The 107605-nt window shown below is 34.0% G+C and overlaps 4 protein-coding genes across 5 annotated transcripts; 1 reads left to right on the forward strand and 3 right to left on the reverse strand.

Annotated features, from left to right (window-relative positions):
* Positions 1–13521: 13521 nt before the first annotated feature.
* LOC111052987 (protein sprint) lies at positions 13522–20673 on the reverse strand. The gene is made up of 3 exons (XM_039437447.1): positions 20395–20673; positions 17892–18096; positions 13522–13715 (listed from the first exon to the last, which is right to left on the reverse strand). The coding sequence occupies exons 1-3, from the start codon at positions 20575–20577 to the stop codon at positions 13582–13584; spliced, it is 522 nt and encodes a 173-aa protein (XP_039293381.1). The 5' UTR covers positions 20578–20673; the 3' UTR covers positions 13522–13581.
* Positions 20674–24454: 3781 nt separating this feature from the next.
* Positions 24455–33093, reverse strand: LOC120353533 (protein sprint-like). Of its 2 annotated transcripts, XM_039437448.1 has the most exons (4): positions 32453–33074; positions 31071–31207; positions 27311–27576; positions 24455–24744 (listed from the first exon to the last, which is right to left on the reverse strand). In XM_039437448.1, exons 2-4 carry the CDS (start codon positions 31147–31149, stop codon positions 24529–24531), a joined length of 561 nt encoding a protein of 186 aa, XP_039293382.1. In that variant the 5' UTR covers positions 31150–31207; positions 32453–33074; the 3' UTR covers positions 24455–24528. The 2 variants fall into 2 exon arrangements, with proteins under 2 accessions (XP_039293382.1, XP_039293383.1); XM_039437449.1 differs by lacking the exon at positions 31071–31207 and having other exon boundaries at positions 32453–33093.
* Positions 33094–47024: 13931 nt separating this feature from the next.
* On the reverse strand, positions 47025–80470 carry LOC111057761 (RAC serine/threonine-protein kinase). Its single transcript, XM_039437451.1, is given in 12 exon segments — positions 47025–47290; positions 50012–50176; positions 51633–51899; positions 55174–55331; positions 55334–55364; positions 60875–61072; positions 62932–62959; positions 62961–63029; positions 63064–63165; positions 69656–69887; positions 73341–73440; positions 80366–80470. Coding segments are annotated over 11 exon segments (1599 nt in total). The 5' UTR covers positions 73432–73440; positions 80366–80470; the 3' UTR covers positions 47025–47032.
* Positions 80471–99023: 18553 nt separating this feature from the next.
* Positions 99024–106456, forward strand: LOC111063297 (cell wall protein DAN4). Its single transcript, XM_039437452.1, has 3 exons — positions 99024–103425; positions 104705–104885; positions 106271–106456. Exons 1-3 carry the CDS (start codon positions 99725–99727, stop codon positions 106454–106456), a joined length of 4068 nt encoding a protein of 1355 aa, XP_039293386.1. The 5' UTR covers positions 99024–99724.
* The last annotated feature ends 1149 nt before the right edge of the window (positions 106457–107605 follow it).

Raw genomic sequence — 107605 nt, forward strand, 5'->3', positions numbered from 1 at the left:
CCGCCATCTTGAATTGCATTTGATCGAAATTGTTCGTGTCGGATCCTTATATTGTAAGGACCTTAAGTTCCAAATTTCAAGTCATTCCGTTAATTGGGAGATGAGATATCGTGTACACAGACGCACATACGCACATACACTCATACACACACACACACACACACACACACACACACACACCACACACACACACACACACAATACATAGGCTACCAATACCCAAAAACCACTTTTTTGGACTCAGGGGACCTTGAAACGTATAGAAATTTAGAAATTGGGGTACCTTAATTTTTTTCGGAAAGCAATACTTTCCTTACCTATGGTAATAGGGCAAGGAAAGTAACAAATAGGATGCTAGAGAAGAAGAATAAGTAGAACTTGAATGAGTGGAAAAAATGACCAAATTCAGACTGCTAGAAATAATTGGAGTATCCATTGATGTCTTCAAGTGCAAAGCCGGTCCCTCAAATTAAAATAATTGACAGTTTGACATGCGAACACTTCAATCTCTTAACAAGTGCTGACAAGCGTAAAGTGCACCCCGCTATACTGAAATTCACTTCAACTATCAGCATCTCTTTCGAATTACACAAATACCTCCCATTCAATCAAAACTGACACTTTAGAGTGAATCTTCACTGATTAGATTCACTTTCAACTGACAGCATACGTTCCAGAATAACACAAATACCTTCCATTCACTCAATACTGACACTTGATAGTGAATCTTCACTGATTAGATTCACTTATAACTGGCAGCATACCTTTCAAATAGCAAACAATACTTTGCATTCAAACAAAGCTGACAAGAGTGTGCCATGCTCAGACTCAATTGGAAATTTTCCACCAATTACAATGTAGCATGTAGCAAATTATGTATGTTTGACTACTCAGACTAATATGTAAATTGTTTAGCAACCAACAATTTTCCATTGATAATTATTAAGTTCATGTGACTAATCAGTCAATTCTATGAAATATTTTTGTTTCTTGTTTTTTTACAAAGAAACATTCAGCTCAAAATCACGATATGTTTACGAGGCTAGTCAGTCAATTCTATGAAAATATGTTCAAGTGACTACTCAGTCAATTCTATGAATAATTTTTTTTCGTTCTTTTTAACAAAAAATGTTTGCATGAAATCACGATATGTTTAAGGGGCTAGTCAGTCAATTCTATGAAAATATGTTCAAGTGACTACTCAGTCAATTCTATGAAATAATTTTTTTTCGTTCTTTTTAACAAAAAATGTTTGCATAAAATCACGATATGTTTAAGGGGCTAGTCAGTCAATTCTATGAAAATATGTTCAAGTGACTACTCAGTCAATTCTATGAAATAATTTTTTTTCGTTCTTTTTAACAAAAAATGTTTGCATGAAATCACGATATGTTTAAGGGGCTAGTCAGTCAATTCTATGAAAATATGTTCCAAGTGACTACTTAGTCAATTCTATGAAATAATTTTTTCGTTATTTTTAACAAAAACATTTTGCATAAAATCACGATATGTTTAGAGGACTACTCAGCCAATTCTATGAAAATATTTGCTTTTTATTTAAGGCCCGGTTGCACAATAGCCGGTTAAATTTTAATCGTGATTAATTCCACGAGAACCAATCAGAAATCATGATAATATGTTCTCGGAACTACTCAGTCAATTCTATGAAAATGTTCTCTTTTTTATTTACTAATAGTTTTACCTGAATTCATTGAATTATGTTCATGTCAATTCTCAGTCAATTCTATGAAATATTGTTTGTTTCATGGTTTTTTACAAAGAAACATTTTGCATGAAATCACGATATGGTTAGGGGACTACTCATTCAATTCTATGAAAATATTTGGTTTTTATTTACCAAGAATTCTACCTGAATTATACTACATTAGGCTACATATAAAATATCAGTCAATCGAATTAACTACTTGCTCAATTCAATGAAAATGTTTGTTTTTATTTACTAAGATTTTTTCATGATTTCCTAGACTACATCTATAATATAATAAATGAAAGAGCTGGCTTATACACACCTACGGGATAAAAATTCACAAATGACGCTTCATCACGTCTTAACTACTGGACTGAAAGCAATACTTTCCTTACCTATGGTAATAGGGCAAGAAAAGTAAAAAGCAGACTATAACTATTCATCATAAATCAGCTGACAAGTGATTACACAGATGTGTGGAGAAGCCAGTCTTCTATTGCTGTATTTCCATAAGGTCTATGGTTTCAATCAGGTACTTGAGGATGAGAATACTGCGTGAGGTCTACTGTTCACAGAACTACTAGTAATATAAAGGAAATACGTGGCTTATACACGTATGGGATAGGAAATTCACGAATGACGCATCATCACATCTGAACTACTGGACTGATTAACTTGAAACTTTGCATATAGATTCTAAATTTACCAAGGATGGTTATAGGCCTATTTTAAATTCTTCAAGATTTCAGTAGGTCAAGTTTTCAAGGGTTACCTGCTAGTATGAAAATATAGTTCGATTCATAAATGAATAGTGTAAATGAAAGAAAAACCAAGAAGATGGCGGAACTGCCGAAAGATCTCGTTGTCCAGTGAGTGATCTATTCATTTATGGTAAAATATTTGACTGCTAGTCGTTTTTTCCAAAAGCAAAAAGTGATGAAAGAAAAAATAGTTTTTTACAGTGCAAGGAAAATATCAGAAACAATTATACTCATGATGATTTATGCATATTTTTATGAAGAAGAATAATCCACTCAGATCTCCACACCCAATAAGGAAACCAACAATCCAACTTCTCAGAAAAACATTTATAACTCAACATTTGCCAGGTACTTAACATTTCAACCCAACTTCATATCATCAATGGAAAACTATTCTTCATAAGCTGCTGCTTGAAAAATCACTGTCTCATCAAATGACAAATGACTATTGTATGCTAATAAACATATGAGAGCAAACCCATTCATTGAAATCATGAAAGTGAATTCATGACAATGACTTAGGTAGATGAGATGACAGTAAAACTCCAATCTGTGATTTGAAAAACAAATCAAAAACCAACTTGACACTAACAAATAAGTAGCTTAATTTCCAACACAAAAACATCAATTTTCCAAAAACATTTCAACACCTGTATACAGGTTTCAATAGACTGAGACAATGTACTAGAAAAGCCTATATTGTAACAGAGTTGTAAAGACTGTTGAACAGTGACAGACAACAATTAGTTTTCATCTTTATTTAACAACTACACAACTATGGTGCGGTTCAATTTATTCCTAACTCAAAAGTAGTTCATTAATATCCACTGACAAGTTGTCAAGTTTGCATAAAATAAAATTAAAACATGATTTTAAATCAGTTAGTCATCAGAAAATCGTTTAAATGCCAGTTTGTCAGGCTACATTGTCGATTGTCAGCTCAAAAAAATTTTAAACAAATATCGAGAAAGAATTTCATTCGTAATACTAGTCCTTGAGATCACAAAAATCTTGGATTAATCTTGCAAACCATTACGATTCGGCGACGGGAGTGAGATGATTTTCAACTCCAACTCGTGGTTGAATAGTTGAAACCTTTGACGTCATAAAAATCCTATTATATTAAGCGACCAATATCTGGTTATCTGGTTATTTATGTTCGACAGACCTCGAAAACGGCTCGAACGATTCTCACGAAATTTGGAACACAGTAAGTTTATTATATAAAAATTCGATTGCACTAGGTCTCATCCTTGGGAAAACTCACTGAACGACATTAAAAGGATAATTCATCTTTGGTTGAAACAGCTGAGACTCGTTGTCTGTGGATAGTAAAAAGTGATGGAGTGATTCTGTGGATAATCAAAATATCGCATCCCCGAAATTCATGAACTGACGTATAGCCAGCAGTAAAATATAAACACAATCATTTCAGAGAATTGTGTTCTGTTTATCAATAAACTAGCCGTCAGGCTTGCTTCGCACGCCGTATCCGTCTAGCAAGGGGGCTCCGCCCCCTGGACATCCGACTGGACCGTCCAAGAATGAGATCAAAAGGCTCGCTTCGCTCGCCTGCATTTTTCATTTGAGCATTTTTATCATATGTTAGGACGATCCAGTCGGGGGTCCAGACTAAACGTCTGGCTAAACGGATATGGCGAGCGAAGCGAGCCTGACGGCTAGTAATATAATATTCCCAGGAATAGCTCTGATTGAAGTAGCAGTGCCCAATCAATTTTTCCGCGATAAATGCATTTCAATCTTAAACTTGGTGCCAACCTAACAAAGTCAACTCAACTTAATGCCAGCCTGACAAAATTATTAATTTAATTACCAGTTAACAACTGTTTCCAAGAGGTACTCTCTCTAGATTATAGTTCTTTATTAACATATGGTATGGACATTTTTCAATTTTACAATTAAGAGAATAAGAAGAAGAATATACATGCTAAAAGACGAACTTTAAACCCTTATAAACCACCCTTAGAGTTAGTTAAAATATTGTCAAAAGATTTCTTAGTGCGCCTCTAAAGAGCCGAGCCAACTGAACATACCTACTAAATTGAACGTTTTTGGTCCGGTAGATTTTTAGTTCTGCGTGTGAGTGAGTGCCATTTCGCTTTTATATATATATATATATATATTATATATATATATATATATATATTATATATAATAACGAGCGAAGCTCGGTGCCCCGATATTCGCAGTGGTATGCACAAGTATAGAATAAAACTTAGAATACAACATATAATAATAATCTCGTATAAGTTTTCTCTAGTACAAGGCTTGTATAATCTCTTCACCATGACTTGCCATTTCACGTATCATATTATTTATTTATCAGTGATAGTGACAATGAATATATTATTATAGTGGGCTAGATACACAATGACAAATTGAGACTTATGAAAATAAATAAATAAATGCTAATGAAGAAGACTTACAGACTTTATTGATGACCGATGAACAAACCACAGATATTTTCAAAACATAAATTAAATAACCTTGAGCACAGTCTATAAACGTTGAGAACATTGATAAGCCGGGAGGGCAAAGTTTCCATTACCGATTATAACTGGTTCACAAATTAAAATTAAACTGATAAAAATGTAATCATATCAATTGAAAACATTGGTTTCAATGTGCAACAAATAAGGAAAGTGACAATACATGTAAGGTTGGGGTAGGCTAGTTCAAAAGAGTATAATCTTTGATAACCTTCCACAAATTATTGAGAAGTTTCCAAAAGGTTATTGCGTTCAATTAATATAATGAATTGGTATGTTATGAACAATGGGAAAATAATGAGGAAGTACTAGTGTTACAACAATCCTTTTTTTTATTGTAGTGTAATCTAGTTTTTCCATTCCAAATCAATTAGAGCTTCCGTTATATATAAAAAATGGAGTTCATTGTCATCATTGACCATAATTATCATTTTAAACTATGGGTAAAAATTATTTGCGATAAATGAGTTAGTTATTCAAATACCTACAGTAACTTACTACTACTCTGAAAGAAGTGAAGAACAAAAATAAGAAACTGGCCTTATAATCATAAATAATACTAGCATTCTGGACATTGGGGTGCAATAGATTTTCGTTACAGTAATGTCTGTCTTTCTTTTATCGTTCGGAAACCACCTTTTCGTTCAACTCATCTTTCAATTTCTTTTCATTTCTTTCAATTTCTCTCATCTTTGAATTGTGGTCTCCGCACATTTTATTACGGTACTCAAAGTTGCAAACTGGAGTTCCATCACAGTTACTACATCAATATAGCCTAAAAATATAGTAATCAATATTGATATACCTTAGTAAATCATTCAAATATTATAGTTACTATATCAATATTGTAATATTAGTAATTGTAATTCGCAGTACCTAACTTACTGTAAATAAACTTTGTCTGAGAATAGAAGAGATTGGAATATCATGAGTGAATTTATTACAAAACTTTAAAAACCATAATAATTGTATAAAATATTGAATGGCTTGTCTCAACTAGCTGATAATAGCCGGCCGGGTTGGTCTAGTGGTAAGGAGCTTTACAACCTTTGGTTCGCTAGCACAGCCTGGTTCGTGGTTCGAGTCCCGCAGATGACAAGGACGTTTGATAATCTCATCAATTCTTCCTGACACTTTCCATTACCCAACCACAAGCAAAAGACTCATACAGTCATACGAGCATCTTTAGCGATAAAAAAAATTAATATTGCTAGGAGAAAAGTTAAAGAATTAAAAATTAAGTTAAATAGAAACAAATTAATTTAAGAATAAAAATTGAAAAGATAGAATAATTAGAAATCTGCATCTTAGGTTGGTTCATTACGGTAACTTAAAGGGGTTCAAAAGCAGAGGCAGTATAATAAACAAATTACAGACACTGATAAGTTACAAAATAAGTTGAAAATAACAGTAGAAAATGTCAAGATATTAAGATATGTTTAAAATCTACAATATTACAACTAAAACTTACTCTTCTAATTTACCGAAAATCTGATCCTGAACACAATCGTATACGTACAACTTTGACCACAATAATAAGATACCGTACCTACTTTCATGACTTTAATTCTTTTAGTACTTCAAGAAAGAACAAAGAAGTTAAAAGTGAATTAGTCACAGGATGTTGTACAAATGGGAAGGACTGTCAAGTAAGGCACACTAATTAAAATGTCCTTGTGTTCAAATTGGAATTAATCTAACTTCTGACAGTCTAACTTTTGGACAATAAACATGACTAATTCACAAAATTAAGAGACGACTTAGATGAACTTGAGGACATAATACATAATGTGGTAAATTTAAACTGAAATTTATGTCAATTTTATTATTGGATTGAGCAAAATGTAGACTACAGAATAGACTAGGCTAAAAAACGTGTCAAACTACTCACCAAATATCAGTATTTCAGAATTTTTGTCACCAAAAAATGTTTATCAGAATCCATTTTGACACTCATTTCACACAAAAACCGCACACTAAAAAACCGAAGAAATTAAACAGAAAACAATTACAAAGGTAAATAAACGACCGGCACCAATACAAGACAGATGAAACCGCACATTCCTTGGAATGACGCAGAACACAAATGATGCAAAATCAAAATGGCTGCTGCAGACAATATTGGACCTGCCAGGATTTCTCAGTGATAGAGAAGGGAGCAGGGAATCTGACAACCGTAAAGGCCGCGCATTCTAGTGGAGGATTTTGGAACAATACTGGTTCATTTTGGTAGAGAGCTGCATTCTAGCGGTGGGTTTTGAAACTATTTGAAAAATCTCATGAGAAGGAGTTGTTTCAAATCTCTTGAAAACCAAAATATCAATTTTGTACCTAGTTCTACTCATTTCAATTATTCAACACCTTGATAGTATCTAATGGATGATAATTGAACCTGATAGAACTGGAAAATATTAATGAAATTATAATACATTTTTAATACGGTACGGTAATTCAAATAGTACTTACGGTAATATCCTACCAAGGTTGATAGATACATTCTATTACTGTACGGTACAGTAAAAAAATTCAGAGAAATACATCAATTTCATTCAATATTGAATTTTTTGAACTCTCAATACCGGTTAATTCTGTAGTAAAATTTACTTCAAACTGTCAGCATTCCTTATACGGTAAATCAAAAGATTTCTTGAGTGGGTAATTTCAAATAATTGCTGTCATAATAGCAGATAAAACTAGTAGGTAACTTACCGGTATCAAAGGTTTTTTACTTTCCTTGCCCTATTACCATAGGTAAGGAAAGTATTGCTTTCCGAAAAAAATTAAGGTACCCCAATTTCTAAATTTCTATACGTTTCAAGGTCCCCTGAGTCCAAAAAACTGGTTTTTGGGCATTGGTCTGTATGTGTGTGTGTGTGTGTGTGAATGAGTGTATGTGCGTCTGTGTACACGATATCTCATCTCCCAATTAACGGAATGACTTGAAATTTGGAACTTAAGGTCCTTTCACTATAAGGATCCGACACGAACAATTCCGATCAAATGCAATTCAAGATGGCGGCTAAAATGGCAAAAGTGTTGTCAAAAACAGGGTCTTTCGTGATTTTCTCGGAAACGGCTCCAACGATTTTGATCAAATTCATACCTAAAATAGTCATCGATAAGCTCTATCAACTGCCACAAGTCCCATATCTGTAAAAATTTCAGGAGCTCCGCCCCATCAATGCAGATAGATTCCCAATTATCAGGCTTCAGATACAATTGAAACAAAAAAAAATCAAGTGGAGTAGATTGAGCATGAAAATCTCTACAAATTATGTTTAGTAACATTTTCACCTAAAATTGAAAATAAGCTTTAAATTCGAGAAAATGTGATTATTCAATTGCAAATTATTGTTGATTCTATTAAATCATTCACTATGAAGAGATAGCAGACCTCATGTGTGTCTCCAGCGTTATTGCCCTGTCACCAGCTGGCTCAAATAGTTGAATAGTAGACTTGAGATGCGCGGGAACACTAGCGTCAGTGATCAATTTTCATAAAGGCAAGGAAAGTTGTGTGAGTGCGCCACACCAGATTTTTTAGAATAGACTTGTGCTATATCGTACGGTATGTAACTTAGAACTTACCAAGATAGAAAACTGTGATAGATAAAAAAGACTGTATAGCCTAAATACAATATCTTACTAAAAAAATGATAGAAATAGCAGTTAAATGCTACCCACTTTTTCAAATGAATACAATAAAATTCTATGCTGGATTTTTTACCGCATTTAAGCATCTATTTGAGTTTTTGTGTTTGGCTCTTTTTATCATCATCATATTTTTCTTCTTTCTTTGTATTTCCTGTCCTTTTCTCATAATACTTTCACTTTTTCCCTTGTTTATTTATTCATTCATTCATTCATAAATGGAGACAACGGGGGTCACCCCAAATCTGTCTCCTTTACATATTTTTACAATACAATATTGAGATTAAAAAAAGGAAAAAATAGTTATAATATTATTGATAATAAGAAAAATATTAATAGGAAAATTAATGTATAAGAAAAAGAAGAAAATGACAAAAAAGACAATGAGTACAAAAACTTGCAATCTAGTTGAAAAAGAGAAAAAAAACTTGATAAATGCAAAATTGAAAAAAAAACAACGATTGAATCAAAATATGATCAGAACTTCTTATATAAATAATAACAAAATACCGTACCTCTCGCCCCAAACCATGTGCACAGCCACACCCTGCATCCAAAAGATATTGTTGACATCCACCTAAACCATACTAGCGTATAAAATTTTGCGGAATCTAGCACGAGAAAACCAGAAGACATCTAGTTGCCCCGTTAAATTATTGTAAATTCTCTGCATTCTATTCAGGGGAGAGTGATAGTTTCTTAGAGTGCTGGAGCGGGGAACCATGAATGAAAAATCAGAACGTCGAGCCACAGGTGATACATATATATTCAACTTAGATAGTAAATGTGGTGCATCTATTTCATTATTCAGGAGATCAAAGAGGAAAATGAGTGCTCTGACATCACGCCTTACTTTTAAAGATTTAATGTGAAATAAATTTCTCAGTGACTCAGTTGGAAAATCTAACGGACAATGGTAATTGAATTTCTTGTAAAACATGAATCTCAAAAATTTATTTTGCAATCGCTCCAGTACACTAACTCTGTCTGCATGATATGGGCTCCATATCTCTGAAGAATATTCTAGCAGACTTCTCACAAGTGACTTGTAAATTAATATCAGGGGCAAAACATCATTAAAGGGTGAGCAGGTTCTCAGAATAAAACCCATTTGCTGATTTGCCCTAGTAGCTATCCAATCAATGTGTGTATTGAAAGAAGAATCAGAAGCAAATTGAACTCCAAGGTCCTTGAAGTATCTTACCTGCTCCAATGGTCTGTCACTTATATGATACACATTTATTTGAGGGTTGAGTTGACGATTGAGACTCATGAATTTACATTTTGAAACATTCAACCTGAGTCCATTAGTCTCACACCAATGAAAAAAATTATTGATATCACCCTGTAAATAAAATGTATCATCAACATTCTTGATCTCCTTGAACAATTTCACATCGTCTGCATAAAGGAGACAGGACGAATTTTTTATAACTGATGGAACGTCATTTATGTACAGGAGAAATAAGAAAGGCCCAAGGTTGGAGCCCTGAGGTACTCCCGATGAACATATGAATAATTTTGATTTAAAATTGAGAGTTTTAACAAATTGCGTCCTGGACTGTAGTTAACTCTGCAGAAGATTGACAAGGCTATCACTGAAAACCATCAGTCCAAGCTTTATCAACAATAGCCTATGGCTGATAGTGTCAAAAGCCTTGGACAAATCGGTATAAACAACATCTACACGACCTCCATTGTCCAGTACCTGGGATACTTCATCACTGAAGGTCATAAGATTAGTCACTGTTGAGCGACATGGTAAAAAGCCATGCTGCTCCTCTGCTATGACACTCCTGACCTGCATAAATATATTTGAATGTAGTATTTTTTCAAAAAATTTTGAGAAACAATTCAAAATTGAAATTGGCCTATAATTCATTATATCGGTTCTTTTACCAGATTTGAAAACAGGAGTAATTCTTGCAGTTTTCCACTTCTGGGGAAATTTACCAGTTTTCACAGCTAAATTCATGATAAACTTCAAAGGCATTATAAGAGCTTCTGCGAAACCCTAGACAATGAAAGTTGGTATAGCATCAGGGCCCTCAGAGCACCCAGACCTTAGAGCTCTTATTGCAGTTAGAACCTCATTGGTAGAGATTTCCCCGATAGTGTTGTAAATGTATGAAATTTTCTAGCAATACCACACTATACTGTATACCATCATATAGATACAGTATTTTATTACCATGAATTCAATAGAGAATCTTCAACAAATTTGTATTGTAAATAGTCTATTGTTATAATTTATAGTCAATCGTTATCATTTACAAAGTAAATCATTTCCAGTCAAATGCATTCCTAATTATTTGAACGTAAATGTTTCTCCAGTATTTTATGTATAGGCTAGATTGTACAATAATATCATAGACTTAAAAGGATTAACCAGTATCTTATTATTTTATTTGTAGCATATTAAATTGGATTCAGGCATACGATAGCGTAAGTAAATATCCCATGGTATAGGGAATTTATGTCGCAACTTTTACTGTTATCTCAAGCTGATTACTGACGATTATTGTCAATTTTTACTGTTTTGTTGGGGTGATAGTGTATGAACGGCACAATTTGAGAGACTACCAGCGTCACACAGCTGCATAGAAAAGAACTATCGACTTGGGATAACAGAAAAAGTTGCGACATAAAGTTGCGCCCTATACCATGGGATATTTACTTATGCTATCGTTTCTCTATGACGATAATGAGGTCCACGTTATTCTGGTAGTGTTTGATTAGCAATGGTATTGCTATCCTTGTCTACCATTCAGCAAAGCGGATAGCACTACCTATCTCTTTCTCGCTTTGCTCTGTTGCCAAATCGTCTTTTAACAATGTAGATTGAATAATTAATTTAAAAAATATTTCATCTTAATTATGAAAATTCATTATTGAAAAATATAATTTCTTGCTCAATAAAATATAATTGATTATTTTAAACGAGAATGAACCGTTAATATTACATCAATAACCCAGTATCAGCTACCGTCTATAGAAGGCATTGACAAGACAGAGGATCGGCAACGTTTTTCTCCACTGCCATTATAACGTGGACCTCACTATAGTAAGTTCACCTCAAACTGTCAGCTTGCCTAATAAATAGAACCAACTCTTCTCATTTAACCAATGCTGACACTTCGAAGTGAATCTCTTTATAGTAGATTGAGGCCCAGTTCCATAAAAGCCTGATAAATTTTAACCGTAGTTAAATGCCACGAGAACCAATCAGAGAAGCCTTCTTTTCAAAAAAGCCTTCTGTTAGCCGATTGTTTCTTGTCATATTTAATCACTAACAGGCTTTTGTGCAACCGGGCTTAAATATTATAATTACAGTATATACAATTAAAAATATTATACAAGCTTTGAAGTGAAATTTCGACCAAAGACCTTAAAGATGCATAGACTCACAAACAGCGCTAGTGTCGTACTTGGAATTGAAATCAGCCATTGAGGGGGCAACCTATAAGATTATTACATACCAATGCCTTTGTAATCTATGATATTACGAATATATAGATATAATATCTCGTGCTAAAATATCCCAATGGCGGCCTTCAATTTCAAGTAAGAGCTATCATTGGGAAGGCATAGGCATTGTGGGTCTATATCTCTTTAAGGTCTTTGATTTCGACTATATAGGTATTGGCATAGAGAAACGATAGCATAAGTAGATATCCCATGGTATAGGGCGTTTATGTCGCAACTTTTACTGTTATCTCAAGCCGATAGTTCATGTAGTTCTTTTCCATGCATCTGTGTGACGCTGGTAGTCTCTCAAATTGTGCCGTTCATACACTCTCACTCCAACAAAACAGTAAAAATTGACAGTAATCGGCTTGAAATAACAGTAAAAGTTGCGACATAAACGCCCTATACCATGGGATATCTACTTACGCTATTGTTTCTCTATGGTATTGGTATCTCATCCAATTGAATTATTCATTGAGAAAGGTTGAACAACACTTAATAATAGTTATTTGTATATCTAGAGTGAAAAGTATGACTTTTTCTCCCTGAGGGAAAAGTTTGAAGCCCGAGGCGAAGCCGAGGGCAACAATTTTCCTGAGGGAGAAAAAGTATTTTTCACTCGTGATGTACACAACATTTTTCCTCCATCTACATTTTTTATAGAAACTGCAAATAAAATCATTTTAATAACTTACGTATTGGTGACAATGTTTCCTAACAACATAACCTAAAATCTAAAACCTAAAAACTGGCCGTCTGATTGGCACTGCCGATTGCGCTATCTACCGGCTAAAGTTGTAACTTTAAATTATATCAGCTGGGTGTTTACCAAAAATGGCTGACTCCAGATCACACGGTTCAGATTTGAATTGCAGATCAAAAATATTTGTTGGCTGGAATTTTGAATAGAATAAGATATTTTAAAAATTGTATACATTTTTATTGTCTACTAATATTAAGAATATAATATCATACAAACATATATTTCATGAGTTGATCAAATTTCTGGTTGTGGTATTGAATTCAGTTGACTCAATGACAGACACCTCTTTTATGCTTTCTCATCTGAGCTTAGACCTTCTAACCTATTATAATGTAAGTTTTTAAAATAGAGATGCTTCCCATGTTATTTAAATGGAGTTACTTTTACTCCCTAGGGAGTTTTTCTGTTTTTTACTACCGAGAGCGAAAAAGTGACACTTTTAGTATTATGTTTCAGGGAGTAAAGTAAGTACTTTAGCCAGTAGGTGGAGGAAAATCATATTGAACGAAATGACTGTGCAAATCAAGCTAGGCTATATTGAAACAAACTGCTATGAGCAACAGTTAATAAAATAGTTGAATAAGAAACAAATACATTGATTCTGTCAAACAAGAAGTGTTGTACACAGGAATAAAATGAAAGTAAATTATTTCTAAATTGTAATTCATACATTATGAATGGATAATTTATTTTATGTACAAGGAGAAGAATATCACTTCTTTATAGCGGTTTTGTGTTGAGAGGCCATGTAATCTGTCCATGCTCGTACATGTAGACAAAGTAGCACATATTTCCTTTGTCATATTCTTCTTTGAGAAGATCCACAACCTTCGCATCGCTCTCAAGAAGAGTGACTGAAAAAGAGACAGATTTGTTGAAGAAATAATTCCAACATTTTAAAAATTTTATACACGGTAAGGAAATTATAAAAATTCATGAATTTGAAACTTATCAGTAGTCTAGACCACATCTTCACAATTTTTCTGATAATATTATGTTTTCCAATCCCTTTTTGTGTAGTTAAGAAGTTGATATTGTTGTAATTATTCATATTACAATCATGAAAAAGACTATAAGAAATTGTCAAAAAACCACAGATTTATTGATACTTAGAAAGACCGGTTTCGGTTATTACACCATTGTCAATCTCTGATATTCTAAAACTAAATACAAGAGCAGCAGAATTTATACTAGTAGGCGAGTACTGCTATTGGTCAAGGGCATGAACGCCTGTCATTGGCCCAGCTAGACAGTCTCCTCCCACTCAACGGGTCACAAAATGGTGGCTTAAGCAACAGATTTTCCAATCCCCTTTATTTCATTTCATTTTATTTATTTATTTATAATTTTTACAAAGTAGCACTGATTGGGAGAGAAAAACTAAGGATACTCCTTGTACCATTTTTCTCCCAAGTTTAGATAACATTTTAAAAGTCCAAGATAGGGTTATGGTTTCACTTTTCTAAAATTTAGTCCATTTTCACTAAAAAAACAACGAAAACTAAGAATTTTAAATTTTGATGGTTAAAAACAGAATAAAAAACAAAAATATCACACTCAAATCACCATTAATTGGAACATTTTTGCGTAATTTGACAAAATTTAGAGCCAGAAAAACTCAACTCACTATTCAGAACAGCTGTTTCTCAATTCTTGAAAATATTTCGGGTTCATCAATGAAGAAAAGACAGACTAAATATGATAAAAACCCCCTTGTATATTTGGAGTATGTTAATAATACAATAGAGAAATGTATTTCTAATAAAATGTATTTACTTTCTGTTGTTTTAGCGATATTTTGGATAGGATTTATTCAATTTAAGAATAATTTTAGAATTTAAGTAAAAGATGATGAGGTGATTACACTTGAAAATGGCCCTTGAAGAGCCATTACGACAGTTATACTTCGTCCACGACCGACAGTTCAACGTGCCCATCCGATAACACTTGAGTGACCTGGCTAAAAACATTTGTTCGTATCCGGGTTTGAACCCGGTACACCTAGATTGTTACACAAGCACTTCAAATAATTAATTGGGATTACGATCAGAGAGTGAAGGCATGGTATTTGAATTGATACATATTCTGGATGAGTCATGTTGGTTTATCATAAAAACAGGTCGTTGGAAATGAAGTGCTAGAAGGGATGTTAATCATATTGAATAGGTCTACATATATTCTAGATGAGACATAGTTTTATTTATAAAAACAGGTCAAGTTGCATAGTCAAGAGATCTCTTCATATGTTGAGTTTTCATGGGGATCTGACGTTGATGAAGGTAGAAAACGGTATCCAAAATAAATTGGACAAACAATTTGCATGGGGACTAGGAGCCAACTACTGCACCGCATCATCCAGGGGAAGATTAGGGGAAGACGGAGTCCTGAAAATAACACAATTAGCCGAAATTTCAGAAGATTTCAGAATTTACTTGAAAATCAGTCCATGCTCTGTTTCTCTATCATACATATCCACTATTCACTAAGTGTATGCTTTTATATTATGACCTCGCTTCGCTCGCAATATCCGTCTAGCCAGGGGGCTCCGCCCCCTTTACCCCCGACTGGATCGTCCAAAAATGATATCAGCGGGCTCGCTTCGCTCGCCTGCATTTTTCATTTGAGCATGCTTCATTCCATCAGAAAGTCAAAGTACTGAGAAAACGCAGAAAAGCTGAGAAAAACGTTGGAAAACACTGATTTTGGGCGTATCTTTGATTAAATATTGAAGCCACCTCATCACAAAATTTTAAGACCCTTGCTAAACCTCTGTACCAAATTTGAACATTTTCTGTCTATTACTTGATGAAAGAACTGAGAAAACCCAAAAAACCGCTAATTTTGGGCGTATCTTTGGCGTTATTTCAAATTCCTTCAACACAACATTATTACACCCCAGCTGAGCTTCTGTAGTAGATTTGAACATTTTCTGTTGATTTGTTCTCGATAAAGCTGAGGAAGTGCAAAAAAATGCTGGAAAAACGCAGATTTTGGGCGTATTTTTGGCGTTATTTCAAATTCCTTCTAACACACCATTATTACACCCTAGTAGAGCTTCTGTACTAAATTTAAACATTTTCTGTTCATTTGTTCTCTCGATAACGCTGAGAAAACGCTAAAAAACGCTGGAAAAACGCAGATTTTGGGCGTATCTTTGGAAATTTTTCCAAATCTGTTCTTAGTGCGCCTCTAAAGGGACAACTGAACATACCTACCAAATTTGAACGTTTTCGGTCCGGTAGATTTTTATCTCTGCGAGTGAGTGAGTGAGTGAGTCAGTCAGTCAGTCAGTCAGTGAGTGAGTGCCATTTCGCTTCTATATATTATATAGATACTCTATGCAGTATAATAAGCTCTACAGTATATAATAGGGGATTAATATATGAGGTGGCTCGTGGCTGTATACCGGTATATATTAGGATGTGGTACTTGAAATTGCTTGGAATAGGGAGGAAATTGTTGAGACATCTGCTAATTACGGATATTAGAAATTGACAATAGTTAAAAAAATAATGTTCAGCTAAAATTATGATAGAACGTACCGAATTCGTACCGTATGGTAAACCAGTAATTCAATTCTTTATTGCCAGAATTTAACAATGCAACAACAAAATCAAGGTTAATAAATCAACACTTATTACAAGAAAATAAAATAAAATTAACTACCGAGAACTAAAAACGAAAAATTGTTTCAGACACCACCAGCAAAAGAAAAGTCTTTGACAGCTGGTGGGAGTCCCAAAAAGTCCGATTTAAAGTAAAAACTAAAAACAAAATACAATATACAATACAAACTCGAGTTGACGACAAAAGACACTACTTCACTGCAAAAAACAAAAGCGTGATAACGAATTTTGAGAGAGAGAGAAAAAGATTTTCCAATAGGAAAAACTGAAATAAAACAGAGATAAAAAAAATGACTACCATTCAGGTCTCAGGAATTACAAAAAATAAAATAGAGATTGCTCTATTGAAATAAAACTATAGTGATCCCCCGGGGCTCGCTAAAAATGCCATTGATATTAATTTCTGGGCTGTTTTATTGAAAGCAGTGGAAACTCAAGGCAAATATTGAAGTAGAAGTAGCATCAAGTTAGCCTATATTGATTGCAAGCGATAAATAATGTAGTTGGCAGCTAATAATACTTTGTGATTTGTAAAGATAAATTACTACACAACATAGTATTCTCGGTTGCACAAAAGCCTGTTAATTTTAACCGTGATTAAATACAACGAGAATCAATCAGAGAAGCCTTCTTCTCAAAAAACCTTCTCTGATTGGTTCTCATGGCATTTAATCATGATTAGAGTTTAACAGGCTTTAGAGCAACCGGGCTATCATTGTCTTGAACACTATCAATGTCATTCTCTGTTACAATCTCAAAAATTTCGAAGGACGGAAGGAGTGAGTCAATCTCGCGTTGGCCAAGGAACTTGATCTATACAATGCTTCAAATAATATGTGTTAAAAATAATGGGGATCACACAGATTTTACTGTTCACTCACCATTTCACTATTGTACAGTATTGGTAGTTTTCCATTGACTAGTCAGTACAAGGAACACACAGCTCTGGTTTCCCATTCCGAATGCTTGATTGCTTTGTGGATGTATCTTTATAGATGTATTTCATTTTATTGAAGGTTGTTTTAGTTTAATCAGTGCACAAATTTCAAGCTGTACACTCACCTTCTGCAATGACTAGTTTGTACAAGGAACACAGCTCTCGATTTCCCATTAAGAATGTTTAATTGCTTTATAGATTGCTTTGTTTTACTTTTGCTGGAGGTAATTTTCATTTTCATTGAACAGTTCATATTGTGTACTTATTATTTCAATTTATTCTATAGCGAGCAAGTTTTACTTTTGCCGGTGGTAATTTTCATTTTAACTAAATAGTTAATATTGTGTACCTATTATTCCAATTTATTCTCATTTATACTTGAAATTATTCATAGGAATACTTTTTATTTAATTATTAGTTATTTATTTCAAAGTTTAATTAGATGACACATTAGGCTGTTTACTGACCTTCACCATTGACTAGTTTGTACAAAGAACACAGCTCTGGATTGCCCATCCTCAGTTTCCTCGCCATGGTGTTGCAGATGGCTGAGGCGGTGATTTGAGGACTGTGCTTGATGAGGGTGGCTGAGTAGGGCACCCCTGTCGCAGGGTCCGGCACTATCACCTTCAGCTCTTTGCTGGGGTCAAAGTAACCACTGCCTGTGCGCCACTACAAAGCAACACAAATTCGAATTTAAATATTGAATTAAAAGAATTAAAGTTGAATATTGAATAGAATAATTTAAAGTTATCGATATTGAATAAGATGATTTGAAGTAGAATTTTGAATAAAATAGAAATACTTATGAATGTTTACTATGGCTGTTTTCATAGTATAATAAATTACGGTATACTATTCTGGGGAAACAGTCCACACATGGAAAGAATTTCACTTCTGCAGAAACGAATTCTAAGGACTATCTTCAGGCAACCATACCTCGCCCACTGTAGACCCTTGTTTGTGGAGGCATTCTATCACTACCTGCACTGTTTGTTTTAAAGGCATGTTTGATGACTAGAAGGAAGCCAGATATTTTTTTGAGCAATCAGCAATATCACCACTACAACACCAGACGAAGAAACGACACTCATGTGACAGTGGTACGATCCAGACTGACCCAATATGGACCCAAATATATCTGCGCTAGGATATAAATTGAACTTATATTGGACTTAAATTGAACTAGGAATGAATTGAAGACCTTGGAAAACTTGAGTCAATTTAAAAATGGACTAAAAAAATTCCTCACAACAAGACCATATTATAGTCTACAAGAATACTTTGAGGAAAGAATCTCACCACACCAGGAACCACAAGGAAATTGAGCACTACATTATGATGAAAAAATCTGACGACCACGGCGCATACGCGCTTCCAGTGGGAGAATATCAAGTATCAAGTAATTTATCAGCTCTTTGCTTGGGTCTAAGTAATCTCCACCTATGTGCCACAATAAAATAACACAAATTCGAATTCAAATAATCTATATAATATATACACGTACGGAATAGGAAATTCACGAATGACGCATCGTCACGTCTCAACTACTGGACTGATAAACTTGAAATTTTGAATATTGATTCTTAATTCACCGAGGATAGTTATAGACCTACTTCAAATTCTTCAAGATTTCAGTAGGTCAAGTTTCACAGTTGTCAAGTTTTTAATTAGACCCTTGCGGAGCACGGGTTACCTGCCAGTATTGAATAAAAACATTCTAAAGTTGAAATATTGAATAGAATAGTTTAAAGTTGGATATTGAATATAATAGTTTAAAGTTGAATATTAAATAAAGCATAGCCTAATTTGAGGTTGAATATTAATCATTATTGTGCACTTGTTTATTGAAATAGAATAATTAATGAGACACTGCAGTTTCAGTTGTTATTGTTACACATTCATCTATGAGTTTCCAGTAAAAAAATGTATGTGAACCATCAGTGACAAACTAGTTTCCCTAATAGGTCTACTTATGGATGATAAAATGTGGTGACGAATCAGGTCTCTGATTCTGATATATGGGAATTCAGCTTAAATTTGTATCAGATCAAATAGTGCATATTATATCATAGAGAAAAGATAGCATGAGTGTTTGCTATGTTTTCTTATGATTACATAGCATGATAGCAATATCATCTACCATTTATCTACTACCTAATTTCCTAATTACCTACTTTATCTAATACCTATCTACCACCTTCTTTCACTCCCCTGTCACAACTTTCCCTTTCAGTTATACCTTACCTGCCTATTACATGGGAAACCATAGTTGGCAAATAATTTCCCCCTCTTACTCCTAGCACACCACACCATTTCAGAAATATTTATTTTTATGTGTTATTTGTATTGTTACTGTTTTATTGCTTCTTTCTTTTTCTCATTGTATTTTTGTGTTGTGAATAAATTGAAAATTGAAAATAAATTGAAATCTTCAGCACAAGAAACGTTAAGGAAAAATCCCACCTCTACTTCATGATTCCGCCTAAATGAAATTGCTTGAAACCCATTTTTGTTCAACTAAAACATCGAATAACCTAGTGAACAGTAGACCTCACGCAGTATTCTCATCCACAAGTAGCTGATTGAATCTATAGACCCTATGGAAATACAGCAATAGACTGGCTTATCCACACATCTGTGTAATCACTTGTCAGCTGATTTATGCATGAATAATTCTATAGTCTGATATTTACTCTAATATTGGCGTATGAAGGAGGCTCCTTTTCCTTTTATATTATCCTTGAAATGCAAAATTTCCAAAAACCTTGTATATACGTCGACGCGTAATTAAAAAAGGAACATACCTGTCAAATTTCATGGAAATCGATTACCGCGTTTCGCCGTAAATGCGCAACATATAAACATTTAAACATTAAGAGAAATGCCAAACCGTCGACTTGAATCTTAGACCTCACTTCGCTCGGTCAATTACGTAATACAAGGTGCATTCGAAAAGTATCCACCCACCACATGTTTCGGCCTGGTCTTGTAGTTTTCAAGCAGGTGCTGTGGATGCTTGATGACGTCAACCGCCTTGTGCAGCGACTTGAGGTAGAAGTTGGCCTCGCCGGCCACAAAACATGGATGCACCAGACTCTGGATGAAGTGAACCTCCATCTCGGCGGTCATCACGCCACAGTGCACCAGCATCCACACCAGCAGAGGCACCAGTTGGTCTGTGTAGATGGCGGCTGGTTCGTGCGTTTCACTCGAAATTGCCTGCAAAAATTACAGAAATTTTGAAATCTATCCTCCAAAAAAATATAGATAGGTTACGGTATATACTTCTTTTCCAAAAATACAGATATGGTATTGTTCTTTAAAAAAAATACGGATAATGTATTCTTTTTTTCGTCTTCCTTTTCATCTTCTTCCTCAAAAAATCATAATCTATACTATAATAAAGGAAAGAATTGGCTTATATACACAAACGGGATAGGCAAATTATATTTGACGCATCATAACGTCTGAACTACTGGACTGATCAACTTGAAATTTTGCATATAGTTATTCAAAGACCTTAAAGAGATATAGACCCACAATGCCTATGCCTTCCAATGATAGCTCTTACTTGAAATTGAAGGCCGCCATTGGGATATTTAGCACGAGATATATATCTATATATTTATAATACTATAGATTACAAGGCATTGGTTTTTATACTCAGGTAGCTTTATAAGATGCCATGAACTTAAGTATCTAAAGTCTCAACAATGCGGTTAAAATTTAACAGGATTTTGTTGAACCAAGTCAAGTCATTGTTTTTCATATTAAGGTAGCTTTATTAGATTCCATAAGTGTCCAAAGACTAAGCAATGCATTGTCACAAGAAAGCAGTCATCTTATTACCATTGAAAAAATGTGTTTTATCAAATGCTAAAGACCTTCACGTGCTTATTTCACTTAATTACCTTCTAATAAATAATTTCATTGCAATAAATAATACTGGACACAAATAAGAAATAACCAATTCACTTAAAGTTCATCTTGGTTGCTAGGGGTGTATTTCTCATCAGGAAATTTGAACCTTATTTTAAACCTTAAATTAAGCCTCATATGGCATATTGGTTTGGGGATACTCGTCTGAAATGAAAAAGCTCATGATTCTACAAAAAAGAGCTGTAAGAGCTATTTTTAATGTCCACTGTAGAACTCATTGTAAACCTTTGATTAGAGAGCTAAAAATACTGACGGTCCCATCTCTTTTTATTATTAAGTGTCTGTTGTATGTAAAAGGTTACCTGAAAGTCAGAGCATTAAATATGAGCAGTTTTAAAAAAAATATGAAAGCTATGTTGTGTGAGTTTTGTGTCTACAGTGTTAAAGAGTTTGTAGAATGTTTGACACTTGATAACGCATCTATAGACATATAGAATATTTATTTATTTATTTCATTGACAATAACAAATCATAATTATAAAATATAATATGATTGGGAGAAGACAACAGGCATAGCCCAAAACTGTCTTCTCCCAAATTTTTACAAATAAAAGTTTCAAAAAAGAATGAGGTTAAGATTTCACTTTTCACTTTTAAAAGTCTGTTGAATTTCACATCCAATTCAATGATTGAAATCATTAGTTCCTTCTTCACCGCCTGGAGCGCTCATTTCTTCTGCTCACATTTTGTCTTCTCTCCAGCAGCTGCTGCGCTCTGGTGACTGCCTTTCAAAACTGGACACAGCCTATGCAGTTATGACTAGGCTGTGTCCAGTTTGAAAGGCAGTCACCAGAGCGCAGCAGCTGCTGGAGAGAAGACAAAATGTGAGCAGAAGAAATGAGCGCTCCAGGCGGTGAAGAAGGAACTAATGATTTCAATCATTGAATTGGATGTGAAATTCAACAGACTTTAAAAGTGAAAAGTGAAATCTTAACCTCATTCTTTTTTGAAACTTTTATTTGTAAAAATTTGGGAGAAGACAGTTTTGGGCTATGCCTGTTGTCTTCTCCCAATCATATTATATTTTATAATTATGATTTGTTATTGTCAATGAAATAAATAAATAAATATTCTATATGTCTATAGATGCGTTATCAAGTGTCAAACATTCTACAAACTCTTTAACACTGTAGACACAAAACTCACACAACATAGCTTTCATATTTTTTTTAAAACTGCTCATATTTAATGCTCTGACTTTCAGGTAACCTTTTACATACAACAGACACTTAATAATAAAAAGAGATGGGACCGTCAGTATTTTTAGCTCTCTAATCAAAGGTTTACAATGAGTTCTACAGTGGACATTAAAAATAGCTCTTACAGCTCTTTTTTGTAGAATCATGAGCTTTTTCATTTCAGACGAGTATCCCCAAACCAATATGCCATATGAGGCTTAAATTTAAGGTTTAAAATAAGGTTCAAATTTCCTGATGAGAAATACACCCCTAGCAACCAAGATGAACTTTAAGTGAATTGGTTATTTCTTATTTGTGTCCAGTATTATTTATTGCAATGAAATTATTTATTAGAAGGTAATTAAGTGAAATAAGCACGTGAAGGTCTTTAGCATTTGATAAAACACATTTTTTCAATGGTAATAAGATGACTGCTTTCTTGTGACAATGCATTGCTTAGTCTTTGGACACTTATGGAATCTAATAAAGCTACCTTAATATGAAAAACAATGACTTGACTTGGTTCAACAAAAGCCTGTTAAATTTTAACCGCATTGTTTAGACTTTAGATACTTAAGTTCATGGCATCTTATAAAGCTACCTCAATATAAAAAGACAATGGTTTGGTTTCACAAAAACCTGTTAAATTTAAACCGCATTGTTTAAACTTTAGATATTCAAGTTTATGGCATCTTATAAAGCTACCTCAGTATAAAAACCAATGGCTTGGTTGCACAAAAGCCTGTTAAATTTTAACCGCATCGTTTAGACTCTGAACGCTCAAGTTCATAGCATCTTATAGAGCTAGGTACCTCAGTATGAAAACCAATGGCTTGGTTCCACAAAAGCCTGTTAAATTTTAACAGTGATTAAATGCCACAATAACTAATCAGAGAAGACGTCTTTTGATAGAGCCTTCTCTGATTGGTTCTCGTGACATTTAATCATGTTTAAAAATTAACAGTATTTTGTGAAACCGGGTCCAAGTTTTGTACTGTCTTTTATTTATTTGAATAAATTTTCCTAATTTTGGAACAATCATTTCACAACATATTTGATACGGGAATAAAGCTGCGTTTACACCGGAGTTAATAACACGAGTTATTAACAAGAGTTATTAAATTGACTGGCTCGTCAAAAAATTCTCTTACCAAAGTTAATAAGTCGTGTTTTTAACAGAAAATTCCTTGCTATTAAAGAAAATGTTATTGACATAATATGTTATCAACATTATTTAATTGACCGAGCGAAGTGAGGTCTAAGATTCAAGTCGACGGTTTGGCATTTCTCTTAATGTTTTAAATGTTTGTATGTTTATATGTTGCGCATTTACGGCGAAAAGCGGTAAAAGATTTTCATGAAATTTGACAGGTATGTTCCTTTTCAAATTGCGCGTACCGTATTTGGGAATTTTGCATTTCAAGGATAATATGAAAGGAAAAAGGAGCCTCCTTCATACGCCAATATTAGAGTAAAAATCAGACTATAGATTTTTTCATCATAAATCAGCTGTCTATTGGACTATAATACTACCCGTTCAAAAACATTGAACATCTTGAAAATGTATCTTTCCATCAACGTTAGTAGATAGTTGACTATAATACTACTCGTTCAAAAACATCGAACATCTTGAAAATGTATCTTTCCATCAAATTTTGTGGACAGTTGTAGCCAGACCTGATAACAGCGCTCACACTCACATTCCGGGACGACACGTCACGGTACGATAGGACAGAAAGCTCTATGTTTATTTAGGATTTTTTCTAGACATTTTAAATTGATAAGTTATTTATTAATTTTTGAGAAAATACAACAACAGGTCAATGTAACTTACTGAGCGCGAGGTCTACTGTTCATAGAACTACTAGTAACAAAATGTTTTTATCAACTCCGTGTAAACCCAGCTTTACAGTGTTTAATCCATTATCAATCTCTTTGATTTGATTTCTCTGTTTTGATTATAGTAAACTCTTATTAATTGTGTTTATAAATTGTAACTGTGTATACTCACATCAAGCCCGAAATCATGCAGCGACAACTTGGCAATGTCTTTGGAGTTCTCGATCATATCGACGACATTGTTGTAGTGGTCATTGCTCAGGGCTTCGATCAGGAAATCGAACAGTGGCTCCACTACAAACTCGTACACTATGCTTTCCAGTATCGCGTCCAGGTCGAATACCATCAATCTGTCTTTTCTCTATCAACAGATAAAACAAGAACCAAGTTTAAATAATGTCTGAGGCGAAAAAATAATAATATACTACAAGAATAATGAAGATGGTATTTTCTCTATCAACAGAAAACAAGAATCAAGTTGAACTGATTCTGAAATAGTCTTCAAGAGAAAATTGAAATTGTGGTTAAGTGAGAGATGTTTTTATGACATTGGTGAACTTTTGATTCAGTAATTTATTATTAGAATATTGTGATTAAGTAAAAACTTGAAACTTGAATTAACTTTATGATCTTTACTTTTCAAGTAATGGAGACTTTTTATTCCACTGTTTTTAGTTTATTCAACTACAATAATTCCATCTGTGTGATATTAGCTTTGTTTTTTAATTATATAGACTATATTACATGTATATTGAGGTGACATTTGTAATGTATTTATGATGTGTATTGTTTGATGAAATGTTTATGACCTGTGTTAATATTGTATTATATACGATGCATAACATGAAAAATAAAATTGAATTGAAGTTTAAAAAATGTCTGAGGCGAAAAAATAGTAGAGATGAACAATTACCAAGTTTGTTGGATATATTGTGAAACACTTATTGAGGAACACTAGTCATTATAGGAGAGATCAAATTGATTAATCGAATACTGCCATTAAAACGTGGACCTCACTTTATCTAGTTATAGTGAGGTCCACGTTATAATGGCAGTGGAGAAAAATAGGAGAACAACGTTGCCGATCCTCTGTCTTGCCGTTGCCGATCCTTTTAATGTCGTTCAGCGAGTTTTCCCAAGGATGAGACCTAGTGCAATCGAATTTTTATATCATAAACCTACTATGTTCCAAATTTCGTGAAAATCGTTAGAGCCGTTTTCGAGATCCGTTGAACATAAATAACCAGATATAAATATAAATAAAAAACCAGAAATAAAAATACAGAAATTGCTCGCTTAATATTATTGGATAGTGAGGTCCACGTTATAATGGCAGTGGAGGAAGATAGGAGAACAACGTTGCCGATCCTCTGTCTTGTCAATGCCTTCTATAGACGGTAGCTGATACAGGTTTATTGATGTAATATTAACTGTTCATTCTCGTTCAAAATAATCAATTATATTTTATTAAGCAAGAAATTATATTTTTCAATACTTTCATAATGAATTTTTATAATTAAGATGATTTTTTTCTTTCTTAATTAATTATTAATTCTACATTGTTAAAAGACGATCTGGCAACAGAGCAAAGGAAGAAAAAGATAGCGCTATCCGCTTTGTTGAATGATAGACAAGGATGGCAATACCATTGCTAATCAAACACTGCCATTATAACGTGGACCTCACTATAGTGTTTTTTAAGTTAATAAAAACAATATAAAAACATGGTAGTGTTCTTAATCATTAAAAACTTTAAAATATTTCAAACACTAGTTTCGACCCTAAGTTGGGTTATTTTCAAGTTGAAATTACATTTCAGACACTATCAATCGACTATGACATTTCAACTTGAAATTGACCTAAGTTAGAGTCGAAACTAGTCGTTGAAATATTTTAAGTTTTTAATAATAAAGGGCACTTGAAGGTTTTACTTTCCTTGCTCTATTACCATAGGTAAGGAAAGTATTGCTTTCCAAAAACATTTAAGGTACCCTAATTTCATGTTTTCTATACGTTTCAAGGTCCCCTGAGGCCAACACGATAACTCCATTCCTAATAAACCGATTGACTTGAAATTTTAATCTCAAGGTCCTTATACCATGAGGTTCCGACAATAAGAAATTCAATTCAAAATGGCGAAAAAATGGCGGATATTGGCTAAAAAGCCATGTTTTTCACGGTTTTCTCGAAAACGGCTCCAACGATTTTCTTCAAATTTATACCCTAGATAGCTATTTATAAGCCCTATCAACTGACATGAGTCTCATTTCTGGGAAAATTGCAGGAGCTCCGTAATATTCCTGAGAAGAATGAATTTTCTTAAATTTCTATCACGATTTTCTCAAAAATGACGACCTATTTTTTTCAAATTCATACCCTGTGTAGTTATTTATCAGCTCTATCAACTGGCATGAGTCTCCTCCCTGGGGAACTAACAGGGGGTCCACCCCATCCCTGAGAAATTTACTTTGTAGCCTCCTTCTCGTGTGTGAGGTAGGTAGGTAGAGCAGTTTATTCAAAAGAACACAAGTCGATATTTTATTTGTAGAACAGCTGTTTTGCCAACTTTTAAAAAATCCTCAAATTTCATAATTCAAACAAAGGAAAATGTACTCTGAAAACAATAACAATAATCATAGTTTTAATTATTTTTAGCCGCCAATCGGCATAATGTTATTCCCCGAAATTATCCTCTTTTAAGAATGAGGCTTATAGATCAATGAGCAAGGAAAGTTGTGTGAGTTTACCACACAAGATTTTTTATATTGTTTTTTATAATTTGTACAAAAGTAGCTTGTGTAAGTAAAGAGTTTTTTTGTTTGAGTCTATGAGAATAGGTACTGAACTAACCAATTTTGAATAACTAATCACGTTAGTTTAATTAGAGTCTGTGACAGTTTTTCATGATAAAAGATGGAAAAACTTACCTTAGCATCATCGACAAGCTGTCTGAACCGTTTGCCACCGCTTTCCCGGAGGAAGTTCTTCATGCCATTCATGTACTGGCGAACGTTGGCGAGGATGACGGCCGAGTCTCGCTCGCTGGACGCCTTGGTGCACTCGACGAATGCATGCACGTTCTGGTAGAAGGGCGTCCTCTTGTCGCGACCCAGTTGGGTCAAGTGGTTGCGAAGGTCGGTGCCAGGGTGGTTCCTGTAGATCGAGTTGGGTCGTTTTTGACGGCGAACGAATGCTGTAAAACACAACAAATCTAGACAAAATAAAATATATGTTTTATTTATAAAAACACTTCATTCATGCACATGGGCTACTTTTAATAAATTAATAAAAACAATATAAAAATCTTGAAGAACCCTTTATTTTAAAAACTTTAAAAGAGTTAACAACTAGTTTCTACCATTAGGTCATTTTAAGTTGAAATGTGGAAAATAAACAAGTTGATACCATATAATAATGAAAATAAGCATAATGCTCATATTATATGGTATCAACTTGTATATTTTCCACATTTCAACTTAAAATGACCTAATGAATGGTCGAAACTAGTTGTTGAACTACTTAAAAGTTTTTTAAAAATAACGGGTACTTCAAAGTTGAAATGTGGAAAATAAACAAGTTGATACCATATAATACTGAAAATAAGGATATGCTCATATTATATGGTACTAGCCGTCAGGCTCGCTTCGCTCGCCATATCCGTCTAGCAAGGGGGCTCCGCCCCCTGGACCCCCGACTGGATCGTCCAAGAATGAGATCAGCAGGCTCGCTTCGCTCGCCTGCATTTTCATTTGAGCATTTTTATCATATGTTAGAGCAATCCAGTCGGGGTCCAGACTAAACGTCTGGCTAAACGGATATGGCGAGCGAAGCGAGCCTGACGGCTAGTAATATAATATTCCAGGATTGAAGTAGCAGTGCCCAATCAATTTTTCCGCGATAAATGCATTTAGATCTTCAACTTGGTGCCAACCTAATATAGTCAACTCAACTTAATGCCAACCTGACAAAATTATTAATTAGTTGCCAGTTAACAACTGTTTCGAAGAGGTACTCTATCTAGATTATAGTTCTATAGTAACATATGATATGGAAATTTCAATTATAATTAAGAGATTGGGAGAAGAAGAATATACATGCTAAAAGACGAACTTTAAACCCTTAAAAACAACCCTTAGAGTTAAAATATTGCCAAAAGATTTCTTAGTGCGCCTCTAAAGGGCCAACTGAACATACCTACCAAATTTGAACGTTTTTGGTCCGGTAGATTTTTAGTTATGCGAGTGAGTGAGTGAGTGAGTGAGTGAGTGAGTGAGTGAGTGAGTGAGTCAGTCAGTCAGTGAGTGAGTGCCATTTCGCTTTTATATATATATATATATATATATATATAATATATATATATATATATATATATAATATATATATATATATATATATATATATATATAGAATAGATCAACTTGTATATTTTCCACATTTCAACTTAAAATGACCTAATGGTAGAAAATAATTGTTAACTATTTTAAAGTTTTTAAAATAAAGGGTACTTCAAGATTTTTATATTGTTTTTATTAATGTTTTATTTACTATAGTATTATTTTTACTCCTTGGTATTTTGTAATTGTAGAATTAGTATAGAATTTGCAATTTTCAGTTTGCAATCACATATTACATCTTGTTTTTGTATTATTTTTTCTATGCGGGAATAAATTTGATTTGAAAACAAAATGTCTTCAACTCCAATAGAGTTAGAAATTATTTAGTCCTGAAAAACAAAAAAAACTAAATAGAAAAACTAGATGTTGCATATGTTGGCAACATCACGTTTACAACTACTCAAAAAGGGGAAAAAATATTTGAATCAAAATTAATAATTCCATATATTCTAAAACGGTATTTCTTCAGGGCTACTTAATTTTTTAGTTGAAAAATGATACCATTCTACCCTTTTAAAATATGTTCAATATAAAATAACATTTTCAAGTTTTTAAAATAAACTAGGTATTATCTCTAATGGAGTAAGCATCCGAAACTGGTTTAGTATTTTATTTGATATTGAAACATTTTAGAAGGGTAGGTTCTATGGTATTATTTTTCATCTAATACTTCCATATCTCATCCATTGAAAACGTTCCTTGAATTTCTCAATAATTCTGGTAGTGGTATGTTGGTTGTAATATTGTTAAAAGGTGGAATAGCCACCTTAGAAATAGGCCAATAACATTGTATTGTACACAAATAATAATGAAATCATTCTTGTCAACAATTATACATCAAGTTATTGTAAAATTTAAAAATATCCAATTCAACACACTGGTAACATCAACATTGATTTATACTAAACAATGACAGTATAGTTATTTATGTTTATGGTGTTCCTTGCTCTCAATTCTTGCTAGATTATTTATTTATTTATTTACAAATACAATCCAGGTAAAAACAACAGGCATTCGCCCAAAACTGTTCTAAACCTTAATTTGAAAAACACAGTCTAGAGGTATAATTTATTATGAAGTATTATACCTTATACCGTTAAGTAAATAGAAATGAGCATGAAAATTAATGATAAAATATAATGTAACACCTACAGATCCTACAGATAAATCCATTTAGGTATGCTTCCCAGTTATATTATATGTTCCATTGAATCATAAGTTTTTACTGATTTTCAAGCAAAGTTTTTTCAGTACCAGAGTAGGAACGTGATAAAATTCAACTTATCACAGGTTATCAACTATAATGACAGCAACAGCACTGTTAATTTGATGGTTTCTAGTACTAATGAGAGAAAAACTAAAGTACTAAAGAAAAACTAAAGTACTAAAGAAAAACTAAAGTACTAAAGAAAAACTAAAGTACTAAAGAAAAACTAAAGTACTAAAGAAAAACTAAAGTACTAAAGTACTAAAGAAAAACTAAAGTAGCCTACTAAAGGAAAACTAGTACTAATGATTCAACAAATTGGACAAGACAGCTCTTAAAACAGACTATTTAGGCCTACTGGAATATTCATTCTACTGGAGTCTTATTTTTACTGGAGTAATCATTTTGAAGAGTGTTAGGCTATAGTGTAAATTTTTTCTCTACACAATTTGCTAATTAAATATATTATAATATTGTAGTGTTAGTCTTCTCCTCTCTACACAATTTGCTATTCAAGTAGATAATTTTGTGGAGTGTTAATGTTGTGTTCTTTACACAATTTGCTAGTAGTAATTACATTATGGGAATGATAACAAAAACTGAAAACATACAAAAAGTGAATCCACAGATAGGCTGGTTAATTGGTTAATAAAATATGTTATCATACATATCAGAAGACAGCCTAATTGCTGTCTAAATCAGATATGCCATTTAGGCTCCTACTGGAATTTGTTAGTGAGCCTTTAAATGTTTGTATCAAATAAATAGATAAAAATATTATTTTACTCAAACTTGAAGAGTTTGTTAGTTCTACTACGTTCTGTAATGGTTAATCAATGAACTGTGGAATGGAAAATATAATAATATTACAGAAAAACAAATAACTCATAGATGATAAGAAAATTGAAATGAAATTGTATCAAATAGATAAATAAATAAACAATTTTACTCAAACTTGAAGAGTTTGTTACTTCCACTAAGCTCTCAAATGGTTAATCAATGAATTTAAAATTACAATATATTTTAAATATTTAAGAAAACCATTAGATGATGAGAAAAAACAAAAAATATTGAAATGAAACTCACAAAAAATAGAGGAAGATGCAGCTTGCATCCAGTCAAAAAAGCCTTCAAAAATACTGCACTCTCTTTGACGTAGCATCATGCGAATTATTGAAAAACAATTATTGGAGACGATACGTTTTGAAGACTAGAATATCATACTGAAACACGAAAATTTTACTTTTCTAATAACAGAAGCTACTTACGTTTATGGTTTCTAATAGGATATAAAAAAAATTTCAATAGATGAAGACTTGAGAAATTTAAATTTGAGACACACATGAGGTGTACCGCATCCTAGTAAGATAAAAATTGGAAATTTGTTCTCAGAGTTTATTGTGTAAAACTTGGATTATTTCAAAACTTGAAAATAAGATTACATTTATTCACCAAAATATAATAGTAATCAAATATAAATTATAATATTAATCAAATATATAAAGTAGCCTAATCAAAATATACGTAGCCTACCGTAGACTGAGTTCTTATCTGTGTAAGAAACTTGACACATATTAAAGTTTAAAAAACGTTTCTCTTTAAGCAAAAATTCAATAAATTCGTTAAAAAACAATAATTGGTGAACTAATAATCTAATAACAAAAAGTTTGGTCTCTAATCCTTGTTGAAACTTACTAATCAATCATAATCTACTGCGATAAAACAGTTTCCATTATTTTTGGTGATAATAAGCAGTAGATAAGTAAACTGAACAGGAATACAACAAAACTTTGAAACAAACTTAACATTGGAATCTTAATATGAAATTTATCTGATAGTATATTCATAAATACTTTGTAAAATACAAGCCATTTAAAAATTTCTCATTGATTCCTAATTATTTATTTGATTGAGTGATTTCCCGAATTTTTAAAAGAAACATCTATTTCTAGTTATTTATCATCACAATATTAAGTTAATTATTATTAAACGATAATCCAAACTGAATGCTGTAAATCACACTGAAAACTTCTGCTACTGCAAATATTGTCAACAAGATTTTTGTTTTATAATAATTATTCATTAACTAGCATTTGAACAAATGCAATTTCTCATTTATTTCCATCAATATTAAATTACTCCCTAAGATGTTCATCCTTTTCAAACTCTCAAATCTAATGTGGTATTAATTTCCATAAATATTAAATTACTCCTTAATTTATGTTTTCAATCCAAGCTTTTTTTACTCCTTTGTTTTCAATCTATTTATCTTGTGTCTCCTGTTTTTATTTAAATTACTCCTTAAGATGTTCATCCTTTTCAAACTCTCAAATCTAATGTGGTATTAATTTCCATAAATATTGTTTCTTGTAGATTGATAAGAATTCAAGACAACAAATTTATAAATTAGACAGATTATACACTTAAAAGGAAACAAAATTTCTGATGAAAATATGAGAAAAACTCACCTGCATACGCAAACATGGTTTCCTGTTTTTGTAGACCACCTGGATTGTTCCCCATTGATTATGACAAAAAGTTTATTTTTAAAGAGAAAAGAAGCTAAATATTATTATGTGTATACTTGAAACAGATCCGGAAAACAAACTTCTAAAGAAGGATCATGAAATAGTTATCATATACCATAATCGAAGAACCAAATTTAAAGTTAGAAAAAGAAGAATCAAAAAACAGTCTTCATAGACCTATAGACCAGAATCGAAGGAACCAAATCCTGAATCTGGATTAGAAAATAAACTTTTGAAACAGAATTTAAAGTTGGAAAAATAAGAATCAAAAAGTCTTCATAGGCCTATTCCAGAATCGAAGGAACCAATCCTGAATCTGGATTAGAAAATAAACTTTTGAAACAGAATTTAAAGTTAAAAATAATCAAAAAACAGTCTTCATAATCCTGAATCAATCCTGAATCTGAATATAAACTTTTGAAACAGAATCGGGGACGACAACTCTCAGGAATAGCAACAGAACAGATTCGCAAGGCAAGATCTGATATTAAATACAGATTTTGCCCGCTTATCTAGCTAGCAATCCGCCCTTAAACTCGTTCAATCCACAACTGAAGACTTCTTGAGGTCTCGCTGAGAAAGTAAATTCGATGTCTGTTATCTGAGTAATGGAGATAACATAGTTTTGAAAAGAGATCCAATATACCTGGGCAAAGTCCAAGGTATATAGAATGATTACTCAGTGTTGAGGTAGCCTGTAGTGAAATTCATAAAATTTCAAACTGTGTGTAAACATTGGTTGTTGGATGGGAATGTGTTGATGTTATCTATAAGAAATTTAGAATAGTTGAGAGGGAATCTGACATGACATGTTATCAATAATAGATAAAACTAGACTTTCTTAGTTCTCTGTGTTAATCTATATATCCATTGTTGTAGGATAGTCAGTGGATTATGGTCAATAGTTAGATCTACTACAAACTGTCAGTATTGGTAGAATGGGAAGGTATCAATGTTATCTATACGAAATGCTGACAGTTTTGAGTGGGTCTTACATGTATTATTGTTATCAGTAATAGATAGAATTTAACTTTCTTAGTTCTCGGTGTTAATCTATAGCCATTGTTGTAGAGTAGTGGATTATGGATATAATCTCGATAGAGTGATTAGTCATCGGTTTTGTCAACTGTGACTAATGTTAGAGATAAGAGAGGCGAAGATGGGGAGAAGGAGGAGGAGAATGAGGAGAAGAAGGAGGAGGAGGAGGAGGAGGAGGAGGAGGATGAGGAGAATGAGGGAGGAGGAGGAGGAGGATGAGGAGAATGAGGGAGGAGGAGGAGGAAGAACAAAAATGTGGAAGATGAAGAGGTGAGAGAAGAGATGAGAAAATGAAAATGGGATTTTAACACTGCATGGGCACTCTTTATAACACTGCATTAAGACTTATCTTAACTCCCGAGCGTGGACAAAAATTTTATATTTTTTTGCGCTCAGTAAAATTTGTCAAATCATTTTTTAAATTATAAGTATTATTGTATACATTATATATTTTCCTATTTATATACATTCTTGATAAACTAAGCTGATGTTGAATGATTAATTCTATTTCATTTTTTGTTTATTATGGAGTTTTCTGTTATGTATACTATTTTCTTTGAAATTGTAATTGTTTTGATTGACAAAATAAATTTGAATTTGATGTGCGGAATAAAGGATAATAGCAGGAAAACATAAAGAACTAGGAGAAGGAGGAGGTGATGAGAAAGTATGAATGAAGAGTTGAAGAATAAAAAACCGAGAAAAGAGAGAGAGAACGAGAATGTGTGTGTGTGAGAAAGACAGTTGAAAAATCGTGAGGCAATTCATTAGAATTATTAGAAGAAGAATATAGATTATGAAGAGAAGAAGGATATTAAGTGGAAGAATCCAGTCTATAAGATGGGGGAGCGAATATGAAGAATATAGATTATAAAAAGAAGAAATAAGGTGAAATAGAAAATAACCAGTGCTTCAAGATGGGGGAAGAATACGAAGGTAGAGAAAGAAGAAACTAGAGGAGAGTGGAAAAATAAGTAAAAGGACGATAAAGAGTGAGGAAGATAAATAAAAGGACGATAAGAACTAAGATGAGTTATAAAGAAGTAGCATAAGGATAGAGAAGCATGAGATAAAGAATAACTGAATAAGGAGAAAAGGAACAGAAGAATTTCCAATAGCTATCCGTTTTAAAGAATAGGTACAGTTTTATTAAAAATCCCAATGTCCAGTGCCATCTATATAGTGGAATTCACTTCCAACTTTCAGTATTAACTGAATGGAAAGCATTGAGAATATTTATTTAGCACTGATAAAACACAGCCACCGGGGGGGCTTAGTTGAATGGCGCCCTGGGCAAATGTTCTACTGGCGCCTCCCTTATTGACCGAGCGAAGTGAGGTCTAAGATTCAAGTCGACGGTTTGGCATTTCTCTTAAAGTTTAAATGTTTATATGTGCGCATTTACGGCGAAACGCGGTAATAGATTTTCATGACATTTGACAGGTATGTTCCTTTTTTAATTGCGCGTCGACGTATATACAAGTTTTTTGCAGATATTGCATTTCAAGGATAATATAAAAGGAAAAAGGAGCCTTCTTCATACGCCAATATAAGAGTAAAAATCAGACTATAGAATTATTCATCATAAATCAGCTGACAAGTGATTACACAGATGTGTGGAGAAGCTAGTCTATTGCTGTATTTCCATAAGGTCTATAGTTTCAATCAGGTACTTGTGGATGAGAATACTGCGTGAGGTCTACTGTTCACAGAACTACTAGTTACTATAATGTAAAAGCAAATAATCTATGTTACTTATATCTTATGAAATGAATATCAAGATCACGTCTTTCAAACACAAAACTGTAGACCTCTTATAACATTCTTCAGACGGATCAAAGCGGAAAATCCTCTCTCTACAGAGCAGTTGCTGACTGCTCTGCTTAGAAAAATAAACTGCTTAACAGCTACTTCAAGATTTGAAAAAGTAAACTTCAATTCATGTTCTATAATTTATTCAAAAATTAAAAAATAATTTATTTATAGTCATGGATTCCACCAAGTTCTTCCTGTTCTTCATACATTTTAAAGTGCAAACATCCATTTTCAAATTCACTTCTAATGTCATTAGGGTAGGAGGCATAAAGTTTGATCGCAGCTTGTGATATGGCCTCTTTCTGTGATATTTTAAACAAGAACAGAGAGTATAGTATTTAAATCTTATCAGTTAAATTTAAAAAAAAAACTAATTGACCGAACGTAGTGAAGTTTATTTTTCAACTCGGGTTTCTTTTGTCTGTCTGTATGTAACGCGATTACGGCCAAACGCGTTGATAGAATTCGATGAGATTTGTCAGGAATATTCCTTTTTCAACTGCGCGTCGATGTATACAAAAGGTTTTTTGAAATTTTGCATTTTAAGGATAATATGGAAAGAAAAGGAATTCCTCCATACTGTGATATCACTATATATCATCTACTCTGAAGATAGGATTGATCAGACTATAGAATTATTCATAATCAATCAGCTGACAAGTGGATTATTCATTGAATGCATTACACATATGTCTGGCCGTGTCTATTTCTATAAGGTAGGGTTTCAATATTTTTTATGATGCGTGCCCATCAGTATCAATATTCTCACATTTGAAAAACAAATTTTATAGATGATTGAAAATAAAATAAAAAATGATTAAATGAACTAAATAATGTTGAATAAATTATAATATTCTTGATTGAAAAATTAATTTTAAAATAGTTGAGAAATATTTTCATCAGATGGAAAGATTATCACGGAACTGGATAAATAATGTCGTTCTACGAAAGTAGAAAGTGTGATTTCAAAACAATTATTGAAACAATTCTACCTTATCATATGAGACACAAATTCAAACGTGATCTAAGTTTATAAACATAAGTGAGTTTTTGATCTTGGAGAAAACAAATAACAGTTTTTAAGAGTAAATTATGATTCAACTGTGAATTGTGATTCAACTGAATCAACTAGAACAGGTGACATTAGATACTTGTGGATGAGAAAACGCGTGAGGGCTACTGTTCACAGAACTACTAGTATATATAGTTCATAAGAAATCAGCTTATAATTTTCATGTTTCTTACTATTTGCATTTTACATTTCCGGTAGTCTATATTCCTAATTAATTCTATCAATTAAGGCGTATCATAGACAAAGAAATGTTAAAAACTGTATACTTGACATAGTTGAATCTCTTTTAAGGTACGGTCTGTTAGTTTGGGGTGCAGCTAACTTCAGTTTTATAGATCCATTACTTAAAACTCAAAAACGAATTTGAAAATAATGGGAACAGGGAAATCCGGTTTCCAACTGTAGAATTATTTATAGAAAATAGAGTACTCAGCGTTAGGCAATTGTATATATTGTTGTTATTAGGGTATATGAAAAAACATCAAAATAGAAACCATATCATAAATCATAGCCATAATACTAGAATAAGAGAACGTTACAACCAAGAAGTATCAAGAATGAATACAGCATTTGGGCAAAGATCACTAGGATATTTAGGGCCTACAATATCTAATAGAATACCATTAGAAATCAAAGGAGAGGAAAATTTCAATAGCTTCAAAAGAAAAATTAGACATTGGTTATTCAGTATTGGGATACAAAGTAGTGAGTAACTAATAGTAGGTAGGATTTAGATTTAAGTAGTATTCTTTTTAAATAAGTTAATTTATAGGTAGAAAATAGTACCTCGGTTTAGCATCTTTTGTACTAGATGATGCTTAAGGTAAAAGATATAGTTTTAGATTTTTTTGGAATTTTTGTATTATCTGTTGTAGCATAAATTAGTAATAATTTGATGATAACCTCGACACATATATTATATAGTGAGGTATCATTTTGTAAACCTTGAATATTGTTATATTATTGAAAATGTATGAAAAAATATGTAATGTATGCATTTATGAATAAACTCCTTATTATTAATTACATGTTCTGCTCTGGTATGTATTTTTGAAAATCTTGTGTGGGTATTTTGATTCTCTAAATTATTTTTATCATCTCTTATTTGCGGCCTCAAAAATTTGGCGCCCATTTATAGTCCGGGGCCTGATAAAACACATAGGCCTAACCACTTATGTTTGGGAATGAAAAAACAGGCTTATAGAGTAAATAGAACTTATGATTTCAATATGAATCAGACGGTCAACAATATTCTTACTGGTCTAGTTCGGCCATAGTTCTATAAACAGAGAGGTCATTATTAGGCATACGTCTAAAATAACTGTCCATATATTTGTTCAGAGAAAGATAGTAATAAGATAGTGCGCATTAATATTTAAAACCTAAAACGCACTACTTATGTTTATATAATCATTGATCACATAGTTCAGTGTAGGCTATATTGTCAATACGACAAATATTGTGATATAATCTAACAAGAAGACTGAATCATTATCAAGTGAGTCTTTGTTGAGGCTTACAGGGCTGCACGTAACTGACTAACCAAAATTGAAAAAAACTTTTCTTTGAGGAAACAATATTTGAAATCACTTACCCATTGTCTAGTCAGCCAGCTCACAGCTCATTCATTATTCTGTTTATTTCATTTCCTTCAGTTCTCAAGTCTCTGCTGAAATGAATGTCAAACAGCGAACCGCTGTAAAATTACCCTGGAAGTAGAATCAAGTTTGGGAATGAATTGAATACTTTTCTTTATTACCAATCAAATATAAAATAACTTATAAATAGAAAGAAAAATAAAAATCTTAGTACCCTTTTCGAAATATTTAATCACAACATGTTTCGGACATTGATGCCATTTTCAAGTGATCACTTTCACTTGAAAATGGCATCAATGTCCGAAACATGTTGTGATTAAATATTTCAAAAAGGGTACTAAGATTTTTATTTTTCTTTCTATTTATATAAAATTAGCCCTATACAGAAAAGAGATAAATAAAATAACTTATTACTTAGAGCAAGACCATATCGAGGCTGTGCAAAGGATAAAAATAAACTTTCTACTCGTGATATTTTTCAAAGTTTTTCGATTTGTATATCATCAAGCTATCAAAATGAAAAAGTTTTCTCAGGAAATTATTTTTTCTGATCATTACTTTTTGAGATATGAGCGCCTGAAGTTTGAATTTTTGGGACAGAACATTTCAAATTCGGTAAGAGATAAATCCATGAGATTTAGAGGATAGATTCTTCATGGTATTGCTGATCTAGTGAAACAAAAATTTTCTGAAAATATTGATTTTTAAGATAGTTATTCAATTCACTAAAAATAACTTTTAGTTGAGTTATTTTGGGTAAATTGAGTAACTTTTTCAATAATTGATATTTTCAGAAAATGTTTGTTTTACTGGATCAACAATACCATGAAAAATCCATCCTCTGTATCTCATGGATTTATCTCTTACTGATTTACTAATTTTCTGTCCCAAAAATTCAAACTTTAGGCGCTCATATCTCAAAAAGTAATGATCGGAAAAAAATGTTCTCCTGAGAAAACTTTTTCAATTTGATAGCTTGATGTTATACAAATCGAAAAATTTAGAAAAATATCACGAGTAGAAAGTTTATTTTTAGCCTTTGCACAACCTTAAGCGGTTTTCAGAGTCGGGAGGGCAGGAATTGCTACAACCAACGATTTAATGGAATGAAATGTCTCATATTCAAATAACTGATTGCTGATTAATCCCGAGAACCAATCAGAGGTATTTTCGAAAAGGAGGCTTCTCCAATTGTTTCTTGTGGAATATAATCATGATTAAAATTTAACAGGCTTTTGTGCAGCCGGGCCTCAATCTCTAAGATTGTTTAGTATTTCTAGATTATAATATGAATATGACCTCAATTAAAAATATACTACTTCTACTATTGAATTAAAAGACGTTGAGTTGTCAAAACCAATGAAATGTCTAAAGGTGCGTACAATATACGCGCCGCGAACATGAGCAATTCACTTTTAATCAGCTGACTATATCTGTATTTTACAGAAACGGTAAGATACAGATAAAAAAAGCTTGGCATCAGCTGATTAAAAAGCTCATGTTCGCGGCGCGTAAATCTGTACGCACCTTTACATTCTAATAAATCAGTCATTTTCACAATTTCAAGTCTTTTAATTCGATATAATATCTCCTCCTCTACTATACTCTAAGTACGATAAGAAATTCTTGGAATTATGACATCTACTGTTGACTAAAATGCCTCATATTTTGATAACTATTGACTCTGAAATTTCCAAGTATTAATTAAAAGTAAAATCTTAGGGCGATGCAACACGAGCGTTTTTTCAGGCGTTTTAAGATTAGTCGGCAGGGCAGAAAGCTCTCCGATTGGCTGATTGAGTTTGCGTTCGGGAATCAATTGGAGAGCTTGCTGCCCTGCCGACTCGTACGCCTAAAAAAACGCTTCGTTTGGCCTATAGGGCCAATCAATACCACCTCATCTCATCTACTGTAATAGAAATCTGTAATAATTGGAGACTCGGGAAATTAAGTACGGTAGTAACTTACTAAACAAGATTTCTTTTCTAATACATTTTTATTGTAGTATGATAATATAATACACAATATTTACACAAATTTAGTTTCAAACAATAGTGAAAGGCTCAGTCAATATTATGAATACACAATTTCTAATACAAAACATACCAATGATTCCGATTTTTGTTGACTCCAAAATTGAATTTTTCCCAATTTTGTTAAAGATGCATGATACTTTTTACTACAAATAAACTATTTGTACTTACTCAACAGTTTTGTATTTTTTAGCATCTTGTACTGATATTTTGTATTTTTTATAATTTAATAGTTGTACTTAATTCTCTTTGTGAAGAATAAGATGTTCCTAAAATATACATATTCAAGTCCTTTCAGTACTACATTGTAACACACATTGAATAAGAAAATATTGTGGAGTATATTTTCACAAAAATATGAAAATTATTTGAATATTCTGTAGATCTATCACAGGTAGACCATGCAAATTTAACAAATTTGGAAAGTTTCTCAATGATATAGTTTTTAATGGAATCTTTGTATGTTCATCTCCAAATGTATCCAGTATTCAAGCATAATTTTGATACTATTGCTTATTGTAATTCAATTAATTTTAATCTCAAAAAATGATATAATTCAACAAAAGTCTAATTCAGGGATTTGAAAAAAAGATAAATTTTACATAATTTTGATACTATTGCTTATTGTAATTCAATTAATTTTAATTCTCAAAAAATGTTATTTCAACAAAAATCTAATTCAGGGATTTGAAAAAAATTGATAAATTTTACACGTGAAACTACAAATCTTTGGCGAACAACTTAGAAAATATCATTTTATCTATATACTCTGTACAGAAATTTTACCCTGAAACTGTATTTTAATATTTTTTCGAAAGATAATATTTTGATAATTTTCTACGAAATTAATTTGCAAGAGTTATTATTGACTTAGGAGGACATGCAACGTTGAGCTTAACATTAATGAATATTAATTTAAATTCAACATTACCTAAAGATTCAGACTTTGATCACCTTTACTTACCTTAATTTCATTAATTAATTTACTAACTACATTTTTTTAATTTTTAAATTTTCACTGATATAGTTTTTTCACTGAGCACTCAGGACCAAAAAAAAAAGAAAAAACATTAACTTTACTATTAAGGATAAGGAAACAAAGCCAATACAAATATTAAAAATACTAATCAAACAAACAAGACAAAAATAAAGAGTAAATAATGATATTGTAATAACAATAATTTCTTAAAGTATAGTAAATTACCGTAATAATAATTTATAAATATTAGACATTACAGTAGTGCATTAAGACACATCATTATTCTTATCACTTACATAAATATTCATATACATTTTTCTTATTTACAGGAAAATTTCAACTTTCCATGCTTACTCAATTAATCAACAAAACCCTAATCAACACGATTGGTCGATTCATCATTATTCAACAGTATTAATCAATAATAGAATTATTTCCATAGTTTTTTTTCAATTAGGCTAAATCTGAGCCTAGATTTTCATTTGATGAAATTTTGGGCCTCAACTAATGACTAACGAAATGCACGTAGAATAATAGGAAAGAAGAATAGAAGATAGAAAAGAGGAAGAAAGAAAAGAAAGATATGTTCACAATAGAAGAATTTCCCCTAAATTAGAATAATTACGATTTATAGTACAGATTATTCAATTTAAACCTGATTACAAGGTACTAATTCGAAGATAAATTTCCACTAGTCACATTTTTTCACAATTGAAATTAGATTTCTGTGCAATCAAAGCTATACTAAATTAACAAATTCTATTGATCATCAAGAGAATTCTATTACCAAAAGTTGTAATCATTTTATATTTTTTTGACTCTCAAAAAACTATGAACTAATATTCAATTTACTTTGATTTATCAACAGCGAAACGCAATTGATGTGATACAAAATTCAAGTTTTTCCCACAGAAAGAGGTTTCATAATAGACAGTTATTGATCATCAGTTTAGTCTCAAAAAAATTTACTATTGACGGAAATTACTGATATATTGCAATTATTCAAATTCTAATGAATTAATAATCATTATTAAACGAAAATCCAAATTAAATGCTGTAAATCACCTGGCAGAAGTCTCTTCGGGGTGATTTACAGCATTTAATTTTGATTTTCCTTCAATAGTAATTATTAATTTTATAATCTTTAGAAATAAGTAAATCTACTTAATTGATAGTTTTAGAATTTAAGTAAGGTAGATAACTCACTGTAAGTTCTTATAGCTTTGTCTACTCTACTACGACATAAGACAAAACATTTTAGTTCAAATCTCATGTCTGGAAATTTAAATCAAATATTGACTAAAAAATTTAGAGAAACCAATATCAAACATTGACTAAGCGTTGCATGAATAGCATTCAAAATCGAAATTCCAAGGAAATGGGTAATTTTATCAGTATAATAGCCTTACATTTCCTTATAATACTCGTTGGAATTTTTGTAAAAAATTCGTAAATAGTAGACTTCACTTCTCTCGTCTTGAATCTCCTTTCAAAAAATCTTAAAAACCGACACAATTTTTGCTTTGAAATTTTTAAAGCTTTGGTTACTAAATCTTGATAGAAAAACCAGCTATCAGTTCTTTGTTTAGATCGGTACAGTTCACATAACTTTGACAGTGTTCAGAGAATGGGTAGCCGTGCTACAACCAAACCTGACTACTGTCAAGCTAACTACAATAAATCTTGAAGAGACACCATATTCAACACAATACATTTATTACTGTTATTTCAAGAGCAAATTCAATTTTCACATCTATTAAGATTGTTGAAAGAGCATATTTTGTATCCAACATTTTCCTTACATTGTCTCTTGTAACAAAACTAATACATTGAAACAAAATCCATTCTTATTAATAATAATATTATTAAAGTATTAGCATTCAGCATTTTTCTTACCCGTTCTATTGTATCAACAATGTCTGAAACATTAGACTGTTCACAGAAGTACATCATAAAAATATGAATCGAAAATTATAACTGAAACATGAAAATGCAAAACTGTACAGTCTGTAAACAATGAACAAATTAAACGATACATAAAATAATATTTATATTTAATTTATTCAAGATTGAACTGGGAACAATCATACAGGAAAATGCAATTAATATTCAGTCAATAAACCTTCTAGCTTATTAATCACTTTTCAAATAAATAGAAAATACAGAGTAAGAGCAGTGATAAAGCTGAGTTGACAAAACAATGATTGAAATCTTATTTCAATGAACAGTTTTAAGCACAAGAAACATTCTGTCTTTTATCATAGAGAAACAATAGCGTAAGTAGATATCCCATGGTATAGGGCATTTATGTTGCAACTTTTACTGTTATCTCAAGCCGATTATTGTCGACTTTTACTGTTTTGTTGGGATGAGAGTGTATAAACGGTACAGTATGAGAGACTACGAGCATCACACAGTTTCACAGGAAAGAACTACGTGGACTATCGGCTTGAGATAACAGTAAAAGTTGCAACATATACCATGGGATATCTACTTACGCTATTGTTTCTCTATGCTTTTATCAAGTTTCACATAAATGGGTGAAAAATGAAAGAAGTACTATAAGTATTATCAAGATAATATTCAAATCTCTTCTCAAGATGATTTGAGGAAATATAATCACGCTTCTCTTCCTTTCAAGTTTGAAGGAGAAAAAATATCAAATATTCATTTATAATGAACTTATTGCGTTTATAAACAACCTTGACAAGAACAAAATGAAAGAAAGAAGACGAAGATGGAAGACAAAAATAAGAAAGAGATGAGGATAGAAAGAATAGAAAATTAAGGAGCATAGTGAAATTTTCGATGATATAACAAACACTGGGGCAATAATAAAATATAGATCATGTATCAGAGTCAGTAGATCAATGAAATAAGTTGCACGATATTCAATAACCAATGTTGAGAAAACTACGAGCAGAATGTGGAAAAGAAGATCCTAACTTATTCTGTTTCTCGTTCGAAGAATCTTCTTCTCTATATTTGCATTGCACTCTTCTTCTTCTTCTTCTTTTTCTCCTCCTCCTCCTCCTCCTTCATTCCTCCACCTGTTACCTCATCATTTCAATTTCATTGTCCACCTCTTGTTGGTTATCATTAGTCGTAGCATTCAATTAATCGCTCTTGAACAACTAGTTGAAAGAAATTTACACCATCTCTGTTCCATGTAGAATTTCTCCATATAAAGGTGAAATTAATGTAAAAGAAGTTAGTTTCACATTTCTCCCATTTCACTTTAATATGGTGAATTATCACATCTTTGTTCCTAGTCTATAATTATTCTTTCAACTACTTGTGTATGAGTCAATTAATGCTACGACTAAAGGTGCGTACAGATATACGCGTCGCGAACATGAGCAATTCACTTTTAATCAGCTGATTATATCTGTATTTTTACAGAAACGGTAAGATACAGATATAAAAAGCTTGGCATCAGCTGATTAAAAGTGAATTGCTCATGTTCGCGGCGCTTATATCTGTACCTGTTACCTCAATGATAACCAACGAAGATGAGGGTAACGAAATTGAAATTATAAGGTAACAGATGAAGGAATGAGGAGAAGAAGAGAACAAGAGAAGGATGAGGTGAGAGGTAGAGGAGGAGGAGAAAGAAAAGAAGACCAAGACGTACCTTGAAAGGACATACACCAATTCCGCCCCGCGGTCAAATGGGAGTGGAACATGGCTCCTATACACACGTACACTGAGTACGTCGTGACGTCATCACTGCTTGTCACATTATTTGTCCCGCTCTCACTCTGTCGAATTGATAACGGTATATTATACTTTCCGATAACCGTCTGCTTTGTAAAGAATATTACTTCATATTTAATCATAAAAGAATACGGTTCCGAGTCTAGACATGTTCTACAGATCTTTATTGTTTTAACTTATATGACGTTTGTTTTTAACATTATTGTAATGTTTTACAACAATAAAGAATGATTTGATTTATGATGTGATCATTACACTCATTACTGATCGTACATACTAAGCGGAAGGCTCGCTTCGCTCGCCTTATTAAGACTGTGCAAAGGCTAAAAAAAACTTTTTACTCGTGATATTTTTAAAAGTTTTTTGATTTGTATATCATCAAGCTATCAAAATGAAAAAGTTTTCTCAGGAAAACATTTTTTTTCTGATCATTACTTTTTCAGATATGAGCGCCTAAAGTTTAAATTTTTGGGACATAACATTTCAAATACGGTAAGAGATAAATCTATGAGATTTAGAGGATAAATTCTACATGGTATTGTTGATTGAATAAATAAAAATTTTCTGAAAATATCAATTTTTAAGATAGTTATTCAATTCACTAAAATTAACAAAAAAAAACTTTTAGTTGAGCTATTTTTGGTAAATTGAAAAACTTTTCCAAAAATTAATATTTTCAGAAAATTTTTGTTTTACTAGATCAACAATACCATGGAGAATCCATCCTCTAAATCTCATGGATTTATATCGTACCGAATTTGAAATGTTCTATCCCAAAAATTTAAACTTCAGTCGCTCATATCTCAAAAAGTAATGATGGGAAATAATGTTTTCCTGAGAAAACTTTTTCATTTTGATAGCTTGATGATATACAAATCTAAAAACTTTGAAAAATATCACGATTAAAAAGTTTATTTTTAGCCTTTGCACAGCCTTAACATAGCGATCTATCGTAGAAGTTTATAAATTTGAAATTCGATATTTCACCCTCATTGACTCTGTCATTAAAACAAATTCAGAAATAAAAAGTCAAAACATTAGAAAGAATGATTGAGAAAATGTGTTTGCTAGAACCAATTGGACATTGATCATTCATTCAAGATGTACACCGTGATTCAAAAAGAATACCACAACTTTGAAAATCTATATTTAATCAAGGAGACATAATAGAAACTTGGGTTACAAATCAAAATGAAGAGTATTAAAATAAGTTTTTCCCCGCTAGAAAACAAGTTCACAAATAATGTTCAATGTGACCCCCTCCTCGAGTGATATCTTTCAAGCCAAGCAGCTCGAGACAGAGCACTTCATCACTGGCCTCCAAGACACCCTGACCTCACCCCCTGCGATTTTTTTCTATGGGGGTACGTTAAAGATAAGGTTATCGACCGCCTCTACCAGCTAACATTGAGGAGCTCAAACAAGAAATAACAGCAGCTATCATAGCCACCTCTAATACAAGGCCGCGGCCTACGATATTGCAAAGTCGCAGTGTAGGCCTAGAATCTAATACATGATTGGTGAAAAAGATCAGCTGGTATTTTTAAAAATATTTTTCACCAATCATGTATTAGATTCTAGGCCTACACTGCGACTTTGCAATATCGTAGGCCGCGGCCTTGTATTAGAGGTGGCTATGCAGCTATACAAACTGTTACGCCCGATATGCTACTGAGGGTGTGCAACGAGTTCGAGTATCGTATTGATATCACTCGAGTGTCTGGAGGGGGTCACATTGAACATTTGTGAACTTGTTTTCTAGTGGGGAAAAACTTATTTTAATACTCTTCATTTTGATTCATAACCCAAGTTTCTATTAGATTTCCTTGATGGAATACAGATTTTCAAAGTTGTGGTATTCTTTTTGAATCACGCTGTATTTTAATGAATAATCACAGTCACATTGGTTGTAGCCCAATCTTTCAATATCAATTGGAATGGAATTATAGGATAGAAATCTGTATCTCATTGACTAAACTCTAATATGTTGTCATAACACAGTAGTGTTTTGCTTGAAGCATCCTTAGAATACTGGTTTGAATTTAAATTTCTGCTTTATAAAGAACATTACTTCCTATTCGATTATTCCTTTCTATTTGTGTTTTATTTGTTTCGTAATTATTTGTAATTTTGTTTTGTGTTTTTAATAAATTGAATTGAATTGAATAAAAAAGAATACGACTCCGTGTCTAGACATGTTCTACAAATCTTTATTGTTTATGTGATCATTACTCTATGTACCACATTGGTCGGGGAACGACAGACAACCTAGTTGTGTATGAGCGAATGCGAGCTGAGACTCAGACTGATCGAGGCGCTAGTGCCCAACGTGGAAGCCATGTCCTGGTAGCTGAAGTGGGGGAAGTGAGGCTGCATTTGCTCGCCCATCTCCTCTGCAATGCTGTTGAGTGGGCATGCGCCACTTGTGTCCGGTGGGGTCAGCTCAACAGGCTCGCCCGTAAACTCAGAGTCGAAGTAGCGGGTGTCAGTGTCCGAGGTCACCTGTGGCTTAAATAGCGGCGCTATCTGCAACCAAACACAAATTCACGTTAATTAAATTATTTCCTCTTCATTGACACAAACATGTTGGCATGATAGTAACAAAAATACAGAGAGAGAGAATATTGTTCACATGGGCTATGGTGCCTGTGTGCGAAGAAGAGTCTGAATCGATTCATCTCATTTGTGTAGAGGATTTAATTGAACAATTAAATTGCAAGGAAAAATATAGAATTACAAAATATAGAAAAGAAGGGAGGAGTACATGGTATTGGGAAACAATGATGGGCTACCCTTACAGCTTGAAGGAAACCAACTCCAACCAGTTGCAAGTTTTAAGTACCTGGGTTCAAGTGTACAGAGAGATGGAGGGCCTGATGTGGAAATACAGCATAGAATAAATTGTGGATGGATGAACTGGAGAAAAATGAGTGGTGTTCTTTGTGATAAGAGAGTGAATTGTCAAATGAAGGGAAAAGTGTATAGATCAGTTGTGAGGCCAGCTATGCTGTATGGAACAGAAACATGGCACATTTCAAAGAAACAGGAACGAAAGATGGAAGTGACTGAGATGAGAATGTTAAGATGGATGTGTGGGGTTACAAGAAGAGATAAAATAAGAAATGAATTGATTAGAGGAACTGTAAAAGTTGGACCACTGGGAAAGAAAATGCAGGAGACAAGGATGAGGTGGTTTGGGCATGTACAGCGACGGGAGGAGGATTATGTTGGACGAAGAGTGCAGGATTTGGTTTTGGATGGTGTGAGAGGACGAGGTAGACCTAGGATGAGGTGGGGAGATAGAATAGCGGCTGACTTGCGGGAGAGTGGTTGGAGGAGAGAGCAAGCATTGGATAGAGCTTTGTGGAGAGGCAGACTAAGAGGAAGGAATGCCGACCCCATTCAAATGGGATAAGACACAGCCAAAGAAGAAGAAGAAGAAGAAGAAGAAGAAGAAGAAGAAGAAGAAGAAGAAGAAGAAGAAGAAGAAGAAGAAGAAGAAGAAGAAGAAGAAGAAGAAGAAGAAGAAGAAGAGAAAGAAGAAGAAGAAGAAGAAGAAGAAGAAGAAGAAAAGAAGGGAAAAAAGCATAAAAAGGTTTCATAACTGTAGAGGATCGTCTATCACAGCATCTGCCGGGCCCACACAATTCTGAAAAATCGAAAAAAGGTCAATAAGTTGGTCCAGTCCACACAAACAAGTCCATAAGACCTGCAAAGCATGAGATGTGGAACCGCACTTTAGTTATGTTTAGTCAAAGACAACTCATGGGAAGAGAGAAATAAGACAACAGTAATACAGTATATAAAGATTTCCTGTATCAATAGAATACATTAAAGAATGGTTCCATTGAAGGCTACACGGGAAGAAGTAATATTCTAATGTCTAGGCCACACTCTTGCCAAGTCGCTTGCCGAGTCACTTGCCGAAAGCAAGTTAGCATGAGAAACAAGACACTTGACGAAAGTGTGGATGGGATGCTCGGCTCGCCACTCGCCTTGACTTGGCTTGAATCGCCTCGACAAAAAACACATAGCTCCATCCCTTTTCAGCTTCGCACTGTTGTCAAATCGTTTGACTAGGAAAAACCATAATGAACTACCAAAGTATTTATTTATTGACCGAACGTAGTGAGGTCTATGTTTCAACTCGATTTGCTTTTTTGTCTGTCTGTATGTAACGCGATTACGGCCAAACGCGTTGATAGAATCCGATGAGATTTGGCAGGAATATTCCTTTTTCAACTGCGCGTCGATATATACACACAAGGTTTTTTGAAATTTTGTATTTTAAGGATAATATGAAAGGAAAAGGAATTCCTCCATACTCTGATATCACTATATTATATATCATCTACTCTGAAGATAGGATTAATCAGACTAGACTATATATTATTCATAATCAATCAGCTGACAAGTGGATTATTCATTGCATGCATTACACAGAAGTCTGGCCGTGTCTATTTCTATAAGGTAGGGTTTCAATATTTTTTATGATGCGTGCCCATCAGTATCAATATTCTCACATTTGAAAAACAAATTTAAAAGGTGTTTGAAACTAAAATAATAAAAAAATGATTGAATGAACTAAATAATGCTCAAGAAATTATAATATTCTTGATTGAAAAAATAATAAAAAAATATAGTTGAGAAATATTTTTATCATATGGAAAGATTATCAAGGAACTGGATAAATTAGCATATGGGATACAAATTCAAAGAACGTGAACTGAATTTATTAACAAAAGTGAGTTTTTGATCTTTGAGAAAACAAATAACAGTATTTAAGAGTAAATTATGATTCAACTGTGAATTGTGTTTCAACTGAATCAACTGGAACAGGTGACATCAGATACTTGTGGATGAGAAAACTGAGCGAGGTCGACTGTTCACAGAACTACTAGTTAAACAATGATAAAAAACTCATAAAACGATTGGAAATGGAATAGAGGCTTATAGACCTTACTATTCCATTCCCGAATTTTGATTGAAAATTTCTCCGAAAGTAATAAAATTTCTTCAGCACTTTCAAACACAGATATTCTCGATTCCAAAATAATGACAACATTTTTTGAATATAATGTGACCACTTATTAAATCTAATTGGTCATTAAATCTGTAGGTTTTATAGTTAAATCGATTTAATAAGTGTACTAGAACTCGGACCTAAAGCTGCGATTAAATTGGTCAAGTTAACTTGAATACAAGTAAACCTGACTAATGTAAACGCTCCATTAGAATGAATTATACCTTTTTCTGCAGTAGATCGGCCCAGTTGATGGGCGCAAAGAAGGGATGCGCCATGATGTCGTGCGCATCATCCGGACCCCCTCCCAGCCGCTTGTTCGGGTCCTTCACCAGCAGACCGCTCAGAAGGCTCTTCGCTTCGGGCGAAATCGTGCGCGGAAACTTCACCTAAAAACCACAACACAATCAACAACAATTATTTAATTATACAATTTTTATGACAATAAATACTCTCATGTATGCATGGAGGAGTTGCTGCAGACCTGAGAAACTCTCTTATAATGAAAAAAATCGATTTTTTTAACAATTTTATTTACAAATACAATCCAGGTAAAAACAACAGCCCAAAACTGCTTTAAACCTTAATTTGGAATACACTGAGTCTCGAGGTTATGTAATTTGATTATCGAATTTCAATGAAACAGCATTCAGAATGTGGAATGACTTTGGGGAGAATGGATTACATCAAGTCCCAGTTTCTAAGACACTCATTAAATCGAATGTACCATTAAACCTATAGATTGAATAAAATAATGCACAAGAAACTGAGACTTCATTGTGCCATGAGTTCTGAAGTTATGTCCACACATGCCGAACCGAATTTCGAACAGCGCAGCGAATCGAACAATTCGCCGTACAGCGAACATTAGCCATATGTTTCATAATGTTGGAGCTCAGCTGATAACCAACCACCGCGCCGTTCTCCGAACCACTCGCCGCTCTTTCAACCGTTCACACGAACACTAAACTTTTCAGCCAATCCTCGTTTACAATTCACCGTGCAGCCCGCTGTCCAATTTTGGCTATACATCACAAGTAGAAAACATGCGAATACAACAACATCAATATAGAAGTATAGGCCACTTCTTACGTTATTAAATTTTTGAAAAATTCATTGTCATGAATATTATTATAATCGTTCTTGAGATAAAAATTCCTAAGTGAAAAAAACAAAATGGCAGCTATAAGGATAACCGCTGTGTTTTGTTCACTTCAAATACATTTGTAGTCTCCTATCATCCAGGAACAATACCCTAAAATGTTCGACACTACTTCTGTAACACTCCGTATATTGATTAGAAGTGATAAATATGTTTTAATTCAAATAGAATAACATGTCGTACGCACATCATTGACCGAGCGAAGTGAGGTCTAAGATTTAAGTCGACGGTTTGGCATTTCTCTCAAAGTTTAAATGTTTGAATGTTTATATATTTATATGTTGCGCATTTACGGCGAAACGCGGTAATAGATTTTCATGAAATTTGACAGGTATGTTCCTTTTTTAATTGCGCGTCGACGTATATACAAGGTTTTTGGAAATTTTGCATTTCAAGGATAATATAAAAGGAAAAAGGAGCCTCCTTCATACGCCAATATTAGAGTAAAAATCAGACTATAGAATTATTCATCATAAATCAGCTGACAAGTGATTACACAGATGTGTGGAGAAGCCAGTCTATTGCTGTATTTCCATAAGGTCTATAGTTTCAATCAGGTACTTGTGAATGAGAACACTGCGTGAGGTCTACTGTTCACAGAACTACTAGTATAATACATGACGACTCCCTTACCCCACCAGTCGACCATAGATAAACAGAGATAGGAAACTCTAAACACATACCTCCTCCATGAGAATGAGAGTGAAGAGGACATCATGATCGCGGTTGTAGAATGGCAATCGTCCGCACATCATCTCATACATGACGACACCCATGCCCCACCAGTCGACCGCCCTCCCATAGTCGTTGTCTTCGAGCACCTCGGGCGCCAGGTACTCGGGTGTGCCGCAGAACGTCTTCGTTGTCCGCCCGTAGGTGATGTCCTCCTTGCACAGGCCAAAGTCGGCGATCTTTATGTGTCCGTCCTTGTCTAGAAGCAGGTTCTCCAACTGCAAAAGCCAACCGACGTTCATTATTATTATTATTATTATTATTATTATTATTATTATTATTATAAGCGTAGGAAAATACAGTACGTGTCATGTAGCTTTGCCTTCATGACTTTGAAACAGCATATAGGCAAGGTATGGTTCACGGGGTAATATTCACGGCTTTGCCAAAAACATCAAGCTTCAGAGACCCTAGATCTCTAGATGGAGGAAGCTGCCTACACACAGAGATTCTTCATTATATACGAATATAAGTAATATAAGAGTTCTTGGAGTGGTGATTGACTCTGATCTTTCATGGAAACCACATCTGGAATGCCTGAAGGCCAAACTAAATTCAGCAATTTTTATTCTCAGAAACCTGAAGGCTTCTCTGGATTCGATGGCTCTCAAAAGTGTGTATTTCGCCCTGTTTCACTCCCTCCTGAACTATGGAATTATTTTTTGGGGTAATTCTAGCAGTGTAGTGGAGGTGTTTAGACTTCAGAAGTGGGCATTGAGGGTGATGATAAGGGAATCAATCCGAACTAGCTGTAGGCCCTATTTCAAAAAACTTGGAATTCTCCCACTTCCTAGCCTATATATTCTGGAAACAATCTGCTTTTTAAAAAAACACATAAATGAATTTAATACAGGAGAAACATTTCACCAATATTCGACCAGATACAGGAATAATTTGAGAGATGATGCACACCGTAGTACTATGTATGAGCGAGGGGTAAGGAGTTCAGGTATCCGGATGTACAACTTATTGCCATCTCACATAAAAGAAAAGTCAGGTAAAGCTTTCAGATTTTTATTGAAAAGAGAGCTGCTATCCATATGTGCCTACTCAGTGGAGGAATACAAAGATATTTACAAACCTCAAGATGGAGGTTTGAGAAAATAGAAAACATGTTACTGTTTGATTAATGACAAATTGACATATCCTTATACCCCTTTTACAGGTGGTCAGTGGATGAAATAATAATAATAATAATAATTAAGGCTGTGCAAAGCAAAGGCTAAAAATAAACTTTCTACTGGTGATATTTTTTAATAAGTTTAATTTTTAATTTTAATGTAAAATAATTTTTTTGATAAGTTTTTCGATCTGTAAAATATCAAGCTATCAAAATTAAAAAGTTTTCCCAGTAAACATTTTTTTCCGATCATTAATTTCTGAGATATGTGCGCCTAAAGTTTGAATTTTTGGGACAGAACATTTCAAATTCGGTAAGAGATGAATCCATGAGATTTAGAGGATGGATTCTTCATGGTATTGTTGATCTAGTAAGATAAAACTTTCCTGAAAATATCAAATTTTAAGAAAGTTATTCAATTTACCAAAAATGACCGAAAATAACTCAACTGATAGTTATTTTTGGTCATTTTTAGTAAATTGAATCACTTTCTCAAAAGCTGATATTTTCAGAAACTTTTTGTTTTACTAGATCAACAATACCATGAAGAATCTATCCTCTAAATCTCATGGATTTATCTCTTAACGTACTTGAAATGTTCTGTCCCAAAAATTTAAAATTAGGCACTCATATCTCAAAAAGTAATGATCGGAAAAAAATGTTTTCCTGAGAAAACTTTTATATATTGATAGCTTTATAGCATACAAATTGAAATACTTTGAAAAATATCATCAGTAGAACGTTTATTTTTAGCCTTTGCACAGCCTTAATGATAGAGTTGCAACGTATCACTAACAATGGAAAGAGCAAATGTCAGCTGATAGGCTGTGTTGTGCTAAAAGGATGTAACTCCAAAAAGCTACTTGTGTATCTTATCGGATGCAACACGTTGCTTTTGAGAAGATACAAAAGAGCATCTGCTGCTTATAGAAAGACACATTTAAATATGATCGATGTTTTTGAACGGGTAGTATTGTAATCTAGTGGCCCTCCCTCCGCCTTTACAGGACCCGGACTGTAGCCTACACATATAACTTATTCACAAAAATATTGACCTTTGTCAGCTTGATATAAACGATAAACAATTTACTTAGTTTATCAACTGTAATAACTGTTATTACACTGTTTTTACAATAACTGTTTATTAACTGTTATTAACTCATCAACAAATAAATAAATACAACTAAATTTGGGTCAAGCCACACGAGGCGTTTATTCAGTCGGCACGAAACGACATGAATCTATCTGATAGATTTGACAAGAAGCTCACTGGTTACGCCAACCCAATCAGCCAATCCGAGAGCTTCCTGTCCTATCGTGTCGACTGAAAAAACGCCTCGTGTAGTCTCGCCCTTATTGGTCGAGTTGTGTGCGACATTATTGGAGTCGTTGAGGTTATTTAAAAGAGATATTGACACGTTGAAGAGGATTTCAATAATCGGTGCAACCCAGCGTTATAGTCATTCGCCCGAAAATAGGCCGATGGAAATTGGAACAGATGAGTGCAACGTTGATGTCATGAATGTTTGTCATCAGTTTGTCATGAATGAGAATTAATTAAAACGAGAATGGCATGAGTGCCGAAATTAGAAGTGTTTACAAGTTTGTGTTTCTTGAATGGTTCCAAATTTTCTTAAATAACTCAATATTATTCGTTACAAGTGACAATTGAGTGGAATACTTATAAATTAATTTATTAATTCAAGCCATCTAAATTCAATGTATAGTTTTAATGTTTATTTTGGACTAAAATTTTATAAAAATTGTACACGTGAAATTCTAACCTTATCTTGGACTTTGTCACTTATAAATTTGGAAGAAAAATAGCACAAGGACTACCTTATTATTTCATCTTTCAATGTTATTACATTAGTGTCATTTGCATTGTAAATAAATAAATAAATATAAGAAAGGTACACGTTATTTATATAATAATTAGAAAATTAATTAGTATTTTTATAATACACCTGACGAATTGACAATGTCTATGTGTGCGGGGGGAGGTAGGGTGAGGAGATTCTCAGCTGTTCCAATTTCCGTCGGACTATTTTCGTGCAATTGAGTAAAGTATATCTTTCAAGATTTCCATGTATCAATAATATTGTTTCCGGTTTCCATTTAGTTTCTTTTGACTAACCTTAAGGCCACTCTAGGTGATGCTCTGCTTCAAATGATATCCCATCTTAAGGTCGCTTTAAAAGATACATCAAAGGCCGCAACAACAAACGATACCCAACCTTGAGATCGCTCTTAAACGATACCTCAAGATCGCTCTAAACGATAACTTGAGACCGCTTTAAACGATAACTTAAGATCGCTCTAAACGATAGAGACCGCTTTAAACGATACCTTAAGATCGCTCTAAACGATACCTTCAGATCGCGATAGATGATGCCCTCCTGATGCAGGTATCCCAGTGCCGATATGATCTCAGCGCCGTAGAAGCGAGTCCGCTCCTCACTGAACACGCGCTCACGTGACAGGTGGAAGAACAGCTCCCCTCCGTTCACGTACTCCATCACAAAGCAAGTCGGTCCGCCGTCTGGAATGAGTATTTCAGCGACTGCAACCAAACACAAAACAATACATTACAACAACATACAACCTGCATAAATAGAATCATCAAATACTTGATGATTGAAATGATGAAATATATATCCGGAATAAATTTTACCAGTGACTGCAAACCCATAAAGCATACCAAATCAGTTGAACAACAACCAAAATGAATAGAATAGAAAGTATATCCATGTTATACGATTTGTTATAACACTATTGCTGTAAATCACAACATTTTGCTACATAAACCATTGAAGAGTTCCATTATATTTATCAAGTTTTAAAACTGAAATAAAAGTACGGTAGGTTGGGTACGTGACTAGGTGCCACCCCGACTAACTGTCCCCTTTCAAAACCGGTTTTTAGGGGACAAGTAGACGTGAGCCATATACCCGTCTACTTGTCTCCTTTCTGAGGAGGTGACAACTAGTTGGGGGGACACCCAGTCGCGAGGGTGCGAGGTGTCAAGTTGTCGTTTACGGTCATGACTAGTTGGCACCTTTGGTCCAGTAGGTGTCAAGAAGTCGGGGGGATAGCTCGACGGCAATGGTATATTTTTACGAGGGTACAAGTAGTCGCCTATGGCCAAAATGACCAGGTGTCAAGTAGACCCCGACTACTAGACGGCTTCCCGGTAGGTTCAATTCATTTCCTCAAGAATTTCAAGACTTCTATCTATATTTCACAGTTCATTAGTTGTTTTTAGTTTTTGTTTTCAGTATTTGTAGTGAAGTACAAATGATACACTTTTTTCCATGTATTTCACACGACATGCAGTCGAAAAATTAATTCAAACAGTTGACTGTTGAAAATGATCGCGAGACGGTCGAAAGTACTACAGTCACCAAGTAAAAGATTTTGATTATTAACTTAAATATTTGACTGCATTTCGTGTGAGATACATAGAAAAAAAGTGTGTTAATACATCGCAGCTCGGAATGGTTCAAGAAACCATCACCTACAAATGATATGTATTCAAGTTATAGAATAGATTATGATATGTACGGTATTCAAGTTATAATAGATATGATATGTATTCAAGTTATAATAGATATGAAACTCATCAATATTTACACTTGAATTATGATAATGGGCTTCTAAAACTAGCGGATAAACCTAATTTATGATTTATTTTCAGTATTAATAAAAAATTTGCATTGAAATGCTTGTAAATAAAAATTTCAATTCCTTTTGGATAGCCTTCTCACAATCTGAATGAATGTTGAGGGTATCAAGTGCGGCATCACGATATCAAGCTGCGGCGTTCAGACCTATGCGCCACGAACACGCGCATGCTTATTAGATCTGTATCTTAGAGCCGGCTTCCGAGCTCGGGATCTAAAGCTCTCGACTTACAGAGTCCAGGACTAAAATAAGCTCTCGAGTCTAAATTGACTTTCTGAGTCACGATTTTATCTTCTAAACTCCGGAGTCTATCAAGTTCGCGACTTATTTGAGACGCAGTTCAAACATGAGGGAAATTCACAATATTTTGCTGTTGTATTGTTGGCATTATAGCAAAACGGAAACAGCTGATTGCAGCGGGACAATTCAAATGAGCATGCTCCTCAAACTATTTTGTAAAAATACGTTTCGATCTCTTTGTAGGCCTATTCAAAGCAAAACCTTTGAAACGTGAATGAATGAACATTTCATTTTACGTTACGCTATTATTGATCCTAACCAGTGATTTTGGAATAAAAATTTCAATAGGCTATTGAGTTTGAAAACGTATTTGTTTTGAAAAAAAAACTGGAATAATAATTCATTATTGTTATATTATTATGTTGAATATGACATTAATTCATTCATCATATTCAGATTGGAATATAAATTCCAAGGCAATCATTGTATTATTTTGCTTGAACTTTTTTAGGTTATGTCACAATCTTAAAATAAGGTTGGTTTTTTACGCATAATTCTGATACAATTTTATTCCAAAATGAACTTGCAAACTATAAATTATGAATTTAGATGGACTAATCCAAATAATTTAGGTATTCTATGACATCTATTTGGCTTTTTATCTACTCCAAAACAATAACTGAATTGTGTTTGCTCAGTTAAGTCTAAAACTTGAATTTAAACCCTACCCCAGTCGAGGGTTTAAAATCACGCTGTTCCAAGTACTAGACTTTACGATTTTTGATAAATCCTTGACTCGGAAAGAGGCGAGAATCTAATCTAAGTCCTGGACTTATAAGCCCTTCACTCAGAAAGCGAAAATTATAAACTCCAGGGTCTAACGTGATCTCTAAACTCCAGAGTCTATCTAAGTCCTCAACTACGTTAACGCTCTGACTTGGAAAGCCAATTTTCTGACTCCAGAGTTTAAAGCCAGTTAAAGTCTAGAACTTAGCTAAATCCCGAGCTCGGAAACCGGCCCTTATTGTTTCTGTACAAAAAGGAATGCGAGCCTTCGTGACGCATAAGTCTGTAAAAATACCTTTCCAGTGAATGCTTTCCCAGACATTTTGCATGTGTAAGAACACACAAATCGTTTTTATCACACATTTTCAAGTATTGTTTTGTACAGTATTACAGTGTAATTAAACCCAAATAATATACCCTGGCTTCTGCGTGAGGAATGAGAGTGTTGCTACAGTTTTAGGTGGGTCCTTAACAAATCAGGAAGTGGGTTTGAAGTTTTTAACCTAGTCTATTATTGATGCACTATTACGAGCACTGCTCTGGCTCACAATTTTAAGAATGAAGTATTTTTAGTCCGGATCCTGTACCTTTGCCTATCGACGGAGGGCCACCTGACTACAATACTACCGGTTCAAAAACATCGAACCTTTTTGAAAATGTATCTTTCAATAAGCAACAGATGCACTTTTGTATCTTTTCAAGAGCAACATGTTGCATCCGAAAATATACACAAGGAGCTTTTTGGAGTTACGTCATTTTAGCACAACACTGCACTTCAACATGCTCTTTCCATTGTTGGTGATACGTTGCAACTCTCTTATTCATGAAGAATCTCTGTGTGTAGGGAGCTTCTTCCATTTAGAGATCTAGGCTCTCTGAAGCTGTGTGATGTTTTTGCAAAGCCGTGAATATTACCCCGTGAACCATACCTTGCCTTATATGCCGTTTTAAAGTCACGGAGGTAAAGATACGGGACGCGTACTAGATAGATAGATAGATGAATAGATAATATATCAGCCACTGACCTCCTCTCAAAGGGGTATATGGACTTGTCAATCATTTAAATTATTCAACTTAAATTGTGCATTTATAAAACAGATTGTAACAAATATACTCTCAAAGGTCTACGAAAAATCACCGTGAACTAAAGCAACTGAAAAACTCCTGAATCGAATAAAAACACTGTCCTTCCAGTTTTGTCTTCAACTGAACTCTCAGTTTTTCAAGTGTTTGACAGGTTAAATGTGTTGGCAATGCATTGAATAGATGAATACCTACGCTGGTTACGGTACCCCTTTCGCATATAAAGCTGTGCGATGTGTTTCATCCCTGAGTAAATGTCTGTGTCTTGTCTCATAGGAATGTATTATAAAACCCTTCTTAAACATCGACTCGTTTTTTTTATAAGACAAATTGCTTCCAACATATATAAACTAGGGAGTGGGAGAATTTTTAATTGCTAAAAAAGAGTCTGCAACTAGTTCTTATTGACTCTCCTACCATAACTTGAAGATCTGGCTGACATCCGTAGAATTACCCCAAAATGCAATGCCATATGTGAATGAAATAGCGCATAATAGACCTCTTTCAAAGTTTGAATATCTAGCAGATTTTTCATGGTCCTAAGCACATATACAGCAGAGTTTAATTTCTTTTTCAAACATTCTAAATGGGGTTTCCATGAAAGTTTACTATCTATGGTGACTCCTAGAATTTTAACTTCATGTACTCTTCCAATCTCATGATTATTCACCTCCAATGCTTCATTCTTGTTACTCCTGAATGAAAGAGCTTTGGTAATAGCTAATAACAAAGAGAAACAATAGCGTAAGTAGATTACTGTCGATTATTGTCAATTTTTACTGTCTTGTTGGAGTGAAAGTGTATGAACGGCACAATTTGAGAGACTACCAGCGTCACACAGATGCATGGGAAAGAACTACATGAACTATCGGCTTGAGATAACAGTAAAAGTTGCGACATAAACGCCCTATACCATGGGATATCTACTTATGCTATTGCTTCTCTATGGTAATAGGTAATTTAGTAATTTTTTGGTAATTCAGTGTTAATAGGTTAGTCTGGAGCCATTCGTCGAGTTTTTTATTGCTATTTCACAATTATACTATACAAGGCATTGATAGACATTTTTAGTGTATAACCAGATCTCCAACTGTGAGTCTTTAGAACTATAACACAGTCATTTAGATTTGGGAGTATGATTGTATGCATCGTTGGCAGACCTGTTAGAGCTTTCTTCTTGAAGCTTTGGTTTCTTCGTGAATTATTAGAAGAATTATTATTCAGTTTTAATAAGAGGACTGTCATTATTCAAGAGTTATCTGTAAGGTCAGTTACAGAGCTTGACCGACCGTCAGTGCGTACGTCAGTCGCGCTTGTCTTTTTCATGCATATTCCATGTATCCGTACAGAGCAGGACTGACGGTACGCATGCGCACGGTGAGGACCATGCGTTTTATACTGCGTACGAGGACCATCGGTCGAGCTCGTGCGCATCCGTTCCATCGGTCGACTGACGCGCTATTGAAGCAAATAGAAGCTTTCAGAGCTGTACTGATCAGTAGCCCGTTCGCAACATAACCAATGTGCTGACACCTCTGCCCGACAATCAGCTGATATTGAATTGAATGATTCATAGATTTATATTTAGATTTTATATTTTATTCAAGTATATGTATGAGTAATTATGTTTATTTAATTATATTTTTAATGATATGTCATATTATAAAGAGTTTGTAAATTGAAATTGAATAGCACGATGAATGAATTCAATTAATAGTGTCATATTTGAATTCAGAATTTTTCTATACATTTCTTCAATCATTTCTAAATTTTTTATTGGAAAAATCATATATTATTATCTACATTCATTTGATCCGTAGCTTAAAGTGACCGCAAGTATTTCCAATGGTGATACAAGCTCGAAATAATTAATCAAAAAATCTGATGTACATTCAGAAGTAGTTAAAAAATGTATCTCCATCCTCAAGCAATGATGTAAATATGGTACTGAATTCCCCTTGAAATGCTCTTTGGGCGACCATTGGATGAACTTGACATCTACGTCTTTGAATCTTTCGTTTACGAAGATAATAAGCTGCAATTAAACAATCAGTAAAAGCGTCCACTTTGTGAGTCAGAAAAACTGATGTATAGATGCGTATGGTCAGGATGGTGCATACGCACTGACGGTCGGTCGAGCTCTGAATGTGTAAAACTGATTTATGGATGCGTATGGTCAGGATGGTACATACGCACTGACGGTCGGTCGAGCTGTGTAACCGGCCTAAAAGAATTATTATTCAGTGTTAATGAGAAGACTGTGATAGTAAGTGTACTCACAATTAGGAACGGATGGTTGGTAGTCCTGAGCACGCGGTTCTCGGTGAGTGTGTGGGCGACCTCGTCCTTCTGAATGATCACCTCCTTCTTCAGTATCTTGATGGCGTAGAGGCGACTGGTGGCCTTCTCGCGGCACAACACCACCTTGCCGAACGTGCCTTTGCCCAGCACCTTCAGGAACTCAAAGTTCTCGAACGTCTGTCAAATCGATCACCATTTAAAACAAACAATTCTGAATAATCTAATAATAAATAAATCACACTGGACAAACAATCATCAAATGAAAGAGTAAGATATCAACAGCCATTCACCACTCATCAAAAATTTGGGAGAAAGACAGTTTTGGGCCTGTTGTATTCTCCCAATAATATTATAATTATGATTTGATATTTTCAATGAAATAAATAAATATACACATTTCAATTGAATTTTGATTGTTCACGTCAAAAGTTATATTGCAACACACAATAGCGACTATTTGTGCAACAGATACAGCGGTCTTAGAAGGATAGATAGATTCAATTCTTTTGCTATCGGACCATACAGTCATCAGCAACGTCAGTGAAATATTCATAACACTTAATTTTAAAAAATGTGTGAAAAACTCCTCCAAAGAATAGAAGGGATTTGCAAGCAGAAGATCAAATAGTGATTTGCTGAACAAATGCTGATATAGTGATTTGCTGATATCATTGAACGAGCGTTAGTGAGTTCCTACTTTTGACTCAAAGTATAAATTGTTGTCAGTCTGTTTGTTTGTATTTTCCACAATAACTTTTGATCAATCAGCTTCAGATTTTGAACACATAAGGCTTCAAACCTTTCTACTGATCAAGTTCGTTGGACAACAAAATTAATCGACTACTTCGACCATTTTCAGAAAAAAAAATCTGCTCTCAAAATATATTGTGTATGCTATATAGATAGACTCAATAATCACGAGAAGGAAACAGAACGAAAGTTGTATGGAATATTGTAAATTGATTCCAACCAGAATTTCAATAGAACTTTTGATAGAATATCAGCGGCATGAAAATAATTATTATGCAAGATTTTCTCAGACAAGAAAATAATATATTTTTATAAAATTATGGACAACAGCTCATAGACGGCTCATGGGCGACATAGCAGGCACGCATTGGTTGACTATTGTCATAGCCACCTCTATTAGAGGTGGCTATGCTAGTGTGGATGGTTGTTTTGCCAGAACTGACCTTCGTTGGCCTTTATTGGGCCAATACGAAGATGCGGCATAAGAGCCAATAGTATTGTTTAGCTGTCCAACAGTACGTCTTAGTTTCTAATGGTTGGTATTTCTACGAACCTCTCATGCCCGGTTGCAGAGTCGTCACATAAAGTTAAAATCAGGCATTTAACTTATTTATTAAGCCATAACTCCACTTTTCGTTGCACAGATGTCAAAGTAAACTATAGCTCCCAAAAAACTAAAAACGCCCAATTAAACACATGATTTTATTGCAGAGTTGTCAAAAAGAGCTTATTTATGTCTCCAATAGCTAAAAACGGTCATTTAAGTTATGGGCTCGAAGTCGTGCTGTTAATTCCAATATGCATTATACTCGCCAAATATCCAATTCTCGCCAAATGCATTTTAGAGGTTGTGATAGCTTTTTTTGAAAGATGTTTATTAAAAACCATCTTTAGTATTATCGCTAAATATGGTGAGAAATCTCACCAAAAGCCAAGAGCCAAAAGCCAAGAGTCGCCATATTGTTTATCATTTTTATGTGAGGTCTTTTAAGTCTGTTCACAGTGATGTCGATTGAAACTTTGCCCGATGCCAAGTCATTGGTTGGATAGAAGCATGTACGGAAAAAAGTGAATAGAGCTGCAGTGTGACTTATGTGTGATGCTAATTCGAGATATAACTAAATGGGCTTCGTTGAGCGACTGTGCAACGACCAACCATTTATATCAGTGATTTTAAACTATGTCTCACATAGCTATGTTTGATTTTATGTAACGACTCTGCAACCGGGCATCAGTCTATGTGTGAACACTCCCATAAGAACAAACATAAATCAACTAGTACTAACCACTTTCTTGCGTCCACTGGCCGTATTAGCTGTTCCCCAACCGCGCGAATTTGACATTGAACTCATCAGCCGCAGTGGCCAGCTCAAGGGGCGGCATGCTGCCGTTGGTGAGGAGGCCTGAGGAGGCGGCACCCGGGGGCGGAGGAGCTGGAGGCGGCTGAGGAGAGCATCTCCACATCGACCATGCCGGCCAGCCGGTCTGCTACGCCCTTGATTGCTGCCACCCATTCCTCTCTATCAAACACACACAATATTAACAACAATTGATTGAAAATAGAATACAGCACATAGAAAAGAGAATCATTATTATTCATACTCGCCCGCCTGGCTAAAGCCTAGGTTTCTTTGAACCACGCAGCGTCACAGCGTGATACGGGATGCGCGATGACGTAATCACGCAAAAGTCTGCTGCAGCTATTGCCACGGATTTGTTTTCTCCGACTTCACGCGCGCAATTCTCTGTGATTCCCGACAAATCAGCAATGCGTGATCCCTCTGCGTCGCGCACTCAAGTCTGGGATCCCAGACTTTTGCGTGGCACGCAAAACCAGTAGTCGCCATTCCACCTCCTTCATTCCACCATCTTCTAGTGATAAGACGTGTTGTTAACAGGAGCGTATCCAGAAAAAAATCATGGGGGGGGATTATAACATTGACGTAGGAAGAACCTCAACTTTTGGGGGTCACCGGGGGGGCGTGGGGGTATTGAAAATGTTGATAATATATCTTCAAATAAGTGCGATTTTACGCGATTTCCACTGAAAAATAACATTTCATTCAAGGTTTTTTGATCAAGTTGGCTAACTAGTAGTTCTGTGGACAGTAGACCTCACGCAGTATTCTCATCCACAAGTACCTGATTGAAACTATAGACCTTATGGAAATACAGCAATAGACTGGCTTCTCCACACATCTGTGTAATCACTTGTCAGCTGATTTACGATGAATAATACTGTAGTCTGATTTTTACTCTTATATTAGCGTATGAAGGTGGCTCCTTTTTCCTTTTATATTATCCTTGAAATGCAAAATTTTCAAAAACCTTGTATATACGTCGACGCGCAATTAAAAAAGGAACATACCTGTCAAATTTCATGAAAATCTATTACCGCGTTTCGCTGTAAATGCGCAACATATAAACATTTAAACATTCAAACATTAAGAGAAATGCAAAACCGTCGACTTGAATCTTAGACCTCTCTTCGCTCGGTCAATTATTATTTCGATTTACATTTGAAAATGTCATAGGCCTATGATTTTTTATTGAATAACAAATAGAATGGAATGGAATTTTACTAATAATTCAATTGTTTAAAAAAAATAATAATGTTTTAGTACCCTGAATAGGTTTACTCATTTTAGATAGGAAACTATAAAATTATTATACAAACTTCAACACCATATAGTATTAGGCTTAGTTTCAACTAAGATTCATTCACTATTTTTCATAATTTTACAATACATCCCCATATCCCCCCTGGATACGACACTGGTTATTATAAAATGCAACAGTAACTACGGAATCCAATGTTGCATTGAATTCAAGAGCATTGTTGATACACCAACCCAAACAGCCAAATCAACCATTTGCCGTTTTCACACCGATATCTCGCCGACACAGCAGGACAGGACAGAATTTACAGATGGACAGTATTAGTGTTAGAGGAAGCTGTGGTTCATAACTGCGCGAGGTTTACTATTCACAGAATAGGTGATCTTAAAACAAAATGTATTGAAAGCCTAAAATATTCCCTAAACTCGGTTTCATTATCCAACGGATACCTGTTCAATAAAAAGTTCAAAGGGTTTTCATTTACAAAATTCATTAGTAGATTTTCTTCATTATCCTCTTCGTCTAGCATCAAAGCTACAGTAACGTGTCAGACATCTATGTTGTCTATGACTGAAAATATAATCGCGCGCTGCGAGGTTGGTGCCAGAGGAAACACCCGCTTTTTTCAACACGAACGCGTGGTTTCCGCGTATCACTGATGACCGATCACGCGATCCGTCTAAATTCTTTAGAGAAGTTGTATGTATTTTTGGGTTCAAAATTTTATGAAATAACTTGATTAATTCAATATGAAGTGATAATTAAGAGTTATATTTAAATATAGTTTGGTGTTTTAATTTCTCTAAATTCAAAATGTTTAGCTTATATATATTTTTGGACGAAAATTGAACTTGAACGTTTTACAGAAGAAACATAGCCTTTTTTGACATTTTATTAATTTATCAAAATTTTGGAATGGAATAGATTTGGGCCAAGCCTGTTGTTCCTTCCTAATCATAATTATATGATTTGTGATTCTGTCCACGAATAAATAAATAACGCTTCGTGGTTCAGAGAAACCTAGGCTAAAATGTGAATAGTCCAATAGAGCTTGTGGCAATTATATTTTTAAGTTATTATTAATCGAAAATCCAAATTAATGCTGCAAATGTTTGGATAGTAGCTCTCATCGAATTTCCATCTAGCTGTTAACCCTGTTGTCAATATTTGCACAGTAGCAGAAGTCTTCGGGCTGATTAGCAGCATTTAATTTTAATTTTCGATTAATAATATACAGAGTGAGTCATATTGAACTTTCCGGTTTTGGAAGGGCGTTGCACGAAGAAGGGAAGGAGCAGAAGGGTGGGGATGGTGTCATTAGACGCGTCATGACATGCAGTTCAAGTGTGAGCAATGGCTTGGTCGGGACAACATTGTGCGTTCGTAGTTGAAGATTTTCTTAAAAATGGAGACTCCATGATCACAACACAGCGTGCGTTCCGTTTAAATTTTGCTATTGGTCGACGTGATTCCATTCCCACTGGACCAACAATCAGAAATTGGGTATAAAATTTTTGAGCAACATAATCTACATTAAACACAAGACCACAAGGCCGAATTAGGACGTCAACGTCAGCGGAAAACTGGATATCACACCTGGAGCTCATCACACCTCTGATGGCCGCTAGGAATTAATTGCACTCTGTGAAGATTGATAGAAAATTGGTGAGAGAATACAAATGAATACATGATATTATGATAAATATGGATATAAAGAAAAATACAGTGGAGAATAAAGGAGCCTACATCAGGCCTTCAATGACTGCTACCAATTTTTCTCTAGGAACAAGAAGACAAATTCAAGAGAAAAATGAGATAAATAGAGAAAAAGATACATAATTTATGGTGAATTGTTACTTAACAATAATATTGTCACCAATTGAATATTAATGGAAGTTGGGGTGAAAAGTATCAAGTTGGATTTACACACTACAGTGACAGTGAAAATATAATTCCCATAAGTTCTAATGAGATCATTCATACTCGGTCGGCCGGTCTGAATGGGAATGATGCAATAGAACTCATGGGAATTATATTTGCACTGTCACTGTTGCGTGCGAATCCAGCTTTAGATGGGAAAATTAATCCGTGTCCACACTGAACAAATGTTCGACAAACATGTTTGTTGAAAACGTTTGGGCAAATTCTATTATGTTTGACAACCAATGTTTGCCCGTAGCCAGTGTGGACGCTTCACCAAACAAAAATATTTGTAAGTGGGAAGAACAGGTTTTATGTTTTACAACTATCAACACTGAAAATGTTTGGAAAAACAGTAATTTTTGTTTGACAAATAATGATTGTCCAAACTTTTTAAAATGTTTGTCCCTGAGCTCCTCAAGAAACATGTTTTCGCCACACTGCACAGGAAGCAGCTGTTTTCCAGTCCCTACGTAGATCTGAAAGACATTGTTTGCAGACGACTCTCGTCTGACGTCAGAAGAGGAAAGAGTACTCTTTCCGGCCGCTAAATTTCAAGTGTGCTAAAACAGCTGATCAAAAAACTTTCAATTATTTGAGTTTATTATTCAACAATTAGAACATTATTATAATAATTATCATCTTATTGTCATTTGAAAGAATAAAAAAGTATAAACTCAGATACTGACTGACTGACTGACTAACTGAGTACTTTATTTATATAGATTACAATATATACTGGCTTATACACTTATATACAATAGCTTACAATACAGAAAAATTATAGATGAATAGACATAATATAGACTAAGAAAATAATTATTGAACTGTATATGATATGAAAAAGCAATTTGTAATATAATAACTATAGATAATTATATTGTATGCATCTACATAAATTGGCGGAGCTTCGGACATATCTAGTATCTACCAAAAGCTAAGATACAGATATAAAAAGCTTGGCATCAGCTGATTAAAAATGAATTGCTCATGTTTGCGGTGCGTATATCTGTACGCACCTTAGCATAACACTTTAAAACATTACAGGTGTTGTGGGCGAAATTGAGGCAATAAGAGGCTCCTCTTACACTTGACCCACAAACTAAAGAGTTACATAAGAAACATTTAAATAAAAACTTGTTTCAGACATTTCATAAAACATAATTCAACAATAGACTATAGAAGAATGTGACTCTGTGATGAATTTTAATTTACACAGTACCAACAGCTGTGCTTATAGTGGAGTTGTGTTTCTTTTCTGGCTCAAAATTTTACAAAGTTACTCAAAAATAATCAATTTGTAGAGATTTGAGTGAAATATTTGTGTTTTTAATTGGGTTTTAGATATCAAAATTCAAAATTTTTAGTTAAGTCATTCGTTTTGAAGTGGAAATTGGACTTTTTGAAGTGAAAAGTGAAATCTTGACCTCATTCTTTTTTGAATCTTTTATTTTGTAAAAATTTGGGAGAACACAGTTTTGGGCTGTGCCTGTTGTTTTCTCCCAATCATATTATATATTATAATTATGATTTATGTTTGTCAATGAAATAAATAAAAAAAATTCGTTGATTAACATGCAAATTATGAATCAATCAACAGTTTGAAATCATTGAACCATTGGTGTTGCCCTTGGTATTTTAAAGGTAATTTGTTTGATCCATGAATGAACCAAGCACATTCAACATATAAAGCAGAAAGGCTGTTCTTGAATCAATTTGCTATTGTCCACAAGCATACCTGTATCACTTAATAAAGTAACACAAGACTAGAGTGGACTGATTTGAAAAATATCAACTGAATACCGTGTCATTTAAGTCCAAGACTTAGGCCCGCCGCAAAGTAGACCCACGCTAATCCACGAAAAGCAACCCACGCCGTGGGATGTTTTGTAAACCATTGCTAGGTTTCTCCAGACATCTGTGTAATACATGCAATGAATAATCCACTTGTCAGCTGATTGAATATGAATAATTCTATAGCAATGGTTTACAAAACATCCCACGGCGTGGGTTGCTTTTCGTGGATTAGCGTGGGTCTACTTTGCGGCGGGCCATATGCCTAGTCCACACTATCGCCCAGTCGCTGGCCAAGTGGCTTGCCAAGTCGGTAAGCTTGGCTACGTTGGTCTTGCCATCCACACTGCACTGTGACCATTTGTGGATGCTCGGCTGGCCACTCGCCTCCGCTTGGCTGGCCTTTGCTCGACAAAAATCGGAGCCATGGCAAGCGAAGGCCAATGAAGGCGAGTGCTGGCAAACCACCCATCCACACTCTCACGTTCGTCGTCATTTGGGAGATAGTGTGGATACAGTAAAGTAATAAACGGTTGAGGCTTGGCCTAGTCTATGCACATTAGACTATCAATTACCTAGGATATACATTCATATAAAATTTTAGGTGTGTTCCGAACCAACCTTCCTTTGTCAGACTCAACGTGGAAGGTGCGCTCAATGACAAACTACAAGAAGATAAAAGGAAAATACAGGAGAATAAGGGAAAGAATACAAAAGGATAAGGATAAGAAGAAGATGATAGGAGAATAAGGAGAAGAAGAAATAGACAGGAGAATACGGTGAAGAAGATGTAGACAAGAGAAAAGGGAGGAGAAGAAGTAGACAGGAGAATAAGGGAAAGAATACAAGAGAATAAGGATAGAAGGGTAGAAAAAGAAGACGATAGGAGAATAAGAAGAAGTAGACCGGAGAATACGGTGTAGAAGAAATAGACAAGAGAATAGGGAGAAATTGATTGATTGAAGAAGATATAGACAAGATAAAAGGGAGAAGAAGAAGTAGACAGGAGAATAAGTGAAAGAATACAAGAGAATAAGGATAAAAAGAAGAAGAAGAAGAAGAAGATAGGAGAATGAGAAGTAGACCGTAGAATACGGTGGAGAAGAAATAGACAAGAGAATAGGGAGAGAAATTGATTGATTGATTGAAGAAGATACCACGGAAAAAGAAAAGAGAAAAGGACAAGAGAAAAGGGAGAAGAAGAAGTAGACAGGAGAATAAAGGAAAGAATACAAGAGAATAAGGATAAAAAAGAAAAAGAAGAAGAAGAAGAAGAAGAAGAAGATGATAGGAGAATAAGAAGTGGACCGGAGAATAAGATGAAGACAAGAGAAAACGGATCAAGCCACACGAATCGGTTTTCAGACAAGTCGGCAGGGCAGGAAGCTCCCCGATTGGTTGATGGGGTTGACGTTCCAGAATCAGCTGACTTCGGAAGCTGAGTGATCGAGAATCAGCCAATCGGAGTGCTATCTGCCCTGTCGACTCGTCTGAAAAACGCCACATGTAGCTTGGCCCTAAGAATGATAATAATAATAAGATGATGATGATGAAGAAGAAGAAGAAGATGACGAAGAAGAAGAAGAAAAAGAAGGTGATGATGAAGTAGGAGAAGAAGAAGAAGAACACAGGAGAATAAGACGACGACTACACGATTCATGTGTGCTCCGAACCAACCTCTCCTTGTCAGACTCGACGTGGAAGGTGCGCTCGATGACTGTTGTCCACTGGAGACCGCGAATGATGAAGGTGTAGGGCTTGGGTCGGTCAATGCTCATGATCTGACAGCCCTTGACGGTGAAGTTGTTGAGTGGCTCCGTGGGGCCCTCAGGCCTCGCTTTGAAGCCGATCAGCGAGCCATCTTGTAGCAGCAGAAAATAGCGCGAACGCCAGTTCTTTATGTGTTCACCTGTCCACAAAACAAATCACAACAATTAACCTTCCGGCAGTCACGCTGTTGTAAAAAGTACAACAGCTGAACATGTTTTAGTGAACGGTTGCACAAAAGTCGGCTAAGTTTTAATCGTGATCAATTTTACGAGAACTCAAATTTAAATTCATTTATTTGCCATAAAATAATACAGATTGAACTAATCAGAGAAATCTATTTACAGAAAAAAAATCTAATTGGTTCTCGTGAAATCAATCACGATTAAAATTTAACCGGCTTCTGTGCAACTGGGCTTTAGTTTTAAAAGCGTAATTTTACTTTGAGGATCATCCACGCCTTCAACTAAATTTCCTGCAAGCTTTTTCACCTATAGTGAGGTCCACGTTATAATGACAGTGTTTGATTAGCAATTATTGTATTGCTATCCTTGTCTATCATTCAACAAAGCGGATAGCGCTATCTCTTTCTCGCTTTTCTCTGTTGCCAGATCGTCTTTTAACAAAGTAGAATTAATAATTGACAAAATATTTCATCTTAATTATGGAAATTCATTATGAAATTATTGAAAAATATAATTTCTTGCTTAATAAAATATAATTGATTATTTTAAACGGGAATGAACCGTTAATATTACATCAATAAACCTGTATCAGCTACCATCTACAGAAGGCATTGACAAGACAGACGATCGGCAACGTTTTTCTCCAATTCTTCTTCACTGTCATTAAAACGTGGACCTCATTATAGTCTACACTAACGCCAAGTCGTTGGACAAGCTGGTAAGCTTGGTCACGTTGGTCTTGCCATCCACACTGCAATGTGACCATTAGTGGATGCTCGGCTGGCCACTCGTCTTCGCCACTCGACAAAAATCGGAGCCATGGCAAGCGAAGGCCAGTGAAGGCGAGCGTTGGCAAACCACCAATCCACACTTTGGTGCTCGTCGTCATTGGGCGATAGTGTGAATGCGGCATTAGGGCCGAGACACTCGAGGTGTTTTTCAGACGAGTTGGCACAGCATGACAAGATCCTGGCACAGCATGACAAGATACTCTCCGATTGGCTAGCTTCCTGTCGTGCCGACTCGTCTGAAAAACGCCTCTTGTGTCTCGACCCTTACTGCATCTCAGGCGAACAATGGGGAATTTTTCATTGCCTTCTATAACACATAGCTGTCATTCAAGTCATTTTGATAAAAAAATTAATTGTTGATAATGATCAATTATTACATCTCAAAAATATTATAATAAATAACAACGGTTTAGTAATAAAATCTGGTGTGGCGCACTCACACAACTTTCCTTGCCGTTATGAAAATTGATCACCTGACGCTAGTGTTCATGCGCATCTCAAGTCTACTATTCAAAGATCTGAGCCAGCTGATGACAGGACAATAACGCTGGAGACACACGAGATCTGCTATCTCTTCATAGTGAATGATTTGATAGAATCAACAGTTTGCAATTGAATAATCACATTTTCTCAAATTTCAAGCTTATTTCCAATTCTAGGTGAAAATGTTACTGGACATTAATTGTAGAGATTTTCATGCTCAATCTTTTCCACACGAAATTTTTCGTTTAAATTATATCTGAGACCTGATAATTGGAAATCTAAAATCAAACTTTGCAAACGTATAGACATTTAGAAATTGGGGTACCTTAATTTTTTCGGAAAGCAATACTTTCCTTACCTATGGTTAAGGGCAAGGAAAGTAAAAATAAGAAAAATATTATTTTGATAAGTAAGGGTAATATTTACATTTCATTTTTTTTCTCAAATATATAAGGCTGGGCCTACACTGGTTAGTCAAGACAAGACTAGTCACCTTTAGTCACAATACTTCACATAGTTGCTTATGAAGACATGTCTAATTGCAATATTACTAATCAGTGTGAGTTGCGTCATAAGCAACTATGTGAAGTATTGTGACTAAATGTGACTAGTCTTGTCTTGACTCTTCGGTGTGTGTTGCGTCATAAGCAACAATGTGAAGTATTGTGACTAATCGTGACTAGTCTTGTCTTGACTGACCGGTGTACGCCTATAGTGAGGTCCACGTTATAATGGCAGTGAAGAAAGATACGAAACAACGTTGCCAAATTGACTCAATTTTGCCACTGAGTGTACACAGCTGTTATTCAATTTATCCCATTAAATTTGATCTTATATTAATTTTAATTCCTTTGTTAAAATAATCAATTTTATTTCAAATTAATTAAATTCATCAATAAAATAGTTTTTTTTCATAATTTGATTCTAAACTATGCTTATAGGCCTAACTGAGATCAGATTTACAAACCTGAAATAGCGGGTAATTTGAAAAGCTGTGATACACCAATCTGAACTTCAAAACAATAGGAATTAAGTTATTCGGTACGTATTCTATTCCAATTTCTTTCAAAAATAATAGAAAAATATAAATTTTATTTAAAATAAGTAATTTCAATGGAAATAATTCTGAAATAACCTTTCAATATTATTATACCGGTACGAGTAGGTCTAACCTATACTTGTAGGCTAACTGAAGCATGGATGGAGTCTAGGATGGTTAGTATCAACTTTTAAAATGTCATTTCAGGTATTTTAATTTGTGTTTCTCATACGGTAATGTCTAAACATTATTTCATTGTTTCAAAAATACATTTTAAATCAATTATACGACTTGTGTACTCAAGTATTTTGATAGAATGAAGAAAAAAATGGCGGCTGAGAATTTATTGCTTGCTCACTTTTGTCATAGAGAAACAATAGTGTAAGTAGATATCCCATGGTACATGGAATTTATGTCGTAACGTTTACTGTTATCTCAAGCCGATTACTGTCAATGTTTACTGTTTTGCTGGGGTGAGAGTGTATGAACGGCACAATTTGAGAGACTACCAGCGTCACACAGCTGCATAGTAAAGAACTAAGTGAACTATTGGCTTGGGATAACAGTAAAAGTTGCGACATAAACGTCCTAAACCATGGGATATCTACTTATGCTATCGTTTCTCTATGCTTTTGTACAGTCACTGTCAAAAGTAAAAATAAAATATTCTGGCAAACAGACAACATTGCAAAGCGAGAGAGAGATAGCGCTATCTGTTTTGTTGTATGATAGAAAAGGACAGCAACAGTATTGTCAATCGTACACTGCCATTATAACGTGGACCTCACTATAGCCTTATATTCACCTTGAAAAATAGCTTCTCATGATTTAGTCATAAAAATGCTCATAATTGGGATCAAATATTTTGAAGATTCATTATATTATTTTGTTGAACTATTTGGCAACGGTGCGTAGGTAGAAGAGGATAGAGCTATCTGCTTTTCCAATGACATACAAGGATAGCAAACCAATTTTAAGTGCTGTCTCTATAACGTGAATCACACTATAGAGGAATATAACTATTTTACTGGCAGCAGACCTGAACGAATTTTTTATTTACTAGTTCTAATAAATCAAGAAAATGAAAAACATCATACCTCTTTTGAACAGCCATCCCTCTTTGACAACATTGGCTGTATTAGGGTTGATAGTATGTACCGACTGAGCGGTCATAGAATCCGCCATCATTAGTATTCACTGAAACAAAGTTAAAAATAAATTAATAAATTAAAATAATATAAGTATATCATTTCCTTAAAGATGTTTATATAAACATAGTAACAAAGGTAACAATATCAACATAGTAACAATATTTTTATATTAACAACAAGTATATTTTACAAACTAGCAAAGTACAACACACTAAGGACGGAAGCACAAAAGACTGTTCAAGAAGACTAAGTTACTCATAAAAGAAGCCTTCTCTGATTGGTTCTCGTGGCATTTAAATCCTGTTAAAATTCAACAGACATTTTGTATAACTGGGCCCATACGTTTCAAGATGCTCAATCATTCTTAGGGTACATTCCTGTGTCACGAAAAAGCAAGTATTTTAAAATCACCAGTTTTCAATTTTTCACGATCGAAAAGTTTGTCCAAGATTTTTACCAAGTGAAAGCATTATGAATTCTATTTCGATTTACTTTTACAAAGTATAAGAGGTTGATGATGATGATGTAGCACGAAATTTAGTACAGTGATGTAAAATAATTTATAACAAAGTTTAAAAACTTCATAGTGGGATAGTTTGTTCAAGATTTTACCAAGTGAAAGCCTTATGAATTCTATTTCGATTTTCAAAGTAAAAGAGGTTTATGACGATGTAGCACGAAATTTAGTTCCGTGATGTAAAATAATTTATAACAAAGTTTAAAAACCTCATGGTAGAAATGTTTGTTCAATATTTTAATCAAATGAAAAACATGATGAACTCTTTTTCGATTTTCAAAGTAAAACAGGTTTATGATGGTGTAGCATGTTATGCCACGAAATGTAGTTCTATGATGTGAAATAATTTATAACAAAAAGGGGTTGACAGTTTCTAATTTATTCAATTAATTACAAGAAAAGTGTAGTTGAGAAAACAGAAATAAATTGGCATTTGTTTTATCTCAAATTCTACAAATTACTACGCATAAAAATTAATTTGAAAACATACATGACAAACATTGTAGTTAACAGTTTATAGAATCATACAATGAAAATGTTATTATTGACATAACTCATATGTCAACCCTATGAATTAGTTTGTGTTTTATTTCTGGTTCAAAATTTTTCTTAATAACTCAATATATTCAACTTCTGAGAGTTTATTGAATGTAATCAATCTATTATATTCGGTTTTTAATCAAATCAAATTCAAAATTTCTAATTTATTTATTTCTGGACTGAAAAGTGGACTCAAATCAATTCAATTGGATAGCATAACCTATCATTTTTATTCATTCATAACTCTACCTTCATTGTATTATCATTCATCCCATCATCATCACCTAGGCTTAAAATACTTCTAGAAAGTCGCCTTTGTAAAATAATAAAATAATTTTAAAAAAATTATGAGAAGGACCAAACAGGTCCAGACACAGTCAATTCAGATCTCTGGTCATGACTAAGGAGAGAAGTAAGTAATGAAAAGATACAAAGTGACAATAAAATTAATTTTCAAATATAAATTGATTCACTTATATATAGTATTGTGAACTAAAAACAATGGGGATCTGCTTACAATATTGTCAAATCACTTGAAAAATTCAAAATGTATCTTGTTGATTTCAAAACTGGTTATGGTGGTAAGATATTCATTCACACATTGAAGATGAAAAACAAACTATCCGATTAATCCGAAATTAAACTTCAAATCACACAGTAGTATGATGCTTTATGAAACTCACTCGCATTAACCAAATCTCAACTAACAATGACATCCAAAACATTTTCAACAAGGTAGACAGACGTCTACTGGAGTGGGGTGGGAGGGGTAACCAGCATTGCAAGTCAGGAGGGGAGGGGAACAAGGAAAAAATTGAAAAATTAATTTGAACAGTAACGATTTCAAAGGCTGATAACATAATAAACCACAAAAAACAACATTTTTCTACGATAAGTTAGTAGTATAAGATAATTTCTACAGTGAGATACACTTTCAAAACTGTCAGCATTGGATGAATGGGAAGCATTGATGTTATATACAGGGAATGCTGACAGTTTAAAGATTATCTCAACCTCATTCTTTTTTGAAACTTTTATTTGTAAAAATTTCTTCTCCTAAATTTTTACAAATAAAAAATTCTTCCACTCATCGGAGAAAGACAGTTTTGGGCTATGCCTGTTGTCTCCTCCCAATCATATTATATATTATAATTATGATTTGTGATTGTGTCAATGAAATAAGTAAATAATGATTACTGTATATCTAAAATTTGAACTACATCCATACTAATACAGATAGTTTCATAAAAGATTGCAATGAAAAGCAAAAATAAAAGTAGTACCTTATAAAAACATCACGTTCAAGATATGGATGAATCATAGACGATATTGTCACAATAACATATTCTGTTATTGATAACTTCTTGATTTGAAATCGACATGAAATATGAGAGAAATTAAGAACATAAAAAGTTTTCCTTGTTTCTTAATTTTCGTCTGATTTTAACCTGGATTAAACTTCAACTTCAACAGAGTCTGAAAATAAACGTTTCAATAATTATTATTTTTGAATAAAGGATAAAAATAATCAAAGAATAAGGGAATATGAATAACTACGAAAATACTTGAGTTTTCGAATTGATCTTCAAGAACAGCTAAGGTTCTAGCAATAAATTTATGAGTAGAATAATAATTACTGTAACATAAAATGTCAGGTTCATGTATTCTCAAAATATTTATGACCAATAAAATATGATTTATTCATCTGCTATTTGAACCAGGGAATGATTTTTTATTTAACATTTTATAGAAAACATTATTTCAAATAACAACTAACCACCTAATGATTTACTAAACACTAACTAATTAATAATACGCACAAAAAAACTAACAAAACCTACTCTAGAACATGGTACGCCATAGTGGAGTAGGTCAATTTCCACACAGAAAAAACTAAACAAGTAGAGGACACATTATAAGATTTTTTTGTAACTAACTATTGTATGTAATATTGTAATTTATCTAATATTTTGTGTAATTGATGTTGTAGTTTTAGTTTTTTTTTGGGAAATAAACATTTTTTAAATAAATGATACAATATTTTACAGAACTGATAATAAAAATTCAATTCTATGTGAGGATTTTGCTCAGTATTGTTTTATATTTCTCAATAGTTTACGGGAATAATCATAAACAAAATGAATATAAAATAATACTATGAACAAAAAATATTCTTCAGATACTGTTGTCGGTGAAATGAAGTGATATTTATCCATAAAGTAGCACTGGAATGTTGTCTAAACACTGATACCAAAATGTATGTAATTTTTCAATAAGCTCGTGATATTTTTAAACAACATTCCAGTGTTTCATAAGAAAATATTAAAATCCACCTGATGATTTGATAGAACTTTGGTTTGTGCTCAATTGTTAATTTTCCTCCATTGGTGTTGAAAAATGTATGTAATTTTTCAATAAACTCGTGATATTTTTAGACAACATTCCAGTGCTTCATAAGAAAATATTGAATTCTACCTGATGATTTGATAGAACTTTGGTTTGTGCTCAATTGTTAATTTTCCTCCATTGGTGTTGAAAAATGTATGTAATTTTTCAATAAACTCGTGATATTTTTAGACAACATTCCAGTGTTTCATAAGAAAATATTAAAATCCACCTGATGATTTGATAGAACTTTGGTTTGTGCTCAATTGTTAATTTTCCTCCATTGGTGTTGAAAAATGTATGTAATTTTTCAATAAACTCGTGATATTTTTAGAAAACATTCCAGTGCTTCATAAGAAAATATTGAATTCTACCTGATGATTTGATAGAACTTTGGTTTGTGCTCAATTGTAAATTTTTCTCAGAAGTAGATCGAAAAAAGAAATGACCAGTCAGCAATAATTTGACAAGTCATTCAATCAAGCATTATTTTCGACATTAATTCACATAGGAAACAATCTTAATATGGCAACTGTTTTGTTCCAAAAGGCTATTGTACTGGCACAAAAAGCATTAATATTTCGACGCAGTAATATGGAGAATATTATGCGCGTTGAACAGGAAAAAAGAGTCACTTATTAAAAGTGTTTGTTTCAATAGAATATTCTACTATCTTAGGTCAAGAAACTCATTTAGTGAATGAGAATACTGTTAGTTATTCTTGGGAAGACGTATTTGAAACAAAGTAAACAGATTACAGGTATAAATTAAAATATTAATGAATGAGAAGAATCTTCAAGAATTTGGTCTTTTACCAAAGTTAGGTCCACTTTATAATGACAGTATTTGATTAACATTGGTGTTGCTATTCTTGTCTATCATTTGACAAAACAAATAGCGGTATCCTTTCTATCCCCACATAGTTGCCAGATCTTTTTTCAACAATGTAGGATGGAATATAATTAAAAAACAAAATATTTTTTAATCTCAACTATATTATGAAAATGTATTAGGCCTATCAAATTATTGCAAAATATGTTTTCTTGATGAATAAAGTATAAGTTAGTTGATTATTTCCAACAAGAATGATCAGTTAATATGACAATAGGTATATCATTATCTGCAAGAAGGCAGTGAAAGGCAGAGAATCGACTACGCTGTTCTCCAATATTTTCCACTGCCTTATTTATTGCATTCCACAATCATATCAAATCAATGATTGGGAGAGAATCAACAGGATCAACCCAAAACTGTTTCCCTAATTTTGATGAAAATAATCCAATTATAATGTGGACCTCACTTCACAAGACAGTACTTCATATTAATTAGGCTACTATGGGTCTTGTAATTTATTTTTCGCCCCACTTGGATGTAATGAGCTGGTTTTCGTGCGTCATATGGAGGCCGAAAATGATTTTTTGTAGCAGTTTTGCTGTTCCTATTTCGGAACTAGGAACATACTGGAATGTAAAGAAAACAAATGGTTTCATTACAGTATAGTATGCTGTAATGAGAATAATATTTATATTTTTTCTGTATAGGGCTACTTTTATAGAAATAGAAAGAAAAATAAAAATCTTAGTACCCTTTTTGAAATATTTAATCACAACATGTTTCGGACATTGATGCCATTTTTAAGTGATCGAATAAGATTTTTATTTCAAGTGATCACTTGAAAATGGCATCAATGTCCGAAACATGTTGTGATTAAATATTTCAAGAAGGGTACTAAGATTTTTATTTTTCTTTCTATTTCTATAAAAGTAGCCCTATACAGAAAAAATATAAATATTATTCTCATTACAGCATACTATACTGTAATGAAACCATTTGTTTTCTTTACAGTCGAGTATGTTTCCTAGTTCCTAAATAGGAACAGCAAAACTGCTACAAAAAACCACTTTCAGCGCTCCAGGTGGAAGTTTTGTCAACTTCCACAAGATTCCTGATTCAGAATTTGTTAACTAGGTTATGTTTGTAGAATGCATGTAGTAACTTCATTACGAGCAGGTAATGTTTTCTATTTCTCAATTATTCTTCTTTAGATTATGATGAAAAAAAAATAGTTAAATGTGAATGTCTTTTGCAGTTCTCGAATGAAATTCTAGTCTTGGACTAACTCCTAACTAACTGTTTGTATATTTTCATATTGTAATGTTTTCTATTTCTCAATTATTCTTCTTTAGATTATAATGAAGAAAAAATAGTTAGATGTGAATGTCTTTTGCAGTTCTTGAATGAAATTCTAGTCTTGCCTAACGCCTCGACTAGAAACATCATTCTCGCCTGCAAAAGGTCCCTTACCATCCTTGTGACGTTATATACTATTTCTCTAGTGAGATTTAATTCAACATATCATCAAACCTTATGAATAACATTGACCAATGCTGATAGTTTGGAGTGAATCCCCCAATAGTTACTTACTTACTTGATGCCCTGGCATAAGAAGAGAATACACTTATTGAGATAATTACTGGCATAAGTCTAGGGAGAGTGAATATCGCCTAATAAATGCTGTATTCCTACATAGCAGTGTACAGTACAAATATCATTCTAAGGACTTCTAATGGGACTTTTCACACTCAGCCCGGCCAAACGAGTATGAATAGCCTCATTGGAACACATGGGAATTATATTTTCACTTTACTGGACACGTTCACTGATATGTGAGAATCCAGCTTAACAATATAAAACAGTGAAAAGCGAGAGAAAAGTCTAAGAGAGATTAAAATACATTGAGTATTGTATGCATGCAATGTCTCTATGTAATTTATTGCATGGACATGCTGATTCTAGATTCAATTTCACAGTGTTGTCAACTCGTTGGGTATTGCATTCATAAACACTGAGATTTACTTTTTATTAATTATTGATTCATACAATAAGTAGGCTACATCATTAAAATAATAGGGAGCGAAAGAATAAGGAAACCTTGTGATATTCCTCTCCCAGATATATATATATATATATCTATATATATAGATATATATATATATATATATATATATATATATATATATATATATATATATATAAGGTTACTTCAAATGGATAGCTTTAGTTGACGTTGTGTAAGGTCCATTTTTCATAATGAATAGCATTCATGACTAAATATAAACTTGATTATCTGTATTATTCACTCAAGACAACCATAACAATAAGCCACAGACAATACATACTACGTCAGAATGAAATTACTTGAGCTAATACAAAATATTTACCTTGTGAACTAAGGTTGTGATTATCAATACATTAAGAGTTGTAATACATTTAGACTATCATAATACGTAGATAGAAAAAACAATAAAATATTTAGTAGGTAGTGAAACAAACAATCTGAATGAAATTCCAAGAATAAATGCAAATGATTCGGTAGGTAGAGGTTACACCCCGAGTAATAGGTTACTAAAAAGCTCAGAAAGCATGAGTGTCAAACAGCGGAAATTAGCACAATTCAAGGTGGTAGATAGTTTTAAAATGAGTATTTCATAGAGAAAATTTAATAAATTACCATATTGTAACTACTTACTGTATTATTTTGTTCTTTTGCGTAGTAAATTGGATGTTAGTAATATCAAGCACGAATAGCAATCATGACGAGTACTGACTCACAGACTCAGTGACTTGATTGTTACTGTATTGCCAACTTAATCTAATACATTTTGTATTTTTGATGGAATATATTTTGAATCATTACCTTATTTTTATATTGAAAATAATACACGATAATTTATATCGAATCTGAGTCATCTCCATTTTGATATCTTCAAAGAAATAAATTCTCATTGCAAGAAAAATCTGTCTAGAAAAATTATTCTTGATGATACAAGATCATATCATTAGAAATTCACTAGTGAAAATTTGTTTCCAGATGGAATATTATATCATTTTTCGAATCAACTCAATTTTTTATAGATTGTTACTCAAAATTCATCATCACCATATAGCCTTGTACACACGTCCGTACAGATTCGCGCGAACAATCGTATGTACATATGCCTCAACATTCACTGTACGTCCTTGTGGACGCGATCCACGTATGCCTCAGCATTCAAAAAGCTATCTGATTTGCAGACGACACGAAGACATGGTAGATGTAGATTTTCCACAACATGACAACAATGGCGTCATTCCATCATTGAAGATAGTTATCACAAATTGCAGCAGTATCATTTTATTTCAATGACTTATATAATAAAATCAAAAATAAAACTTGACAAACGATGTTGGTGGGTTGAACGATTGTAGGTTGAAGTAAGGAAATGAATTGCTACATGACATAATATTGACAATTCAATCTTTCTTAGGTTGTCAAAACATTATGTTGTTAATGTACTGAATCTAATTCAACTAGTTATCTAAACAAAAAATGATATCATCAAGAACGATTGGCTCTAACTTTGAGATTCTTGGCATTAGGCGATTCATTTGTTGGTTTCCAATATCTATTCAGAATCTCAAAAAAAGAAAAATTCTACAATAATTCCAGAAGTTTTGATGACCTAATCAAAGCACTTAACACTGTCTCACAAAATTGACAGTCTTCTTTAAGGAAATTAGCCATAAATTGAATCAAATACTAAATTGCTGCCCATTTTAAACTAACTCTGCTCATACACATGACAAAACAAGATTCTCCAAAAGATTAGCTTCAAGATTTACCTTCAAGGGAATACTAGTTCAAAGTTTGAATAAATCTCTCTATAGATAGCCTAGCTATCTAAAACGTATAATATCATATTGAAGATTACAATTTTAATTAACAACTCTGATTGATAACATGAAACAAACACAAGATGATTTGATAGCCACAGTAAAATAATATTGAGCTATACTTTCTTGTAGGAACCCTGTAGAGAAGCTTTTTTCACTTAAATTATGCAGTTCTAAATTTGTTAATCATGATACGAATTATATACTCCATGCATGTTTCTATTTAAATATTTGACAATCCACATATCCTACAAAATTACAAAAATCCTACAATTTACAATTAGTTATTGGATCACAATTTGATTTAACCTGATACAATTTGATTTAACCTAATAACCTTTAACATTAACCTAATTCATTGGAATTAGGTTATGACGCCTTCAATGTTTACGTTTTGCCTCACCCGTATGGCAAAATCGCGTCCACACGTACATTCAATGCTCGCCCGAGGCGCCTTTGAGCACGCCAAAATACCGACAGGGTTCCGGTTCGCCCACATGCCTCAGCGAACAGTGTCCACACGTGCGAATGCAAGCCCATACACGTATGCTCACCCGAGGCAAACGTACGTGTGTACACCGTTTAAAGAAATAGAATCTTCAAGCAGTAATCCTGAAGGCAGGGATAGAAAATGCAAGACCGGGTCAAAGTGGGTTGACAACAAAGTGACTCTAGTAACTGGTTCCTGCATCCACTCTTATATTGAATTATTGCTTTGACGACTGTGAACACAAAAAATAATGTGTGAAGTATTATTATAGTAGTACATAAGTAGTATTATTATAGTGATTAATTGAACTGTCTGTTTATCCACCATGATTGTACTGTATAATATTATCATCAGTATGGAAACAGTTGGGGTCTAGCTTTTTTATCAAATTTAAATTCCTGGATAATATATGGGTACCTTTAATACCTTCTGCTTCATCCATTACCCACACCTGTGGGATCGATGGCATTATAGAATTCAGTTTCAATACACATAATTACATAACTATTCAGATGGCAGATAAAACAGTGATCACTTTTAATAAAAATTCAAATCATCACTCATAAATTCATTCACATTATAATATGCCTTATTGCAAAGCCTCATCCAACTGCTTTACACCAGGAGGCATCTTGTTGAAGAATTTCTGTTCAGAAACTCTATGAGTATGGCCTGTGAATGGTAGAGAAGTCTCCTGGGGACATCCATCAGGTCACGGTGCCTAATGTTGTAGTAGTGAATGTCACTACAGGCAGCCAAAGTATGTTGACATACATCAAGCACAGGAGGATGGAATGGCTGAAAATATTGACACCAAATCGTTGGTCAAGTTGGTGGTCAGTACACCAAGGCGAGAAAAGATGGGCTTACAGTGGGCAAGGTGGTCGTTGCCTGTTATAATTCTCAAAGCTCTCTTTTGCAGCCTTAGGACATCAGCAGCCCCTGTCGAATGACCCCACAGGAGCAATCCATAAGTGATGTGGCCATAGAAGAGAGCGTGATATATCACTAAGAGAGACCTCTCCATCACCAGTCCCCTCTTCCTGAGCAGCAGGAAGCAAATGCGGGAGAGTCGGCTGGTTACCTGCTGTAAATGACTGTTCCAGCTGAGTTTGCAATCCAAGACAAAACCCAGCAGCTTTACTGGATTTTGAGGGTCACGCAGTTCTCGTCTTTGGGTCTTGTCCTCATTCAGCTGGAATCGATTAGCCAGGAACCATGAAGTGGCAGATCGAAGATGCTCTGCAGACGCCTCCAAAATCCGGACCCAGAGCAGCCTCATCTACCAGCCAGCTAGAATATTGAACAAGCTGCCAGTTTCAGCCATTAACCAGCCAGATGAGCTGGGTTGGTCATCACATCAAAAATACAATATCACACAGAAGTTTTTGACAACACTGTCATGTCAAAAAAAAAACAAAAAAAACATAATGGCATAGATGGCTAAACACGGTGATGGCCACTAAATGTCAACTGTAGACTCCTGAAAAAATTCACTCAAGGAGTAGTATGGTCTGGCACGCAGCCAGGACTTGAGTCTCCTCTTAAACTCACTGTCACTCAAATGACGCACAGATGGAGGTAGCATATTAAACATTTAAATAGCGATATTGGGATAACAGTTCTGAGCCTTACTTAGCCTACATTGAGGAACATTGACTTCGAGAGCATTTCGAAGTGAGTAGGCACTCTGCAACCTTCTCAAATTCACTGTCAGATTGGTATTCCTAATACCAACCAGGGAAGAAAAGATGAACTGGCTAAAAACTGTGAGAATCTCGAGTCTGGCAAAGAGTGGCCTACAGTGCTCCAGATGACCACTGGATGACAATATCCGAACTGCCTTCTTCTGCAGCATAAGAATACTCTCACAGTGTGAAGAGTGTCCCCATAGCAGTATTCCATAGATAATGTGACTATGGAACAGTGAATAATAGGCCATAATCAAATGTTCCTCAGTCAGCAAGCACCTCAGTCTTCTCAACAGGTAGATCACACAAGACAATCTTCTGCATACAGCATCCACATGAGCACTCCATGTTAATTTTGGATCGATGTTAAATCCCAGAAGCTTTACTGGTTCATTCAATGAATGATTGAAGTGGTTTCTCAGAGTGCACATGATATTCTGTGTCTTGCCGACGTTGAGCAACAGCTTGTTCTCCTGAAACCAGCGTTCTGCACCAGCAAAGGACTCCTCCAACTCAAGGGTGGCAGCTGCAGGCGAGGATCCTCTCCCAACAAGGGTTGTGTCATCCGCAAACAGCAGCTCACTTCCGCCGACTCTCAAATCGTTCATATGCAGGATGAACAGGACTGGCCCCAGGACAGAGCCCTGCGGTACCCCATGCCGTACATGCAGTTCGCCAGATGATGCACCCCGAACATTCACTATCTGCCTTCTGTCAGAAAGATAGGACTTGAAAGTGTCAGCAACAATGTCCGTTATACCATACTGACTCAACTTTCCAAGGAGAAGCTCATGAGACACACAGTCAAAAGCACGTGACACAGCCTCACTGCCACAGAATCTCCACTCTCGAATGCATCAATGACTTCATTGATCAGGGCCAGCAGGGTGGTTTGTGTGGATTTGGACTTTCTAAAGCCATGTTGTCTATCAGACAGCAAACTATTCCTCTCAAGATGGTCCATTAGCTGATCCTTCATGGCAACCTCTAAGATTTTTCCGAGTAAGGGGGTAACAGTAATTGGTCGGGAGCCAGGACTCTGCCAGAGACGGTCTTGAAGAGGAGACTGAGGGCTTTCCATCAGGAGAACCCCTTTTATTCTCTGAAGGAGTTCTATGATTGTGATCCTCATACTGTAAGTAGATACTTCTTGCATTAGTCTTGCTGCTGCTTTTTGTGTTTTGATGTGTTTTTTTGTTCTTGACCTGTCTTAATATGACAGTTTTTTATGTTCTTAACTTGTTCACTTGTGGCCATACCTATGACCACGCCATGAAAAGAAACTCATTATTATTATTATTATCGAGATGGGTGGCAGTTAAATTGAATTTCAAAAACTCTGTATTGCCTCCTCATTCAGGGAGTGAAGCGGCAGTTCACAAGCTTTGCCAGAAGCACACTCTCAAATATCTTCACCTCCCGCACACGGAGACTCACTGGCATCCTGTTGAATATTTTTAGCACACTGACAGGAAAATTACTGTGTGATCGTGTGAGTCTTGCAGCCTCAGGACATCAGCAGTCCCTGCCGAATGACCCCACAGGAGCAATCCATAGGTGATGTGGAAATAGAAGAGCATGTGATACATCATTATAAGGTACTTCTCAGTCACCAGGCCCCTTATCTTGAGCAACAGAAAGCATATGCGGGAGACTCGGCTAATTACATGCTGTATATGACTGTTTCAGCTGAGTTTTCTGTCCAAGACACAGCCCAGCAGCTTCAATGGAATCTGAAGGTCACACAGTTCTCGTAACAAGCTGCAGATGATCCTTTGGGTTTTTCCCTCACTCAGCTTGAATGCATTAGCCAGGAACCATGAAGTGGCAGATTGAAGATGCTCCGTAGATGCCTTCAAAACCTGCTTATGCATATCATATTTTATTATATAGTGAGGTCCACGTTATAATGACAGTATTTGATCAACTTTGGTCTTGCTATCCTTGTCCATCATTCGATAAAGCCGGTGGTACTATCCTTTTCTAGGTCCTCAATGATGCCAATTATGTTTCTGTTAGTGTAGGAATATAATTAATTAATGCAGAGAATCGGCATCGCTATTCTTCTATCTTTATCCACTGCCATTAAAACGTGGAACTCACTATAGAAATAGAAATGTCACTTGCTTGTCGGCTACGTTAAAAAAATATTTAGCTTGTTACTGTGCCACCATGTCTTCTTCTTGAAAAAACTTCAACATTTCGAATTTGAATTTCGCTCGGTTTTTATTTGAGCAATGAGCATGAGCAGCATGGAAATGGAAAAGTTGGAAACTTTTGCAAAATGTTCATTCTGTTTGCTGACACAGTCTTTTGCAAATGATATTTTGCATCTTTAGTCTTTAACTTTAATTTTTATTGATAGAGCTTTATCATCTTACACTGGCAATGTTTTTTGACATAATAAAGGAGTTGTAATCAGTGTTATCTCTCCAATCAGGTAATGATAACTTTTATCAACCACTCAAGAAGGTAGTTTTATACTTACAGTATTTTTATTGTAACCTGAAAGAATTAAAAACAATTTATTATTTTTGTCTATTTATTTTGCACTTTATAGTTTTATTATTGCTCTCTTAATTGTAACTACCAATTTATTAACTTCTCTCAAAGTTGATAGTATTAGATTATAAATTTTATCTGTAACCTATAAGAATGTCCATGCACTCATGTCGTGTCTTGGCTATTGACACAACAAATAATATAATATCTTATTTTAAACGTATAATTAGCTGAATATTCGTGTATCATCTTACAAAATTTGATTTTAGTTGCTACAATTTGATTTGAGTACGGTACCGTTGGTCTGAGTAACTGTACAGACTTTTATATTGCTCCTGTATTTTTCATTAGTTTATAGGCTACATGATTGTATTTTTATTTTTTCACAGAAAATTTTTGATTGCCTGAAGAAAACACGATTGTTCCCTGGGAGTATTTTACAACGATTAACAAGTGTTACTGTATTGAACAAATTCATCTTCAATGGTTCTCTCTTCATCACAAAGTTTTATTGGATCTTGAAGGTAAATTTTTTAATATCTCAGTATTTTATTATTTTTACCGGTACCGTTATTTATTTGTTTATATATTTATTCTATTGCACCTACAAAAATAATTGTAGTAATTACAAGTAATTTGGACATATTGACATAATATGCAGAAAATTCATCTCTATAATAAATGTTGATTTGTAGCGGTATGATTGTCACTCAATTTTGAAATTTTATTTCTTCGAGTATTAAGCCAAGTTAGCCTACCATTTTTTGCTTAGAGTGATGATTACATGAGCTACAAGCTTGTGCGATGGCCATCAAACGGATGATGAAACTAGTGGGATATCTACAAAAAAACTACAGCATTTCAGGTGTATTCCAAACCACCCGGAAGCAATTTTTAAAATCATATAAATTATATTATCTAGACCTTTTTAAGTAGCCTTGCTTAGTCTTAGATATTCGGATCTCTTTGGCATTTCAAGTGGCTACCTTTAAGCACAGAAGAAGGGACTCTATGTTTTTTTATTTTGCCTCAAGGTCGTCTCACACCCAGCTACATGTAGCTACGAATACGTCCTATCTTCCCAATGTTAATCCACGCTATGCAATCTGTCCCGTTCACACCAGCGTAGCGTAGCTTTTAACATTGGAAGATAGAACGGCTACATCTTCCGAAGGACGTATTTATAACCACACGTAGCTGGGTTGAGAATAGGCGAATAGGCCACAACGAGAATAGGCGTAATTGTTGAGCGATAGCCTTATCAGCGTAGCCAAACGCCAACCTAATTAAAAAACTTCCATATTTCACTTTTAGAAGTTTACTGTAGCCTTTGGATCACTAAGAACTCTTCAAAGTATGGGAAATAATAATATAAAAGGAAATAATAATTCGTTTCGTTTATTTCACTGCATTTTTACAATAATTGGTAATACAAATACATACATTAAACATAATGGTTGAACATTACAATTGGTAATACAAATACATACCTTAAGCATAATAATTGAACATAGATAATAATATTAAGCATGTAACAGAAAAAAACCACAGCGCATCCCTCTTTAGGCTAAACCTGTGTTGAGGGATGTCTCGCTCTCTAGTTGAGTCAACTTAATTATAATACAATAACAATTTTGAGGTATCAAACAATAAAGTAAATTTTATACAATAATCAGTGTGCTTTTCACAAGATGGGATTATGAATCTTTAACAATAAATTACATTTGAATGAAGACAGCAAAAAAATGTAAATAATATTACACCTCTATTAAACGTTTTTCTTCATAGAAGCGATTAAGTCTATTCTTAAACAAATTGTAACTGGGTGCATCTGATATATCTGATTGCAGTTTATTGAAAAGTCGTCGTCCCTTAGCAAAAGCATGTAAGGAGGCCACTCTACTTCTTGTGAAGGGTTCTTTTAATTTATTAGCAAGATTTCGACGAGTGGAATATACATGTTCATCCATAACTGGAAACTCTGAACGTCTTAAATACACAAACTTCAAAAGATTTATTTCAAATAGGGTATCAACACTAAAAACGCCAAATTCTCTATACAATACTTCGGTTGGATATCTTATGGGTATCTTTAAACATATTTTTATTATTCTTTTATAAAGAATTATGAGAGGTTGTGAAATTAAAATAAAGTTTCATTTTACAAGGAAAGAGACTGCTAAGAACAGTTATTGAAAATACACCATTCTTATGAACAAATAATATATTTTTGACCTAAAATATTAATGAACTAAATAGAGATGATTAATGTAAAGGGCTATAGAGATATTCACTTCAAACTGTCAGAGATTGATTGAAAATCATTAATAGTATCTTACGCCACAAGGACGGGAAGGGGCCTTTTGCAGGCGAGAATGATGTTTGTAGTCGAGGCGTTTCATTTCATTCGAGCACTGCAAAAGACATTCACGTCCAAGTAACGTACACTATTTTTTGTCATAATAATCTAAAGAAGAATAATTGAGAAATTGAAAACATTACCTGCTGTGCTGACGTTACTACATGCATTCCATAAACATAACCTAGTTTACATATTCCAAATTAGGAATTTTGTGGAATTTGACAAAACTTCCACCTGGAGTGCTGAAGGTGGTTTTTTGTTGCAGTTTTGCTGTTCCTATTTCGGAACTAGGAAACATACTCGACTGTGAAGAAAACATATGGTTTCATTACAGTAGAGTATGCTGTAATGAGAATCATTGTTTATTTGTTCTGCAAACAGCTGTTTACCGGATTGATTTCATGCATGGAAAACAGCTGATATTTATTACATTTATTACATTCCTCAATCACAACATCAAATTAATGATTTGGAGAGAATCAACAGGATAAACCCAAAACTGTTCCTCTCCCTAATTTTGATAAAAAAAGTCCAAATGAGGTTATGAAAACACTTTTATAAAAATCACAAAAATTTACAGTCCAAATAAACATTATAATATTAAAAATTTGCTAAATAATATTAAAATATAAATATATATATATATATATATATATATATATTATATATATATATATTACGTTTTTGTGCATGTTGTGGGTCCAGTAAAATTTCAACTCTTATGTAGTTCCCCGGGACCCCCCATTTTAAATTTGATCAGATAGTCACAAAATGAAACTATTATGTTATACCTGAAGAACTTGACTTGCTGAATGGTTATATTCCACTCAATTTATGATATATTCATCCATAATTAATCTAGATCCTTGTAAAGTTATTCACCTCATGATGGTCCTTTCTAACCTCCAAAGTGCTTATATAATTCTGCTATATAAAATCTACTCCTATGTTGGGTCTTGAGTGATTGGCGCCAACATTAGAGTTGCATGCAAATTTTATTCCTCAAGAAGGTCCTTCAATATTATAATTGCTGGGTGAAATGTGCTCCTATGTTTGGTCCGCTGAGCTGTGTTGCCAATTCTCATATAGTAAATAAATTTCACTCCTCATGAAGGTCCATCAAACGTTGCCATACTTCGTCTTTGTAATAATGATTCGAGATTTGTTTGAATCAACCAGCGACCGGCTCCGTGAACTTGTATTGCACATAACTCAAAACATTTTGTAGAGCATTGTCAATAAACTAAGATTTTCATGTTGTCAGAATATGTAAAGGAAAAAAATTGTACAAGCACAGTTTTTTTATGCATTTAAAGTAGATTAATAAAGTTGATTTATTTATTTATTTGAGGTTGCATAATAAGTCAAGCATGCTCAATAAATGTAGAAATCTAGAAGATTACCCTGAAAACCCCAATGAGCTGTATTAGTTGAAAGGGAACTACCGAATTAAGAGCCATTTGCACAGTCAAAGCTTAAACTGAATTTAATCAGCTGGTGGCTTAAACTCAAAATGTAACACATTATAACAAACGAGACTTGATATGGATTTAATCGAGTTTAAGATGGAATTTTCGTTTAAACTGTCACTGTGCAAATGGCCCTTAGAGAGACAATAACAACTATAGAACAAGTACAGTTTTCACGAAATGAAATTTTTCAAGTTCAAGATGACAGACAAAAAGCATTACATTAGGGAATTTTTGGGGATACAAGGCATGTGTTCAGGAGCTGCAAGCAACAGTGGGTGGCAAGGTCGGTGGATGCTAATGGTGTGAGCGACCATAAAGGTTTTAAACATTCCTTCTCTTGAGAATATAAAAAATGGGCTGTTAATATAAAAGAATTTGACTTTTGGGTATCTATCAATCATTGGAAATTAAAAAAAATGTTTTTGACTTTCTCATCAGAAATTAACCACACTAATCTTAAGGTATGAACATCTGAATAAAATTGGGGAATGGCCGTGAAATTCAAACTTATTTGCTGGAATAATATCAAGTTTTCGATTGTTAAAACTGAATGAAGACTTTTGGGCAGCATGCCAGGTCTTTGAATGAATTTTAATCACAATACCATCTTTACCGAACACTGCCTATTGTTATATTGATTTTAGAATTATTTCGTGTATCAATAAATTCAGTTTATTGCAGTGACATACACAAGAAAGTACAATAATGAAGGACTACTGGAATCATTAAAACAAACTGTTACTACATTTACATTATAATGAGCAATGTACTCCAACATCTTCCAAGTATGACAATTATTCCTTATAGAATATTAGTGAGTCTAACTCCAATCTCTAGAATATTATCAAATTATCTGATATTAATTGATTTGTATACGAAGTATTCATCCATAGAAGTGTAGGTTCATTCCTTAACACAAGGTGGGTCTTTTGTTTAAATCTCTACAATTCGTGTTGGTCTGTTCAATGGTAAGAACATACTCAAGTATGTAATTTATATAATGTATATATTTATTAATTTATATATGTAATGTATGTATTTATGTAATAGAAATCTTAATTACTGCATCACTGTATATTATATAATTGTACCTGATTGAATAAAGATATGAAGAAACATTTGAAAAATATGATTCCAAGCTCAGAAATGCTAAAAATGCATTCATTTTTCCATAGAATAAAATGAGAACTCAAAGTTCAGCTGAATGTCTGGTAGGGAATATGGATATTACTCTATTTTTATTCTTAACCAGCATCACATTTGAAAATGCTTATAACTTTGTTAAATTTGGACAGATTGATTTAAAAATTTAGAATAATCTCAAATATATGAAAAAAACGTTCACGACTTTTTGTAGAATTTTCCCATGACTCCTTCACCTTCCTAAGCCGAAAAACATAATTATTATGAGAGTTGTGACGCTAGGCAGAAATTTTCAAAAGTCGCGCTTCGTTCAGCTGTCGCCCGCCAAGGAACTGAATTGGATAACTTTTCCCGTGTAACAACGCTATTGGGTAGTTGAACTTGAACCGGCAAGTTCAAACGATAGGCATTCATTTTATCTCTCTATAAAAGTGGAAGCTGTAGATAACACCAAGTTACTTGGAATACAAGGTACTGGCCACGTGCATCTCGATCTTTTAATGATCAGAGTCGGATGATCAGTGTGACATCATTGGTACTCTAAATATCTATTCTTCCTATATTTCCAATGTTAAATTTAGCAGCTTTGTAAGTCTTTTTCTCAAAAAGTAAATAACTTTCAAGTCCCATCGACATCTCCTACGACTCATACAATATTTATCTTTAATTTTTTTTAGAAATTCAATACTTTTGGACGACTGGATCTTTCAGAATGATTGATTTTGTAAGAGCCTACATCGAATACCTGTTGCTCTCTTATTGAAAATTAACATGCTTTTCCTGGCTCTTTTGTAATTCAATTACTCAATGCTAATGAATTCGATATATCGATCATTGAATAAGGTATTAAAAACATGAAACATTGATTGTACTATTATTTCTTTCACAATCCTTTATCTTGTCTGTGTACTGTATATCATATGTAGAATCAATAGAACTTCTTGCCTAATCCCTTAGAAGGAACTCTTTTTTCAGGAAAATTATGGCTTTCACATACTTGATGAGGAAATAGTTTTCTGGTTGAATCTTTCTAATTGAAAACTATAACAAAAAATATAAGGGCGAATATTATATTAAAGCATGGATTGCGCGTGAGGAATTCTCAATAATTGTATTGAATACTTGATCTCGTATTCTGAAACACATATTTCTAATTTAATTATTTGTAAGAGAAATTCTCAATTGGTACTTATTGTAGAACTCTCATTCTTTATTTATTTGTGAAAGGGAAAATCAACTCTTCATGATTCAATAATAATGAATTTAATGAAAATGAATCATACATTGAAAAGTATGCGTATGAATATGAATTCATACTATAAGTATCCTACAATATATTCCTTCTAATAAACTTGATAATTCTATAAGGCAAGTGATCGGTTGAATTCCTGTTTGAAAGAATAGAAAGGATGACAATCTCTTCAATCAACTCGGAGGGCATTTCAATTCTAGAAATTGAACTCTCATAAACTTAAAACAGGATAATGTGCGTGGTAAATTCCAATTATTTTCAATCTCCACATTATTTTCCTATACCGGAAAGATAATATAGTTGAGCATATTTTAAGATATTCTTTCAAATAGCAAATTATTCAGTTTATAATGCATTCATGAATGTGAGTGTTATACTATCACCCCATACTTCCTTTTGTTCCATATATTGGGGCTTTCTACCACATAGAGTGTGAGTGATGTATATGTGATAAAAATTATGTTACTAGATTGTGCCTTGGTCACTGAGTGTAAATAATTTTGAAACCAATAAAGTTCTTTATCGAAAATTAAATTGGAATTTAATTGTTGATCAATCCAATTGATTGGTAATAACAAACGAAATCATCAAATATCATAATATAATATCATAAGGGAGGAAAGTGGTGCGCTTATCATCTTCATCCGTTGATCATCCACATTCTCCTTTCAAATCACTGATGGAATACCCTGCACTAACAACGTTATTCTCTGCAACCGCTCTTGATTTTACTTTTATCTAATTAATATTAGCTTTTCCTTTATATGTCTTCTGCATTGAGATTGGTATTAGAATCAATTTTGAAAGGATAGATATTGGTTGAGTTTGCAGGAGAATATCACAATGAACAAAGGAAACAGCTCGAATGTGTACAACGTAATAAATAACGAGAAAGCTCGAAATAACTATAAAGTATTCAAGCCAAGCCTAATTATTATGCTGATAAAAAACAGTGATTGAAGAAGTATAAGTCTATATTATCACTCAAAGTATTACTAGGAGAAATAGGCTACATTCAGTACCTTTTTTCAACTTTATAATTGTTGGGGTATTAAAACTTTGAATAGAAAACCTCCAGTAGAAAACCTTTGAAGCCATTCATCTTTTCAAATGTTGACAAATAAAATCTATTCATTCATTCTACGAGTATCCCTTCTCGTAGTAACAAATTAATGAGAGTTCTCTATCTCCAAACCGGTGTGCCCTTACATTATCGAGAATTCTGGAAGATCTAGGAGTTCAAAGGTGATGAATTTCTAAAAAAAATTGAAGATAAATATTGCTCTTAAAAATCGATCATTCTGAAAGATCCAGCCGTCCAAAAGTATTGAATTTCTAAAAAAATTGAAGATAAATTCTTGTATTAATCGTAGGGGATGTCGATGGTACTGGAAAGTTATGTACTTTTTGAGAAAAAGACTTACAAAGTTGCTCAATTTAACATTGAAAAGATAGGAAGAATATACTTTTAGAGCACCAATGACGTCACACCGACCAGCTGGTTTGGATTTGTCAACGCGCATCTTTTCGTGGCCAGTACCTTGTATTCTGTATACCTTGTATTTTGTATACCAGTACCTTGTAGGTACATTGGATAACACCTACTTTTTTCCCAACTTTTCTTTTTCTTCTGCTTCTCCTTCTTTGTCATCTTGTTCTTCTTTTTCTCCAAATTGGAGAATTCTTAATATTTGTCCTTTCATATTGAGTGATAGCTCATTTTACTCAGCTCTTCAAGGCGGTTTCAATGCATATTTCGGTTGCCTGACAAAACCTCACTAGTACCTCTAACCTCACCAGATAGGCTATGTATATTTTAATGAATTGCACTGTTGACTTATTTATTACACTGTTGAAGTATTTTTGGAGAAATCCCATTCCAAAAAGTTGAGTTTATAATCATTTCATTAAAATACACATGTCTGGTGAGGTTGGTCGTGGCGAAGGCATGCGTTAGGGTTAGGTAAGGTTCAATCAGGTAACCGATATGCATTGAACCCACATTGAAGAGCTGAGTAAAATGAACAAATAATTTAATGAATGTTTATTTCCCAAAAAAAACTACAAGATCAATTACACAACATATATTAGATAAATTACAATAAATTACATACAAAACCTAGTTAGTTACAAAAAAATTTTATAATGTGTCCTCTATTCTACTTGTTTAGTTTTTTCTGTGTGGAAATTGACCTACTCCACTATGGCATACCATGTTCTAGAGTAAAATGAGCTATCACTCGAATTGATATGATACATGATATTGAAAATTATTCTCAAATTTGGGACCCCACATCTTTTTGGACAAAAAAAATTAATAAGCTCAATGGCTACCATACATTACTTGTAGGTTCCGAATATAATAAAAGAGAAAATTCCGATCTACCTGTACAGACAATAGGGATGTCATAATTCCAAGTTCCAACACAAACGGCAAGTTGCACAAAAGAAAATGTAATTTAATTAACATAGATTTCTTGTTTCAGGATTTGTTTCAATGTATAATTCATAGCTTTTTAAGTTTGATTAATATTGTTTCCATCTATTTCAATTAAACTAATCTTTCTCGAAGAAAGAGATCATCACACTAAATGACACATTATTTTAATTTAGTCTTTGGAAAAAACAACAGCTGAAATACTTTCTTGATACGTATCATCGTTTTTCAATAAAGCATTCAAAGCTGCAATTTTCAAAAAAAGTTGTTCACAATAAGAAGGTTAAAACCAAAGAAGAGGTAGAGTTTGTAATCTAATAATATTGTATGTGCTAGAACCCACTACAATGTGCATTTTCCACAATTGTTTCACATGTATTTTCATGTGATTTTCTAGAAAGTGAATATAAGATACTGTAGCTATTCTCTATCTATGAAAATTGTTTATATTGAATATAACAGGAATTATTATAAAATAAATGAAATAATAAACAAGAATAAATTGTAGAAATAAAAAAAATACTGAAATTCAAAAACCATTTTTAATTTCAAATTATTATAGGGGTTATTCATCCACTCATCCATGTGTAATAAGTTAATTTATTATAGGTAATAAATTTAATTAATGCAGAAAGTATTTGTTCAATTCTCTCATTACTCACAAAGATGTAGGAAACTAGAATACAAACAAAAAATAAATATGAAATCCACTTTCAAAAATGAGCAAGCCTTTTTTTGTTCACATTCTTGAAAGAATAAGAATAAGAATCTATATTATCATAGACATTGTTAACAATGCATTGATAAATGTCAAAAATAGGTACTAGATATTACATAATACAATTAATATATACAAATAATATTAGCCTACGAATATTTGGTCCAGTCAATTACATGAAATTCTTGGATGTTATATAACTTTCAGCTTTCAGTACAGTTTTCAATTTCCTTTTGAAGAATGTAAGAGGCAGTGCCTTAATTTCTAGTGGTAATGAATTGTACAGTTTAACAGATGTGTACAGAAGATTTTTTTGTGAAGTTGTGAACCTGAACTATTGAACTGTGATATTATTCCTATTTCTGGTTTCATATCCATGACAGTCACTATTTAATTTAAAAAAATCCAGATTACTTAACTAACACTAAATAATACATACAAAGAATAGACAGTTAATATTCCCAATTTTGTGAAAAAAGGTTTACAGTGGGTCCTCATATCAACATTACAAATCAATCTAATTGCTTTCTTTTGGAGTATAAATATTTTTGAGACATGAGTACTAGAGCCCCATAATAGTATACCATAGGACAGTAAACTTTGTATTTGAGAGAAATACACATTTAATAATATATTAATATCTACAGTTAACTTTAACCTTCTCAGCAAGTACAGTACCTTTGCTATTTTTTCACTAATTAATTCTGCATATGTGGTTGCCAATTAAGTTTGGGATCAAGAACAATACCTAGAAATTTTAAAGGTTCAGTCCCTACTTCATTGTTTGAATTTCTATTATAGGTGAACATAATAATTACTAGCACAACAATCATTAAGGAGTAGAGAGCTATCAACTAGACAATTTTGTACACCTGCTTCGGATTTACAACTAACTTTGAGACCAAAATCATCAGCAAAGAGAAATCCTGCTTTATCAGTGCCTTCTATATTACAAATTATGTTGTTAATATATATATTAGGGAGTATTGATCCAAGTATGGAGCCTTAAGGGACCCTATAATGAACCTTTCTGCCCTTAGAGAATTGACAATCTTTGTAAACAAACTGGTTGCGGTCCTTTAAATAGATTGATTTTGAATTGCAGCCATAATAAGAAAATTTTTCAAAAAGTATGTTATGCTTAACAGTATCGAAAGCTTTAGACATGTCATATGACCAAAAACTAACAGATAGACCCTTCTCCAAATCATCAAAAACACTATTAATTTACTAAACTTGTTACTGCATTGCTAGTATTTCTACATGGCCTGAAACCAAATTGTTTTTTAGTAAAAATACCAAAGTTTTCAAAATTATTTGAGATCTGGTCTTGCATTATGGCCTCAAATACTTTGGATATCACAGGTACAATTGTTATTGGCCTGAAATAAGGCCTGATTATATTGGCCTGAAATATTGGCCTGAAGTTTTTCTTATCACCTTTTTTATGTAGCCTACAGGTATTACCTTAACGTTTTTCAATACACTTGGAAAAATGCCCTTGTATACTAAACAATAATTAAAAAGGTAACTCAAAACTTCACTTATATAAGGGGCAGATATTTTTAAGACCTTAGAATTAATACCATATATATCTAAAAAAACTTGAATTACTAAGACTACTTATTTTCTGGTACACATAATCTGCAGTAACAGGTTGGAAAAAAATGGTACATTGGGCCTATTGCACTTATTGATGTAGTGAGAGCTGAGATGTTCACTAACTGGCACATTTTCACTAATTTCCTCAACTTTTTCAATGAAAAAGTTGTTAAATGAATCAGCGTTGTTATCATCATGTGAATCAATAGCTTCATTGTTGACATTTGTAAGAATTTTAACTACCTTCCATGCAGCTTGAGTTTTATTTTTTGAGTGCTCTATTTTGTTGCTGAAATAATTTATTTTTGCATTCTTAATAGCAATTCTATACTCTTTCTTACAGCTTTTATATTTATCTCTAAACTGATTAGTCTTAAAAAATTTCAGTAAGCTATAATATTCATCACAACTATGTTTGAGCTTTATTAAATCAGCAGTATACCATCCATCATCCAGCTTAGGCTTACTAACTTTGAAACCTCTAAGAGGATAAGCAGCATTAACAGCTGACATATACAAATCAAAAAACTTCTTAAACTTATCATTCGCATCATTAGGCTAAGCAAATACACCACACTCCAGTGTGTGAGACAGCTACAGTCATCGTTTGTTAACCAGTGTTTAGCAACAGTAATTATCCTAGCATTAGGCTATAGTTTTATAACATAATAAGAGGGAAATATATTCTTATTTGTTTGATATACCCTGGACATTCAAAGATATGGTGTTTAGAAAAGTTTCATTAGCTGTTTATTCATCATTAGTCCTAGGCCCAGGATTGGTATTGTTTGCATATCACATAACCTAGCTACATTTGGACTGTTGTATAAATTAGAATTGGAACCGTTTTGGGCGTATAAGCCTGTGGTACTTTTCTGTAAGTTGAGTAATTCTCATTGATTGAATAAATAAATAAATATATATTCCTATCTTTAGACCTATTAAAAGAGTTATTTATGAAAAATTGCATGGCTGAAGAGGAATGATTTTAGGACTAACTTGACTTTTATGATCTAAATATTTATTTATACAATTGAGAATTTCATTGCCAATGAGCTTCTTACCAATTCTATCCAGGTATATATTTATTGTATATATCCTAATAGAATAAGATTCTTGTGCAGAATTAGTTGAGCTTGTAAGTAGTGATAGAAATGAAGGAATTACATTTACGATTTTATTTTTTGTTACATTTATTTATTTCCAATCACTCAATTACATACACTCTGTGAGTAGTGATGCGGTTTACTTTTAATTTCTACTTTTGATGTGTTTTATTCTTGATTTCGTTTCAAAATGTTAATAACCTTAAAGCATTACTAAATCTCATAAGGAAATAATTGTAAAAGAAGCAAGCTAAATAGTACAAGTAATTATAATAATTCAAGTACAAGTTATAATTCTATAACTGACTTACCTTTCAAAGTTGAATTCAAAATTTTATCACTGCTTGAATAATCTTTTTGGACATTTTGACACAATCACAACATCACAAAACACAATATTACTTTCACTCTGCACTGTCTGCAGACAACAGACAGCTGACAGACAAGGACTAGACAAGAATATTCCATTCACAACAGAAACGGCGCCAACTTCAATACATAACCTCAAATCAAGTTCAGTCTGAATAAATGGCGCGAACGCGCAGACCCACGGGAGTGAACTATAATACTCCATTACACAAACGCCATCACATGATAGGTCTGTGGAGCTACTAAAGATGCTTGGACCATCTTACGCGAACGTACCAACATGAGTTGTAAAGATTTATAGAAAAGACCAACTTTGTGTTAAGGATCATCATTCAGTTGATAAATGTTTAATAACATCTCAACGGAAAACAAATTGCGCTGACAGGACATGATAAGTTGCAATCAATTGAATATTCTCCATTTTTTTTCTAGTCGAGATGGTTTTTAGGCTGAATTATCAATAATGTCAAGCTATTTTTCAACTAGTTAGGATTTCGATTAGAAATGATTTTGATCTAATCAGAAATTTAACTGGGAACGTATTTGCTTGCTTTAAATTTTTATTATTGGTAGACCAAATCTTCAATTATTGGCCAATGTAAGCAATTGTTCAGTTATTCTTGATACAGTTATTATTCTATTATTCCTTATTTTTGACGTTCTATCTCATCTTACTATCTTTATCTTTCCATTTTTGAAAATTATTTTAAGAATTACTTGATGATTCGGTAGTTAATCTTCTATTATTATTCTCTATCCAAGTAGTTCTTCATTTGTTGTTGGAACCTTATGCTTATTGTCCATATTAGTTTAGGGTATTTTTGCTAGTCGAATGATTAGTCACCATTTTTGCTAAATTATAAGTAGTTTAGACCATAGTAGTTTAGTCCATATTAGTAGGATATTTCTGCTAGTCGAATAATTAGACACAATTTTTGCTAAATCATAAGTAGTTTAGTCCATATTAGTAGGATATTTCTGCTAGTCGAATAATTAGTCACAATTTTTGCTAAATCATAAGTAGTTTAGACATGGAAATGGACAGGTCGATTGAGTTAGATGAAGAAAATCGAAATTTTTCGGATAGATATGAAGACAACTGTAAACCACAAGAAAGTCAGGCTAAGGGAGACAAGAATTCCAACTTTCTTGGAAGCAGTTTGCATCTTGATAACGAAAATGATGTGTCTAAAAATTCGGGTTTGAAGCAAAATTTAGGAACAGATGTTTCTAGTTTGAGTCCTTCTTTTGACGAAAACGCTTCATCGGAAATGGGTGATGATTTGGAGTGTGAGAAGGAAGGCTTGTTGGAAGAAGAAGAGAAATTCCTTGATAACTCGAAAGAAATTGATATTTTGACTGAAGCTAGTATTGATCTCGAAAATTATTTACTGGAGGACAATTTAATGGAAGCAAAGAATGATAATGTAGATGTGATGAAGATGAGAGATGTAGAGGGAGATAAGATGGAAGTAGTTGAGAAAGAAAGTGGTGGAAACCTGGAGAATATTGTGGGAAAAAATAGAGGAGAAAAGAGAAAGGAGACAGCTACTAATTTCAACAATAATAAGAGAATGAAGGAGAATGAAGTGGAGAGAGATGCTCAAAAGGGAACACGTGATAGTGCAGATTCCCCTGTTTATGAAGATAATAAATTAGACGAGTCCAATTTAGATGAAATTATGGAGGTTGAAAGTTTGAAACAAAATGAGGATGAAGACTTTACAAATAAGGATGTAAATAGAGAACAATTTTCTGTTTATAAGAATAAAAAGGAAGTAGCACAAACTGAAAAGGTAGAGATAGAAGAAGGGATACTTGTTACATTCTCTTGTGATGTCGAAAATGAAATGTACTATGAAGAGGAACCTCTTGTCGATCTAGATAAAGAACCAGCCAATGTTTCTCATTGTGTTTCAAATGGAGATGGAATTGAAACAAATCTCCCACACAATACAAACAATGTTAATGCTCTGTCAGGTGAAAATACAGATGAAGAATTACTACTAAATGATGTTAACAATGAGGATGAACTTATTATCTCACTCTACCAGAACCAAGAGATCAATGAGGCAGAGCTATTGCTAGAAGGAGAAGAAAACTGTGTGGAAATGCTTTCCTTGGATAAAAACAAGGAGAGGGAAAATGTGGCAATTCCTACCAAGGATGGAGGGGAGCTCAATTTGTTTAATCCTGTCAAAGATTCAGGAAAACAGTTGATTTCCCTAGTTGAAATTGGTAACCCAGAAAAAGATGAGCGATCGATTCCTGTCAAAGATATGAAGGATGGATGTAAGAGGTCTTCAGTACTTGAAAAACCTCAAAATTCTCCCATAAACGAGGACATTGGTTATGAGTATGATTCAAAACCATTTACCGTTCAGACTAGTAGCTCACCAGCCTCTAGATTCAGTTCCCAACGTTCCCCAACTACAGAAACAGTTGGTTTGCAACCAAGACTCTCTCTAGATTTTGCATCATCTTTGAAACCTACCTCTCATTCAACACCTGCCACCTCAAAACCATACTCCCATTCGACATCAATGTCCTCAAAACCATACTCCCATTCTACATCGATGTCCTCAAAACCATACTCCCATTCGACCCCCATGTCATCAAAACCATACTCCCATTCTACACCCACCACCTCAAAACCATACTCCCATTCTACACCGATGTCCTCAAAACCATACTCCCATTCTACACCCACCACCTCAAAACCATACTCCCATTCGACACCAATGTCATCAAAACCATACTCCCATTCGACCCCCATGTCATCAAAACCATATTCCCTTTCGCAACCCACATCCTACTGTACCCCTGCCAAAACCGTCCTACTAAACTGGAAACCGGCTGTCTTCAGACGCAGCAAACAGCTCTTGTCTGACACTGATTCACCAATAATCGAAGAAGACAGCAATGATGATGACGATGATGATTTCGATATATCGCTGATGAAATTGGAACAGAAATTGGCGGAAATCGAGAACGAACAGGAAACTCCATCAAACTTCAGTAAGAATTGTTCCAAGATGGAGGCCTACCATAAGACAATTGTGGCGGAGCGGGAAGAAGACTGCCTGAAGCTGGAGGAAGTTATGGCGGAGTTATCCAGTCAGTTTTTGGATTTCCAAAAAGGTCTGGATCAAGATTCTCAAGATGTGTCACAAATCAGCAACATGGATTCACAGAAACTTGCAACCATCACCGAAGAGGGTGAAGATGTTGCAATGCAAGATGGGTCGATGGTCGATGAGGATGTGGATTTTGCCAATGAACAGAATGATACTGTGATCGAGGTGAAGGTTGCAGATAGTGCTAGTACTAAAGAAGAAGGAGATACGTTGAGATTGACCTGTTCTAGTATGAATGAAACTGTTGTAACAGAGGCTACGTTGCCGTCAGATGATTTCAAGTCTCAGACAACATCAAACTATGACAATTCAGGAACAAAAGTAGATCAAGTCAAGTTTGACACATCAAACCTACTGACAGGATGCAAATCAAAAGTAGATCAAGTCAAGTTAGAGACAACATCAACCATACTGCCAGGATCCACATCAAAATTAGATGATGTCAAGTTAGACCTAGATCTTGCATCTGGGTCAACATCTTATTTGATGTTAGATACATCAGATTCAGATGTTGTCTACCTAGGGACTGAAGTGTCAGGAAAATCATCAAATTCAGATGCTGTTAAGTTAGGATCTACATCAGGGATAACATCAGATTCAGATGTTGTCTACCTAGGGACTGTAGTGTCTAAAAAATCATTGGATTCAGATGTTGTTAAGTTAGCGTCTACATCAGGGATAACATCAGATTCAGATGTTGTCAAGTTAGGGTTTACATCAGGTTTGGAGTCAGTGATAACATCAGGTTCAGATGATGTCAAGTTAGGGTCCACATCAGGTCTAGAGTCAGGGATAACATCAGATTCAAATTATGTCAAGTTAGGGCTTACATCAGGTTTGGAGTTAGTGATAACATCAGGTTCAAATTCTGTCAAGTTAGGGTCCACATCAGGTTTAGAGTCAGGAATAACATCAGATTCAAATTCTGTCAAGTTAGGGTTCACATCAGGTCTAGAGTCAGGAATAACATCTTATTCAGATGGTGTTAAGTTAGGGTCCACATCAGGTCTAGAGTCAGGGAATGCATCAGGTTCAGATGCAGTTAAGTCAGGGTCAACATCAGAGATAACATCAGATTCAGATGTTGTCAAGTTAGGGTCCACATCAGGCTTAGTGTCAGGGACAAAATCAGATACAGATATGGAGTTAGAGACACCATCATACTCAGAAATGGAGTTGGAGACAGCATTAAGTGGTGTTGAGTTACAACCAGAAACAAGCGCAAAAATCGAGGACACCGTTGAATCCAAAGAGATTGCAACATCGGATAAGCTTGAAACTGCATCAGGTGCTACATCAAATGAGGTTACAACATCAAATGAGGTGACAGCATCAAGTGCTACATCAAATGAGGCGACAACATCAAGTGCTATATCAAATGAGGTGACAACATCAAGTGCAGATCCAGTGCTTCATTTAACATCAAATTATGATGTCGCGGTCATCTCGTATTCACCAAAACCAGTGGAAGTGAAAGAGATTTCGGATTATGACAAGAGAAACCTGGATTTTGTCAGTGATGATCCCCTCGAGAATCAGGATAACTTCGATCCCAAGTGGGAAATCTGGAAGAGTTTCACCAACGACCGAGATAGGTGAGTTAATTTCAAATTGTGCATGGTTAGTGTGTGCACATACCATCTTAAATCAAATCAAATTTTATCGGCGGGTAAAATTTTAAAAATTTTACCCGCCTTTGTGCAACCGGCACTAAGTACGAGTATATAAAAATATTGCTGAATAATGTTGATATGAATTGAATGCATTATTAATGACATATTGTGCTCTAGTTTTGTGAATTATAATTTATTTAAACAAATAATTTTTTTTCTAATATTTGAATACATTTGTAATGTAGCTTATTATTTGACATGTAGCTTATTATTATTATTATTAATCCGAGAGCATCCATTGTTTAAAAATTAAAAGTGTCGACGACGGTGAAAATTCATGACAAGTAAAATTGGACTGGAAAATGTATGTCTCTTGGCAGTCGGTTACGAGGACGGGACCTGGAACTATCTACAGCAGATAATCGGGCCCGGCTCTACCCCTCTGTTCCGAGACACCATTTTCCAGGTTCAATGAGGTGCTAATATTATCAATTTCATTATTATATATTATTCATCTTTTTTTTATTGAAGGCAAATCCTGTAATTCTATTATTTGTTTAAAAAGTTTTCCTTATATTATTTTATTTAAGTTTCCAGTTTCATTTTGAGTTACAATTTAATTAAATCGATTACTTAGTTATCCAAAATATAATCTGGTTTGTTCATTCTTTTAAAATATAGTTCCTTTCTCATGAGTTATAGAGTTAGATCAACTTAACCTCTCGCAAGCCAAGCGATTCCCCCATTATAAATTGTTACCATAATACCAGCTCATTACCATAATGTCTAGCTAATTTTATTAGTCAACTTTGAATTAATTGATCATTCTCACAATCCTAAATTACCAGCTCAATACCATACATAATATAACCCCAATTACCACATTACTTAATTCCCCCATTACACATTAATTATTTATAATTCAGATAAATTTATGATATTTTCCCAAATACATTATTATATAGTCTATAGAGGGGGGGAACCCCCCGAAAAACTTCTCAAATTTAGCTTCAAATAGGGTGTTTTTGAGAAGCTATTTGGATGCAGGAGAATTTTACAAAATATTTTATTTTTAAATTTTTTGTCCCACGAGATACCGACCGGCGCATACCATCACAAAACTGCACTGGCTCTGACACATTCAAATACATGCATTATTCTAATCGTGATTAATTTCACCCGTCCTATCAAAATACTTTAACGCCATATATTTATAAATTATCTAGATAATTAGCTAATTCCTAGTGAATTATAATTGCAGGTACAGAGAAATCGCAAAACGCTGGCGCAACTCATCTATACCGAATTCGAACGAGAACCTGACTTTTCGCATGTGCGACGCGCGCATCAGGTTCAAGGCCCTCCAAAGTTCTAGTTCGGGTTTGTCCGGCAAGAAGAACAAAAAGTTGCGAATACAAATGAAGAAAAGAAAATTTCAGGAGGTCAGTCAGAAACTTACATAATAGTAATACCGTAGAGAAAAGATAGCATAAGAAGATATTCCATGGTTTGTAGAATTCATTCAGTTTGGAAGTTTTGTATCAAATTTTGGTGTTGTGTATCAAGTTGAGATGATATAATATCATTTGCGGTGATGCGGTATCATTTTGTGGTGATACTGTATCATTTTGTGGTGATACTGTATCATTTGTGGTGATACTGTATCATTTGTGGTGATATGGTATCATTTTGTGGTGATACTGTATCATTTGTGGTGATACTGTATCATTTGTGGATATACCAAAGAGAAAAGATAGCATAAGAAGATATCCCTTGGTATGTAGGTCGTTTATGTTCTCTAATAAGTGTATTAATTATTGTCTTACACAAAAAATCATGATTTAAATTGAGCAATATCGGGGCACCGAGCTTCGCTTGTTATTTTTATTTATTGATAAACAGAACACAATTCTCTGAAATGATCGTGTTTATATTTTCCAGCTGGCTAAACGTCAGCTTATGAATTTCGGGGATGCGATATTTTGATTTTCCACTGAATCACTCGCTCACTTTTTACTATCCACAGACGACGAAAGTCTCAGCTGTTTCAGCCAAGGATGAATTATCCTTTTAATGTCGTTCAGCGAGTTTTCCCAAGGATGAGACCTAGTGCAATGGAATTTTTATATCATAAACTTAATATCATAGAGAAACAATAGCATAAGTAGATATCCCATGGTAAAGGGCGTTTATGTCGCAACTTTTACTGTTATCTCAAGCCGATAGTTCATGTAATTCTGGTAGTCTCTCATATTGTGCCGTTCACACACTCTCACTTCAACAAAACAGTAGAGTTAGGCTTGAGTTAACAGTAAAAGTTGCGTCATAAACGCCCTATACCATGGGATATCTACTTATGCTATTGTTTCTCTATGCTACTATGTTCCAAATTTCGTGAAAATCGTTAGAGCCGTTTTCGAGATCCGGTGAAATACAAACATCTAAACATCTGAACATATAAACAGAAATTGCTCGTTTAATAGTATAGGATAATCGAAATGTCCAAAATGAATATTCATCAAACATGAGGAACAATTTTATTAAAAAATACTTTAAGTATGACGTAACTAGGAAGGTCGTCGGCACATACAAGAATGTATGTCGCATTACCAACGGCTGTCACATCGAACCAAAATAACACCCACACCTTAAACTTGAAGTGTTTTATAACAAAATGACACCTTTCTCAATTCTTCAAGTAATTTCAATAAATATTTATGTGCTTTCAAAGTTGTAAAGTCCTTTTATAATCACTCTGCACATCATTACTGTATTATGACACTCATTTTAATGTACTATAAGTGTACGTTTCACTTTGTTGTTGCAGGCATTCAATGCACCACCTGACGAACCGCCGGCGAAACGGCAACGTTGCACGGTGGCCACACAAATCTTTGACAAGGAGATCAGCGCTCTGCTGCGCACACTGGAAGGCCGACGGTACAGCATTCAGCAACGCCTCAATCAGCAGCTGAATCATCTGGCAGAGAGACAGGAGCTGGAAACCTACTGAAATCAGTAACAGTGAAAGTTACTGAAATCAGTAACAGTGAAAGTTACTGACACGGCGAAAATTTAATTTCCATGAGTTGTGATTGGAATACAGAGTGCGGCAGCGAAACTTCCTTTTTTAAAAGTGAATCAAACTCTTTGATCAGAAAGTTTGTATTTATTTTTGTAATGTAGACACACATATAACGTTTTGTTTCAATATCAAATCAGGTAGGTGACGTCCCTCATTCTCCATACACTAAGTTTTTTTTCTATTGGTCAATACTATAGCTATCTTGTCTAAAGACTAACGCCGGTTACACATTAGGCGGTTTCTGATGCGGCGGTAATTTCGCCGTCGCCGCCGTTCGAGCAGTAGTCTGTAGACTTGAATTGAAGCTTACACACTGGGCGGAAAGAAACGCCGCGCGGCCATATTGCCGTTGGCGGCAGCCGTGCAGCCGTCCACTGCCACTGTGGCTGGCGATGTTTTTGCCGCTCTTGTCTACGCAGTGGCGTACGTGACCAAATGGGTGTTTACACATTTGGCGGTTGTCTACCGTCGCCGCTGATCAGTCGTCTTTCCCAGTTGCTCCAAGTCAGAGGTCTTTGAAAATCAGCCTTTTAATTTGTGTCTTGATGTAAAGTTTGTGAGTTGTTTATAACATTTATTTATTGTTTTAAGTGTTTGTGGTTGACGAGTGTGAGAAAATGAGTGAGTTAATAGACAATGAGTTGTTAATATCATTTGTAGAACAGAGGCCAGTTTTGTGGGACAAAACCCTCGACATATTCAAGGATCGAGATGCAACAAGGAATGCGTGGAAGGAAGTGTGTAATTGTATATAACAACGTACAAAATGCTCAAACTTCTTTTCTTCTCAGGTTTATGGGATGAATCCAAACAAGGCGATTTCTCTGCTGTCTTCTTTTCCTTTGACGGTACAACAAAAGTGCTAAAAGTTGTTGCCTTTCCATTTTGAGTTAAACACTTGATAATATATACTTTTAAAAAATGTGCAAAATACAATTAACTGAACACTCATGAAACAGAGAAGTCACAAAACATTTGCGATGAAGAACTACAATAATTATTTTGGCTACTGATCATACGTGGTGGTAATTCTACCGCTCGATGTTTGGCGGTATTTTTGCCGCTGAATGTGTAAGC

This window comes from Nilaparvata lugens, chromosome 11, assembly GCF_014356525.2.
Source record: "Nilaparvata lugens isolate BPH chromosome 11, ASM1435652v1, whole genome shotgun sequence".
Taxonomy (NCBI): Eukaryota; Metazoa; Arthropoda; class Insecta; order Hemiptera; family Delphacidae; genus Nilaparvata; species Nilaparvata lugens.

Coding starts and splice junctions, on each gene's coding strand:
- LOC111052987 (XM_039437447.1), bottom strand. CDS start 20,577: ATGCTGGTGCACTGTGGCGTGATGACCGCCGAGATGGAGGTTCACTTC. Junction 18,097..20,394: donor AGACCAGGCCGAAACATGTG/GTGGGTGGATAC, acceptor GTTGCTTTGTAG/TGGCGCACAGGCAGTGGTTA. Junction 13,716..17,891: donor CAAACTAGTCAATGGTGAAG/GTCAGTAAACAG, acceptor TCTCTTTTTCAG/TCACTCTTCTTGAGAGCGAT.
- LOC120353533 (XM_039437448.1), bottom strand. CDS start 31,149: ATGATGCTACGTCAAAGAGAGTGCAGTATTTTTGAAGGCTTTTTTGAC. Junction 27,577..31,070: donor TGCATCTTCCTCTATTTTTT/GTGAGTTTCATT, acceptor TGTGTTTTACAG/CATTCGTTCGCCGTCAAAAA. Junction 24,745..27,310: donor AGCTTGTCGATGATGCTAAG/GTAAGTTTTTCC, acceptor ATCTGTTGATAG/AGAAAAGACAGATTGATGGT.
- LOC111063297 (XM_039437452.1), top strand. CDS start 99,725: ATGGAAATGGACAGGTCGATTGAGTTAGATGAAGAAAATCGAAATTTT. Junction 103,426..104,704: donor TTCACCAACGACCGAGATAG/GTGAGTTAATTT, acceptor TTATAATTGCAG/GTACAGAGAAATCGCAAAAC. Junction 104,886..106,270: donor AGAAAAGAAAATTTCAGGAG/GTCAGTCAGAAA, acceptor TTGTTGTTGCAG/GCATTCAATGCACCACCTGA.